Below are 104,878 nucleotides of genomic sequence, written 5' to 3' on the forward strand. Positions count from 1 at the left end.
ACTTCACCGCGTACCGTTATACGAACTCTATATTTAGAATATCATGTTACCAACTACAACTATCAAAAACTTGATTCTGTTATATGTATATTTTTTTATTTTTTTTTCCTTGATGGGTGGACGCGCTCACGGTCCTCCTGGTGTTAAGTGGTTACCGGAGCATACCCAAACGCATTACTGCTTTACGGCAGAAATAGGCAGGGTGGCGGACTCACGTCCTACCACCAGCAATTACGCAGATAATAATTTTATAGAGGGTTTAATTTTTATTACTCGAAGTTATTTCTTCATCGTGGAAGTCAATCGTGGACATTTATCACATACGTATTTCATTGGAAAAATTGGTACCCGCCTGCGGGATTCGAACACCGGTGCATCGCTACATACGAATGCGTCAGCCGTCCTACCAATTAGTCCACGGCGACCTTTTTTCTTCTACCTATGCTGATAGACTTGAGAGGCTATTTCAGCGTAACCTTAAATAGTAGGTGAGCTTACAGGGCTCAAGCCGGAAGTGTTGCTAACACTGGTCCTAGCAAGAGCAGTGCTTCGCAGAATCTACCACCAGATCGGAAGCGCGACCCACTGAGAAGATCCGGCGAGAAACTCAGTGGGCTGTGTCTATGGGCTAATTTACTCGTCGAGCCCTTCGTCGCAGGTTCGGTGAGGACGGTGACCGGTGCTTGAGGTACCTAAAAGCACCGTTAATGGATCGGGAGGATCCGTAATGACGTTTTTAGGGCGACGACGACTGTTTACCATTCGGTCCTGAGGGTCGGATAGGCGACCTCAAAACGAAACGCACTATCCGGATTTCATAACAGTAAAGAAGTTAAATTAGTCTTTTATTATTACGGCACTACACCGAGGCTATCCGTCAATATTATTTCCGATCCACGAATAGCCGAGATCTTTGACGTCAAACAGAGAAGCTTCGATAGACTTCGTTGCGATGATACATTTAAAGTACGACTTTATGCGAGCTTTTTGTTAGGGGGTTGGGGGTTGTTTAGCCCACACCACCGAGAACAGCCCTCAAAAAATTAAGCTTGAGCGCGTACGAATTGAAATTAGCAATCAAAAAAAAAGTACCAGGAACCCATAAATCTTAGAAAGTGCGACTGAAAAAATTAATTATTATTTATTGGTGTATTAAATACAAGCGCTGGGCCTTCTTTACTTAAGAAATATATATTACGTATTTACAGTTGAATTCGAATTTCGAATTGTTCATGAAAATAAAAATGTATATACTTTTAGAATTTTACTCATTTTTAAATATGGAGTGGACGCTTAAAGAAGACCGTGTTGCAGTTATTGCGTTGCATCGTTGCGGTTACGCGCCAATTCAAATTTTTAACATACTGAAAAATTTGAATATAACCAAAAGATTCGTTTATCGTACCATCAAACGATACAATGAAGACTCTAGTGTAGATGACAGGTCAAGAAGTGGTCGCCCTCGGTCTGTTAGGACTCCAGCAGTGATAAAAGCTGTGAAGGCGCGAATTCAAAGAAATCCCAAACGTAAGCAGAAACTGTTGGCTCTTCAGATGGGGTTAAGCAGAACCACGGTGAAAAGGGTGTTAAATGAAGACTTAGGGCTTCGGGAATATCGAAGAAAATCAGGACATCGTTTGAATGCTCGTCTAATGGACTTGAGACTGAAGAGATGCCGCGCTTCGTTGAACCGGTACGCGGGAAAAAAATATCGGGAAATTCTTTTTTCGGATGAAAAAATTTTTACCGTAGAAGAGGGCTATAACAAACTAAATGATAAGGTGTACGTACACAGTAGTGAAGAAGCGAGCAACCGTATTCCGCGTGTCCAACGAGGTCATTTTCCATCCTCGCTCATGGTATGGTTGGGAGTTTCTTATTGGGGCTTAACAGAGGTACATTTTTGTGAGAAAGGTGTAAAAACGAATGCAGTTGTGTATCAAAATACAGTCCTGACGAACCTTGTGGAACCTGTTTCTCATACCATGTTCAATAACAGGCACTGGGTATTCCAACAAGATTCGGCGCCAGCTCATAGAGCGAAGAGCACACAAGACTGGCTGGCGGCGCGTGAAATCGACTTCATCCGGCACGAAGACTGGCCTTCCTCTAGTCCAGATTTGAATCCGTTAGATTACAAGATATGGCAACACTTGGAGGAAAAGGCGTGCTCAAAGCCTCATCCCAATTTGGAGTCACTCAAGACATCCTTGATTAAGGCAGCCGCCGATATTGACATGGACCTCGTTCGTGCTGCGATAGACGACTGGCCGCGCAGATTGAAGGCCTGTATTCAAAATCACGGAGGTCATTTTGAATAAACTTTAGTGTCATAAGAGAGAAACTTTAGTGTTTTGTTAAGTTCATTTTGGTATATGAATGGTTACATAATGAATAAACTTGTTTCAATTATTTTACATTAAACATGTGACAGAATTTATGACCTGACTAGGTATTTTATCTTGTGCTTCGATCAATAATAGTATTATTGATTGATTCGATCAATAATAGTATTATTGATCGAAGATCTTGTGTCATATTTTTTATATGTAACTACTTTTTTATTTTTAATACGCTTTTATTAGCTTCAGACGTATGTATGTTAGTATGTATGTTTGTAACGGAACCTTTGAACATGATATTGACCCCCTTCAAAACGTCGGATTAACTCGAAATTTGGCATACTTATTAAGGACCGATGTCAATTCAATATTAAAAAAATTTGAAAAATTGATATTCAACTAAAAAATCAAAAATAAATAATAGTTTAAAAAACTAACAAAACACGCTTTTATAGAAAATTCAACTGAATTTTTTTTTTTATAAATTTGTATTAAAAATAGTGTAAGAAAAAATGATTTTATTGTAAAAAAAGCGTGGGGGGCATGGTATCAGTAGTTATAAATATTTTATGAACATATATGAGTAGAAGGGTTATTTTGATAATATCCTGAAAAGAACCCCACGCTTTTTTACAATAAAATAATTTTTTTTACACTATTTTTAATACAAATTTATTTATTTAAACATATCGACGCTTGAAAAGCAAACGTAACTAAGCGACAATAACTGCTTTGTACATATATCATAGGCAATAGCCATATTCGATGCGCAAAAAAAATTTATTTCTAGGTCTATTAAAATAATTTCAATCCTACAGCTACTAGCTAGATTCTACTACAGCTAGATTCGTTAAAATAAATTATGTTTTGAGGTATTTCAGCTTTAAATTAGTCTACTGTAAAGTTCACGCATTGTCGCTTAGTCACGTTTGCCTTTCAAGCGTCGATATGTCAAGCAGCATCTTTTTTCCGTATGGCAATTTATTTCTTACGACGCCATCGTTAAAAATATTCAAATAATATACAAATTACATACCTACATGATCTGTTAAATGAATATGGAGCGAAATGAGATGAAGTTGATTAATTTTAAGTTAATTAATCCATTACGGTGTGATGCGGTGAGCTTCTTGAAATAGCTAGAGAAAAAACTTACGACGAATTGTTTCATTTGCGTTACAGATTGAAAAAAAAAATTGACATTTCGTTCCCGCAAAAAAACTGCAAAATAATTACCAAAGTGCTTTAACACCCGAGCTATTACAAACAGCACGATGACAGAAAACATTTCAGAAAATGAACAATCAGATCTCTATTCAGAACTGCTGTGAAAATTTCAAGCCATTTTAATGAAGATTTGAACTTATAAGTTGTCTCAAAATGGGCGGAGGTTATAAGGAGTTTCCTGCAAGTCGGTCGTGACCTAGGTAGTCGGACCTATTAGTTCTCTTATTGTTACTAATTTCTCTCAGGCTGAGTTCGTGAGCTCACATTAGGCTAACAGCAACTGCCTAAGTCACGAAGGAAGGAAAACAAATTGCAACATTAATATGCATGCGAATAATCAAATTTGCATAAAAAAAATCACATTTTTCAATACGTCTCATGACCTCAATATGTTAAACTGGTCTTAAGATATTTTACCGTTGCAACGTATGGAATTAACACTTATATGTATGTGTATGTCTGTGTATGTATGTTGTGTGTGTATATATATTTTAATGATAAGAATATGTACCGCGTGTAATTTTTATCCTAGTGATTCTTGTCTACCTGACGGTTGTCTGGAAGAGATCGCTCATAGCGATAAGACCGGCAATTGTACTTTTTTTGTATTTTGTCTTGCATTTTTTTTAATTAAACTGTGTATAATAAAGCGTCCTCTCTCTGTCTCTCTCTGTTTTTGTACAAGTCAGTGATAAATTGATGTTGTGACGAGCGCGCTGTCCGCTTAACTGTAAGTCTATCCTAAATCGTCACTTCGAATCACGTATGATGGTAAGCGGCTTTCAAAGATCATGAACGTAGTGATACCAGCACTGACCAGCTTGGGAATAATGAATACAAACAGAATGCATGAAACCAGCCCTAAACACGTCATTTCGGATCCTCCCGGTCCATTAACGGTGCTTTTAGGTACCTCAAGCAACTCAAGGGTTGGGCGAGTAAATTAACCTATAGACACAGCCCACTGAGTTTCTCGCCGGATCTTCTCAGTGGGTCGCGTTTCCGATCCCGTGGTAGATCCTGCGAAGCACTGCTCTTGCTAGGGCCAGTGTTAGCAACTCCTCCCGTTTGAGCCCCGTAAGCTCACTACACTACTACACGTCTACACGTCAAGGAGAAGCTGAAATAGCCTCTCAAGACTATCAGCATAGGTAGGAAAAAATAAAAATGAAACCTATCAAGTAGTAAGTGATACCCTATTACTCACGAGACGTTGTAAGCAATAGCAGTCGTTTTTTTGTCTCAAACAGGCAGACGGTACAGTAAGTGGCGCCTCAAACGAGCAAGTCAATGTTTCAGAAGTACTAGGATAACATGAACTATAAAGAAGTGGTTTACTTGAAGAAATGTACGCATACAAAAATGAACGTGCCGATTGTAAAAACGAATTCAACTTTTACAACAACTTTTACTTTTACGACAAATCAACAAAAATCATTGTAAAAAATTAAATAATAAAAAAATTAACATAATAATTACTTGTAATTTTTTTCACTACAATTAACATCACAATTGAGATTATAAAACATTATTTACTTATTATTTTTCCATAAATGATTCCAAAGCACGTATGTATCACAGGCAAAGCGTTTTATTATTGTAATGTGAATTAATTTACATAAAACTTAAAGTTTAAATAAAATTCATGTAAAACATTGACGGATAAATAAGTACGTCTAATTTTATGAAATCTCCACGTTCTTATTATTATTACCGTGATAACATAAGCACGAACTATCTGATTAATAAGTTTTATTTCGCTTTTGTTCTTAATTGATCGTATTTGTCTAAGTAAATTTCTGATTTATTTAACATCAATCACAAATGCCTCGCTCGCAATCTTCGAATATAAATCGGATTACAATGTTTCGAATTTTAGGATTCTTGGTCACCACTTTTTGTTTGTTTGTTTGAGGTTTATTTACCGCCACTCTCTCGTGATCGGGGAGTGCGCGCGCGGCGACGGTCAACGGTGAAACTGGCAGTCAGTGACAGTAGCCGGCGAGGCGGTAACCGTCTCGAGTTACCGTCCAGTATGTAAATAGAAGCGTTATTTGTGTAGCGACTTACAAACGCGCTCTCAACGTTCTGTCAAATTGCGTTCGTTTTTTTTTTTGGAAATACACAAGCCACAGAATACAACTTTAAAAGGTTTAAAATTTAGTCACAAATTAGATTCACTTCCATATTGACTAATGTTTATAAAAATCAAATGTATTTAGAATATAGTTAAAGATAAAATCGGCTAGTTAATTTCTTAGATTAGTTCTTAAAATTTTTAGAGCAAATTGAAGTTGACACATATTGCTATATTATTATTTTTTTTGGGATTTTATGACCTGGTATTTGCAACCTTTAGATAAACTGGTATAGCTTTAAGTCTAAATTGTAAGGCTGCACGGGTATTTTCCTTCCGTCAATCGTTTTTATGAACATTTCGATTGAACGTCTAACGATGGGCGGTGCTATTTATCATTTAACATCTCATGATCAGTGAGCACGCTCAGTTAAAATTTGATAAACAAACAAATTCTACGTAATATTTGCGTTACTTACAAGCAATTATTGGGAATACCTTTTATCAGACTGTTATCAAGATATGGATTAGAAGTACGTTTCTGATTTCTTATCTTTTTTTTTTTAATGACAAAACAAACTCGGTATTATGGTGTGACTAACATTGACATTATTTAGGGTTTTTATTACTTTTTTTTAGGTTCGGTTAGCCCAGCATTTGTTCTGTGGTTGAAAACAATAAAATTTTTGATAATTAGTCATATATATTTATCAAAATAAGATAGAATAAATAAGATTATTATAATATAGGTAAAGATTCGCGTTGTTAAGCCTATGAGTACTGGCAAGCTATTTCGCCTGTTTAGCATCAATAAACAAACAAGACAAACTTAAATTTTATATATTCGTTTAATACAAAAGATGTACTTAAAGATACATTCTATCAGTAGTTATTTTTAAGTCATATATTTGATAAATTGTTAAAATCAAAATCATAAATTATGGCGCAGGAAATTATTGGTATATCGGCCTGTATCTTATCGTTAACAGTGAGCGATAACAAAAAAGTATCTGTCTTGCTATTCATTACTGCGCAAAGCATAGGTCAGTGGACAGTGTATTATTAAAAAAAAACCTCACGAAAATGGCGGAAGAAAGACGGCTGGGATCAGATGGTTTACCGGTATGTTAATTTTATTTAAATTATTACAACTAAATTTAGGTTTTTTATTATTGTTTGTGGGGATTTTTTCATATTAAATATAAGGACGAATGGCTCACGCATTGTCTGGTGTTAAGTGATTATTGGTTCGTCAAAATTTAAAGCCATCCTACAATTTGAAGTATAAAACACAATTGAATTGTAAAATGGCTTCTCAGCAGGAATGTTTAGTTGGTGTTGTCTATTCGCGTGGATCAACAATAGGTTTTATCAGGCATTGATTTTTATTAAACGATGTTATTCCTTCATGGTCGTTAGAGGTCGCTCGTGAACACTTATCAAGTATGTTCGTGTTTCATTTGAAAATTTTGTAGCTTTCTGCGAGATTCGAACCTCGGCACAGTCGCTCGTCGCTCTATTCTTGTACACCGGCCGTCTTAACCGTTAGGCCGCGCGGAATCCATTTTGAAATTTTCTAACTTTTCAATCAAATAATTTAGATTTTTTTGGAATTTTACAAGAGAGCCATTTATAGTCTAATTAAAATTTGGAAAAACTGTCACAACAAAACAAACTTTTTTAGCTATTTGATTATTATTTTCTTTACTTACATGGGTGGACGAGCTCATAGTCCACCTGGTGTTAAATGGTTACTGGAGCCCATAGACATCCACAACGTAAATGCGCCACCCACCTTGAGATATAAGTTCTAAGGTCTCAAGTATAGTTACAGCGGCTGCCCCGCCCTTCAAACCGAAACGCATAACTGCTTCACGGCAGAAATAGGCAGGGTGGTGGTACCCACCCGCGCGGACTCACAAGAGGTCCTACCACCAGTAATTACGCAAATTATAATTTTGCGGGTTTCATTTTTATTACACGATGTTATTCCTTCACCGTGGAAGTCAATCGTGAACATTTGTTGAGTACGTATTTCATTAGAAAAATTGGTACCCGCCTGAGATTCGAACACCGGTGCATCGCTACATACGAATGCACCGGACGTCTTATCCGTTAGGCCACGACGACTTCATAGTCTTTGACAATACAATCATAATAGTGAACAAACTTAAAATTCCAATTAATTATAGTCGAATTTCTACTACTGCGGGACCTCTAGTAAAGGTAAATGTCGCGTGTTAAGCGAAATGTCGTTTAAACCAAATAGCTTGTTACTCCTCGAATTAATATAGACTAGAGGTCCCGCAGTAGTCGAAATTCGACTATAATTAATTGGAATTGTAAGTTTGTACACTATTATGATTGTATTTTATACTTCTATAATCACAAATTTCGTCAAGACTACACTATAAAAAATATTAACAAAAACAAACAATATTTATTCTCAATTTGACAACAGACGTCGAGAACAAAAGTTTGACAATAAATAGTATGCATGCGTGTGTGCGTCAAATACATGGTATGTAGTGTGTGTAATGTTTTCTTTATTGATTTAATGTATCTTTTATGCATTATTTAAAAAAAAAAGTCATTGTGCACTTCTTCTCTATATTCTCTATAAGTGTGGAAAATTTCATACTCCTCCGTCCGCGCAATTTTCGTAAAAAGGGATACAAAGTTTTTGCTTCGCGTATTAATATAATAATATAGATTATATTACACGCTATTTATTTAGAACGCCATTCTTATCATATTTGTTTCTACTGTTCGTGTGTCAATTTAATAAGTGCCTTCTTAGAATGTTATTTGATCGTAATGTATTGAATGCGGTGTACTGGAGCTGGAGACTGATGGTGAATGGTCACAGCTGCCCATGGACATCAGCAACGTTGTCTAACGCCGACTCTTCAAGCCTCTGAAACGCCTAGGAGAGGAGCGGATGGAAAACTTAAATATCGTCGTCGTCGTGGCCTAAAGGATAAGACGTCCGGTGCATTCGTATGTAGCGATACACCGGTGTTCGAGTCCAGCAGGCGGGTACCGATTTTTCTAATGAAATACGTACTCAACAAATGTTCACTATTGAGTTCCACGGTGAAGGAATAACATCGTGTAATAAAAATGAAACCCGCAAAATTATAATTTGCGTAATTACTGGTGCTAGGACCTCTTGTGAGTCCGCATGGGTAGGTACCACCACCCTGCCTATTTCTGCCGCGAACCAGTAATGCGTTTCGGTTTGAAGGGTGGGGCAGCCGTTGTAACTATACTGAGACCTTAGAACTTATATCTCAAATTTTTTTTTTTCGTTTTTGCGTTAAAAATTACGTCCAATTTAATTAAATGAAACTTAATTTAAAAGTACGCAAACAAACGCGAACGTTAATTTGAAGCTACTAGCTCTTCATATTTATGCGATCCTGGTACTTGAAAATTATTAAAGTTTAATTTGTCTCATAGTTCAGTTGAGGTCGCCGCGTAGGTTGATCTGCCTCAAAGCAGCATGATTGCTGGTGCTTGCGGCATTAACCACTTACCATCAGACGGGCCGTTTGCTAATCTAAAATCCAAAAATCCAAAAACCTTAATTCTTCTCGACTATAGTTCGTCATGTACTCATTCTAAAATAAAATCTTAGTTACTTTTAATATAAATTTTAAAAAAAATTAAAAAAAATACTCCGCGCAGGGAGTTCAAGACAATCCTGGTGGAGTCTATGTTGCGGACGATAATCCCGGAGGAGTCTACGTAGTTGACGATAATCCCGGAGGAGTCTACGTAGTTGACGATAATCCCGGAGGAGTCTACGTAGTTGACGATAATCCCGGAGGAGTCTACGTGGTTGACGATAATCCCGGAGGAGTCTACGTAGTTGACGATAATCCCGGAGGAGTCCACATCGTTGACGACAATCCCGGAGGAGTTCACATCGTAGATAATACCGAAAGGGCGATTAATGTAAGTTTCTTTCATTGCTTAGATGGGTGGACGAGCTCACGGCCCACCTGGTGTTAACTGGTTACCGGAGCTCATAAACATCCACGGCGTAAATGTCACCACCCACCTTGAGATATGAGGTCTCTTTTGAATCAAAGATCATAGATAGTTCACCCTTTGTTTCCCGCCAGAAATACTCACAAGATGCCGTATGTGCCACCAGTAGAAGTTAGAATAGTCAATAGGCTCAAGATTATTACTATTGTGGGGCGTTGTCAAGGCCCATGGACAGCAATGCATCCTTAGAAACCTGACATACCTTGAATTGGCTATTTCGCTAGCTTCGGTACTTCGATAAGGCTATGATGCGTCATGATAATCGCCTTATCGTTGCCGCCGCTGACTACTCCCCGAATCCTAGACACGTCCTTACGGATCCATCAGATCCAATAACTCTTGCATTAGATACCTTCAGCTCTAACACTAGAAGCAGGCTGAGGAACCTCGGTAACCGTACTCGTCGAACTCGACAAAGAGGTCGACGTGCAACCTAACGCATGCATCAGCCCGCTGAGTTTCTCGCCGCATCTTCTCAGTGGGTCGCGATTCCGATCCGGTAGTAGATTCATTCGCGAAGCAATTGCTCTTGAGTTGTTAGGTCTCCTTCGGAGGCGCTCGGGCAGTTGTTAGCAAATCCCACCCCTCCTGGCTGAGCCTTTGCTCGCCCACCTGTCCTGGTGAAGCTGGAAAGGCCGTCGGGCCACCGGTAATATTTCAATCATAAAAAAAAGAATGAATTACCGTCTCCTTCCTTCAGAGTGAACCCAAGATAATTATGATAAAAGCTGTGTGAATTATTGTTTTATTTTGTTAATTTAGTGTCTCCCCAGATGCAAAAGTAAATGGGAGGTATCGGTTTTATTAAATTACAAAAAGCCCACTGAAAAGTCCACGTCTCTTTGATCTAAAACTTTATTTTATCCCATCTCTACTCGTTTAGTTTTTGTAATTTCATCCTAATTAATAATAAAATAAAATATCCAATATTATTATAATCTTTAAGGAAATGAAAATTTTAAACTATCTGATTTAAACTACACACGAAGACGTTGTATTTTCAATAAATAGGTGATTCGTCTTAGGGTTTTTGTCAGATATTTATTATTTTAATACTTGATTTGTTCCAGATCGTAGAATAAAGAAAAAAATATATATCCTAAATAAGTTTTGTAACTTTTTATTTATTAAACATTATAATATAAAAAAAGAATTGTTTTATTTTGACTTGTTTGACTTTTATTAGCTTAACAAAGTTTTTATTTTTAATTGCCTATATAATCGTTGGTAGCTTAAGGGGTTATTCCAAATACTCACGGTAAGTGTGAGCTCACAGACTCAATCTGAGAGAGTGCTAACACTGGCCCTAGCAAGAGCAGTGCTTCGCTGAATCTACTTACCAGCGGAATCGCGACCCACAGAGAAGATCCGGCGAGAACCCCAGTGGGTTCTGTCTATGGGCTAGTTCTCACGTCGAAATCGACGGGTTCGACGTGGGATGCATGGAGAACCCAAAGCCACCGACAAGAGATTATTAGGGCGATGGCGGCATTGGCTTGCTCTGTCGCCTGGGTCAGATATATAGTTGGAGGCGGCCAAGACATCTTTGTATGTAACGGAATCTTTGAACTTTCAAGTATCTATCAATGACGATACAATAATACTAAAATATCGCTCTAATATACTGAACTTGAATAAAAAAATATACGGTTCCCTTTTGAAGCGCATTTCTATTTGGTTTTAAAACTACGTACCTAAATATATTTAGTTGTGTGTCTTAACTTAACCAACTTGTTACTAAATCGTCATGGCCTAAAGAATAAGACGTCCGGTGCGTTCGTATGTAGCGATGCACCGGTGTTCGAATCCCGCAGGTGGGTACCAATTTTTTCAAAGAAATACGTACGTGACAAATGTCCACGATTGACTTCCACGGTGAAGGAATAATGCAAATCGTGCAATAAAAATCAAAACTGCAAAATTATAATTAGCGTATTTACTGGTGGTGGGACGTCTTGTGAGTCCGCACGGGTAGGTACCACCATTCTGCCTATTTCTGCCGTGAAGCAGTAATGCGCTTCGGTTTGAAGGGTGGGGCAGCCGTTGTACTGTTAAAAGTAAGACCTTACAACTCATGTCTCAAGGTGGGTGGCGGCATGTAAGTTGTAGCTGTCTATGAGCCGTGAGCCCGTCCATCCATCTAAGCAATAAAAATAAACTTGTTACTTACTAACGGCCGTTTTCAATAACCTATCTATCCCTAGTTTCGGTTACTAAAAATAGACAAATCTATATTTTTGTCCTTACTTACGTTCCAATAACCTATCGACGGGCAGCAGTTCCTATCGGATTTATCTATCCATCGTCGGGAGGACGGATAGCCTGCTAAAGATAGAACGCTCATACAAATCGTGCTTACTTCCGTTTCAATATGAGTTTTAAGTAACTCTCCGGTAGGCGGCGCTATCTCTAGTATGGGCATTCGCTTATCTGTCAAAATCGGCCGGTTGCATGTTTATCTTTCGAAAGTAAATCGCTATAATTTAATAATTGTTTCTCTTCATATTGGCATATTGTAGCAGTGATGATAGTGATATGGAATTATTTCAAATGATAATGGATTGTGATGCAGATAGTGATAGTGAGGCCGATATCATATGGTTAGGAAAATAAAGATCGTCTGAATTACATGGCGAAGATCAATAATTACGAATTTGACTATAGATTTCTGAGCAAAGGTGTTGTGAATGAATTGATTAATTTAATGAGACCATATTTGAGTGTAACGTCAAAAAGGTAAGATAAATTTTAACCATAAAAGTACTCGTTATTACAACTTATATTTGTTTATAGCAATAGCAAAACTATACCAAATTTTTGTTGTGTTACAAAATCACACTCAAGCGGAATTCTATAATACTGCTGGATTCCCATGGTGCCCTAAATGACATTCATATACTAATACAATAACCTGTTAGGCTATTTACCTTCATTCTTATTACACACTAATACCTCTACATTTTATATTTGTGTTACAGATTCAAATATAGGAGAGGAATTTAGAAATAGAAAAAGAGTATTTTGAATGTGTAATTTGTGTGCAATGCATCATTGATGTTTCAAAATGTTGTTGCTTGATGGCCTGGGTCTACTCATGATACAACTATAATTAACCATTCCGATTGAAAAGGTATTTCTTATTTATATTACCTTATTTATATTATTATTATTATATATTATTATTATATTTTTATTTATTTATATTATATATTTCGGTGTTTATATGAATTTAATATGACACTATTATAATAAATTATCTACATATCAAGAAAACATTGATAACAAGGTGGACTTGGAAATTGCTATTTGCTTGCCGATAGAGGCTATCCCCACAACCCTATCTTTTAACGTGATTAATTAACCCACATACTCAATCGGAACGATTTAAACTGAATCACATATTAAAACAAGAAATACTATAGAGAGGTAATCTTTTTTTTTAGTTAAGAGCTTGTTATACTGTATTGTAAAATAATTTAAGCAAATAATGTATAATTTTCAGATGCATTGGTGTTTGTAAAAGAAGACTCCCTGTACATCACTGAAAAGTAGATTAAAACTAGAAAATATGCAAGCTGTTATTATAGCTGCCATGCTGCATAATATCGTCAGAAGTATGAATTTAGAAGAATTAGAATCAGGAATTTCAGTCGCAGATACATTACAGGAAAATAATATAATTGTTCGTAACAAATTTTCAAAACTTACATCTGAAATACAACTATGTACTTATAAATAATTGCTTCCAAAGATAATTTATAAAATAAACTCCAAAGATAATTTGACTATTTTTTATTTTCCAAAATGATAATTACATGGTAGTTAGTACATGCAAGATATTTAATTTAGAATTTGTACATATACTTAAAAAACTATCTAACATAAAATTATTATTGCCTACTTAATTTATGAAATTTAATATTCCTTTTAAGTAATTTTTAATTTTTTAAATTATCTAAATCTAACTTAACTTTTGCTACAACAATCTCCTTTTCTTTATTTTCCAAGTCAAGTCTCTTTTTTGCTATTAGATATTCTGCTAATGCATTGTCCCTATGCTAGCCTTGCATTTCTTTTCTTCCATCTTGTTTCCGCTTGGCTGTAAAAGTGTTAAAAATATTATATGTGACCTACAACAATGTGCATGCTTTATCCAAAATTTCATTTGCAATCCTTACCACCTCCAGCCTGTAACAAAGAGCATAATTATTTCAAATACTACGGAAACCTGAAGAAAAAATCATGTTTATCAATGTGTTATTAGAGACAAACAATCAACTAATTATACTAACCTTACTAAGGTTGTTTCTTATGTTGCCGTAGCGTTCTTTAAGTTTTCCCATTTTAGTCGAAGCTGCGATGGAGTTCGTGGGAAACGACGAATCGACGAATTAAAATCATTTACAAGGGTTTGCCAAGCCTGCTCCTTCAATTTATTGTTTGTGGCATTTGTTGCCTTATAATTGAAATGTTTTTTCGCCGCCACAAGTTCTGCTAGAATCATCGTCTCATCTTTTGTCATGGGTGCTGCCTTTCTTGACTGAAAAAGATATATTTTCTAAACTTGAACTCAAAGTTTTCAAAGTAAAATTATTATTATCAATGTAGTTCATAGATACTTACAGAATTCATTTTATTTCACTGTAGCTCTTTAATTATAAACACACTTAGAATTATAAACGAAAGTTTTAAAGCGTTTTGGAGGTAAGTCATCATCTAATATAGTAGGTAAACAATAGAAAAACAAACAAAAGAAACTGATCACTGCTTATTGGCAAACGGACTGTCAAAACGTTTCGTTTCATAATTTCGACTAGGATAAAAATGGCAATACGTCCAATTTAAAAAAATGTACATATGCTTTTATTACTTTTTGTTATAAACAAATGTGTTTATGATAGTCTACAATATGCTGGTTAAATTATAGTTATAATTTAGAATAAAATAAAATAAGTCTTGATCCTGATGTTGTTTCGTATTTGTAGTAGAACGAAACGTATCAAGAGGCTCGGATAAATCGGAGGGAAGAAGCTATCTACTGTTGGTTAAAGAGAGATAGCACTTATCCGTGATTGTGAAACGCAAACTAAGGATAGATACGCTCTTGCTGATATTCCGAGATAGCTATCTATCCGAAAACTCAGATACGTTATTGAAAACGGCCGTAAGTCGCTTTTTAAACTTTTAATAAGAAATTTAGAGCTGTTTCACATTGATTTTTCGGAAATCTATTTGTTTCTATGTTCGAGTCATAAGGACGATCGCGTTCACGAAAATTGTAAAATATTCTCGAAGCGTCTGAAATAATACTTGTATATTATGTAATGAAAATAAAAATAAAAACGAGTAAAAACTTTAAAAGCTATTTTAATTATGCCTGCGATTCGCGAAAATCGAAGTCAATGATACTATTGGTATAATTCTTACAATCATTATAAAGAATCTGTAAATTGAATTACTTTTTTTGATAACTCAAGAGCCCTGCTTTTTTAAAATACGTTTTTTAGTAATTAAGAAGAATTCACGCACGGTCATCGGGCCCTAAATTAGGATTCCGTGTGTTAAGGGCACCAGAGATACTTAAATAAGTTTTAAATATATACATTTAAATATATACGTATATGTATAGATAATAAACACCCAGACGAACAGCAAACAGAACTGTTCATCACGCGAACGTTTGCTCGATGCGGGGATCGAACCCACGACCCTCTGCGTAAAACTCAGGGCCGCTAATTACTGCACAACCGGGTCAGCCTTTGAGATCTTTGTTGAGACTACAGAGCACACAAACATACATACACAACTTACTTTTATTTATTTAATAATATTTCAAAATAATATACTAGGATACCGTAGAAATGTACTAGGGAAACATAAGTGTTAGGAGGTAAATTGTTTAAAATGAACCGTGCACTGCACTACCCCAAGAACTTCGATCAATAATACTACTATTACTGATCTACTATTATTGATCGAAGCCCAAGAACGATTGATTTCGTCTACAGAAACATGGATGTACCTATAAGGCGGATGTGGCTTTTAGTAATCACCGCACACTCATATTACTAGTTTTTTTTAAATAAAAAGCTCACCAGTATCCGAAGAACTGTGACAGCTCCATGCAGTCGACCTCCTTCCGGTCGTCAGCGATGCCAGAATCTAACTCTTCGTCAGTAGAACTCTCCGACTCCGAACGCGCGCTCATTATCAAAACGAAACAGAATGTCCAAAAAACTCGTCAATTTCATAGGTCCGCTAACGAAATGTAACTTTTAAAAATGTTTGACCTCTTCACTTTCATTAGGTCCTGGTACTTCGATTTTTTTTTTTACTGATCTCAATTGACGGACTGGCTCAAAAACTCAGTTAATGTGATAGATGGTTAAGTTCATTGACGTCATAATGTCTATGCCTCCGCAACCCTTGAGACTTGAGGCCGATATTTACTGTCTTGTGACAGAAACATGAACCTATTTCATATGCATAAACGTGCTACCAAACTATTCTAGATTTTTTTATTTGAATAACGGGGTGATATAAGTATTCATAGTTAGCTAAGAATAAATAAACCGTCCTCGTCGAACCCGTCGCTTGCGACGAAGGGCTCGACTAGTGAACTAACCCATAGACACAGCCCACTGAGTTTCTCGCCGGATCTTCTCAGTGGGTCGCGTTTCCGATCCGGTGGTAGATTCTGCGAAGCACTGCTCTTGCTAGGGTCAGTGTTAGCAACTCTCCGGTTGAGCCCCGCGAGCTCACCTACAAACGTTAGGGCGAAGCTGAAATAGCCTCTCAAGGCTATCAGCATAGGTAGGAAAAAAAAAACGAATAAATAATAAAAGAAATATGTAATGTGTAATTAAGAAATAATGAAGCAGGTTTTATAAAATTATAAGAAAACATTTTCCCGGGACAAAGAGACTTGCATGAGTCACACGAGTCCAACACTTGGCATCCTATCCTTCATCTTTGCTTTCATTATTCAATTGTATACGAGTTACAATTATCCAACACTTGGGATCCTATTCTTCATCTTTGCTTTCATTATGGCAATAGTCTTCTTGCGACATTAATTAGGTATTTATTATAAAAATATTCTGTTTTATGAAAAATAGAGTGAAATGAGATGAAGTTGAAATTACACGCGATGATCTAGCGACGTCATTTTTAATTATTTCATTAATAAAAGAATTGTGTTCCCTGTAGGACTATAAATCTACTTTAAACAGACAATAGTATGTGCTATGCTTCAGCTAACCCTTTCATGCTATTTCCCGAAAAGCGTGAATTTTAATAAATTGTAATAATCCATAAAACTTTTTGTAACTCACTTTGTGTGTCACGTAAAAATAAAAAAGAATGTGAGCCGTCACGGGACGCCTGGCAGATGTGAAATATCGACATTATTTTGTAAAAGTAATATGCAGAAAAGAACATATTGTGATAGGAACTAAATATGTCATAATGATAAAATAAAATATTACGAAAAAATTATTCGTTTTCAAGTAAAACCCAGGTTATGTGTACTGTAGTAAACAACAGTGTATACACTACGGAGTATACACTATAGGTATCCGAGCTCAGTGTAGCGAAACAGATGGCTTAACGCCGGATCGAATGGGAGAGAATCGCACAGTCGATTGCGCATGGCGATGCGTCGCCACACCGTACACACTACTGCATATAGACTGTATATATATACCATCATATAGCGTGGCGACGCGTTGCCACGGCATGCGTCCCCACGCCAGAAATCGGTTTTTACGTGGGCCTATAGATGTTTCACATCAAAATGAACGAAAACTAAAAATGACCCGTAAATACTGAAGTAGATATAACAAAATAAAGATGTTCAATACTGTCCGTAATAGAAAACCTTTTCAATCTTTCACCAAAGCTGTACAATCCATTAGACAGATTACACAGCCAAATTATACACGTCACTACTATTTGTTGCGACGATGAAATATCTATTAGGCGTTTCATTAGTTCAAAACCTGCCAATAATTTTAATGTAGGTCATGTTGATGTTGTATAAAATATTATATACGGATCGTGCAAAGATACAACTTGAAATTTAAAAGAAATTCCGAATTCCCTTTGCAGATTATTCGTTTATATTAAAAGATCAGCAGATTCAAATATGCTAAGAATGATTGCACGGCTATTTCATTGTACAAACGGTAGATAACCTCAAAATTATATGTGACAGTTATCTTACTTACCAACAAAAAAGTATCAATAACTCCGACTTAAATATACCATTGGTAATTACGCCGGTCAATACGGCATTCTCTGATGGACATTAATTTTAAGACAAGGACAAACGAACACAAATAATGTTTAACATTAGAAGAATCCAGAATATATTATTTATTTACATCTCTGCTATAGTACAAAGGCATTTTGTACTATAACAGAGATGTAATGCTAATGCCTGCTTCTCTGATTTTAATAAGGTTTTCGAGGAAGATTTTAGTATTTAATTCGTAGATATTTTGGACAAAATGGCTGAACTATAGTGGTGTTCTATCATTATATATTATACTAGCGGCCCGCTCCGGCTCCGCTCGGTTCTTTAACAAAAATTTCAACGATATTTGACGTTGTTTTATTTTTTTAAATAAAAGAACACTTATTGCGGCATAACTATATAATGTGTTCCACAAAGTCATAGTACTTATATTATTTTATTCTATCATCAATAGTTTTCGCAGGGCACGCGATGTAAAGAATATTTTAGGATTTTTTTCATATCCTCGGTTACATTATTGGAGTTTTAGTAAGGATCTCTAAATTTTTCAAAAAATACTATGCCACTCTGGAATAGTGTAGCTTCCAAACAGTGAAAGAATTTTTCAAATTGGTTCAGTAGTTTTGGAGCCGATTAAATACAAACAAACAAACAAATCTTTCCTCTTTATAATAATAATATAGATATATTTTCATAATCAACATTGATATCGAGGCAGACAGCATTCCTGATGTCCGTGGGCAACGGTGACCATTTAACTAACTGCCTACAACGGCAAAACAAAAAAAATATACTACTAAATATATTTTACCAGTTACCAGGCTCCCATAAATTGCAGCTGGCTAATTTTGAAGTTAAGAATTTGCATCCTTTTTTATCCTAATGAAGAAGCCGTGAAGCAGTAATCCGTTTCGGTTTGAAGGGCGGGGCAGCCGTTGTAACTATACTGAGATCTTAGAACTTATCTCTCAAGGTGGGTGGCGGCATTTACGTTGTAGATGTCCATGGGCTCCAGTAACCACTTAACCATCTAACCAAAAAATAATAATCTCGTCTTGTATATATTTCTATATAGTGTCGGATAAATGGCGTAAGATAAATGTCGCGTATGAAGGCGAAATGTCGCTAAAACCCCTCGATGTGACTTATTCTGAGCAAATAAAGTCCAGTCCACAAAATATGTGATCGAAAAGCTAGTTTATAACCAAAAATAAATCTTTGTACTACGTTTAACGTTTATACTTTCCGAACCGTTAATTCTCTTGTGATGGAACTCCCTACAGACACAGTCCACTGAGTTTCACGCCGGATCTTCTCAGTGGGTCGCGTTTCCGATCCGGTGGTAGATTCTGCGAAGCACTGCTCTTGCTAGGGCCAGTGTTAGCAACGCCTCCGGTTTGAGCCCCGTGAGCTCACCTACACGTCAAGGAGAAGCTGAAATACCCTCTCAAGGCTATCAGCATAGATAGGAAAAAAAATGGAACTTGGTGTGTACTGCCCTTGTCGTTATTCCAGAAAAAATCCCGCCATAGTTCCATCAACGTACCACAGATGGTGTTAATGTATTTTAAAAAAAAACCTTTTTTAAATTAGTCTATTAGAATTAGTCTCAATGCTTCGTGACCGGGTTAAACTTGTTCCCGAAACCTCCTTTCTTTTATTTCCTAGATGTGTGGACGAGCTCACAGCTCACCTGGTGTTAAGTGGTTACTGGAACCCATAGACATCTACAACGCAAATGCGCCACACACCTTGAGATAATACAAGTTCTAAGGTCTCAGTATAGTTACAACGGCTGTCCCAACCTTCAAATCGAAACTCATTACTGCTTCACGGCAGAAATAGGCAGGGCGGTGGTACCTACCCGCGCGGACCTGCCATCAGTAATCCTGTAAACCTTCGGATCCCTAATCCCTAATGTTAGATTTGATGAATTAATTTGTTTGTCTTGGATTTATCTGGCACAGTGATCACCGTGTGACATTTGGGACTGCATTGTAGCCAAGATTTCGTAAGTACAACATACAATTTTATTTTTATCGGCCTAGATTTTTGAGGATCCCGATTGGCTTTCGTTCGCCTGCTTCCTGGTTTGACCATCAATCAATTAACAGAGACAATTATCTTTTTTTTGTTTGTTCAATCAATAATAAAATGTTTAGGAATATTTTTTTCTAGATTTCTTTATAGTCGAAAATTAAAGAAAAATACGTTCAAATTATTAAAGTTAATAAATAATAACAATAAAAATTACCTAAATTACGTCATTTTTTATAAATAATAATAATAACAACAACAATAAATTAAAATTAAGTCATTTTTTTTTTAAAGTATTATTGTATTTGAAGTACCAGGAACACAGAAATGTTAGGATGTGTATTGAGTTACAAATTTTCGCAAGTAATTATTTTTTAACCTATTCTATTGTTTGATTCAATTACAATTGAAACGGTAAAGTACGTACTGGAATTTTTATTAAGATACGATTCTTGCCGAATTCAATTAGATAAATAGCGTTGTAGGTACTGTAAACACAAATCAAGAAACCGTTGAAATAATTCAAAATTGGCAACACTCAACTCACGAGACACGGGTTTTTTTTTATTATTTCGCGCCAATCTTGAAATTTTTGCTTTATTTACAAATAACACATTTCACTGCACTTTAGCTTTTGTTTTGTTCGTCGGTTAAAGACGTTAGTTTTGTTTGAAGTCGGTTACAGACTGCTCATGTTTTGTTCGATTTTCGAATGCAAGACAGAAGACGCATGGAGTGGCCACATGTTTTTAGTTTCATTAGAACACGCTTTTTTTATTGCCCTTGTAGGCATAAGAGCATGCGGCCCACCTGATTGTGAGTGGTTACTGTCGCGCATGGACTTCAGCGATGCCAGGGGCAGAGCCAAGCCGCTGCCTACCGTTAAGTACTCTCCACAAGCCTCGTTTGAAGAAGGACATGTCATAGCGCTCGAGAAACACCGTGGAGGGGAACTCGTCCCAAAGCCGGATGGTACGTGGCAAAAAAGATCTCTGGAAACGCACTGTGGATGAACGCAGTAGCACCAGGTAGTATGGATGAATTCTACTCCGGTGGCGGGCGGTGCGATGGTAAAAACGAGATGAAGGTATCATCTCAAACAATTCCTCAGAACGTCATTCTCAAATTGGCAACTTTAAGTATAAGGACTTTTTTGCTAAAGGGCTATGACAGCTACGACCGTGTAGGTGAGCTCACGGGCTCAACCAGAGAGAATTAGTTAAAACTAGCCCTAGCAAGAGTAGTGCTTCGCTGAATCTACCGCCGCGTCGGAATCGCGAGAAGATCCGGCGAGAAACTCAGTGGGTTCTGGGTATGGGTTAGTTAGCTCTTAGAACTCTTTGTCATTAATCAGAGTTCGACGAGGACTAAGATGATGATTGTTTAGCGACGTGTGCAAGATAATTCCGATTCCGCCCATTGACGGCCGAACGCGCGACAGTCAAATCTTCGATTCTTGCACTCTACACAAGTACACACCTCTCGACTGAGTCGTCGTACTTTGAGTCTTTATGAGGCATCGAGGGTAAAAACAAAAAAATGGTTGGTTCTCTCTAAAGTCGGTTTACGTATGATAATTTTACGTGATAACGTCAGTAGCAGAACTAATCAAACTGCTAGTTCTGAGGTCACGCGAGAAGAGAAATAAATGTGTCACAAGCCAACGCTTGGGCCGGTCGTGCCTCTCCATCGCTTGCAAGATCAGGCTCAACGTGACACATTTTCGTGCGTGCAACCGGTTTACTTCGATTTTTAAGACGTTGTCACGCAAAAAACAATAACAAATCATTTTCGACTCCACGCCACCGTTGTTCTTTGGTCAGCCAAGTGCGTACGTCTATTTTAGGCAAGAGCTTCTTCTAGACGGAGACACTTTAATGCGAACGTAAATTAATTAATCTCACCGTACTAGAGTAATTATAATTTTATGTTAAGCCACAGTCGAAGTATCAAACATTTTCTAGACGCGGTTATCGAAATCAGACCTTAATAATTATTGACACCTAAGATTTGGATTCAATTAGTAATAGGTATTTCCTTACAAAATGAAGCCGTCAGAGCAAAAGGGGCCTTACCGCGGTTAACATGGAGATAATGAGGTTTGAATTTGCTTCTAAGCTACTTCGTAGGCAAAAAAAATGCTTACAAAAACCATTTGTAATCTATGGGACACTTTCCCGATCCTGCGACCGAATGGTAAACAGACGACGTCGCCGTAAACACGTCATTTCGGATCCTCCCGATCCACTAACGGTGCTTTTAGGTACCTCAAGCACCGGTCATCGTTCTCGTCGAACCCGTCGCTTGCGACGAAGGGCTCGACGAGCGAATTAACCCACAGACACAGCCCAATGAGTTTCTCGCCGGATCTTCTCAGTGGGTCGCGTTTCCGATCCGGTGGTAGATTCTGCGAAGCACGGCTCTTGCTAGGGTTCGTGTTAGCAACGTCGTCAGGTTTGAGCCCCGTGAGCTCACCTACTTTCTTTGCGAATCTAGTATAACCCCTCGAGGTTACTAGAACAGGTAGGAAAAGAAAAGATTGGTGAAACTAGGGACAGACCGGTTTTGCATCTAAATTTATTATGTTTTAAATAAGTTGAAATATCTAAAAACACGAATTTGAAAAAAATTACGGTTAGGCCACTTTTGCGCTGACGGCCTCAAATAATCAAATTGCCCTTTAATATACAAAACGTTATAGTAATTTTTTTTTATTTGTATCTATCAAAATATGCACTCACTCAATCTAGACAATATGTCTAATAGCGCGTAGTGGTAATTTAAAAAAATCCCTTCTTGAAGAAGACAGGTGTATGCGAGCCAATAAACTCCTCAAAGACACTGTACTCTCGGGCATTTTTTTTATTGCTTAGATGGGTGGACGAGCTCACAGCCCACCTGGTGTTAAGTGGTTACTGGAGCACATAGACATCTACAACGTAAATGCGCCACCCACCTTGAGATATAAGTTCTAAAGTCTCAGTATAGTTAGAACGGCTGCCCCACCCTTCAAACCGAAACGCATTACTGCTTCACGGCAGAAATAGGTAGGTTGGTGGTATCTACCCGTGCGGACTCACAAGAGGTCCTACCACCAGTAATTACGCAAATTATAATTTTGCGAGTTTGATTTTTATCACACGATGTTATTCCTTCACCGTGGAAGTCAATCGTGAACATTTGCTAAGTACTTATCTCATTAGAAAAATTGGTACCCGCCTGCGGGATTCGAACACCGGTGCATCGCTACATACGAATGCACCTTTAGGCCACGACGACATCAAACTTGCATGTATGAACTTTATTCCCTACCAAGAAGTTATCCAAACTTGGGAATAAGAAGCAGTATGTCAGCTCAGGGCCTGGTGATGGTGGTCTTGGTTCCTGGTACCAAGCTGTATATAGACTTACTAACCAGTTCATCGGCTCCTGTGTCGCATATTATGAAGTGTTTACTGAGGTTTACTGAGGTCTACTGAGGTCTACTGATTTAATATCAATAGCTTGCACTAATTTTATTTTAAACTTGAGACAACTGACTTGAGAAACTTTTTTACTGGTGGTAGGACCTCTTGTGAGTCTGCGCGAGTAGGTACCACCACCCTGCCTATTTCTGTCGTGAAGCAGTAATGCGTTTCGGTTTGAAGGGTGGGGCAGCCGTTGTAACTATACCTTAGAACTTATATCTCGAGGTGGGTGGCGTATTTAGGTTGTAGATGTCTATGGGCTCCAGTAACCACTTAACACCAGGTGGGCTGTGAGCTCGTTCACCCATATAAGCAATAAAAAAAATGACAGTTTGCAGCAAAGAAGGTTATTTTTCCTAATTGATATGCAAAGAAATACCTTTGTTATTTCGCCTGCTCTACACCAATAAAACAATAAATAATAGTTTAAAAAAATTAACAAAATACGCTTTTATAGAAAATCCAACTAAAAAATAGAAAATAAATTTTAATAAATTTGATTTAATAATAATGTAAGAAAAAATGATTTTATTGTAAAAAATACAAACGTGGGGTGCATGGTATCAGTAGTTATAAATATTTTATGAACAGATATGAGTATAGTAATCGGCAAACTTCTTGAGCAAATGACCTTGACTGCGCAGAACCGAATTTTAGATCACTTTGGTGGTGAGGGTGAGGCGCGACGGCAGGGGAAATCGTATCGAGCGCGTTATTGGTAGATCAGTCGAACCTTACGTCCCGCACCGCGCCCTCGTTCCGCTTGCTCCCAAAAGTACGCTTGCGTACAGTGGAAAGTCTATCGTTATTAATCGTTAAGTTATTTGTTATAATTGCTTGTGGACTTTGTTGCCATTGCTATTTGTTGAGTGTTTGTTGATTTTTTTATAAAACATACACTATGCCGTGACAAACTGGTGTAGTACTTAAAAGAAAGGGTAGAAAATTTGTGTACGACGTATATTGCTTCTTTATAAAAAAAGGGGAAGAATGATATGGAAAAATTAAAACAGACTTCGGAAGCAACAAAAACATCAGTGAGTACTGTTAGGTGCATTATTAACGAAGCTAAAGGCTCTGGCTTGCTCGCCGTGTTTCGGACTCCGGGTAAGAAAAGATCAGGGAAGAAGAAAGTTACCGGAATGGATAGTTTCGTTCAATCTGTAATAAAAAGATGTAATCATAATAACTACATAACAAGCAGCGAAACTCCGTACCGTAGAAAGGCTTCGAAAAATTTAAAGAAGATATAAATTTTAATGGCTCGGAATGAAGCTTACGACGGATTATGAAAGAGCTAGGCTTCAGATGGAAAAAAAGAACAGAAAATAATCGGAAGCTGGTAAATGAAAAAAGTAACATTCGATTACTACGAATCGAATATCTTCAAAAAATAATTAATTATAGACAAAAAAGAAGACCGAATCGACAGAGTTGTAAACTACACCGATGAGCCCTATGTCGACTCATCACGATGATAGCGACTCGGGTGATGAAAACAGTGATGATGATGATAGTCAAGATTATGATAACGAAAAAAAAATTACAAATACCAGCTTCGCTTCAACTGAACCAAGACCTGGCAACAGCTCTAGTTTTGACTTAATAGAAGGAATATCTATTTTACCCCAAGATTAAATTATTACAATTATTAACCTATATGTTTTGTTGATGTTCTAATAAATATATAAATAAATACATATGTTGATTTTAATAATTTAATAGCATTATGACGCAGAGTAAGTAATGTTTTTGCACGTGAGTGTACCATGCGCGAACTTACCCCCACTACGTCAACAAATGCTCAAGAAGTTTGCCGGTCATTATACAAGGGTTATTTTGATAATATCCTGAAAAGCACTCCACGCTTTTTACAATAAAATCATTTTTTCTTACACTATTTTTAATTGAAAATCATTAAAATTTACTTTCTATTTTTTACTTGGATTTTTTATAAAAGCGTATTTTGTTAGATTTATATTTTTAATTTTTTATTTGAATTTTTTTACATTTTTAACCTGACGTTTTGAAAGGAGTCAAAATCATGTTCAAACATTCCGTTACAAACATACATACGTCTGAAGCTAATAAAAGCGTATTTAAACAAAAGAAATAAAACGTCCCGCTCATTTCACATAACTCTTTATTTTCAATCTATTCTGTATATTCTTCAAGCGATCTTGGTTCGATTTGCAGTGTTCCCTGTTAGTCCTGGCCACTCCCTCCAAACAAGATTTCACAACGCGCACCCTAACCAGCTTTCCCTCAAAGAAAACCTCCTTGCACTTATCACAACATTGTTTGTTCAACTCCGATATATTTTTTAAAACACTAGACTTGCTTCTTCCTCTCACATAACACAATTCACACAGTTTCATCGTTGTAATTTCATTCTTCATGATTATTCTCTTCTTCATTGTACTGTCTTGGTTGTGCTTTTTAGAAATGGACAGAGCGAGGTGGTACTTATGGTGTGACGTCATTCTGTGTCTTTCTTTATTATAATACACTAAGTGGCAGATGTAGCACTTTTTGCCGACACTCTTTATATGTCTCTTTTTCAATGTGGTCTGGTGTTTTTCCAGTATGTGCTTTCTCATGGTCGTTGTGATATATCTCTCACAGATCAGACACTTGTGTAACTTATTCATGGGTTCGAGACTGAGAGAGATGTGACTAGTGTCGTGGAGGATTTTATCATATCTGTAATGAAATATTATGGTTTAACTTTTGTATAAGTTAGTCACAAATAGCATACGGTATTGTAAGTACAAGTAGCTCCCATCACCCAGTCTTATTCTACTGGGAAGCAGTCAGTCCGATTTGAACAAGGCCGTGACTGTACAAAATAGTTGCGATTTTGATCTATTTCTAAAAAATGGATTATGATTCAGTAATATAATATATAATAAGCTAATCCACCTGATTATTGTAATAATATAAAAAAATCATTGGATTGCAAACAATATCTGTACCAACGAATGCTTTAAAAACAATAACTTTTATTCTAAATTAGTCTACATAGATTAAGGGACAAATAAAATTTTAAATGGTAAAAAAGAACTTTGGTGTTCATAACCATGAAGTAAATTAATCAAAATACCATTTTTAATTCAATAGAATAATCGTTAATTGAGTCATTTAAACAATTTTAATTATATCACACTTACCTACTATAGAATATTTTATTACAACATTTACAGTCAAATCTGCCAAATTCAATTAGTTCATCATAATGTACACTTTTAAACGTACTAGGATTACTTTTCAAGTCCTCCTTGCATGTTATGTTCTCCTGGTAATTTGAGTCTAGCGAGGATAGTATTTCTTCATCCTGAAAGTAATTTCATGAAATTATTTGGTGAGTGCAATGATGATATTGTTAATGAGCAATATCAGGGATACTGCTGAGCTGTTTCCTATCCTTAGGACTCTAGAACAACATCGTGTAATAAAAATCAAACCCGCAAAATTATAATTTGTGTAATTACTGGTGGTAGGACCTTTTGTGAGTCCGCGCAGGTAGGTACCACCACCCTGCCTATTTCTGCCATGAAGCAGTAATGCGTCTCGGTTTCAAGGGTGGGGCAGCCGTTGTAACTATACTGAGAGCTTAGAACTTATATCTCAAGGTGGGTGGCGCATTTACGTTGTAGATGTCTATGGGCTCCAGTAACTACTTAACACCAGGTGGGCTGTGAGCTCATCCACCCATATAAGCAATAAATAAAAAAAACTCATTTGAAGCTCATTCTATTACACTCAAGAAACAACCCTAGAGAGCATCTGTGGAATATCTCTCCCGAATCAATTACGTATGAGCAGAATGTTTCCAGGTACTATTGCTAAATCCTGCTTCAGTGTCGAATGGGATGATAGTAAAAATAAAAAAAATTAAGGGCTCATCTCTCGGGTTTATACGAGCTTGCTTAATAATACCAACAGAGACATGAATGCCTGACCATGAAAGCAGTGACAGCAAACTATTTTTGGTTCTTCATAGGACTCCTGACGAGTCTCTCAATTTTTGGAAAGAAGTTCCCTAACATATGTTTTGTTTGCAGAGGACTCGAACCAGAACCAGTGTAATATTAAAAGAATACCAAAAACCAATATCTTTTTGCTGTGATTTTTGGGGCAATTCCTAATTTATTGACTCTTTATTTTTCAATTAGTCATTAATTGACACAAGCCTATAAAATATATTCCATACAGAAAACCGTTCCAACTATGTGTATATAAGGCCCTTCGCTTTTTTATTCTATAGATGGTTAAACAACATCATAGATCATGAGTATGAAATGGTTACCTGAGTCTATAGGCCAGGGGTTCCCAAACTTATTTTGTCAGATGACCACATCGAGAAAAAAAATTTTTTACCACCCCCATTTTTTCATCTACTTACAAAACCAATATATAAGGAGCTCAATTGGTGTCTAAGAGTTCTAAATGAAATTAAAAATAGCCTCCCAAGCCTCTACAAAACGCCTTCATTTTTTTCTGGGTATGTTACCGTCCCCTATCAGCCCTGCAAGAGGCACTTTGGGAAAGGCTGCTATAGACAAAACAACATGGATGCAACTCCTGAAATGTAAGTTGCAAATCCTCAGTATGTCAGCTGTTCCAATAACACTGTCCTAATAAGCAGGAGAGACTGCTCCTGAAAACTCAAGGCACTAACAGAAATACCAACCTCAAAAAGTATTCTACTCTTTATATTCCTTCTTGTATTATTAACGACAGCATTATTATATCGATCAAAGGAGTTATACGAGCTAAAATCTTTAAACAGCTTTAAGTTCTTGAGTTGCAGGTCACCGTTTGGTTCCTGTAAAATGAAACATACAAAAATATATGTCACTGAAACGGTAAAACAAAGTGCCAAAGTTCGAATCATTACCAGCAAACGAAAACGTACCTTATTATCAAAACAAATTGGTTCCAATTTAACATTACTCTCTAACCTCATTGTTTGAGATTGTGGGAGTGGCGTTTTTCCACCATTAAAACTAGTATAGTCAATTTTGATATGTTTCTTTGCCATGTGACATTTCAGATCATCTTGTGATGGAAAATATAATTTACAGCTCAAACATTGTTTTAAGGAGTCCTTTATTAGCGGTATTGTGATGTGCGTCATGGTATGGATTATGCTTTTGTATCTGAAAAATGCAATTCTTCATGTTTATTTTTATCAAGTAAACAGTGGAATCGTTTTGTTTATTGCACTTGTTGGCAGACGAGCATACGGTCCACCTGATGGTGAGTGGTTACCGTCGCCCATGGACTTCAGAAATGCCAGGGGCAGAGTTAAGTCGCTGCCTACCGTTAAGTACTCTCTGCAAACCTCGTTTGAAGAAGGACATGTCATAGCACTCGGGAAACAACGTGGAGGGGAGCTAATTTCAAAGCCGGATGGTACGTGGCACAAAATATCTCTGGAAACGCACTGTGGATGAACGCAGTGACTTCAGGTAGTATGGATGAACTCTACTCCAGTGGCGAGTGGTGCGGTAGTAAAAACGAGATGATGGTATCATCTCAAACAGTTTCTCAGAGCACTCCCCATGGTCCATACTCTACAAATTACAGAGGGAACCGAAGTCCCTTCGCAGACCCAGAGGTTCAAATTTTCCTAATACCAAGCTTTTTTTCACTTGCTTTTTTGCACTTCACAAATAAGCTTGTGACCCTATCGTTCCCCTATGCCTCCTATGGTTCAGGGGTTATTGGAGCCTATAGCTATGACAGCTTTATGATGTCACCACCCACCTTGAGGCTTGTCTACATTTCAAAGGTGTAATTACATAAATTATTTAACTTGTTTACCTGCAAAAACTACTAAAGGCTGTTTTTATTTAAAATAATAACACCTCCTTTTAATCTTGGCAATTAGAGCACATTAATATGACAATGAGAATGACTCTACCAAATTGAAAGTAAAATATTATTTCAATATGTCTTCACTAAATTGTTTAAATCGTGATGAATGTTAATCGGCTTTGGAATGAGGTCCCCTCCACAGTGTTTCTAGAGCGCTATGACGCTTTATACTATATTGGACTATATCTCCTTCTTCAAATGAGGCTTGTGGAGAGTACTTAATGATAGGCAGCGACTTGGCTCTGACCCTGGCATTGAAGTCCATGCGACAGTAACCATTCACCATCAGGTGGGCCATATGCCTACAAGGGCAATAAAAAAAAACTTTCTCATTTTGGAGAGTGATTTCGCTGGTGATAATGACACAGATAATTTACTTAATTTTTCGATAATACATGCACTAATAATGCAACTGCAACACATCTGATTTAGAAAGAGTTTTGGTCTGTTTTTTGACTAGAAATTTATTCGCATAAAGTATTCGCAACTTAATGTCACTAAAGTAAAAAATGGCTAAGAATTTCAACTTAAAATTTTTTCTTACTATTTTAACAATTTAAAATGGTCTAAAAATTGATTGCCATTTGATTGATTGGTGTGTATCTTTGTATCCAATGTATCTTACCTATTTTTAAACTCTTTGTCACAGAATTCACAAACTTCAATACTATGCCTCGTTAAGCTCTTGTATGAGTTCGCATCTGAACAGAGTTTAGTTAGAGGCAGCTCATCCTCACTGTCGCTGGTGGTTTGTTTCCTCCGTTTCTTCATTTTGATAAAATTTGCACTGTGCGATTCACCCAAGAAAATTATAAATACATGTTGATCAATTTACTAACTTGTCATTAATAGCTAAATTGACCACCTTAATTTTAACCTAAACAATAAATGATATTTTCAAATAGTTATATTGAAATCTTAACGACTAGTTATTTAATAATTTAAGATGTGTCGATCGAATTTATAAGTTAATTTAAATAATGTTTAAGTATAAAATTAAGAATGTCAATGGGTAATTCGAATTTAGAATGAAAGTGTTCAAATGACAGAAAAAATAAAAATTACGCATACTAACTTTAAAAACTCTTAAACATAACAATTAATTATTAGATTAAATTGAGTAAAATCAATATAATTTGCTTCATAACATTAAAAACAATTGGTAACAATTAAAAACTAAAATTAACAAATTATTCATAATATTTTCAATTCCATTTCTGCACTGAAGTAGGAAACCACACAGTCGCGCCATCTAATACACCGCTCTTAAAACTAAGCCACATAATAGTTCATCAAAAAGTGTAAGATGGCATTGCCACTCCATCGCATAGTTACCGACAGTCAGTGACAACGCTACGACAGTTTTCAAGTTGTCAGATTTGAGTGACACAAAATGGCGACTGCAATTTGCGTATGCGCGTGTTTGTAGTTTTTGTTGCATTTTGTGATAAATTCTGTTTTCTTCGTGTTTGTGATACTCCAGATAGTGTGTGTAGTCGAGCTCTGTGTTCCTCCGCGCTTCTGTGAAGTTTATATCATAAATTCATAGATTTTGTGTGCCGGCCTGCCGGCTACTGACCGGGAAACGTTCGTGATAAGACGCTATCGCTATTTGTATTGATTTTGCGGAATAGACGCTCAAGTGTATACTTTCTCTGTTCTCTTGATATTACTTCGACACGATGCCGAGACGCTGTATATTGAAATGTGCACCAGAACCTGGTAAGCTTCTATACATTATACAACTTCTAGAATAATTCAGTTTCAAATGTCCAAATCAATAATACCAAATGGATTTAGCCCAACTGGTACCAAATTTATAAATTAAATAAAATTGCCCAAAGAATTTATGTTAATATCGAATGTTTGTACAGGTTACGAATCTTCGATAAAGTTGTCTTGATGTGTTTTTTGTACTTTGCTGTTAATAATAATTTAGAGCTGAATCATAGCAATAGAAGTAGCATAATGAAATCCCTTATAAACTAGATAATCAATTGTCTCTGACAGTGCTTACCGGTTGTTATCAACAGTATATAAATATCGTACTGAATTTTTTCAGGTGTAAGGTTTCACGTATTTCCCAGCCTAGAGAGTAAACCTGAACGTTTTGAGGCATGGGTTCAAGCAATTGGAGGTAAATTGGATACCCCAGAGGACTATGAATACTACAGAAACCAACGCATATGTGATCGGCATTTTGCAAAAGAAAATAAAAACCGATACAATCGTGTGGACGCTTTGGGAGTTCCATCGCTTCATTTAAGCGGTAAGAAAAGTTACTTACTGTGTTACTGTAGCAACTAGTTTTAACAGATATATAGATTCTTTTTACTTTTACAGAAACTGATCTGGGAGAAAGAGAAAAAAATTCTTTAAGAGAAAACTTTGCCTCCTCAGTACAAGAGACATTGAATTCGGATGTTATTGAACCTACAACTTCCAATGTCCCAGTTGAAGGTTTGTAAATCTTTGAACAAGCAAAATTGGAATTAATCATAATCATGATTGAACTATAATAATAAAAACAATGCAGAGAATCTAATTTGAAATTTAGTTATTAATATAATTTTATACCTATGTATCTTGCACTTGAGTTTTGAAGCTTAGTGTATGAAAGGGTGCATAAGGGTTTTTTTTTTAATTTAAATATACTTAATTGTACATCAAGATACTTAAAAGTAGGACAAACAAATTATTTAAATGTAACAATGGGCGAGCCTTATAGCTTAATTTATATTTATACAGGGTTACAGGCTAAGTCAACCTATTCCCGTTAAGGGCCTGTAATTTACATCGTTTCTGACTGATTTGACTATGAAACACCCTATCATAAAACTAACCAATTTAGAGATATTTGAATTTAAATACAAAAAAAAAACCCAATTTTTTGCTATCAGCTTAGATATTTTGAAATGCATAAGTTTGATTATTATTATTACTTGATTTTTACTTGTAAAATAAGATGCCGTATGACCCCTATAACCAATATTGTATGTAAAATGAATAAATAAGTCACAGGCGATTAAAACTTATAAACACGAATAATAAATAGATTTTTTGTTTCTTTCAAGGATATCTAGAAACAATATTATTGCGCCTGTTTGGCAGATGTGCTTAACAATATCTACGTTTCATCAGCTATCCAACGAGGTATAACAATCTAGGGTTTAAATAAAACATCCTAGAAAACAAAATAGTTGCGAGCCCCCAGGTAGCAGTTTTAACAGTCCCTCGCCAATAATAATTCTCCTTCAAGGTTAATGCGGTGCGTTTTGTAAAAGAATGCGAAGATGTGTGCAAAACAGGGGCAGATATGTTGAACATGAAATTTAGACTTAAGATGTTTTTTTGGAACTTGAAAGTTTAATAAACTTAGTATCTTGTACATATTCACTTATTGTTTTGTTTAGCCTCTCCTGTAGCCTATAAAACTAAGTGTTTTCTACAAATTTTTGATAAAACCCTAGATCGTTATACCTTGTTGGATAGCTGATGAAACATAGATATTGTTAAGTACATCTGCCAAACAGGCGCCATAATCTTTTTTTTTAGATATCCTTTAAAGAAAAATTAACTTTTATTATTATAATTTTTAATTGGTTTCTATAAGTTTTAATTATCTACATAGATACAGCATCTTATTTTACAAGTAAAAATCAAGTAATAATAATAATTAGGCTAATGCATTTCAAAATATCTAAGCTGATAGCCAAAATTTGGGTATTTTTTATAAAAAACAATTATATTCAAATATCTCTAAATTGGTTAGATTTATGATAGGGTGTTTCATAGTCAAATCAGTCAGAAACTATGTAAACTACATGCCCTTAACAGGAATAGGTCGACATAACCTGTAACCCTGTATATATATTATAGCCCATGCTACTTGCTGATAATGTAGCTTTCATGAAGAAACAAATTCTAATCACAAATTTCAGAGCTATTACATTCTTAGGTTTTCAGTTCTAATATCTATTTAATTTTTTTACTTCCAGATATGATGACACAGAACAATCGTTTATCCTTGCGAAAATATAATATGTACCAAAGTCAAATCAAACAATTAAGAAAAAGAGTGAAAACTTTTCAAAAAAGAGAAGATAACTTCAGGACAAGATTAGCAAATGCTGAAAAGATGACTGATGAATCTGCATTTAAAAGGATTGCCAAAAGTATGACTCTGCCTGCAAAGATTTTTACGAATATGCAGTTTCGCACTACGTCAAAAAAACCGTCAGGCAGGAGATTTCTATTAGAAGAAAAAGTGCTATCATTAACACTCTACAAAAGAAGTCCCAAATGTTATTCAATGTTGTCCAGGTATTTTTCTTTACCAGCGCCTAAAACTTTGAAAAGACTTCTCAGTGAAATTAAATTGGGCCCTGGTATCAATACAATTGTTATGGAAAAATTAAAGAAAACTGTTAGTGAGCTCACCATGGAAGACCGCTTGTGCACTTTAATTTTTGATGAGATGTCTATAACCCCTCAGCTGCATTATGATGCAGCAAAAGACCAATTAAAAGGGTTCACAAGCCATGGACACAAATTAGCAGATCATGCCTTAGTTTTTATGGTGAAAGGCATAAAAAAAAACTACAAGCAACCTGTCGCCTACTATTTTACCAACAGCCTCCAATCAATTGAGTTAAAAACATTTATTACAGAAGTTATTGAAAATGTACACAAGACTGGACTCATGATACTCTGTACCATCTGTGACCAAAGCACAGTGAATGTGAGTGCTGTTAATAGTTTAGTTGGAGAAACTAAGGCAGACTATTTAAGACAGAATAAAGAATGGAGACAAGATTTCTTTGAAATTAATAAGAAAATAATTATACCTCTTTATGATGTTCCACATCTCATCAAGGGATTACGCAATAATCTCCTCACCAAAGATATGTATTATAAAGACGATGAAGATAAAGGCAAAATCAAAAAAGTGAAGTGGGAATATTTCCAATTGCTGTATGAGGCTGACAAATCATATGGAGAGTTAAGATGCCTTCAAAAATTAACAGAGGAGCATGTTAATCCCGATAAAATTAAGAAGATGCGAGTGAAGGCAGCAACGCAACTGTTCAGCCACAGTGTTGCTGTAGCCACTGAGCATTTAACAGCCAGAGGGAATTTGCCACAGGAGTGCAGGGATATAATTCCAATTGTATTAATAATTGACAAATTATTTGACAGTTTAAATGGTAACACTTTTCATGTACCCAACGGAAAAGTACATAAAGGGCCTGTTAAAAGGTTTTCACCCCATCATCAGCTTTGGCAAAAAGCCATAAAAGCCTTGAACTCTATCAAGTTTGTTACTAAGAAAAATGTTATAATTGAAACTGTGCCATCTGTAAAAAAATTTGTAAAAACAATTGAGGGCATGCAAGCTCTCTGGAAAATTTTATCCCAAAAATATTCTTTTGACTGTATGTTAACAAGGCACTTTAATCAGGACCCAGTCGAAAACTTTTTTGGTAATATTAGGAGTTTCGGAGCAAGAAATGTGGCACCAAATTGTGTAGCTTTTGAAGGTGCTTTTAAGGCGTTGTTATTAAATAATTATAATTCTCCCCACTCAATCTATGCCAATTGCGAAGCAGATAAAAATAATTGTTTACAAACCTTAGACTTTTTTGTTAAAGAAAAACATCTGCCCGCATCCAAAGAGCCAGAGATAATACACTTAAGAGAAAATTTATCTCAAAATATTAATGAAAGTCAGGATGCTGGGCAAAGGACATACGTGTGTGGCTGGGTTCTTACCAAATGCTTGAAATATGTCGTAAAAAATTGTAAAATTTGTAGAAGTGCCTTGATTGGAAATAAAGATAGTCAACAAAACACATACATAAGGGCAAAAGAATATGAAAAATCAAAAAAGTGGTTGTGTTATCCCACTTATCAACTAGATAAAAGTTTCCAGGAAGTACAAAACATTACTATATCACATTTAAAGAAAGATGTGCCTAAAGAAAATTTAAGTAAAACAATAAAAATGTTTTGTGATATATTTGTAACATACCCTTTCGATTGTATAGACCATAAAGAAAAATTGACACACTATTTTGAAGACAGTGTAATTAATGTAATTATTTATAGCTGGTGCAGGTCAATTAATAGAATATTAAGTGGTAAGCTGACATATGAAGGTGATGATGAGATGAAAGTCTTAGCTCAAAAGTACTTTAATAAAAATCGTCACAAAAAAATAAATAAACTGTTTCGTTTGAGAATTCTTTGTTTTAATCATAAGACCTTGTACCTGTCGTCGGCTAACCATGTTAAACTGCTAAGTCCACTATTTTCGTAAAGATTTTGATGAGAAAAAATATCATCAAAATCTTTACTAATAGGTGGACTTAACAGGTTAACATGTTTAGTTTGCAATAATAGCATTATACATACTTTATTCTATATATAGAGCTATATGTATATATATAGCGGATTAGTACAAGAGCGGTGTAATAGATGGCATTGTCGACTGGGTCCCCGAAAACATCCTAAGAGGGCTCTCTATTAGGTTATATATAATCTTACTCTATGTAGGAAACAGGTGAATGAAGTTAGCCCCTCAAAAAAATTTTTTTTTCCTGTTTTCTACTTATTTTCTATTAATTCGTTTGTTCATCATTTGTTCTTGATTGTTCACTGTTAATCATTGTTTGTTCCCCATTTATTTATTTTAAAAAAAATATTAAAAATATATCTAAAAGTTAGCCCCTCGATTGCAATTTTTAATATTTTTTCGTCCTTAATTACTCGTAAATATTCATTTTCGATTGTTCTTATATAAAATACGTTTGTTCTCTTTCGAAATTACTCATTTTTTGTTTAATTAATTGTATTAGTTGAATAAATGTATACAAAATATGTGTACTGCGCATGCCATAAGTGTATATTCTATGGCGCATGCGTCAACTATAATGCCTAAACTTTCTACGCGGTTTTAATCGTGAAAAAAAAACAATTATAAATCCTGAAGGATCAATTAATTGGTACCGTAAAATGGGGCGATTAGGGACAAATTCCAACTTTATGAGCAATTTTAAGGTAGTTGTTGATGTATATAATGCTATATCAGGATCAAAATGATTGAGTCTTGGGGGCATCTTTGTTGTCTAATTTAAAATTATGCAACTAGCATTCCAGTTTAAGCAAAAAATGCAAAAATAGGTGTAATCCCTATTTACCCGAAAATTGCGGTTAATTGGGACGAAATGAGAAATTTGCTAGGGCTGGCACTACTTTTATTTTTATATATAGTTTTAATTTATTTATTTAGTTGCACCAACAAAGTGATCATCAATAAAAAAAATTGAAAAACTGACAAAAGTACATGGCAGACATCACCTCAATTATAGGTGCAATCGACAGTGCAGTAACAACAATTTATATATATATATATATATATATATATATATATACATATATATATATATATATATTTACACATATATAGTGGGCTTTCTTAGAAACGGTTTATATTTCTCCGTTCTTGGTAAGTACTTAGGGGGCTGATATTTCTATCTGGGTTAAGAGATTAGGTGTGTCGGTTATTCCATGGATAAATCAGATGAATACCCCCACTCTGAACAAATATTAAATATTTTATTATGTATTACTTAGACATTTTTGTCCACCTTGAGATTTCATTGATCTTGTTACATGTCTCTGCAAAATCGACTTACTTATATTAAATTGCTTATCTATTTCAACTAAAGACTTATTCCCAATTTCGCTTCGATAAACCAGATTTTTACCAACAAATTTAAAAAATATTGTTATAACTACATAGACAACCCTACAAACCTGTACCTATTTATACTTAGGTCGTTTCCATTTCACGTATTCTCATCCCAATTGACCCCTTTTTCGTTGTTATTTGTACCTAAGACGTCCCCAATATCCTCAAAAACAACAGATTTTTACATGTATTTTTATTTAATCAAATACATTAAAACCAATAACAACTGAGACTTATCTTTATTATATATGCTGGTTCAAACACTAAATAACGTTTATAAATCATAGTCGTCTTCTATTATGATCAAATAAATAAAAGAGAGCAAAGTTTCTAGCACTAAAATAATTACCACCACAGAAAGTTAATTTGAAACGCGATTTTTTATAACTTAGCAGCTATTATCATGCATATTCAGAGTTGTTTTGTGAACTTTCAACATTCTACTATTAAACTACAAAAAAATGGAAGATTTTGCAACGAATATAAAACTTATATTGAGCGTCGAAAGATTTTCCCGGTTTTTTCCCGATTCGCCTTTCAATCCCTAATCGCCCCATTTTACCGGTATACAGTTTAATTAAAAAAATTAAAAAATAAATAAATAAAATAATGTGCATTCGCGTAAAGTTAGCCCAAATACATTTTTTCCATCCTCCTATATACCTATCGCTATGAAGGTATAAAAAAGATAGGTTAAGAGTTCACATAGGTAATATAAACAAATAAGTAAATATGTTCATTATTTATCTTTCAAGAGATAATGTAGGTATACATTATAATAACATTTTGACACAGTCGAAATTATATTCCTAACATTAGTAAAATAACATTTTAATAATTTTTTTATAGGTTATGTATTGAAATTGTTGGAAAATTATTTCATGTTTTAGCTGGAAAACGACATGGAGAATTATATGCAATACAAGATAATGAGCTCCATCAAATGAATTCGAATGAAACCAAACTGTTTACCATCCAAATTCGATTGTCGGGCAGATAGAAAACGAAAATTCACTCATAGTGAACCTCGGCTTGCATTTGTGAAACGGCAAAGACGCACTATTATCAAGGAAATTGAAGAGACGACTAAAAATGAGATGTGTCGTATTATTATACCTTTGCCATCTTGTAGTCAAGGTAGGTGTAACTGTCAATAATTAGTTACACTCACAAATCTCCTAATCAAATAACAATATCAGAAAAAATGAGAATAGTTAGTTAGTTAGTGGAAGTAGCCAAAATGGGCAAGTGGATCTCAGTTCCTATTACATAAGGTACTAGGAAGTTTGTGAAAATGAAAATTTATCACAGTGTAATATCACTTACTTACTTTAACAGTGAAGGAAAACATTGTGATGAAACCTGCACATCTAAATGTTCTTAGGATTTTCTTAGGTGTGTAATCCACCAACCAGCACTAGGCCAGCGTGGTGGACTAAGGCCTAAAAACCCTCTCAATGGTAGTGAAGGCCAGTGTCCAGCAAGGGGATATATTATATGGGCTGATGATGATGACTAGGAAGTTAAATACTACTACTACTACTACGACAGTACACATATAATCCTATATATTTACAAACTATACGTTTGTTGGAAATTGCTAACATTATTTCATATTTCCAGATGTCCAGCCACTTGAAAATAGGTGTAGTAATGACAAAGCTATCCAAGTAGCTCCAGCACAGGAACACAAAGGCAAGGCAAGTGTGTATTGCCACATCACCCCTTAATATATCTGAAGCAAGTATAAGTAAACAATCAGAACCAGCAAAAAAAAAAACTGTTGTTCCTGAGGACAAATTTGACAGTGATGAGTCAAATGCACCAGCAACAGAAGGATCAACTGTTGACTATGGGTTATAGAAGAAGAAGATTAATTCATATTTATTTAAATTAATATTAATGAATATTAATTTAAATTATCGTGCAAAATTCGTGGTCAAAACATATGTGTATTTTATAAATAAATATTCATTCTCTGTATTAATGTTGTTTTAATCATCGATTGAAAAATTGGTTCTTAATGAATTTAGTTGGAGCTAAATGCTGCTTGGAGCTTAATACTTTCGAATAACATAAACACGTGACTTTAAGCATAAACATATTTTTTAGGTAAATACTTTATTTAGCTTTGCTGGATTTATCCAAGATTTCGACATACCAAAATTTCATACAGGAACGACAGATAGATAGCTATCTGATTGAATACCCTTGTAGAATTCAGCTTCGAAGAAAAGTTTATTCTTATTCTTTATTAGACTTTATTCTAGTTGCAGTGTCAGTTAGAGAAGCTGTGCAAGCTTCTCTAACCGATACTGCATGGAATAAATAGTCATTATAATTATAAAATATATTTCTGTTTACATACCATACAATTTTCATAGTTCAAATATGAATTTGGATTGATATGAATTTATTTCGATTATCAAAATAATTTGTATTAAACATTTATATTTCCTCAAAATTTCTATTTTTATAATAATGACTGTGACCACCCCATAAATCACAATATTAAAAATATTAAAGATAACTTATTTTTAAATCATATATTAAAAATTATAAACAGATCGCGAATTAAAATATTATATTATGCCTATCATTCTTAAATAATTCAGTAATGAATTTTCGCATCGCCGCGCCGTATATAATTAATATGAATAATAGGGTATTGCCCACTGTGCTAAAAAAACATAAATTATGTTTTTTTGATAGATCTGCAAACAAGCAAGTGAGTAATGCTATGTTTCCATAAATAAAAAGGCAAAAAAAAATTAAAGAAAGATATTATGCACAAGTTCAAATGCATATGTATTGTGCTAAAAGTAAAACTTGCTACTTTTGTGTAGCATCCAGCAACTTTGAAAAAAATAATCAGGTCACTATAATTAGTAGGTATTGATTTTGATTCCGAGTAAGTTGCACAGTTGTTAGATAATGTAGTTTCTTTTTGGAAGAATAACAATTTTCTAATATTACACAAAAATGTAATGTTAAATATTTTAAAAAAACTTTATACCTATTTTCCTTTTAGGGAGTACAAAATATTGATGTGTACAAAATGAATGTGATTTAATAAAAATAATATTTCAATTTAAATTATGTTTTATTAAAAATTATTCTTAACATACAGGTACAAAGGTTACATAACATTAATATTTATTCCTTTTCATATATATAAGCCCATATTTAGCACATTTGTGGAAAACAGAATCAAAATAATAATGAGTTGCTAGCCATAGAAGACCAGCATAAAAGTCTTATTAAAATCTGTTCAGTAGTTTTTGAATGAAGAGTGAAAATACTTACAAAACTTCCTATTTATAAGTAAGGATTACTTATTTAATTAAAGAGTTTTGTAGGTGGCAAACTATCTAAAAACTTTCTATTTTCCACCAAGTTGACATCAATTATCCTTCCTGCATATATATTTATTGTATTGTTTTTTTTATAGTCTAACAAGGGGTGATATTACATTTGCAATTTCTGGGAGTTTGTTGAAAAATATATTGCTTGCTTGACTTACAGATAAATCGAAATCATCAGCCAATTGAGAGAATGTTCTATTTAATGTTATTCTCATCAGACATAATATAATATTTTGTTCAGAAACATTTGTATGTTTCTCAATCAAGCCTATTATGAAACATAATTCTTGTGGAAGACCAATATATAAACGTTGTTTATTTTTCACTTTAGATAAAGTTGTTAACACATTCATTTTTTCAACTTTTTAGTCTTCTTGAGAGCTATAGTCTGAAGTGCACAAGTCTTTGATGGAGTGGAGATATAGAGAGATAACTCATAGTCAACAGTTGATCCTTCTGTTGCTGGTGCATTTGACTCATCACTGTCAAATTTGTCCTCAGGAACAACAGTTTTTTTTTTTGCTGGTTCTGATTGTTTACTTATACTTGCTTCAGATATATTAAGGGGTGATGTGGCAATACACACTTGCCTTGCCTTTGTGTTCCTGTGCTGGAGCTACTTGGATAGCTTTGTCATTACTACACCTATTTTCAAGTGGCTGGACATCTGGAAATATGAAATAATGTTAGCAATTTCCAACAAACGTATAGTTTGTAAATATATAGGATTATATGTGTACTGTCGTAGTAGTAGTAGTAGTATTTAACTTCCTAGTCATCATCATCAGCCCATATAATATATCCCCTTGCTGGACACTGGCCTTCACTACCATTGAGAGGGTTTTTAGGCCTTAGTCCACCACGCTGGCCTAGTGCTGGTTGGTGGATTACACACCTAAGAAAATCCTAAGAACATTTAGATGTGCAGGTTTCATCACAATGTTTTCCTTCACTGTTAAAGTAAGTAAGTGATATTACACTGTGATAAATTTTCATTTTCACAAACTTCCTAGTACCTTATGTAATAGGAACTGAGATCCACTTGCCCATTTTGGCTACTTCCACTAACTAACTAACTATTCTCATTTTTTCTGATATTGTTATTTGATTAGGAGATTTGTGAGTGTAACTAATTATTGACAGTTACACCTACCTTGACTACAAGATGGCAAAGGTATAATAATACGACACATCTCATTTTTAGTCGTCTCTTCAATTTCCTTGATAATAGTGAGTCTTTGCCGTTTCACAAATGCAAGCCGAGGTTCACTATGAGTGAATTTTCGTTTTCTATCTGCCCGACAATCGAATTTGGATGGTAAACAGTTTGGTTTCATTCGAATTCATTTGATGGAGCTCATTATCTTGTATTGCATATAATTCTCCATGTCGTTTTCCAGCTAAAACATGAAATAATTTTCCAACAATTTCAATACATAACCTATAAAAAAATTATTAAAATGTTATTTTACTAATGTTAGGAATATAATTTCGACTGTGTCAAAATGTTATTATAATGTATACCTACATTATCTCTTGAAAGATAAATAATGAACATATTTACTTATTTGTTTATATTACCTATGTGAACTCTTAACCTATCTTTTTTATACCTTCATAGCGATAGGTATATAGGAGGATGGAAAAAATGTATTTGGGCTAACTTTACGCGAATGCACATTATTTTATTTATTTATTTTTTAATTTTTTGAATTAAACTGTATACCAATTAATTGATCCTTCAGGATTTATAATTGTTTTTTTTTCACGATTAAAACCGCGTAGAAAGTTTAGGCATTATAGTTGACGCATGCGCCATAGAATATACACTTATGGCATGCGCAGTACACATATTTTGTATACATTTATTCAACTAATACAATTAATTAAACAAAAAATGAGTAATTTCTAAAGAGAACAAACGTATTTTATATAAGAACAATCGAAAATGAATATTTACGAGTAATTAAGGACGAAAAAATATTAAAAATTGCAATCGAGGGGCTAACTTTTAGATATATTTTTAATATTTTTTTTAAAATAAATAAATGGGGAACAAACAATGATTAACAGTGAACAATCAAGAACAAATGATGAACAAACGAATTAATAGAAAATAAGTAGAAAACAGGAAAAAAAAATTTTTTTGAGGGGCTAACTTCATTCAACTGTAGGAAACCTTTAAACTGCTTTAAAGGTCTATGATTTTCTGTTAGACATCATGTATAATCTATGTCTATTTATAATCTATGGTTCAATATCATAGATACGTATAAATGTTGTAATTTATGTTATCTACAATATCTATTTAGTGATAGCTATGATGTTTAAAACATGCAGAGCACTAGCACCGACAATTTTTTGCGTAAATTAGCGTCTGTTTACGTCACAATATTGCTGCTTCACATTTTAATTCGAAGCAAATATATTAGCGTACGTCCACACCATACACGCAGCTTTAAGAATATTGACGTCGTTGTCCGACCTACAATACAGATCTCAATAAATCGGAAAATAAAAGTTACGGTTCACTCATTCTATCAAATACTCAATTCACGGTCATTCCGCAATTTAGAAAGTGCACATTTAACGAAGTTTTGTATCTTTCATACCAATCGAATTTCCTGAAACCATTTTTTCTTGTTTATTAAAGAACATATATATTTACAATTTGTTGCAAAAACGCGAGTATCGGACTGTTTTTATTGTTTTTTGTAGTTTTTACTTTCCAGTTAACTATTGTGGTTTTCACCTCTCCTAAAATACTTGTCTGTATGGATCACATTCCCTTTGTCAATTTTATTTTTTGATAGATTCAAATGCCAACATTACTACTATTTACTACACCACTACACCTACAGTACCTACATATATTAAGTGGAGGTTAATATGTTATACAGGTGACATAAATTTTAATTTTGTATATGGAAACACTAGAAGAAAGAATATAAGAAATATAAAAACATTTTTGAATTGTAAATTATAAAAAAAACACAAAAACTGATGAAGCAATAGCTTTAAATGTTGTTTCTCTTTATAGAGCAACTCAATTTGTACTATAGTTTTACCCTAGTAAACTTTATTTTTATGTGAATAAAATAATACATTATATCCATATTATTAGGGTTTCAAATTGTCTCAAAACAAAACGATATTGCTTGAGAACAGCTGTATAATAAATTATCAACTGAATTATAAGTACGTGACAACATAGGTAAACACATTTAAAATAAAACCAAATAGTTTAGAATACATCAAAACCCTGATTGCTAACAAATACACTGGGTATAAAACTTTGTGTATTCAAACATAATTACATTGTATTTTATTCTATTTAGTTAATTTTTTTTTTTTTGAAGTAAAAACTTCTTTAGATTCGTTGTGATTTCAAACCGGATGCAAATTAAGTGTATAATCTATGATTAAGTGTATAATCTATGGTACCTACCCCTATGTACCCACGTATTTCAAACTTTATTGTTTAAAAATAATAACATAACAATATATTAATCTGCGATCACAAATAAACGATGGTTTGTATATAATCAAAGTTAATAAATAAATTATTTCATTCGTTCAATATTTGCTTAACCACTATACGTTACAGGAATTAAAAACATTCGCCGAGGATGATTTCGACCCAAAGAAATGGATAAATAGAGTTTGGAGCAATAGCGGGAACCAAGAGAAAGAGGTAAAGTATTTATTCAACAGCCCACCTGTTATCACGTTACTAAATTCTTTAGTGATCTAAAGTCGATTATTCCTGATCTTGCTTATTAGGTACCTCAAAGTCGTAACTTTAAGCCGTAAATGAGTCTTCTCTAGCTCTTTCTATTATTTTAATGGTTAATCTTCAGCTCATTAACGGATATAAGCCTTTGCTTAAAGACTAAGGCAAACAAAAATGAGAATAACATTAGATTTAACAACAAAATTACCATTTTGAATATCGAATTTTTGTAACAAAATGATACAGTAAGATAATCGTATCTGACTTATCCTAGTAGATAGGCTGCTTGGCTGTGCCTTTGGCATCACTGATGTCTACTAGCTACGGTAGCCACTCACTAACAGGTGGGCCACATGCATGGCTTACAACAGTAAATAAAATATCCATGGCATCACATTTTTTAATGTTAAGTTTTTCATTGCACACTAGTTATAAATTATTTAAAGTACCAGGGTATCATAATCCTAAGAATATGTGTTATTCTCAGATATTTGTCACCAACACGGTCCAAAGGCTTCAATTGTATATGAAGCAATTGACAAACTCTTTAGACGAAACTACAACACAGGTACATACTTACTATTTATTCTTCTTTCTTTCCTATTACCCTCTAGGGAAATGTAGGTCTCGAATCAAATTCTTCCATTTGCATTATTTGCAATTTAACTTAAAATAAAAATTACAATTCAAATTTGAAGTGGAAATGAAATAACAGCACATTAAGTTCATGATTACAAAAACAAAGATAGAAATATAGTGATTTATTTTCTATTTAAAATTGTTGATGTAAAACTGCTTTTATGGATTAATTTTTAAGTCTTCGGTGACCACGAAAACTGCAAAATATTTGAAATAGTATTAGAGATAATAAAATAGCAATATGCATACGTCACATTTGATCAGCAACATCAAAGCATAGTTAAGATTAAATGAGATCGGAAACAGTAGAGTATTTTCGTGTTCTTCTTCAATTCTGGGTCTGGTGAACTGAACGAATTGTCTGCTCATAGCCGGAATAGCCCCGTAGGCTAACAGTGAACATGCGTGAATAAAATAAAATAAAGTATTGAATTGTGGCCATTGATAATGAAACATTTTGAAATTCCTTTGCTATGACTTAATCCAGACTTTTTTACTGTTATTTTATTATTTCCAACATTAATACTTTACAATAGTCATGTTTGCAGATGGCTGAAATCTTTTAATAATGTTTAGTTACTTTTAAAAATACAAAACTAAAATTTTAGGTGGTAACATCGATACCTCATGTGCTTCAAGATGCATTAGCACTACAGATGGAGGGAGCACTTCTCCACGAGAAAGTCCTGGCTTTAGAGCAGAAGGTGCAAGAAGTCGAGGAGGAGACTGGTCATTCTATCGAGAGTCTCCAGAGGATTGATCAACTTAAAAGTCGGTTGGAGGTAGGATTTTTTTAAATATCAAATACCAGGGCTTCATATATTGAAACAAGTGCAAGTAAATTTTGTAAAGGGACTATTCATATTAGTTTTCTGCATTTCACTATATTCTCTACTAGCAGCTCGCTCAGGCTCCGCTCGGGTTTTTAAAAAAAAATTTTAACGATATTAGACGTTGTTTTATTTTTTAAAATAAAAGAACACTTATTGCGACATAACTACAATAGTTAGACATATGCTGTCGCGACACTTTTTGTAAATAATAATGTGTTCTGCAAAGTCGTAGTACATTATTTTATTCTACCATCAATAGTTTTCGCAGGGTAGATGTAAAGAATCTTTTAGGTAATTTTTTACAGCTTGGGTTACATTATTAGAGTTTTAGTAAGGATCGCTAATTTTTTAAAAAAACATTATAGCCTATGTCACTTGGGAATAGTGTAGCTTGCAAACAGTGAAATATTTTTTCAAATCGGTTTTGTAATTTCGGAGCCTATTCAATACAAACATACAAACAAATCTTTCCTCTTGATAATATTCGTATAGATAAGTGTGGGAAATTTCATATTCCTCCCTCCGCACAATTTTCGTAAAAAGGGGTGCAAAGTTTTTGCTTCACTTATTAATATATAGATATACAGATTATGTATGTGATAATCTTTAAATATTTTAGTAGTAAATAAAAATATATTTAAAACAGTTACATATATATGTTTTTTTTGGTCACACCTACCAAGGCAACATAACCGGGAGAGGATTTGTGAATTTTAGAATGCAGCCTCCGCTCTTCGCGAAGCCGACAAATGGGCTGCTTTGGCAACGAAACTGGAAGATGTACTGGAATCGGGTGTACCAACGCAGAAGGATGAGCTCTCAGAACTTGTGGTCGCGATGACTGCCAGTCTCGAGGTTGGTGCATAGGAAAGTAGATTTTTACACAGTTTATATTAGCTTCACTTGTTTGTATGTTTTTTTTTTTTTTTGCTTAGATGGGTGGCGAGCTCACAACCCACCTGGTGTTAAGTGGTTACTGGAGCCCATGGACATCTACGTAAATGCGCCACCCACCTTGAGCTATAAGTTCTAAGATCTCAGTATAGTTACAACGGCTGCTCCACCCTTCAAACCGAAACGCATTACTGCTTCACGGCAGAAATAGGCAGGGCGGTGGTACCTACCCGCGCCGACTCACAAGAGGTCCTACCACCAGTATGTAGCTGCCAGTAGAGTCAGTTTGTAACTGACTCCTTTAGACGCGAGTTTGACCCACTTTAAACGGCCAGATTTAATTCAAACTTTGTAGATTTATTGAGGACTGATGAAAATACACTAATTTGATAAGATAATTCCATTATTCAATTTGCAAAATAAGATATTTGCCAATTTATATAATTTTTAACCTATAGTCGATAAGACAGGAATTGATGTTAAAGTACTTAATAGTTTTAAAAATACGCTTTTATAGAAAATTTAACTAAAAAATTAAAAATTAATAATAGTTTAAAAAAACCAAAAAACACGCTTTATATAAAATTCAACTAAAAAATAGAAAATAAATTTTAATAAATTTAAATTGAAAATAGTGTAAAAAAATTGACTAAAAGTTGACTTTTATACACCATTATTTTATAACTAGTACAAAAATTTTAAGGACATATTAGGGAAGACATTATTATCATATATGTGACGGAAAAACTTCATAATACCTTTAAATAGCAAAGTTATTATCATTTGTTTATTGTAAAAAATCTCACTGAAATCATGGACATATTACTTTACAATCCATTCATTAGTTCATTGAACTTCATTGATGGTATTCCATCCTACTCATTCGCATTCGTACTGTCGCACTTGTGACGTAGATGGCCTTAGACAATAAAATGAAACAAAAGAACATGTGATGTAGTTACCTACTTTATTTAATTTTCTAAATTCTAACCTCCTTCATATTCATCCGGGCTTAGGACCGGCAAAATTACCTTTTTACAATTAATTAAATACGTATGTGATTAGAAAACAATAAACAAATATTACAATAAAATAAGGTATTCTGTACTAAAAGAAAAGAGAAATTTTGGCATATTTATGAAATTAGAATCAGGTGATATTTACAATAATTATTTACATAGGTATTATTTACTAAACTTACAAGTATTTCAATTGTCCTTCGAAATGTCCGCCACTATTGTTAATACACAGACGGGCTCGTTTCATTAAATTGTTTTTAACGAGAAAAGTACGCTTCTCTGTCTTTTCACTTCGTGAGTAGCGTCCAGTATGCGCTGTTTTAATCATTCGAGCCTAATTCGCTCACTTCTGTGCACACGTCTCTTAATTTCACTCTACAAAAAGAAGTCCATGGGCGTTAATTCTTGAGATTTCCTGTAGTGATATGGATGTAATCCAGCCTTATTAATAATCTTCCAGGCACAGGACTGGCTGATGTTAAACCGTCGATCAGCGTCATTTGTACTCCGCCGGGGATTCTCTTGAAAATACGCTAGTACATCGTCGTACAGATTTTGTGACAACGCTGGTCTTCCTCGTTCTTGACGTACGTAGGTGACCGTGCGTGGAATGAACCGTGATCTAGTAAACGCTGGTAAGCATTTACCACGGTTCGCACATTTGGCTGTCGAGCGTTTGGGTGTCTTCCCTGTACATACGTACAGCTGCACTCGCGTTTTCTCCACTCAAAAAGTACGCACGAAGCATAGCTACATACTCCCGTGATGTGAACTGATAAGCCATCGCGTCAGGGAAAACTTAAACAAACAACTGTTGCAACGAAAAAAAGCATGCGCACACTTCCGATAACAATTTAGCACTGTTTTTTGTCATTGTTGCATCGGGGCGCGGCGTGGGCGCAGAGGGACAAGGGGTGGTTGGTGGGCTTCGACTTGAGTTTCCCGGAATTTATCAATGGAGCAGCGCCCCGTAGGTACCCAAACCCCGCCGCACGTACCTACTATCGGTCATTGATTGATTTTTTTTATAATTATTTAGCATTTACCAGTTATTACGTATTTTTGTGGACAGTTTTGAGACTTAGTGTTTTTTATTTTTTAACTACACAAATATGATTAGTTAAAGATACTTAGAGCCCAGTTAAATTTTTTGTACTAATTAAAAAATAGGGGTGTATAGAGCGTGTTTTTTTCTTTTTTTTTCTTTGTTTTCTTCGAGGGCAGAGGAAGACCCTCCCCGCTGATGGTGAGAGAGCACAGTCACTTTTGAACATCCACAATGACGTTTGCTACTGATAATTCCAATCAAACCTCAGTTCAAGAAAGACAATTTATGGCATCCACAAAATCTATCTAGATAAGTTTATAGATTCGCTTAATGTCCTAAAGGAATTATCTCTTTTTAGTACGCTTTTATTAGCTTCAGACGTATGTATGTTAGTATGTAACGGGATCTTTGAACATGATTTTGACCCCCTTCAAAACGTCGGATTAACTCAAAATTTGGCAGACTTATTAAGGAAAAAAAATTTTTCACATAAAAAATGAAAAAAAAAAATTGTTTAAAAAAAACTTAAAAAAATACGCTTTTATAGAAAATCCAACTAAAAAATAGAAAAAAAATTTTAACAAAATTTAAATTAAATAATGATTGTATTGTAAAAGCATGGGTTGCTTTTCAGGATATCATCAAAATAACCCTTCTACTCAATATCTGTTCATAAAATATTTATAACTACTGATACCATGCACCCACGCTTTTTTTGCAATAAAATCATTTTTTTGTGTGTTAGTTGGAATAGCCCATAGGGAAAAAATTGCCTAAGAGGCTATTGCAGCTACGCCCGGATGGGTGGGTAGGTGAACTCACGGGCTCAACCTTGGCAAACCTTGGCTTCGCTGAATCTATCACTGGATCGCAATCGCGACCCGCTGAGAAGATCCGGCGAGAAACTCCGTGAGCTGTATACTCAATGTTTCCAGGTCCTCAGTGACGCGCCAGATTACGACAGCAAGAAGATGCAATTAGAAACGCTGTACAATAGACTAGAAGCTTCCATAAGTCCGCCTTTAATTGAGGCCATCACGCAAATGGATGCAGGTAAATGATTTGCCAATCTACCTATACTAATATTATAAAGCGGAAGAGTTAGTTTGTTTGAACGTTTATAGTCGTCGTGGCCTAACGGATAAGACGTCCTGTGCATTTGTGTTGAAGCGATGCACCGGTGTTCGAATCCCGCAGGCGGGTATCAATTTTTCTAATGACAATACGTACGGTACGGTAATACGTACTCAACAAATGTTCACGATTGAGTTCCACGGTGAAGGAATAACATCGTGTAATAAAAGTGAAACCCGCAAAAATATAATTTGCGTAATTATTGGTGGCAGGACCTCTTGTGAGTCCGCAGGGGTAGGTACCAGCACCCTGCCTATTTCTGCCGTGAAGCAGTAATGTGTTTCGGTCTGAAGGGTGGGGCAGCCGTTGTAACTATACTGAGACCTTAGAACTTATATCTCAAGGTGGGTGGCGGCATTTGCGTTATAGATGTCCATGGGCTCCGGTAACCACTTAACACCAGATGGGCTGTGAGCTCGTCCACCCATTAAGCAAAAAAAAACCTATTAAGCCCCGTTACGTTTATTTTAACATGTGATTAAATAACTAAAAGTACCAGGATACGATAAAGGCGAGGAAGTGAAATTTTCGAATTTTCGTTTGCCACAAAGACCGCGCAGCGATATACGTGAAGCTGTTCTGTGGGATGTCGCGTACGGTGTCCGTGTGCCGGTGTTGGCGTAGGGCTGCCGCCGCCAGGATGGCGTCGTCCTGGAGGAGGCTTGACGCGCACACCGTGCCAGCCCTGAGTAGACTGCTGACTGGAGAGGCTAATAAACAGGTGCTATATATCGTTCTGATAACACTAATGAACTGCGGTGGGACTTTTTGGCGGGAACGCGAGGAGTGAAATTGTGTGATTTGTTTTGTTTTGTCTATTTAGTGTTTCTTCAGATTTAAATGTGTAATAAATGTGGTTTATTAACTGTTTAATATCTGTGAAAGTTTGCAAATGCGGGACAATAAAAACGAAGCCGCTGGACGTACCTAACTTCTCGGGATCCTCCAAAAATCTACAGAAAAAATCTCAGTAAATGACCACCGTTTTACTGATATTATTTGTCTGGCAATATCATCTCTTTTCCTTTAGTTTCATCCCAGTTGATTAATGTCTCAAATTAATCATCTTCATTTCATTTCACTTCACTCCACATTATCATTTTTCATAAAAATATAAGAATCAAAACTAAAATAAGATATGACTTAAAAATCTTAGTTCATAAAATCCCTTAAAAAAAAACTACGCGGGTAGGACATCTTGTGAGTCCGCATGAGTAGAGATACCACTGCCCTGTCTATTTCTGCCGCGAAGTAGCAATGCGTTTCTGTTTGTAAACGAGACAACTGCTGTGCTGTAAAATCTGGGTCTTATAAATCACTTATGTGTGACGGAGATCACGTAACACCAAGTTGGCCTGATGAGATGGTCAGGAATGAGTACTCTTAAAGTTCTTCCAGTAAACGAAGGTGTTTCAAATTGATGCAGTTCTTTGTAAGTATAACAATATACACACATATAAGCGTCTCCGTCAGGAAACTATAAAAAATCGGCGTGAAAAAGCGACCGTAACCACTCACCATCAGATGTGCCGTCTGCCTGTAGTGGAAATAAAAAAAAAAACACAATTTTGAATTTTTTATTTATTTAAACTTAACACAATAGTACCAGGACCCCATAAATTAAAGGAAGCTAATTACAAACAAAATAACTACACATTAATTCAAAATTCAAATAAATTCGATTTAGAGGCTCCATATAGTTTTTACTATAAAAAAGAGCAAGGTATCTTAAATCGTACTGCCTAATGTTTTCAGGTCGACTGGCTGACCAATGTGTTGAAATCGGAAACACCCTTAGCAGAACTTATTAGATTGTACACAGACCTGCTTCTCTCTTTGGACCCGTCGCCTGCTAAGGTAAGATTTGGTTCAATTGTAGGCTCTTTATTATTGTTACGCGCTTAGGTTCGGGATATAATAATACAATAATAATAACTGTGATCGAAATATTGATTAAAAATCAATTTAATTATTATGTCATTACTAACTGCCTTCGCGTTGGTCGACACATGTCTGCAATTTTCCAGAACATTTCCGACGGTCCTTATCGTTTCGATATCTGGTTTTGCTATTTAGCAATAGATGGCGCTACTCGCACCGTAATAACACTTTTCGAACGCTCCCTACTAATTGCTTTGTTATCAGTTACTACTCTTTGAAAACAGATGACTCTACTCATACCGCAACGATACTTCTCGAACGTTGCGATTGTACTAGTTGATTTGATGTCAGTTACTGCTATTTAACAACAGATGGCGTTATTCATACAGGCATAGCAATATCTAGTTGCTACCTACAGTCTAGCTTTGTCTGCATATAAAAAACAGAAAGTTGATTATTTTTCCACAAACTCCATGTTTGAATTCCTGTTGAAGTTGTCTTCAATTTAAATCACTTATGTCCATGGGCACATTGGTCGTAGAATAGATGGTCGTTGGGGCTGAAAATTTCACGAGTTTCGACCACGCATAGAAAGGCGCAGGTGGTGATGCTTCCGACCGAGGACCTGCTTAAGGTCGCGGGAATTCACTAGATGCTGCTAGACTGGTCATTCTGGCGAACCTTAAGGGAGGCCTAAGTTCAGCAGTGGGTATCTGTGGACTGACTGGAAAAAAAAACATGTGTGTAACTCACACTTGGTAGAAGTGAAACCTTCAAAAATAAAATGCAATTATCCTAAATGTCTAAGTATATGTAAAATTTTGTCATTAGTAAATAATTGTAAATCATCTTTAGTATGAGGTAGCGCCCTCTGTGAATTGATATTTTAACTTCACGTATAATCCTAAATTAAAAAATTAAAACTCACCACGACAGGTTTCATACACACGTTAGTATTAAAAAATCTCATAGATGGCGCTGTATTAAAAAAAACACTACACCGAGAACGTCTAATGTGTTCTATCTCATTCTCTCGCCGGCCGAATCCTATACATTTATGTGTTTGTGTCTCTATGGACTTATTTTTTCGTTTCATCTAGTTTGAAATCACAACGATTCTAAAGAAGTATCACTTCAAACACGTCTATGGTATTTTATAGACATTTTATATATAGACTAGTACATTAATATAACAACGTTAATTTACTTGAAGTACCAGGAGCCCATAAAGACAAAGAGCTTTGCTTGCAGATAGTCTCGGCCAGTCTGAAGCTGTGTTCGAACCCGGAGGAGGGCGTCATCCTACTGACCGACCTGAGGCAAGACATTAATGAGTTTGTGAATTTTATGAAGGGAATAATGGAAGCCCCCAAACAAAATAAAGGTAGGAATAGTATACACAACGTGTCATTAAAAATGACGCCAATCTATTCACTCTTGGAATAAGTCCTTAGACGAGCTCCAGGATATGTGTATAGGAAACAAGGAGAATGTTGCGATGTCTCATGACATGAGGTCCAAGTGTCAATAGCCTCAGTGCATCGCTTCCATTAGGGCTTTCTACATGTCGGCGGAAATAGGCATGTTGCTATCACGAGGCTATTGCCGCTCTCAACTAATCCACTATGTAGTACCTAACCTTTTCGGATGTCAAAGAATTAATTTCATCAGGTAACATCATCTGGGCTGATTTTACGACATAAAACAGCTCGCAGATGATTCGTCCTTTACTATCCTTTCTATTTGAAAGAGAGAGATGAGCTTGCTTTTTTGCCTAAATATCTGTCAGTAGCGTCAAGGGGTTACTCTGGCTTTACCGTGACTAGGAGACGAGCTGACGGGGCTCAGTTTGAGAGAGTTTGCTAACACTGGCCTTAGCAAAAGCAGTGCTCCGCTGTATCAACCACCGGATTCTTAGCCTACTGCGTTTCTCGCCGGATTTTCTCAGTGGGTTGCTATTCCGGTTCGGTGGTAGATTCTGCGAAGCACTGCTCTTGCTAGGACTAGTGTTAACATCACTCCGACTTGAGCCCCGAGAGTTCACCTACACGCTGATATACCATCTCAAGGTTATCAGCATACTTGGTAGGAAGAAAAAAGGATTCGGATCGCGACCCCCTGAAGAGATCCGGCGAGAAATTCTGTGAAGGTTATGGGAGTAAACCGCTAAACTCACAATACATGCTCAAGTTAGCCGTCTGCGCCTTGCTGATGTCCTCAATCTCCTTCTTCTTTGTGCTCATAGACTCATGGTCTCATGACACAGGCTTGCCCAAAGCCTCGCCACACTTGCCGATGTCCAATGGCGTTTAAACATCCGTATAAGTGACATCAATGTACCAGGCGCGCATAAACGCAAAGAACGTATTTCAGAGTCAATACTGCCGGCGACGGTGCGGGAATTGGGCAGAGCGGCGTACGCGCCCCTAAGGGACTCCTTGCCTAAATATGCAGAATTACAAACCCAGTTATTGTTGGCCAACCTTAATGATTCCAGACTCGATAATGAGGTGGGTTTCTATTTTCGAATCTTAGGGTTCCGTAAGCAATAATTTTTAATATTGAAAAAATCGACTGCATTTAGTGTATATCTTGAAATTATGTAATTCTGTTTGTTTTTTTTATCATGGCAATTGTATTTTTGCGATGCCGTTCTTGCCAGATTTTATAAATTTATCGTATTATTATGGAAAATGTTCTATTTATTATAATTCATTATTATTTGCATAATCTAAAAATTTTGCTATTAATTGCTATTGGATTTTTGAAAAAAAAATGTACTTTATAACTTAAAAAAATCAATGGTAAAGCCTAAGTAAAATAATTTTAAATCATTATTAACTTATTAAAAGCTTTATAGGTACGCGCACTCAGACACGTCTATACAGATCGATGCCTATAATAAAACTGCGCAAATAGTCGGTATTCCGACGATTTGCATTTTATACGCATTAATAGAGAGTCGGTCTATCGACGGTTTTAAATAAATTTTGGTCTTGATAAAAATCGATTTTTATGTTTCGTTTTAACTACGGAACCCGTGACTGTTATCTGACACGCCCTTGGCCGGTTTTTAACAAAGCATCGACGTGAAAGCGCCTTCAATATTATATTGGTAATTGTTGGGTTCTAGGAGGATTTACTAGAACATTCCAGAGCCATACTTCAAGTAGCTGATAGATGTGACGGATGGCTTTCCTCTTCCTATAACGGAGCCAAGAAGATCGGCGGCATTGCAATCTACCCTTTCTATATGCCCGCTGTTGAGGTCAGTGAACTTCTTACGACTTATGTTACCTTGGTAGTTTTGTTTAGTTTAAACAACAAGTCACGTTCCTCCTGACCGTCCTTGAGGCTTGAGGTTGTCTCAAGCCAATATAGCATAATATACATATTGAAATATATGTATATATGTGTATGTACATATGTATATGCAGCGAATTATAATGTTTTATTATTATTTTATTATTCCCATACATATAAGTGAATAATTTCGAACTTCCCTGCGCTTATGTGGTCCTAGTACTATTTTGTACTGGAATGTACTTTAATAATAATTTTTCAAATTTTCCCCATCATCAGGCCTTCATCAGCGCCATATCGAACAGGATCTCCTCTCACAGTCGTCGAATAGAGAGTGAGTTCCTATCATCGGTCACTGCTGGTGTCTCCACCGGAGTTCTCTCAAACACATTCCCCGCGTCCCTAGTTCTCGAAACAGCCACCGCCACTGTACTGGATACTCTGGCTGAGAGGCAGAAGGCAGAAGTCGAAGAAGGTAAGTGGAACTTGAGGTGGTAGGACCTCTTGTGAGTCTGCACAGGCAGGTACCACCAACCTGCCTATTTCTGTCGTCAAGCACCTATTGGTCCATGAGGCAGAAACCTTGAGAACGCGATTACCGTGGACCATCGTGAGGTCGATTATATTAACGGCTTGATTGATGATGATGATAGATGATAGGATAGACTTTGCGAGCTCACGGAGCTTTGAAACTCATAGAACGACTTCAAAGTACCAGGATGTCATATATTCGAGGAGATTTATGTATTCACACATTCGTCAAAATTCTCGACAGAAGTGCAGAGTGAAATAGCTGAAGAAGCTTTGATTTGAAACATCTATAGCTGCACGTAAAACCGATTTCTGGCGTTGCGACGCATGCCGTGGCGACGCGTCGCCATGCGCAATCGACTGTGCGATTCTCTCCCACTCGATCGGGCGTTAAGCCATCTCTGTCGCTACACTGAGCTCGGATACCTATAGTGTATACTCCGTAGTGTATACAGTGTTGTTTACTACAGTACACATAACCTGTGTTTTACTTGAAAACAAATTATTTTTTCATAATATTTTATTTTATCATTATGACATATTTAGTTCCTATCACAAGCTGTTCTTTTCTGCATATTACTTTTACAAAATAATGTCGATGTTTCACACCTGCCAGGCGTCCCGTGACGAATGGGTTTTTTTAATTTGATTATTTTTCCAAATTTGAATCTTTTAAATGATTCTCCTGTAAAGTTGCAAAAATGTCGCTTAAACTAAATACAAAACAGTCTTTCACCAGTCGATATGTGTGTGTTTGTTTGTTTTATGTGATACTATTAGGATCAGAGGGGTAATATAGACCATCTTTTACACACTTACTGACACTTCTTCGACCGCCCGGGCAAAGTCGCGGATAAAAGCTAAGAGTCTAATTTTTTTTGTGTCACTCACTCTACTTGCCTTTAAGTGGGCACCTGAGTCCCCGGACATCATTACGTCAATGTTGGCACTGACCTTGGACACTTGAGGTGAAAACCTGGTATTTTAATACTCGCTTGAAGACGCGGCATAAATAGACTGAGTATGTACTCACCCGTCAACCAAACCCTCTTTTTTTTTATTGTCCTTGTAGGCATATGAGCATACAGTCCATCTGATGGTGAGTAGTTACCGTCGCCCATGGACTTCAGCAATGCCAGGGGCAGAGCCAAGCTGTCCACTAGTCTAGATAAATTACTAGGACATAATGAATTCAAAGAGATCTCATTTGGAAGCCTTCTGCCTACCGTTAAGTACTCTCCACAAGCCTCCAAGCTGTCTACTAGTCTAGATAAAAGTACTAGGACATTATGAATTCAAAGAGATCTCACTTGGAAGTCTTCTTCCTACCGTTAAGTACTCTCCGCAAGCCTCGTTTGAAGAAGGACATGTCATAGCGCTCGGGAAACACCGTGGAGGGGAGCTCATTCCATAGCCGGATGCTACGTGGCAAAAAATATCACTGGAAACGCACTGTGGATGACCGCAGTGGCTCCAGGTAGTATGGATGAACTCTACTCCAGTGGCGGACGGTGCGAGATGATAGAATCATCACAAACAATTCCTCAGAGCACTCCCCATTGAACATACGGTACAAAATGCAGAGTGAAGCGAAGTCCCTCCGCAGATCCAGAGGTTCCAAACGATCCTCTCCACTATCTGTAATCTATTTATTGACAGAGCAAACGGAGAGTCATCCCCTAGTCGATTTACCGACTCTATTGCTCGATTCGGAAACGAGGCAACGTCTGTCGGCCATCAGATCAGAGCCTCCAGGGTCGACGGCCGCCCTACGACGCTCGAGGGAACACTTACGCTCTCTCGCCAAGTCTATACTGCGGCACCCGGTCGAATTGCAACTCGGTAAGTGTAAAATCACCATGTTATGACTAACTTTTGAAGTGATAACTTTATATGTAACTATATTGAGACCTTAGAACTTATATCTCAAGGTGGGTGGCGCATTTACGTTGTAGATGTCCATGGGCTCCAGTAACCACTTAACATCAGGTGGGCTGTGAGGTCGTCCACCTATCTCAGCAATAAAAAAAAAATAACACCAGGTGGGCTGTGGGCTCGTCCACTCATCTAAGCAATAAAAAATAAATAATAAAAAAATATGGGAGGGTAAACCGTTTCGTTACGTGACGCGTTACGGCGCCGGTCTGTCTAGCGTCTCTTTCTCTCACGCATACGGCAGCGGTACCGAGAACGTATGTAGCCCCTAACTATTTATATATTATATCTTTTTGAATTTATGTTACAATTTTCCTTACATTATCATATTATTCATTTACATAAAATTTAAGTAATAACCTAAGTTTTTCTCAAGTTTTTTTTTTGCTTAGATGGGTGGACGAGCTCACAGTCCACCTGGTCTTAAGTGGTTACTGGAGCCCATAGACATCTACAACGTTAACATAGACATCTTCCTTCTTCACCGTCGAAATCAATCGTTTTTACTGGTGGTAGGACCTCTTGTGAGTCCGCACGGGTAGGTACCATGGCCCTGCCTATTGCTGTCGTGAAGTAGTAATGTGTTTCGGTTTGAAGGGCGGAGCAGCCGTTGTAACTATACTGAGACCTTAGAACTTATATCTCAAGGTGGGTGGCGGGATTTACGTTGTAGATGTCTATGGGTTCCAGTAACAACTTAACACCTAAGCAATAAAAACATATATAAAAACTACCATAATCAGAGCGGTTTTCGTTTGGATTTGAACTCGGGAGTCTGGTTCGACAGATAAGATATCGCAGCTGGCCGTGTGGAGTAACAATGATGCGTTATCCACCGACCTCCCAGACTTCGCGATTTCGCCCCAAGAATACATCACCGAGGTGAGATTTCTGTTTAAAAAAGTCATCCTAATTCAAAGGATTTATAGGACCCGCGAGAGTCACTGGTGAAAATCTTGTAGCTGGAATAGAAGATATTTGTCCTAGACACGTCCTTACGGATCCTCCCGATCCATTAACAGTGCTTTTAGGTACCACAAGCATCGGTCATCGTCCTCGTCGAACCCGTCGCTTGCGACGAAGGGCTCGACGAGTAAATTAACCCACAGACACAGTCCACTGAGTTTCTCGCCGGATCTTCTCAGTGGGTCGCGTTTCCGATCCGATGGTAGATTCTGCGAAGCACTGCTCTTGTGTTGTCAGTGTGAGCATCACTCCTGTTTGAGCCCCGTGAGCTCACCTGCTAGTTATTAGATTAGGTAGGAAAAAAAACGGATCCATCAGATTCAATAACCCTCGCATTACACAGACGCCTTCAGTTCTAATACTAGGAAAAGCGAAAAAAAAAACAAATAATTACACACAACAACTTACATACATCTATATATGAACACGTGAAGCAAAAACTTTGTATCCCTTTTTACGAAAATTGTGCGGACGGAGGAGTATGAAATTTCCCACACTTATAGAGAATATAGACAAGAAGTGCACAATGCTAATATTTTTTAAGATAATGCATAAAAGATATATTAAATCAATAAAGAAAACATTACACACACTACATACCATGTATTTGACGCACACACGCATGCATACTATTTATTGTTAAACTTTTGTTCTTGACGTCTGTTGTCAAATTGAGAATAGATTAAATATTGTTTGTCTTTGTTAATATTTTTTATAGTGGCGAAATTTGTGATTATAGAAGTATAAAATACAATCATAATGGTGTACAAACTTACAATTCCAATTAATTATAGTCGAATTTCGACTACTGCGGGACCACTAGTACAAACAAATAGGCATCCCAGAACCGAACGGCAATGCAAGAAGATTTATATAATTCTTTTTTCTTTTTCTAAACTTTGGTCTTGATAAATTCAGTAAAATTACCAGTAAAGGGTTTATTTTCAGATCGGACAGTACCTGATGACTTTGCCGCAACATCTCGAATTGCATTTGTCCGAGAAGCAAGCGCCCTGGCAGTTCTTGACCGATGTAAGTACCTATCGTATATTGAGGAGAGAAAGACATTTTTATAACTTTACATGAGAGCTATTTAAAGTTTTTGGATACTTGGATATACATAGGTTTAAGAAAACTGTTAAAGAACATCTGTGCAATAAAGCTTACTATAAAGTCAATGATTATCTAGAAGATTGCACAAAGTGGGAATGAGTTGCTCGCTCCGGGCATTTCAATATTGTAGTAATTGTTACGTTATAATACTCATTGTAAAAAATTCATATTTAAAAAAATAAAATATTTTTTCATACATACGCGGGATATATAATTTTTTATTACTTTTTATTTCTTAGATTGGTGGACGAGCTCACGGTCTACCTGGTGTTAAGTGTTTACTGGAACCTATAGACATCTACAACACAAATGCGCCACCCACCTTGAGACAAGTTCTAAGGTCTCAGTATAGTTACAACGGCTGCCCCACCCTTCAAACCGAAACGCATTACTGCTTCATGGCAGAAATAGGCAGGGTGGTGGTACCTATCCGTGTGGACTCACAAGAGGTCCTACCACCAGTGTGTTATAGTGTTAGCAACAAGCTCTCCCAAGTTGAGCCCGTGAGCTCATCTAACCGTCAGGGCGTAGCAGGAATAGCATCATAGGCCACTAGTGAATAGGTATGGGGAAAAAAGTACCAGGATAACATGAATTGCGTAGAGTTAAATTTGTTTATTTCCTTTCTCTAGGTGTGCAACCACACGTGCGAAACGTATGCAGATAAGATTTTGAATATAAAAAATATGGATGCGTTAGGAACGAAGAGATGTCTCACTGATATTGGTGAGCTAATTTTTTTTTAAAACTTAATTAGGTTTTTTTGTATTTATTTGTGCAACGGTGATTTTGGACAACTTTCCTCATCTCGGATCCTCCCGATCCACTAACGGTGCTTCTAGGTACTTCAAGCACCGGTCACCGTTCTCATCGAACCCGTCGCTTGCGACGAAGGGCTCGACGAGTAAATTAACTCTCAGACACAGCCGAGTTTCTCGCTGGATCTTCTCAGTGGGTCACGTTTTCCGATCTGGTGGTAGATTCTGCGAAGTACGGCTCTTGCTAGGGTTCGTGTTAGCAACGTCGTCAGGTTTGAGCCCGTGAGCTCACCTATTAGTTAAGGTTACGCTGGAATAGCCTCTCAAGGCTACCAGCTAAGGTAGGAAAAAAAAAAGGACAACTTTTTTAAGCTTCCTTTTGTTTGTATTGCTTAGATGAGTGGACGAGCTCACGGCCCATCTGGTGTTAAGTGGTTACCGGAGCCCATATATATCAACCACGTAAATGCCGTCACCCGCCTTATATGAGTAGTAAGATCTAAGAACTTGAGTTTTGGTATTTTCGTTGATGTCCATGGGCGATGCTGTCAACTTGAGTTTTGGTATTGTTGATGTCCATGGGCGAATGTGCTGCAACAGCGAATCATAAGAATAGAATTTGAGGGAAAAAACGTGTAAAACTTTCCCGTTCTCTACAACGCTAGTACCAGGCTGTCATAATACAAAGGAGTTTTAAAATTAAAAACTGTTTCTTTTTTTAAAGTGTATCTGTCCAGCGTAGTTGAAGATCTAGGGTCTTCCGTGACACCGGCGTTGAAGAACTTGGAGAATTCGTTGCGAGCTGCCACGCCGGCTCTACACAGTCAAAATTAGCGTAAATAAATGCTAATGAAATATAAAGGCTTTATTAAAATTATTGTTTGAATATTGTTACTTTTATTATCATTTTGCCTCTATCAATACTAAAATTGTAATAAAATTTTATTAATATAATGATAGATCCTCTATACAACTGTACATGGGTTTTTTTTCCTACCTAAGCTGATGGTCTAGACTCTAGAGAGACCATATCAGCGTAACCTTAACTAGTAGGTGAGCTCACGGGTCTCGAAACCTGACGATGTTGCTAACACTGGCCCTAGCAAGAGCAGTGCTTCCCGGAATCTACCACCGGATCGGAAATGCGACCCACTACGAAGATCCGGCGAGAAACTCACTGGGCTGTGTCTGTGGGTTAATTTACTCGACGGGCTCGGCGAGATCGATGGCCAGTGCTTGGGGTACCTAAAAGCACCGTTAGTGGATCCGAAATGACGTGACTACACGAGTGTGGATGCCTACGTACTTCTGCGAAAACTCGATGACAGCTGTCACAAGATGTTTTGGATTAAAGGTATGGTTAACACGGCATAAAAGATGCTGTCCCAAATATCTTAAAAAATGAGACTTTTTGGCAGGAATCCGACAAGTAAAGTTGTGTGAATTGTTTTATTTTGTCACTTTAGTGTTTCTTCAGGCTTAAACATCTGGTGGTAGGTATTCCACCCGTTGATATATTTATGAAGCACCATTTTCAAAGATGAACTTCATTAAGAATAAATTTCTGTCTCGACTGAGTGAAGAATATCTCCAGGATTTAATGTTAATAGCTTTCACTAAATCTACTTCAAACTTGAAACAAATGACTCGAGAAACTTGAGACTTTTTACTGGTGGTAGGAGCTCTTGTGAGTCCGCGCTGATAGGTACCACCACCCTGCCTATTTCTGCCGTGAAGCAGTAATGCGTTTCGGTTTGAAGTGTGGGGCAGCCGTTGTAATTATATTATATATATAATATATATATAAGGTTTTATATATATATAAGGTCTCAACCTTAGAACTTATATATCAAGGTGGATGGCGATTTACGTTGTAGATGTCTATGGGCTCCAGTAACCACTTAACACCAGGTGGGCTGTGAGCTAGTCCGCCTATCGAAGCAATAAAAAAAAAATCCAATAACGGGGGTTTGTTAACTGTTAAGTGTCTGTGAAAGTGTACAGTTGTCAGCATCCTCCAAAAAGTTTCAGTAAAAACTACATATTCTTTTGACTGAGACTATATTTCATCCCATATCATCTTGTTTCATTTAATTTCATATTAATTGAAGTCTCAAATTAATCAACTTCATTTCGTTTTTCATGAAACATAAAATTCAAAACGTTAGGCTGTATAATATGACTCCTTGGTCTTTTTGCTTGGAAAATAGGACTACTGGAAAAATGACACAACAAGACTTATAGTCGGATTTTTAATTAGACGAAGCCAGCTGACAGTAGCTAATGTCACTTTGTGAAATAATGTTGCTATATTTAAAGTAATAGTGATGCGTTCAGTTCTCGATCAATCACATAAATGAACAATGAGTGTGAAGAGTTAATCATTAATTTCAAACTATAAAAGAATATTATTTATATTTTACAATAAAATTGTATTAAAGTGATCCAATATAATAATATGTTACTAGTAGTATGTAACTACAATCAGTTTTTTTTATTTTCATTACCTATGTACCTATAATTGTTATATTTTATACATCTATAGTTTCAACTATATGATGCATTGGAAATAGGACAGTCTTACAAGCTTCCTCGCAATGTTTTTCTTAATGTTTAAAACACTCGGTATTCAGTACAGGTAGATACCATAGGAACATAATGTTTCGTCGAAAACTCGTTGGTATGTACAAAGCACGGCTAAAATTCGAACCCCGTGCCCGATATCGGCAGTTCGGCACAGTAACTATTCACTAGACAATCGAGGCAATTTCATTAATTCAGGAGTTTTTTCAATCGTTCACTTTGTCACAACACTATTTTTATTTCATCAAAAACTGACAACACAGTAAACGTCAGTTTACTTCGTCTAATAAAAAATCCGACTATATGTTCAGTTCACTTATGTAGTGTTTTGAAATATTTCCAAAGATTCAACAACTTTCTAACTATAATTTATGATTGCTAGGTAGACTTTTTAAGTGATTTATTTAAGTATGAACCCTTCCCTAAAGCGACGAGGAACTATGCAAGGTACCTGTAACAATTCAAGTGTATAATAGCCGGCAAACTTCTTGAGCATTTGTTGACGTAGTGGGGGTAAGTTTGCGCATTGGTACACTCACGTGCAAAAATATTATTTACTCTGCGTCATAATGCAATTAAATTATTAAAATCAACATATGTATTTATTTATATATTTATTAGAACATCAACAAAAAATATAGGTTAATAATTGTAATAATTTAATCTTGGGGTAAAATAGATATTCCTTCTATTAAGTCAAAACTAGAGCTGTTGCCAGGTCTTCGTTCAGTTGAAGCGAAGCTGGTATTTGTAATTTTTTTTTCGTTATCATAATCTTGACCATTATCATCATCACTGTTTTCATCACCCGAGTCGCCATCATCGTGTTAAGTCGACATAGGGCTCATCGGTGTAGTTTACGACTCGGTCGGTTCGATCTTCTTTTTTTGTCTATAATTAATTATTTTTTGAAGATATTCGATTCGTAGTAATCGAATGTTACTTTTTTCAATTACCAGCTTCCGATTATTTTCTGTTTTTTTTTTCCATCTGAAGCCTAGCTCTTTCATAATTCGTCGTAAACTTCATTCCGAGCCATTAAAATGTATATCTTCTTTAAAATTTTCGAAGCCTTTTTATTACAGATTGAACGAAACTATCCATTCTAACTTTCTTCTTCCCTGATCTTTTCTTACCCGGAGTCCCAAGCACGATGAGCAAGCCAGAGCCTTTAGCTTCGTTAATAATGCACCTAACAGTACTCACTGATGTTTTTGTTGCTTCCGAAGTCTGTTTTACTTTTTCCATAATATCATTCTTCCCCTGTTTTATAATGAAGCAATATACGTCATACACAATTTTTCTACCCTTTCTTTTGAATACTCCACCAGTTTGTCGTGGCATAGTGTATTTTTTATAAAAAATCAACAAACACTCAACAAATAGCAATGGCAACAAAGTCAACAAGCAATTATAATAAAATATAACTTAACGATTAATAACGATAGATTTTTCACTGTACGCAAGCGTACTTTACGCAAGGTTCGACTGATCTACCAATAACGCGCTCGATACGATTTCCCCTGCCGTCGCGCCTCACCCTCACCACCAAAGTGATCTAAAATTCGGTTCTGCGCAGCCAAGGTCATTTGCTCACGATGTTTGCCGGTTACTATATCTGAGTTAACGAACAAAATAATAAATTTTATACAACGTTAAACAAAATAAAAATTGTCATGCTATTTCAGAAAATGAGACAAAAAGAGTAAAAAAGGTCTGTGATTATGGCGAAAAATGCTACAGAATGAATCCTGTACATTTCCGTGAATTTAGTCATCCGCATTGTAAGTAAAAAGTTTAAAAATTTTCTTGGATGTATGTGAAAAATGTAGTTTTTATTTTTGAATAGAACTCAGAAAAATCTTGCCTTAGTTAAAATTTGCAGTATTTTTAACTTTGATCAGAGTTTGAAGTCTTAACTGGAAAAGCAATAAGCCAAATCTGTTAAAAAGTTTCCGTGTTTCGATAACTCTTTGGTTAAACAACAGAAAAACAAATTAACAAGACAAAATAATAATCTTCGGTTCTCCTTTTTTTATTGCCTTTGTAGGTAGCTGAGCATACTGCCCACTTGATGGTAAGTGGTCACCGTTGATCATAGATCATTGCCAGGGGCACAGCCAAGTCGCTGCCTACCTCTCCCAATGATAAAAAATAATTGTAACTACTTGTAACTAGATAAACTGTAACTTTTGTAAATTGTAACTACGAAAAATTAAAGACAAACTTAAATCTAAATTGTAACTTAAAGGTTAAGGTTGACATTAATTTTTCGTTTACAATTGCCAACATTTCATTTACAGTTTTCAGCACTGTAGATTACCACATTAAACATAAAAAACTCAGCTGATTTACAATCCACTCAACTGATATAATTGCATTATTTTCCACAGTGGAATCTATTTTGGATAACCATGCCAGTGGTGGAGATTACCCTATCCCAGATAAATACAATCTCCAGAAGAAATTGATCACTGAACAGCTAGATCTTATAATCGAAAAGGGATTCTATGCTCCTCGGAACAATGTACAAAACAAGTAAATTGAAAAATATTCTGCACGTTCATGATTTTATTTATATTACTAAAGTTTTTCATGCGTAGTGTAAAACCAAGTCTTCATTTAAATAGGCTGGAGAATAGACTAGATAATTACACCATTGCTTTAGTTATTTGAGGGCTTTGAGGCATGCTTTAGATGTGTTTTTGTTTTAAAGTTCTGAAGTGGTGGTCACATACTGGAATACATAATGTGGGTTAGGCTCTCGCAAGATGGATTGATGACCTGTTGACGGTTGCGAATAGGGTTTGTTTGATGCGGCCTCATTTCTTGATCTCTGGCACAAACTTCACTGAATATGTACCCTCTGCTTGCTCTAACTAAATACATAGAAATATAAAAAAAAGAACTTGAATTATTAAGTATTCACTGTATTGTATATGACGTATTAACTGGTGCCAACAAAGAGGTCAGCTCCATTCAACTACTCAAGTCGGAATGTGTTGTGCGATAATAGTAACTCGTATTCATAGTAAGTAGAACAGTGGATGTAGGTATTTCCCGAATTCTCCTGAATACCCTATTAAAAAATTGTTTATAAGCATTGGAGTTATAACTATTAACTTTTACACATCTTAGTTAAATGAATAGTAGTACTGTAAAGACATGTTATTGTATAATCATCATTTCGCGAAATCGGCACGATACGAGAACCGTCACATCGTGGCCGCCGGTAACTACATTCCCGATCCTGCGGACTGAATGGTAAACAGTCGACCTCGCCCAAAACGCCTCATTTCGGATCCTCCCAATCCACTAACGGTGCTTTTAGGTACCTCAAGCATCGGTAATCGTTCTCGTCGAACCTGTTGCTTGCGACGAAGGGCTCGACGAGTAAATTAGCCCACAGACATAGCCTAGCTCTTGCTAGGGTTCGTATTAGCAATGTCGTCCAGTTTGAGCTCCGCGAGCTCACCTACTCTCCTGGTTACGCTGAAATGGTCTCCCAAGACCATCAGTAGACCTTAGGTAGGTTTTAAAAAATGCTTAATCATTACAGCCCAAAACAAATTGAGAACAAACAAGAAACAGACAGGGACAGACGAGAAGGGAAAAATGTGGAACCAGAGGCAAGTTCTGCTAGTCATCAAAAAGTACCGGACAAACCTGAGAATACAAAAATAATGTCTTTAAATAATGAAGCCATAATTAAGACACCTATCGATAGAGGGGGAGTTGTTAAAGAGAAATCCAGTTGTAAGTTATATTTAATCAGATAATTTTTTGAAGATACTGTAACCGTAGTTATAAAAGCTGTTGAACTAATTTTTTTTTTCTATTTTTTTTTGCTTAGATAATTGGACGAGCTCACAGCCCACCTGTTAAGTGATTACTGGAGCCCATAGACATCTACAACGTAAATGTGCCACCCACCTTGAGATAAGTTCTAAAGTCACAGTATAGTTACAACGGCTGCCCCACCCTTCAAACCGAAACGCATTACTGCTTCACGGCAGAAATAGTCAGGGTGGTGGTACCTATCAGTGCGGACTCACAAGAGGTCCTACCACCAGTAATTACGCAAATTATAAATTTGCGAGTTTGATTATTATTGCACGATGTTATTCCTTCACCGCGGAAGTCAATCGTGAACATTTGTCAAGTACGTATAGAAAAATTGGTTCTCTTTTAAATCCTCTTTAAATTGTTCTATCACTCTGAATTCTAAAAAGGTATGTACAGTGTAAACCTACACTAAATAAATTGGCCTTAAGAAGTAAATCTTTAGGTTTATTTTCAATATGGCAATTTTTTTGTTATGCTGTTATTGTTGCCAGTTTCTATCTATTACGTGAAAAATTGAGCTAATGAAATGAAGTTGAATCATTTGAAACTGTAATAAATTGAGATGAAATTAAGTGAAATGAAACGAGATGAGATGGAAGTCCTAGTGATATGGGGGGAATTTACTAGTGATGTTTGATAAATACACTGAATTATCGCTCTTCCCCCAAAATTCTCCCTTTTATGAATAGTAGTAGTTTTATTTTTCCAATTGGAAAGGCAAAGGTATCATACCATACAGCTTAATCTTTTATATATTTTTTATATGAAAAATGATATTATGAAATGAGATGAGATGATATGGGATGAAATATAATCTCAGTAAAATGGTGGTCAATTTACTGAGACTTTTTCAATGGACTCCGGAGGATCCAGAGAAGTTACGTTCAGCGGATTTGTTTCATTTTCCCACATTTGTGCACTTTCACAGTTATTAAACAGATAATTAATCACCGTTAGTTATTATACATTTAAATCTGAAGAAACACTAAATAGACAAAATTAAACAAATCACACAACTTCACTTCTCGCGTTCTCGCCAAAAAGCCCTCTCTTGTATAATTCTTTTTTTTTTTCAAACTGTAATTCTATTTTCAGACTCAGATTATCGTCCCATAATACCTCCGACTCGACGTGTAGAAGATTATTTGAACGTTGTAAGGCCTAAAGGGCGAATGGCTGCAAAGCACGAAGCCAGTGCGCCCTTTTATATTTTTTACACAACAATCACGGCGGCAAAGGAAACTCATTCGCAGCCGTTCTCTATAACATTCCAAGGTGAGTGACCTCCTACGGTGTTATGCGATCCTGGTACAATGAATACAGAAATTAGTTTTATTTATAGTTAAAACTGAAGCGTGTGTTTTGTGCATTATTTTTTTAAAACCTCTCGAACTATTTGGTGTTAAGTGGTCGTTGTAGCCCATAGACATCGCCACGTGAATACCATATACATTGAGACTTGAAGTTCAATATTAAATTGTAGGTATTATATTACGACGCACTGGGCAATATATATAAGGTATGTATGTTTGTTTGTCCTGAAAGAGTTTTTTTTATGGCTTAGATGGGTGGACGAGCTCATAGCCCACCTGATGTTAAGTGGTTACTTGGAGCCCATAGACATCTATGACGTAAATGCGCCATCTAGCTTGAGATATAAGTTCTAAGGTCTTAGTGTAGTTACAAAGGCTGCCCCACCCTTCAAACCGAAACGCATTACTGCGTCACGGCAGAAATAGGCAGCGTGCTGGTACCTACCCGCGCCGACTCAAGAGGTCCTACCACCAGTAAGACTACTACTATTAGTTACTAAGCCACTCATCCGATTGTGATAGAACTTGGTACAGGCGTCAGGATGCCGTCATGGTATCGTTAATGGACGGTAGGTGGCGCGAGTGTAGTCTCAACAAATCGATGTTCTTCAAGTAATTGATGAGCAGAACCGAAGACCTGGGCTTGGTTTAAATCGGGAGAGGGCTATGTCCAGCAGTGGTCACCTGTGGGCTGATTTTTGTGCTAATTTGGATTTTCATATCGAGGGGCCAAAAGCTGTTTGGTTTAAGACAGCCTTTCCCAAAGTGGGCGATAACGCCCTCTTGTGGGCGCTGCAGGCCTAAAGGGGGGTGGTAAGAGATCCAGAAAAAAATGGGGGCGTTGTGTAGAGGCTTGGGAGGCGATTTGTAATTTCTATCTAGGAGGACTCTTAGACACCGACTGAGCTCTTGCTATAGTGGTTTTAATTAGGTGAAAAAAGAGGGCGTTAAAAAAGAATTAATCTCAGTGTGGGCCATCCACAAAATAAGTTTGGGAACCCGTGGCTTAAGCGACATTTCGCTTAGCACGCGACATTTATCTTTGTAATTAAAGGTCCGTTTTATTTGTTATTAGCATCGACAGTTCGATGTTTTTAATTGAACTTCAATTAAGTACTCCATTGAAATAGCTGAAGAAGGTTTTTAAGCTATTGCATAGCTTTTATCGCGGGTTTTGAGCGCGGCAACCGAATCAAGAAATTCCGTAACGAAAATAAAAACTAACAACCCCACTTCGCCTACCATGTAATTAGCTCGCGTTCAACACATACACACATTGCGCTTGTGTAGTGTTTGTGAATAAGCGCGCGGTGTGACGTCGCACTGCATGTGCATCACGAAAAGTCTGCCATCTCTCTCTCACGCTGTCTAGCTTATGAGTGTGAAGGGGACAGTTAATGTTTTGATTTGGTTAATGTTTATAAATATAGCGTGGTATTATTTTATTATTGTTTAAATATTAAATTATTATTGTCTAATTATAATTGCGTAAGTTGATAAAAAATGCTATGCAATAGCTTTACCGCGGCAGTCCCCGAGTGCCGCACGTCTTTTTTTTGTTATAATGTTATTTTCAATTTTTAACCTTTAAATAGTTCTCCTGTAGAGTTCAAAAGTGTCCCTTAAATCAAATAGCCTTTCACTTCTCTATAATATTAAGTAAATACTTTGTTTTTCCGCAGAAATTTTAGATAGAAGCTTAGGCGAGTTGAAATGTTCGTTGCAAATCAATTTTATGGTCGAGCTTGGATGGCTCTTGGCTCAGTACTACTTCGCTGGTTACAGGTAGATTTGTTTAAAGTGTATACTAAAAATATTATTATCTATTATCTATAAATACAAAAATGAATTGCTGTTCGTTAGTCTCGCTAAAACTCGAGAACGGCTGGACCGATTTGACTAATTTTGGTCTTGAATTATTTGTGGAAGTCCAGAGAAGGTTTAAAAGGTAAATAAATATGAAAATGCTCTGAATTAAACAAAAATAACAATTTTGTTTTTCCTTTGATATCCCCCCGTCGGACGGATTTCTTTTGTTTGTTTTAAGTTTATTTTATACAAAAGTTTAGGTTTTTTATTTATTGGTTGAGGCACTACGAAGTCCGTCCGTACTATATGGAACCACTGAATGCATCCACAGTGTGTTTCCAGATATGTTTGACAGTTTTCCGGGCGTTATAACATGTTTTCCAAAAGAGGTTTGCGGTTACTCGGCAGTGGACCGCATCTTGGCTATGCCCCTGGCATTGCTAACGTCGATGACTTGCTGTGACCACTTATCGTCAAATAGACCTTTAGGTAGGTAAAGAAATCAGACGGACCGTGCACTTGTGGAGAGTACTTAACGGTAGGCAGAAGGCTTCGAAGTGAGATTTCTTTGAATTCATTATGTCCTAGTACTTTTATCTAGACTAGTAGACGGCTTGGAGGCTTGTGGAGAGTACTTAACGGTAGGCAGAAAGAAGGCTTCCAAGTAAAATCTCTTTGAATTCATAATGTCCTAGTATTTTATCTAGACTAGTAGACAGCTTGGAGGCTTATGGAGAGTACTTAACGGTAGGCAGAAGGCTTCCAAGTGAGATCTCTTTGAATTCATTATGTCCTAGTACTTTATTTAGACTAGTAGACAGCTTGGCTCTGCCCCTGGCATTGCTGAAGTCCATGGGCGACGGTAACCACTCACCATCAGGTGGGCCGTATGCTCGTCTACCTTCAAGGGCATTAAAAAAAAAGGACTCTGGATACTCTAAGGTCTTCAGATCTGTCTCTGAATTTTTTAGCGAGAAGAAGCTAACGATATTGTACGGTGAGGATTCTCAGGATTTAAGGACGATCAGTCAGAAGAAGCCACACGTTGACGCTCATCTGGTGCCGATGGCGACTCCATTCGGTAAACATCACACGTAAGATTTGTAAATTATTTTAAACATCCTTTAACTATACATACTAGTATATAATAATAAATATTTATTAATACGTGAAGCAAAAACTTTGTATCCCTTTTTACGAAAATTGCGCGGACGGAGGAGTATGAAATTTTCCACACTTAAAGAGAATATAGAGAAGTGCACAATGCTAAGATTTTTTTTAAATAGTGCATAAAAGATACATTAAATCAATAAAGAAAACTTTACACACACTACCATGTATTTGACGCACACACGCATGCGTTGCATTTATTGTCAAACTTTTGTTCTTGACGTCTGTGGTCAAATTGAGAATAGATTAAATATTGTTTGTCTTTGTTATTATTTGTTATAGTGTAGTCTTGGCGAAATTTGTGATTATAGAAGTATAAAATACAATCATAATAGTGTACAAACTTACAATTACAATTAATTATAGTCGAGTTCGTTTTATTTGTTGATATTGAAATTAAAAAAAAAACTTTTAAATTTAATTATACTAAAACTTTAAACAGTCTTTAGAAAAACACATGTGAAGTTCACATGCGGTACAAGTGAAGCCGTCAGAAGCATTCTATTTCATTCTCTCGCAGGCAAAACCTTATAAATACAAACGTTTGCCTCTTTTTAGCTTAATCCAGTTACAAAAATATACCAGATTTAGAATTTTAGGTGTCGAATTTGGATCGAGCTTAAGTGGATCTTAGCATTAGCATTTAGATGTAGAATTAGATCCGGTAGATGACGCTGCAATTGAATTCCAAGATCTATTTTCAGGGCTGGAAAAAAATGTCTTTCCTGTACGATAGTAACCTATAATTTATTTCTAGTATTCCTCATTCGAAAGAAATAAGTCACCTCTTAACGATTTATGTATTCCTGGTACATAAGAAATGTACACTAGTAAGCTTTTTGCGGTTCATAGACTGGCAGAAAAGATCTAGAGTCCCGTCTGGTGGTAAGTGGTAACCATTGACATTGACAACATGACTTTGAGACAAGAGGTCGATGACTCAAAAAAAAATATTTTTATTTTTTGTACCTCTAAAGTAAATATTATAGTGAAAGAGATAGACAGAGTTAGAGAGAGAGAGAGAGACAAAGATGATTTGCTCCAAAAATCAATGGTTAATATAAATTTTTTACGCCATATAAATTGAAATAAAGTGGCTTGGGTTTTTTCAGTAAAATGATGATCTTGTGTTACGAAGACGGGTCACTTCGCGTTGTAGTATCGACAGCCAATCTGTATATTGATGACTGGGAGAACAGAACGCAAGGGTGAGTCTGCCTCAGAATTCTATTATAGTTTTTTTTCAGTATGGCAACTGGATTTTTGCGCTGCCATTGTTGCCAGAGTTTATAAAAACTCAATTGTTATTATTTTAAAGAATAGACAAGGCTGTATGAGCTAAGTTCCCTTTGCCTTCCCAAGTTCATTATGATTGGGAAAATTAATAAAAATAATAATAATCAATTATTATTATGGAGGGTAGAGGAAAGGAGTACAGTCTTGTATAGAAGGAAATTTGATAAAGTGGTCACCAGTGAACAGCGAGTTATTGTTGGAGGACTCACCGAAATGGCTCTAGTGTAGCAAGTGGAAATGATATGAATATAGCAGTTTTAAACGGAGTGAAGTGAGCTAGGTTGAAAAATTTATCATTATTCGTGCATTGTGTAGTTAAAAATATGCTATATTTAAAATATCAAATATCTATTTTGACTAGTGTTCCCCGCAGTAGTCGAAATTCGACTATAGTTAATTGAAGTTAAAAGTTTAAACATTATTATGGTTCTATTGTCAAACATAATAATACAGATATTACCTAATATATTCTATAAAATGCAGATTTCACCAAAACTACAATATCGACAAATAATATTAAAGACAAAAAATATTAATCTATTCTCAAATTGACCACAGACTTTAAACAATAACAAAAGTTTCACAATTGACAATACACAAAGAGTATATTTATACATATGTGTTGTGTCAAATACATGGAAGTGTGTGTAATATTTCCTTTATTGATTTAATGTATTTTTTATGCATAATAAAAAAAAATTGCATTGTGCACTTCTTCTCTATGTTTCCTATAAGTTTGGGAAATTTCATACTCCTCCGTTCGCGCAATTTTCGTAAAAAGGGCTACAAAGTTTTTGCTTCACGTATTAATATATAGATTACCATTTACATAGGAATTGTTTCTTTCCTTCTTAATTTAGTATCCTACTCTAATAGTCTATGGCGCTGTTTTTGAATCTTTCCACTTGCTATAGTGGCGCCATCTTCACTCGCTCCGTTTCAGCCGACACTATTTAGTACACTGAGCGGGTGCTCCTTATTTCTACCCTCCATGTGGGGATACTTAACCGACAAAGGGAAGATCTTCCACCGAGCGGGTGATCTTTGCTCGGTAGACCGACGGTCCGAATGTTGTTGTTCGGAAATTGTATATATGTAAGCTTATCTTGAAAATGTCGTAAGCGAGATTCAGGCATCTGTCAAATATCTTCTGTTGTGTGATGGCTACCCGCCACACTCCATAATTATTATGTAAATTACGTACACTGTTATATGAAAAATTGTTCGGAATTATGCGAAGTTGGCTAACTTGAAATCGTAATCCGATGGAATGAAATGTCGTCTCAGTAATATGATGGGAAGTTTTTTCGAAGAACTCGAAAAGTCACCTCTGGAGACTATTATCCATCGTTGACGTTGGAACCCGGAAAGAAATCGCACAACTTCGCTCCTCGTTTTCCCGCCAAAATCATTTTTGACGTTTGGGTAAAGTGACAGAAATTGCGGCACGGGAATCGGGTTGTTTTGCCAATGTAATATTTCTGTACATGTAACTTAGGGTGGCTTATTCACTGCTTAGTATTCGTTAAGGTGTTGAGCAAGGCGACTAAGGGTGTCATTGGTGAATGGGCAGCAGCAATTACTGGTGGCGTATTGTGAGATACTGTTGACATTTCGACCTCATGTCAACGTGACGTGACCTCAAATTCGCGGCGGTTGTCACATCAACGGGCTCCGGTAACAATTAAACGAATAAAAATAAAATAATACTAACCCGATATAATATTTATTTCGGTCTTGATTCAACAGTATTGTTTTTTTTAGTCTGTGGTTCAGTCCAAAATGCCCAGAGTTGCCGCCGGAAGCGATGCCTCATGATGGAGAGTCCCCTACGATGTTCAAAAAGTCTCTGTTGCGCTATTTGAATCACTATCATATGCCTCATCTCACCTACTACGTTGAAAGAGTGAAGAGATCGGATTTTAGTCATATTAAGTAAGTGAATATTGGAATAATTGAAACCTTGAAAAAAAAAGGTTCCGAAATATCGATTTTAATTCTTTTTAGTGCTGACCTTATATTCACATATTTTGCAGAAATTGATAAAAGATTTTTGAAATAAAATTTACCTTATAAAAACAATAATTATTTCGATTAAAAAACAATCATGTTATTACCTACCTTTTTAGATCGATACCTATAATCAAACTGTGCAAAAAGTCAGTATTACGACGCTCCGCGCTTTATACGTATTAATAGATAGTCGATCTACACACGATTTGCGCTCAAAGGATTAAACAAGTGTGACCAGAAATAAAATGATTTTGTTCCATGTAAACTTTCACAAGTCGTGACGTCATACGTGGTTACAGAAAATATAATATTCGCGAATGACGTTAATAATAAAAATACTTTTTAAAAATTAACATATTTAGAACTTTTATTAGTTTCTGTTTGAAAATACCACTTGATTTTTTCTTTTCTTTAAAATCTAATATCCTTATGGTGACATGGTCTGTCAGATGCAAAGTGGTCATCGTGGTCCGTTCATATACCTACGAAACATTCAAAATTTCAGTGTTTTCTTAGTAGCATCGGCTCCTGGATCTCATTTTGACATGGACTGGGGCATGACCCGTGTGGGCTCATTACTGCGGCAGCATTGCTGTATACCACCCGAGGAACAGCTGCAGTGGCCTCTGGTGGCACAGGCCAGCAGCCTGGGTAGTTACGGCAAGGATCCGAAGGTGGGTAGTGGAAAACGAGATGCAGGGAAATTTGGGCGAGGTACCAGGATCACATGAAATCAAAGAGTTTTTCGTGTTCTATTTGAATTCGACTTTTATTTATTGTTGTTAATAAGTAAATTCGACTTTTAGAGTAAAGTTCGAAAATATTCAAATTTTTGCGATGTAGTAACACTAACTAGTGTCATTGGCTACTATTGTGGCAAAGGTAATCCAGATAATTTAGATATGTCAATTAATAATAATGTGTTTGTTGCTTTGTATATATTTGTAACATCAAAGTACCAGGGCTTTATAATTCTAAGAAAGTAATGTTTTGTTTGCAGCTCTGGTTGACCGGAGATTTCCTTCACAACTTCACGAAAATCAAGAACCAATCGCAGATGTTGTCGTCTCCGCCTACTTTGAAACTGATTTATCCATCTTTAGGTAAGATAATCGTTTTCATACGAATCGATATGGATATGTATCGATTGAGTAATTGTTATGCTAAATATTGTTTTATGTTTACAGAAAACGTCAAACAATCTCACGACGATTTGTTAGGAGGCGGTTGCCTGCCTTACGCAGCCGAAGCGCATTCGAAACAACCTTGGCTAAATAGCTTTTTATAGTGAGCATATCATTATTAACCTTCTCATAATTCATGCCCTCCTAGTACCACAATCTATAATTAATCGAAAATAATATGATAAAATTATTATTATAAATCTCTTAAAGTTTTAGTTTTTTGCTTTTCTAGTGAGGACGGATGAGCATACGACTCACCTGTTGATGAGTGGTCGTCGTTTGTTAAGTTACTTAATTACGGCAATTGTAGGATCGATAAGATTGGATCTTATGGCAGGACGTGTCTGTCGAATGGGAGTTTTAAGGTGTGAGTAAAAAGAGATGTTAGAAAGGGACGGAGGTAGGAAGCAAGATGGCGTAGAAGATTGAGTGAGCGGTATGTAAAGCTAAACCTGTGCATCAAAGCCTTATTTACCCGCCACGATCCTAATTCTACACGTTTGTTGGCGTTGTTGGAATAAGAATAGTTTTTGAAGTAAAACTTCTTTATGTACGCTAGACTTGGGGAGTAACCTGGTGGATGCGTGACGATAGCGTTACGAAAAGTGCGAAGCGAACGGAAGTTGAGAGGGAAATATAAGTTAGTGAATATAGAAAGAAAGAGAGAGAGAGGTGCGAGCACACATTTTCTTTCTCTCTTTCTCTTATAGCCTTTCTCGTATAACTAAGACACATTGCAGGCCTTTCCCCCTGATCCACTAACGGTGCTTTTAGGTACTTCAAGCACCGGTCACCGTTCTCGTCAATCCCGTCGCTTGCGACGAAGGGCTCGACGAGTAAATTAACCCACAGACACAGCCCACTGAGTTTCTCGCCGGATCTTCTCAGTGGGTCGCGTTTCCGATCCGGTGGTAGATTCTGCGAAGCACGGCTCTTGCTAGGGTTCGTGTTAGCAACGTCGTCAGGTTTGAGCCCCGTGAGCCTCTCAAGCTCTCTCAAGGCTACCAGCTTAGGTAGGAAAAAAAGGCCTTTTCTCTGGTTGATGCACTCAAACAAAATGTTGACAGTGAATATTGACACCGGTAACCGTGTGGGACAACTTGCAGTCAATGGCGAGCTGCGTCCACGAATCGAAACCGGGCGATGCCCCACATAAAGTCCTACACCCGGGTGTCGAAGGACGGCAGGAAGGCAGCGTACTACCTGCTCACGTCGGGGAACGTCAGCAAGGCGGCCTGGGGCTCGACGAACAAAGGAAACGGAGCGCTCAGGATAATGAGTTACGAAGCCGGCGTGCTGTTCCTGCCAAAGTTTGTTGTGAGTTAAGACATATACTTCTTCATCGTTATGTTCTCCTGGTACATTTTTTGGAATATTAAATTTTCTCTACGCATATATGCTCTCCTGATTGCATGTTTTATTTCGTAGTCGGATTTTAAAGTCCATTTTGATGTTAAGTGATTCGTCATCGGAGTCCGTAGATTGAATTTCGTCTCAATCAATTAAGCTACGAAGCTGGCGTGTTGTTCTTACCAAACTACGTTGTGGGAGTTGAAATACATACTTCTTCATCGTTATGTTCTCCTGGTACATTTTTTTGAACATGTTTCGTTTTTATACGTAATACCTCTTCGTTGCTATGTTCTCCTAGTTATATGATTTATTTTAAAGTCCATTTTGATGTTAAGTGGTCATCGGTGTCCAGAGGTTTAATGTTATCTCCATCAGTGAGCTACGACGAAGCTGACGTGTTGTTCTTACCAAACTACGTTGTGGGAGTTGAAGTACATACTTCTTCATCGTTATGTTCTACTGGTACATTTTTTTGAACATGTTTCGTTTTTATACGTATACCTCTTCGTTGCTAAGTTATATGATTTATTTTAAAGCCCATTTTGATGTTAAGTGGTTATCGGTGTCCATAGATTTAATGTTGTCTCCGTCCTGGAGATATGAGATCGAAATCTGGTTCAATTTGCTGCTACGACTATCACAAATGTAATTAATTATTTAGACATATTTTTACAGTTGTAATGAAATATTTGTTATGGAAATTAATATGTGATTAAAGTGACATTTACAATGATACTGTGTTCCCGGCATTTCTGACGTTCATGAGCCGCGGGTACCATTCAGTATCAGATGGGCCGTTCGCTCGTCTTCCAACAAAGGCAATAAAGAGAAATCTCTAGCTTCAATTTTACACATCAAACTTTACAAGACTTCTTTATCTTTATGTTATCCTAGTATTTACGTATTAGATTCAATATATTGTTTGCTCTGCCTGTTTATGCCAATTTACACCAGAAATGCCATTTTTTTGCACAGACCAACGAAGATTACTTCTCTCGGGAACAAAACGTCCGGAACCGGCTTATCGTGCCATACGACTTACCGCCAGTCAAATATACAGATGGCATGTCGCCCTGGGTCTCTGATTACATCATGTGAAGAAGTAGAAGAAGATTACATCATGATTGACTTGAAGACTCGACACTAGAGGCGCGCTCTCAAATTTCATTCGATCCCTAAAACACAGGAATTAGAAATCGATTTCAGAATTAAAAAAAGAATACACTAGTGTCGAGAAACATATTTGGTTTTTGTTCAATAAAATAATTGGTGTTTATTTATTTCTATTTAGTTTATTGCATTAGTGGGCAAGTGGTATGATGGTTAGTTACCATAGCTCATAACGCCAAGACAATGCCAAGCGCCCGTCTGAGGAATCTCGTCAAATCTGAAGGTCATGTGGTCATCATCATCATAATCGGTTGCTCTTGGCAGAGCAGTCGTGGTCATGTGGAATTCTTGCTCATTAAAGCCTTAACAGATGTTTTCCACAGTTCGCGAACCGAGGCCCGGCGCACACACTCGTTAAGTGGGGTTTCAGTAAGGTCTTCCATATAATCATGTGGTAGTGCTTTTTTTTTTATGATTGAAGGATTACTGGTGGCCCGGAGGCCTTTCCAGTTTCACCAGGACAGGTGGGTGAGCAAAGGCTCAGCCAGGAGGGGTGGGATTTGCTAACAGCTACCCGAGCGCCTCCGAAGGAGACCTAACAACTCAAGAGTAGCTGCTTCGCGAATGAATCTACTACCGGATCGGAATCGCGACCCGCTGAGAAGATCCGGCGAGAAACTCAGCGAGCTGATTCATGGGTTAGGTTGCACGGCGAACTCTTTGTCGAGTTCGACGAGTACGGTTACCGAGGTCCCTAAGCCTGCTCCTAGAGCTGAAGGGGTCTAGTGCAAAGGTTATTGGATCTGATGGATCCGTAAGGACGTGTGTAGGGCGTCGACGGTGACTGGCTCCTGCATGATCAGGATTCGGGGAGTAGTCAGCGGCGGCTACGATAAGGCGATTATCATGACGGTGGTAGTGCTCTGGAAACACCGTGGTGAGGGATCATGCCAGAGCGGGAAGGTTCTTGGAAACAAGGTCTCTGGAGACGCAATGTGGATGAACGTAGTCCTTAGGTATTATTATGTGAGAGTAATGGTAAAAGTAAGTCGCATGGTCAACTTACCCTGACTAAAATTACTTGTAGATGCTGATTTTTTTTAAATTTTTTTTTTATTGCTTAGATGGGTGGACGAGCTCACAGCCCACCTGGTGTTATGTGGTTACTGAAGCCCATGGACATCTACAACGTAATGCGCCACACACCTGGAGATATAAGTTCTAAGGTCTCTGTATAGTTACAACGGCTGTCCCACCCTTCAAACCGAAACGCATGATATACATACATCATTTATATATCTATAATAAGGAAAGAAATAAGGAAAGATTTATTTGTTTGTTTGTATTGAATAGGCTCTGAAACTACTGAACCGATTTGAAAAATTCTTTCACTTTTTGGAAGCTACACTATTCCCGAGTGACATCTGTTTTGAAAAAAATTAGGGATCCTTACTAAAACTCCAATAATGTAACCCAAGGTGTAAAAAAATTACCCAAAAATGTTCTTTACATCGCGTGCCCTGCGAAAACTATTGATGATAGAAAAAAATAATGTACTATGACTTTGTAGAACGCATTATTATTTACAAAAAGTGTCGCGACAGCATACGTCTAACTACAATTTGTTCTTTTATTTAAAAAAATAAAACAACGTCAAATATCGTTGAAATTTTTGTTAAAGACCCGAGCGGAACCGGAGCGGGCTGCTAGTGTATATATGAAAGCGTAAAAGATAACTCAAATTTGTATGCAGTTGGAACAGCGCCCCTAGCGGCAAACGTAGGCAAACGTTCGAACTCCATACAAACTTGAGTTAACTTTTACGCTATCGAGAACGTTAAAAAACTCGCACTAAGCTGAAACTCGCACTGAACGTTAAAATGGAACATACGGTATAAAGAACAGAGGTCCCTCCAGTAGTTGATTCTGCGAAGCACTGCTCTTGCTAGGGCTAGTGTTAGCAAACTCTCTCAGGTTGAGCCCGTGAGCTCACCTACCAGTCCGGGCGCAGCTGGAATAGCCCCTTAGGCTACTAGTGAATAGGTTGGGTTTACGACTGGTAGGACGTCTTGTGAGTCCGCGCGGGTAGGTACCACCGCCCTGCCTATTGCAGCCGTGAAGCAGTAATGCTTTTTGGTTTGAAGGGTGGGGCAGCCGTTGTAACTATACTTGAGACCTTAGAACTTATATCTCAAGGTGGGTGGCGCCATTTACGTTATAGTTGTCTATAGGCTACAGTAACCGCTTAACACCAGGTGGGCTGTGAGATCGTCCACCCATCTAAGCAATAAAAAAAATTAGTTATCATTTCCAGGGTAAAGTTGATTGCAACTGGTTGAAGTTACCGGGCACACCTAAAAGACACGATGCCCGGTCACATTACTTTAAGGAATTACGTAAAGAGAACTTGCAGCTTTCACCCATCTAAACAACAAAAATAAAAATACGGGAAAATCTAGGCCGCCATCATAAGGGTCTACTCCCCCATACAAATAGCGGGTATTTCACAAAAATCTAAGAGGTCCACTGAAATCCAATAAAAATGCATATATGTATTTAATTGAATTAAGTTTTTATAACACAATTCTTAGTATTAGTATTGTGTTGAAATTCATTATGTAGACTAGACAGTGGATTGCGTGAACAAATGCGACTTCATTAAACTCGCTACGTACCTACTCACACGCAACATTACCAAACTATTATAATGCTATTCTCAGTAAACACGGTTCAATGAACTCTTTTTCCTACCTAAGCTGATGGTCTAGAGCAGGGATTCCCAAACTTATTTTATTTACTGCCCACTTTGAGAATAAATTATTTTTTAGCGTCCCCATTCTATCATCTACTTTAAGACCACTATAGCGAGAGCTCAGTCGGTATCTAAGAGTCCTCTTAGATAAAAATACATATCGCCCCTAAACTTCTACACAGTGCCCCCAATTTTTTTCTGGGTCTCTTACCGCCCCCCTTTAGGCCTGCAGCGCCCACAAGGGGGCGTTATCGCCCACTTTGGGAAAGGCTGGTCTAGAGGGAACATATCGGCGTAACCGGGCGAGTAGGTGTGCTCACGGGGCTCAAACCTGATGACGTTGCTAACACGAACCCTAGCAAGAGCTGTGCTTCGCAGAATCTACCACCGGATCAGAAACGTGACCCACTGAGAAGATCCGGCGAGAAACTCAGTGGGCTGTGTCTATGGGTTAATTTACTCGCCGAGCCCTTCGTCGCAAGCGACGGGTTCGGCGAGCACGATGACCGGTACTTATGGTACCAAAAAGCACCAGAGATCGGGAGACGAGCACATAGGCCGTCATCTGAGAGACTTTTCTAACTTAAGCCGTAGTAAGAGCAAGTAATTCGCTGAATCTACCACCGGATCGGAATCGCGACTTCTCGAGGAGATCCGGCGAGAAACTAGAGCAATGAATGGTGCTTAGAATGAAAAGTACCGAGAATCCATCGAGAGGGTATTGTCAGGACTTTTTGATCCATAGGCTGTTGCGTTCAAGTTCGAAAAACTCAGTGGCCCTTCGTCGCAAGCGACGGGTTCGACGAGTAAATTAACCCACACAGTAAATTAGCGTTCTAATTCGAAGTTAAAGAGCTTATAGCAGCGGTGCCTGATCGTTCTTACGGTTATTGGAAAAAATCTGGTATCCTGTACAACGGGTGGTTTAGAAGGCGTCATGGCCTAAAGCAGTGGTCGTCATATTTTTCTAGTCAAGGGCCACATAAGACAATGTGAGCTTTAGTTGACCACCACTCAATTGACATATTTATTGATATCAAGCGTCAAAAGGCGATTGTCCCATAGATAAATCAATTATAATTATTATTTATGCAACGTGGGTAGCTTATTAATTAGGAATTGGCGTGAAAACATATCTGTAATGAAAAAGATGGTAAATATATTATATCAGTATTTTTGTTTCTATTAAAAGTGTTTGCTCTGCCTTGGGCCGCAGTTTCACGACTGCGGGCCTAAAGGATAAGACGTCCGGTGCATTCGTGTGTAGCGATGCACCGGTGTTCGAATCCCGCAGGCGGGTACCAATTTTTCTAATGAAATACGTACTTAACAAATGTTCACGATTAACTTCCACGGTGAAGGAATAACATCGTGTAATAAAAATCAAACCCGCAAACTTATAATTTGCCTAATTACTGGTGGTAGGACCTCTTGTGAGTCCGCGCGGATAGGTACCACTAACCTGCCTATTTCTGCCGTGAAGCAGTAATGCGTTTCGGTTTGAATGGTGGGGCAGCCGTTGTAACTATACTTGAGACCATAGAACTTATATCTCAAGGTGGGTGGAGTATTTACGTTGTAGATGTCTATGGGCTCCAGTTGTTTAGAGCAATTCTAAACATGAAGTTTTTATTACTATTTTTTGAATTCTGAAATAGAATAATAATTCTGACAAAACAGTCATTGTAAATCAATCAACAATTCAGGTCGTACGTGCACGTGTTGTAACTAATTAAAATAAAATAAAAATAATCTTCTCTCTAAATATATCAAATTATTGAAGCGACCAGCACAAAATACAGTCCACGCTCTACACACCAGTAACCACTTAAAAGCAGGTAGGCTGTGAGCTCATCTACCCATGCAATAAAAAAAGCTAAGCATACTGGTATGCGATCGCTAATAGATATTTTTTAGCCACTGGTCATTTAAATACTGCCAATGTAGTTTGCTATTGCGCAACTTGAGATCGGGTTTTTAAAGCAAAAATTCCCAGCCACATAAAGCCGCTTATCATGGCGGGGGCGGAACCCCGGGCTATGCAGTGGGATGAAATCCATATTCCTTACCATGGTTCAAACTATTTCAATACCGAATTGCGTCAGAATCGGTAGCGTGCTCTTGACGTGAAAACATAACAGAATTTCGTATATAAAGTGCATTGTAATGCATTATTGCTGTTCAACTCAAAACAACAAATCGAAGATCTCAATCAGGTTACAGTGCAAATAACACTCGGTACATCAATGTTAGAGGTCTTTATTTTCATGTTGGAACGTCATTCTCAAAATGTACATGATAATTATGTAAAAGGTTTTATTTTTATTTACGTAATTATTTTATTTTATTTATATTAAATAACTAGCGACCCGCCCTCGCTTCGCTTCGGAAACATTAAAACACACATGAAACAAAAAAATAAAATAAAAAAAACAATTAAAAAAAGTAGCCATCTTCATCAGGGACAATGTCGGCTTCTAATGGAAAAAGAATTTTTCAAATCGGTCCAGTAGTTTCGGAGCCTATTCGAAACAAACAAACAAACAAATCTTTCCTCTTTATAATATTAGTATAGATATATTGTATTATTTGGTGGTAATGAACGTACTACTTACTTAGTATATCAGAGGAAGTGTGAAAGTAGCCCCGGTAATTAACAAACTAAAGAGCGGACGGTTAGCGTGGTGTGGACATGTGATGCGTAGAGAGGAGATCCATGTGACTAGGAGAAGTATGGAAATGATAGTGCAGGGTAGAGGGGGAAGAGGTCGACTGAAGAAGACATGGATGGAGTGTGTGAATGACGATATGAGAGAGAAAAGAGTGAGTGTTGAGATGACGGCTGATAGAAATTCACTCTGTCGACCCGCGCTGGGGCTCGTGATAAATACTTACAACTTTCAGCGAAGTACAAATTAAAACTCTATTAAGCACTTAAAACACTTTACAATTCGCAATTCGCTTCTTCTGCTTCGCTTCAGGTGATCAGATTGCTGTTTCGCTTCGAGTAGAACCGACTACTAACTGCTTTAATGTTTGATTTTTTTCCTGCCTATGCTGATAGCCTTGAGAGGCTATTTCAGCTTCACGCTATCGTATAGGTGAGTTCACGGGGCTCAAGCTGGGAGTGTTGCTAACACTGGCTCTAGCAAGAGCAGTGTTTCGCCGAATCTACCACCGGACCGAAAGCGCGACCCACTGAGAAGATCCGGCGAGAAACTCAGTGGGCAGAACTTTCATGTCATCTTCGCAACGCTCTTATAATCGACACGACAAGTATACAGTTATCGAGAACATTCAGGATAGGGCGAGTCGTTTCTATATGTGTTTCCGCTATTTGATAATAGATGGCGTTACACTTCTCGAGCGATCCATTATTTCGACGCCCGATCAACTAGACAATTCGCACACGCGTCAAGGAACGGTGACGATACAATAATATTACTACTTTTGTCTAATAACAATAGGATAAACAAAATGGTCGTTTTCTTTTCCCGCCGTCTTTTTCTCCTCCTCCTTGCATCGTGTTCCTCAGTGGTGAGGGTTGTGACCTTTACGGAGCACGTGTTTGGACTATTTGGACTATGAAAGGACTTCATTCTTTCCCGTCCTCTGAGCAGTGGATAGCGACATTAATGCTGGAGTCCAATGTCGTCTTAATTTGATTGGATCAGCGCATGGGGCAGGCCTCTTTTCTTCTACTTACCGGTGATGAGTAGTTTTGCAAGATCATCACCCTTTTTCCTCACAACTTTACACAGAAGTAAATGTTTAATTTCGAACAATATTAAGGATAATCTTACAAGACCCAAACGTAGGTTGCATTACCAATTAATTCCGGCACATTTGGACATTTGAAAATTAAATTTAATCTCAGTACAAATGCACACGTGTCAAGGACTATAGACAGTATAATAATTTTAGAAGTTCACTCTAAAATTGAATCTTCGATTTGCTATCGACGCGATGTTTTTCGATAATTTTTTCCACAGAATTTTCATTCGAAGCAAAAACATGTTTAAAAAATTACAGTACTTAAATGCTATATTATACAATTCATCTAGAATCTAGAATTTACGAACTAATATTTTTTTTATTTTATTGCTTTGATTGTTGAACGAGCTCACAGTCCACCTGGATTAAAGTGGTTACTGGAGTCCACGGACATCTATAATGTAATGGCGCCACCCACTTTGAGATATAAGTTCTAAGATCTCAAGTATAATTGAAGTCGTCGTGGCCTAAAGGATAAGACGTCCGGTGCATTCGTGTTGAAGCGATGCACCGGTGTTCGAATCCCGCAGGCGGGTACCAATTTTTCTAATGAAATATGTACTTGCACGATACACATTAAACATCACCGGTTGTTACGACTATCGGTTTTTACGACTGAATATGAGCAGTCCCTTCGATGTCGTTATAACAGATTTTGACTGTATGTACTCAACAAATGTTCACGATTCACTTCCACGGTGAAGGAATAACATCGTGTAATAAAAATCAAACCGGCAAAATTATAATTTGCGTAATTACTGGTGGTAGGACCACTTGTGAGTCCGCGCGGATAGGTACCACCGCCTTGCTTATTTCTGCCGTGAAGCAGTAATGCGTTTCGATATGAAGGGTGGGGTAGCCGCTGTAACTATACTGAGACTTTAGAACTTGTATCTCAAGGTGGGTGGCGCGTCTACGTTGTAGATGTCTATGGGCTCCAGTAACCACTTAACATCAGGTGGGCTCGTCCACCCATCTAAGTAATAAAAAAAAAAAAAAAATGTACCGGCTGTTCCGCCCTTCAAACCGAAACGCATTACTGCTTCACGGCAGAAATAGGCAGGATGGTGGTACCTACCCGTGCGGACTCACAAGAGGATATAATAAATATATTTAAAGAGGATATAATAAACACTAGTGGATTAATTTATCGCACGCAAAATGTACTGACTGCCCGATTTATATACACTGTTCTCGTAAAGAAAAAACATTCTCAAACCAGTTTTTATTTGCTCCAATAATCTTTGCCCAACCTTATATATGTTGTGCGACAGACTATCGCCGCATTACTAGACGATTTGTTAACTGTAACACCGAAAAAATGAGGGTAAGTTTACACTGATTTGGAAGACGTGGCTTCCGGATGATAACATAAGTTGACGGATAGATGTGGAAAGAATCAATTTGTGTACTTTATTTATTGGTTAAGTGTAAAGTGGTTAGAGAAGTAACTTCATGTAGAGATCTTAAAGGTTAATATTCAGGCGCTATTCTGGCTTTTGCTTGGATGGGAGACGAGCTCAGTGTGAGAGTTTGCTAACACTGGCCCTAGCAAGAGCTGTGCTTCGCTGAATCTGCCACCGGATCGGAATTGCGAGTGGGCTGTATGTGGTTACTGGGATATTACTGGTAGTAGGACCTCTTGTGAGTCCGCGCGGGTAGGTGGTGATGTCTGCCTATTTCTACCGTGAAGCAGCAAAGCGTTTCGGTTTGAAGGGTGGGGCAGCCGTTGTAACTATACTTGAGACCTTACAACTTATATCTCGTAGTGGGTGGCGCATTTACGTCGTAGATGTCTATGGGCTTCAGTAACCACTTAAGACCAGGTGGTCTGTGAGCTCGTGTACCCATCTAAGCAATAAAAACAAACGTGGGTTAAGTTGCACGTTTAATTCTTAGTCTCATAGTCTTTGAGTTATCCATAATAATGTGCAATCAGTTTGGCTCCAGTGACTATATTCTTTTACTTTATTTTCACGAAGACTGTTTTGTTATGTTACAGTTAATATGCTTTTGGTGTCTGTTCGTAACGACCGTAGCGACCCAGGCGGACTTCTATGAGCCTCAGACTTTCAAGCAAAATGTGAGTAGAGCTAGAGATCCAGTTTTGGCTGGTCCATTTGACACACACGAGGCCAAAACATGGCTTCTAATAGAGAATGTTTATACCAGTCTTCAAGTCGGAATGCGTGAGTGTTACGCGGTAAAAATGGGTTGGGTGGTAGCCATTAAATGCGCTGAGAACTCTGCCGCCTATTCTCTAGTGAATCCCTTAGTCGCTCATAAAGACCTGGGAAGAGAGAAGAGGCTGTTTGTTCTAGGCCACATAGTGGTAACTTAGTCATAGTATTTGTCCCGCGGATACCGGGTGTTTCAATTTGTACATCTACATTGAAGAAGTTAAATTTCCTTATTGCAACAATCGGGTGGTCGAGCTCACGGACCACATGGTTTTAATTAGGCGCCGGAGACCATGGACATCGACAATGGTAATTCTACCAGTGCCGGATTGAGCAAGCGCGGGGCCCGTAGCAAATTATTTTAAAGAGCCCTTGATCTACTATGGGTTCTTAAGTATAAAGTGGTAAAAAACAAATCAATAGTCTATACGTTTATTTGCCATGTATAGGTTACAATTTTGTGGGTATTTAGTAAATTACTATAGGCGCTGAAGCTCTGACAAGTACAAGCAGCCAGAGATGAGATTTTCTAGCTATATAGAATAATTTTGATAAGAAACTAACAATTGAAAACTGATGATACTACACAAATTATTTTTTTCAATACATATTTCAAATTTGATATTTAATGCAAAGTATATTATCTTTTTAGGAATAGCTAATGCTATATTTTATCAATGGTGTACTTTAAATAATGTTTATGTTTTATATTTATTTATTTATTTGTTTCTTTTATTATTTTTTAAACTTCTACAAAGTAACTTTTCTAGATTTCACTGATTGAAATTCTACACGTTTATAAATACAAACAACTTTTTCTTAATAAGTCACTCAAAAAATTAAGCTCGTGTAGAGATGAGTAGGTTTAAATATGCAGGGCCCCCGTTCGCGCGGGGCCCGTAGCAATTGCTACTCTTGCTACATGGTTAATCCGGCACTGAATTCCACCCATGTTGAGGCATGACGTCTAAATCCCATTTTTAGTTCACGGCAGAAATAGGCATACGTTATTATAATAATTGGTACACCATTAATGCAATGTTGTGTGCTGACTACATCTCTTTCTCTCTCTCTCTCCTCTCTCTCTCTCTGGTCCTGTTGATGGAGCAACCTAGAGCCGTCGTCACCCCAACCATGTCTTGTCAGATCCTCGGGTTCCGGTGCTTTTAGACCCTTTAAACACCGAATATTCAAGCAAACGAAGTGACCCATAGACAAAATCCACTGAGTTTCTCGCTGGATCTTCTCAGTTGGTCGCGATTCCGTTGTGGTAGACTCATCGAGGCACTGCTCTTGCTAGGGTCAATATTGGCAAGTCCTTCCAGATTGAGACCGTAAGCTCGCCTGCCGGTCCGTGAACAACTAGGATAGCCCTTTAGGATAACAGTCATTAGGTAGGAAAACAATAATTTGTTATCATACATACATTTTTACTGGTGTTAGGACCTCTTGTGAGTCCGCGCGGGTAGGTACCACCGCCCTTCCTATTTCTGCCGTGAAGCAGTAATGCGTTTCAGTTTGAAGGGTGGGGCAGCCGTTGTAACTACTAAAGACCTTAGAACTTATATATATCTCAAGGTGTCTATGGGCTCCAGTAACCACTTAACACCAGGTGGCCTGTGAGCTCGTTCACCCATCTAAGCAATAAAATAAAAATAAAAAAATACATATATAGCTGATGCAGCAAAACTAACCTACTAGAATTTTTCTTTTAAATCACTAACTTTGCTGATGTCCACGGGCAGGACGCACAACATCCAAGCTACTCGGTTTTTTTTCAAACAAATTCAATTTCAAAGTACCAGGAACGCATAACAAGGTAAGTGGTGTGTGACAGGTCGGCGGGCCCGCGCTTTTCCGGCCGGCGCATCGTCCTTGGGCAACCATCTCAAATCGAGTAAGATCTGACGCCTCATATTAACTCGTAAAATGAGTTTGAAAACAAAAATACTTGCATGGCGATAAATGTTGCAAAACGAATTTAGAAAGAGATGATCTACTGATTTTGACTTCGTTCGTAGAGCGCTGTCTCTGTCGCACACTCGACAACGACTAATGGAACTATCTAATCTATTCAAGTAATTATTAATGGGTGTTTCAGAGACATTTAACTAAGTAACTATATATTTTATCTAATTTAGAAAGTGTAAATTAGAAATCTGTCAATGGCAGCTGGCCACATTTTAGTGTTGTGGATAAATTTCATTATTAATTTAGTGTTTTGAAAATTACCAAATTGCCTTTTATAAGAAATCTTATTTTTTGAATCCGCAACGTAAGGGTTTTTGACCGAATTCCGTTACTCTTTGAATTCATTCCGTCCTAGTACTTAAATTTAAAAACTCTACAAAATTAATATTTTTATTTATTTTTTTACTTTAAAATTATATAAAGATTATTAAATTAAAATTAAATTAAATTACGGTTGTCTGGAAGAGATCGCTTTTAGCGATAAAACCGCCTATTGTACTAATTGACTGTTTTTTATTCAATGTTATCTTTTGGTGTGCAATAAAGTATATTTCTCTTACTCTCTCTAAAATTAATAATCGATAAAAAATAATTAGAGGCAACAAAAGGATTTATGTCTCAAAATCATTTCACGTACGTCCCAAGGGCTCAAGGTCACCTCAAAATTGCAAACAAAAGCGCCTCACGTTACAGTAAAAAATATGTTTTCCGCTTTTCTAGCTTGACCGCTACCAGAAAAGCCTGTTTACTCCAGCAGAAGATGTTACTCCTCAGGGTAGCTACATGCAGGCGTGGAGGCCTGGGCCCTCTGGTAAGAATATTGAGGAATCAAGATTCCTTAACACGTCCCATCCAAGTTTAGTAGAAGGAACCTATCAAAGTTCAATCTAAATGCTTTCAATACGGTTACGTCTTTATGATAATTTTCCCCCTAATTTTTAACCGATTTCCAAATAGGGTTCATAATAATAATTCTGAATTTATTTTGTTGAGGTCGATTTAAAAAATTTCGTCAAAGTTTTTGTGTTTCTTCACCTATTTCCCTACTTCCCTACATTCCCTAATTTTTAACGTCCTAGTACATACACTCCAACGCATACCCCGTTAACTTGCCCATTTTTGCCCACATTACTAGTGGTAGGGCGTCATGTAAGTCCGCACGGGTAGGTGCCACACCCTGCCTATTTCTGCCGTGAAGCAATAATGCGGTTTGAAGGGTAAGGCAGCTGTTGCACCGCAAAAAGCTGAGATTTGGAACTCATGTTTCAAGATCGGTGGCGACGTATCAGTTGTTGATGTCTATGGGTTCCTTTGACCACCAGGTAGATCCTGAGCTCGTCCCACCTATTCTAATGAGCCGTAATCCCGACTGCCTAATAAGAACTTCCTTTTTTTCCTTTTCAATGTAACTTTGATATTTTCCGTCTTTTACAATACTCCCAAATTCTTTTTTCTTTTTTATTGCCCTTGTAGGCAGACGAGCATACGGCCCACCTGATGGTGAGTGCCCATGGACTTCAGCAATGCCAGGGGCGTTGCCAAGCTGCCTACTAGTCTAGATAAAGTACTAGGCCATTATAAATTCAAAGAGATCTCACTTTGAAGCCGCTGCCTACCGCTTAATACTTTCCACAAGCCTCGTTTGAAGAAGGACATGTCATAGCGCTCAATTGTCATGGCGCAGACGTGGGAACATCAGGACTGAATCACTTTGTTAAGCATTTTTTTTTGTCTCCATAGATCACAACTCCGTCGCATCGGTACCTGCACCAATTTTACCAAAACCAGAACCCTGGAAAGCGCCTTATCCATCGAAGGAGAAACAGGCAGCGATATTGCACCACAAGCAAGCACTTACTTCAGGCAAGAGAACTCATAATAATGTTACGCGGTGGGGTTGGGGATAAATAGAAATTCTACTGGTGGTAGGATCTCTTGAGAGTCCGCGCGGGTAGGTACCACCGCCTTACCTATTTCTGTCGTGAAGCAGTAATGTGTTTCGGTCTGAAGGGTAGGGCAGCCGTTGTAACTATACTGAGATCTTAGAACTTATATCTCAAGGTAGGCGGCGCATTTACGTTGTAGATGTCTATGGGGTTTGGTATCCACTTAACACCAGGTGGGCTGAGCTCGTCCACCCATCTACGCAAAAAAAAACATGTGTCGCACTCGGGTACTGCCGTGGTAAAGCTATTTATTGCATAGCATTTTTTATCAACTTATGCAATTATAATTAGACAATAATAATTTAATATTAAAACAATAATAAAATATGTAAGACCACATTATAAAAATTAACAAAGCCAAAGCATTAAATGTCCTCTTCACACTCATGAGCTAGACCGCGCGAGAGAGAGAGATGGGCAGACTTTTCATAATGCGCATGCAGTACGACGTCACGCCGCGCGCTTATTCACAAACACTACACAAGGGCAACGTGTGAATGTGTTAAACGCCAGCTACATGGTAGGCGGAGAGGTGGTGTTAGGTTTAATTTTCATTACGGAATTTCTTGATTCGGTCGCCACGCTCTAAGCCCGCGATAAAAGCTATGCAATAGCTTAACTCTTCTTTTTATTCGTAGAGGGCAGTTTCCGGTTCGAATACGCTTCAGACAACGGCTTGGCGGCCGGAGAGGTCATAGAACCGGACGGCTCCAGAGTCGGGGCCTATCAGTACAAGGACCCCAATGGACAGGTGGTGAAACTGAAGTACAGAGCCGGCAAGGAAGGCTTCCAAGTGAGATCTCTTTGAATTCATTATGTCCTAGTACTTTATCTAGACTAGTAGACAGCTTGGAGGCTTGTGGAGAGTACTTAACGGTAGGCAGAAGAAGACTTCCAAGTGAGATAGATGTCTTTGAATTCATAATGTCCTAGTACTTTATTTAGTAATTTACCTAAACTAGTATGTAGACAGCATGGCTCTCTCTCTCTACGTCTGGCATTGTTCTTTTTCATTCTACACTCCTTCTCTATATTCTCTATAAGTGTGGGAATTTTCATACTCCTCCGTCCGCGCACTTTTCGTAAAAAGGGGTACAAAGTTTTTGCTTCACCTATCAATATATAGATTATCATTATATGTATTACTATTATTCTATAAAAATATTTCTGTACTATTATTAGCTTTCATTTCACACTGAACGAAGTAAAAGAAATAAATCAGTAAATACCTCTAAATATAAATATATCAAGAATTCCCTTGGATTCGCTCTAGTTGCTTTTTCAATAAATAACCAAGCGACGATAAATAGGATTTGTGAAAATAATCAAAATAATTGTTCATTGTTGTCTGTATTAGATTCTGGAGGGCAGTCATCTCCCGAAGAGTCCAGAGCCAGTAGCTCCTCACACTCCGGGTAATTGAAATTAATACATTCCCAATCCTGCGGACAGAATTTAAAGCAGTCGATGTCGCCCCAAACACGTCATTTCGGATCCTCCTGATCCACTAACGGTGCTTTTAGGTACCACAAGCACCGGTCATCGTTCTCATCGAACCCTTCACTTGCGACGAAGGGCTCGACGAGTAAATGAACCCACAGACACAGCCCACTGAGTTTGATCTTCTCAGTGGGTCGCGTTTCCGACCGGTGGTAGATTCTGCGAAGCACGGCTCTTGCTAGGGCCAATGTTAGCAACGTCGTCATGTTTGAGCCCCGCGAGCTCACCTACTAGTTAAGGTTACGCTGAAATAGTCTCTCAAGGCTCAGCTTAGATAACAAAAAAAGAAATGAATAATTTTACCAAAGTAATTAGTTATCGATAGATATAGTTAGTAAATAGTCATTAGTTTGGCAAGTATCATAGATAAATGATATAATGACTATTCCGATTCGCTTCAGGTGATCCATTCACAGTCTCGCTTCGAGTAAAAGAACTGATTACCAAATAATTTAATGTCCCTACAACGTTTTAATAGTCGACATAACATGTCTACAAATACCGAGACTATTTCCGATAGTACTAGCAATTTCGAAATCCGTTTTCGCTATTTGACAATAGATGCCGTTAAACTTCTCGAACGTTCCTGACGGTATTGCCTATTTTGATATAGGTTTCTGCTATTTGACGACAGATGGCATTGTTCATACCGGCATAACAATACTATGTAAAAAAATGGTGAAGGTAATAGATAAAAAATAGTAATTAATGACTTAAAAGTCTGTGATTTATCGCAGGGAGGGAGACCGAGGAAGACAATGTAAATAAAAAATCAGTAAAGAATATAAAATATGTATCCTATTATTCTTCTAGACAACTATTACCAGCAAGCATATGCTCAACAACGCGAGCAGTACCAGCTGCAGCAGCAGTACAACCAACAGAGACCTGAGCCCCAGAACAGCTGGAGACAGGATCAGGTAAGCTGCTTCTGAGAGATCAATGAGGGCACAATCGCTTACACACCTACCAGGAGATCATAACGTACTAAGAGCACTTTAACTAAAATTCTCTAATAGAATTTACCGCATTATGGCAAATATTTACTTACGAGTTACCTACCAGAAAGAAGTACGGTTCTTCCTTTTTAGAAGGCTCAATCGCTCACAGACCTACCAGGAGAGCATAACGTAGTAAGAGCACTTTTTTAACTAAAATTCTCTAATAGAATGATCGCCTTATTCAAATTGTTATTGTCAGTGACATAAAGAAAGTGAAGTCGTTGCTTCAAAAAAAATAAAACTGATTTATTCTATTTTATGTCGTTTGAGGTTTGGTCATTGTCGTCTGAATTACCATCTATATCGTATGAGAATGACTCTCAGTGACTTGTGTGATCGTTGTGGAAATGCTGAACAACAATCTATAAACTATATTCTATTTTCTTGCCCATCCTTTAACATTCAGCGCCTTGTGTTAATGGATGAGTTACAGGACGTTTATGGATCTTCAAATTTGGTACCGCGCTGCATACAAGATCTATTGAAGAATGAGTCTACATACCAGTATATTTGTAAATTTTTTGTAAATACTGGAATAGAGTTATAATCTAAATTGGTGATCTGAATTTAAAAAAAAAATTCAATGTGACATATGTCAGTATATTTATAAGGAAAAGATTACAGGACTTGACGTACCAACTAAGAATAATAAGGACTGAAAACACTCCCGGATTATGAAAAATGTAAATGTAGAAAATGAAATAACGGAAGACAATACATTGTTACTTAAAAACTTAAGACGAATTTTACGAAAGACGAGGCTGTAAGGACTCAGTCCATTGCCTGCTTGCAAGAGCAAAACATAAAAAAAAAAAAAAAAACTGACTTATGACATAGCGCACCTTTCATTTTATCAATGTCACTCGTTAATTCAACAAACAATTACGATTTTTTCTACGAACTAATCTCTCAATACATGTTCGGATTGTTGTAAACCGTATTAATAGATAAGTTTCAACCTTATTCAAGACATTTTCATGCGTTGACTTAAATTTGAAAAGGATTTTGAGGTTATCATTAATAGAAGTTTTATTTTCCAATTGGAAAGGCAAAGGTGTCATAACACACAGCCTGATATTTTATATGAAAAATGATGAGGGGTGAAAGATTATTTGGTTTAAGCGACATTTCGCTTAACACGCGCCATTTATCTTTGTAATTAAAGGTCCGTTTTATTTGGTATCAGTATCAACAGTTCGATGTTTTTAGCTGAACGTCAATTAAGTTTACCCATTTGAAATAAGAGCTGAAGAAGTTTATTTTGTTATCTATTGTTTTTCCACAAAAATTTTATACTTTAGACGACTCTCCTGTAAAATTGAAAAAATGTCGTTTAAACCAAATTGCTTTTTAAACCTCGACATGGAAGGAATTTATATTAATGGTGGCAGTTACCATCAAATGGCCCTCAAACTCGTTCACCCAGTTCGACAATGACAGTGTTATTGACAAATGCCACTGTTAGTTACATTTGTCATACATAAAACATAGGGTTTCGAAGTACCAGGCGAGCATAAGCGCAGAGAGCTGTCATTGAATTTAATTTCCATCGTAACGATATCTCATGTGTTGTAATCAAGCAAATGTGTGTCGTATGACTTCAAATTCAGGGTTACGAAGGCTCTCAGCGACCTGGAGGCGGTCAGTACCTCGCCCAGAATTGGCGGCCGCAGGATCTGAACGAAGACGACGGTCAGGTAACGGAGTAGATTTATTAGCCAGCCTGGTTACCTCACAAAACTGTCATCATTCTCCTGCCCTTCTCCCAATCACGTGGGGTCGAGGCAACTACTGGTGGTAGGACCTCTTGTGAATCCGCGCGGGTAGGCACCACCGCTCTGCCTATTTCTGCCGTGAAGCAGTAATGCGTTTCGGTTTGAAGGGCAGAGCAGCCGTTGTAACTATACTTGAGACCTTAGAATTTATATCTGGAGGTGGGTGGCGCATTTACGTTGTAGATGTCTAGGGGCTCCAGTAATCACTTAACACCAGGTGGACTGTGAGCTCGTCCACCCATCTAAGCAATAAAAAAAACTTTATAATATTAGTATAGATTATTTTTTTAGTATCGAGATAATGAGGTCGAGCAGAGAGGTCCCCACAGCTTCGGTGAGGGCTACGCATTCGCCTTCAAAGGATGAGTTAATGGACGCGAAGGACCACCAAAATACATATAAAGTTTTGTAAATTAATTTAAGCTTATAATTGTTCGTATTAGGATTGTTTAATAAAATATTTTAAAGTTAATATCGTATTTATTTTTGTAATAAACACGTTGCCGTAGCGCATAGCCCAACATGGAATAGAAGTTTCTCGACTATGGTCTGAATTGCGGTATGCTATTTTTTAAGATAAATTTCGATTTCCCCCTACCTATTCTAGTAACCTTGAGGGATTATACTTACTAAAATACGCAGAATTAGTCTTACGGGACTCTAACCTGACGACGTTGCTAACATTATATAGATATATAGAATCTACCGACGGATCGGAAACGCGACCCGCTGAGAAGATCCGGCGAGAAACTCAGTGGGCTGTGTCTGTGGGTTAATTTACTCGTCGAGCCCTTCGTCGCAAGCGACGGGTTCGACGAGAACGATGACCGGTGCTTGAGGTACCTAAAAGCACCGTTAGTGGATCGGGAGGATCCGTAATGACTTGAGGATTTCAAAGTATAACATTTGGAATGTCCATCTACATCGAATAACATTACCTGCTCTTTGAAAGATTTTTTTGTAAAAAAATTACTTGCGCATTTGGAAGAGTTTAAGATCTATTTGGCCTTAAGTGGTTTCTGAAGTTCATAGCCATTAATAGCGTAAATACACCGTCTGCCTTGAGACAAGAGTTCTAAGTCTTAGTTTTCTAGTACAATATCTTAACCAGCCTTCAAACCGAAACCCATTACTGCTTCACGGCAGAAATAGGCAGGTCGGTGTTATCTACCCGTACGGACTCACAAGAGGCCCTACCACCAATAAAAAAAAAGATCGACCGAAGAAGACATGGATGGAGTGTGTGAATGACGATATGAGAGAGAGACGAATGAGTGTTGAAATGACGGCTGATAGAAGAGTATGGAAGAGAAAAATTCGCTGTGCCGACCCCACCTAGTGGGATAAGTTAGAGAAGAAGAAGAATGCTGTTGTCCATTCTCCGCTTTGTCCCTTAATCGTCTACGATGCCCGGGAATAGGGGAGGAGGTTACCTAAGGCCAAAATTATTGTTCATTTTTGCTAAAATCTTTGTACGAACAGTTAATATTGTAACGCGCTGGGGTACGCGATAAATAAAATTCCACCAAAGTACAACTAAAAACTGTATTCAACACTTAGAACACTTCATAAACACTTTAAAACACTCAATTCGTTTCTTTTGCTTCGCTTCAGGTGATCCGTTCGCTGTTTCGCTTCGAGTAGAACCGATTACTGTCTGACTGCGTGCCAACTCTGCAACGCTTTTATATCCGATACCTCATCCCTAGAATTATCAAGAATATTCCACACATCTCTAGTAGTAGTTTCCGCTATCTGATAATATATGGCGCTGTACTTCTCGAGCGTTTTAAGTCCTTCGATATTCGTTCCACTATTCGGCGATAGATGGCGTTACTCTTACCGGCGTAACAATATATTTCATATCAGAGTTTACCCTGATGAATCATTTCTTTCAAGTCTTTGTGGTATCCGACGTATTTTCCACTATGTTCGTCACAATAATGTTAAGGATAACAGAGATTTAATGGAATGAATGCAAGATTAATCTTAGCGTGACGAAGCCAGATGAATATGAATGCTCCCTACTCTTTAGTGTCGTTATAATCGTCACAGACTAAAATACTCGCAGATGTGTGTATAAACTTTACTGGTGGTAGGACGTCTTGTGAGTCCGCATGGGTAGATACCACCACCCCGCCTATTTCTGCCGTGAAGCAGTAATGCGTTTCGGTTTGAAGGGTGGGGCAGTCGGTGTACTAAAAACTGAGAACTTAAACCTCATGTCTCATGTTAACAACAGGTGGGCTGTGAGCTTATCCACCCATCTAAGCAATAAAAAAAGAGACAAAAGAACACAAATCTAGCCGAGAGTCCTATACTACACTACTGTAGACACAGTCACCTGCAGCTTTTTTTTTATTGCTTAAGTGCTCACAGCCTACATGGTGTTAAGTGGTTACTGGAGCCCATAGACATCTACAACAATGCGCCACCCACCTTGAGATATAAGTTCTAAGGTCTCAGTATAGTTACAACGGCTACCCCAACCTTGAAACTGAAACGCATTACTGCTTCACGGCAGAAATGGGCAGGGTGGTAGTACCTACCCGTGCGGACCCACAAGAGGTTCTACCACCAGTTATTACGCAAATTATAATTTTGCGGGTTTGTTTTTTATTACACGATGTTATTCCATCACCGTGGAAGTCAATCGTGAACATTTGTTAAGTACGTATTTCATTAGAAAAATTGGTACCCGCCTGCGGGACTCGAACACCGGTGCATCGCTACATACGAATGCACCGGACGTCTTTATCCTTTAGCCCACGACGACTTCATAGCTCCAAAGCTGAAGAGTTTGTTTGTTTGAACGCGCTAATCTCAGGAACTACTGGTCCGATTTGTGTCCCGTGCGGACTTACAAGAGGTCCCACCACCAGTAATTACGCAAATTATAATTTTGCGAGTTCGATTTTAATTACACGATGTTATTCCTTCACCGTGGAAGTCAATCGTGAAAATTTCAGTATTGATCCCGAGCTTTTTTAGTACCGTCTTATCTATTTCTAGTCTGTGAAAGCTCTTGAATCGATTAACCATCGTATTCATCAACCGTATAACCCTCGCCTGTGGCGGACACATTCAATTTTATACGTCTCCTGCGACAAATAGATGAACTCCATCGAAAAAAAATGGTATGGTCCTAATTGGTTTGTGAACATCTTGGTTTGCGATCGGAATGATATATTATATCGATTGAATGCCTAATTTTTTTTATATTTTTTTTATTGCTTCGATAGTTGGACGAGCTCACAGCCCACCTGGTGCTAAGTGGTTACTGGAGCCCATAGACATACACAACGTAACTGCGCCACCCACCTTGACATATAAGCTCTAATGTCTCTTACAACGGCTGCTCCACCCTTCAAACCGAAACGCATTACTGCTTCACGGCAGAAATAGGCAGGGTGGTGGTACCCACCCGCGCGGACTCACAAGAGGTCCTACCTCCAGTAAAGTGTTATTGTGTAAAGCCTAAAATAAAGTGTAAATCCTAAATAGTTGTGTAAAGCCTAATTGTCGGATTTGGTTCGTGGATTGCGAAGTACAGCTGATATGCTCTCTCTCATGTTTGTGGTGCCCATCTGTGAGCTTACTGAGGAACTAGGTATTAGGATTAGGAAGACAGGTAGAAATGTATTTGTATTGGATATTTCTTTTGTCGCCCTTCGGAGAACCAGATCGCAGTCGGCCTTTTGTTAAGTGGTGTTGTTGATATAAAGGTTTTTCTTTTTTGGGAAGGGGGCCGAACCTCCCACGAGGTGCCCGCGCCTAGGAGACTTGTCTTTTACTGGTGGTAGGACCTCTTGTGAGTCCACGCGGGTAGGTACCACTACCCTGCCTATTTCTGCCGTGAAGCCGTAATGCGTTGCGGTTTGAAGGGCGGGGCAGCCGTTGTCTATACTGAGATCTTAGAATATATATCTCAAGGTGGGTGGCGCATTTACGTTTTAGATGCCTATGGGCTCTGGAACTACTTAACACCAACCAGGTGGGCTGTGAACTAGTCCATCCATCTAAGCGAAAAAAAGTCGCTTATTTGATAATATTTAATGAAAGTTCACTGACGCCCCATCTGATAAGTTAGCAACGGGTCTTATGTGGTATAAGCCTCGCTACTCCGATAGCCGCTTAACATCAAGCGGGCTGTGAGCTTGTCTTTTTATATCTGCGCTAAATAAACTAACTATAAGAGCCATTTGGGGACACTTATAATCAAAAAGACCATTCATTAGTTTTGAGACATTAATCGTTAAAAATAAATAGATCGAGTACCAGGACATCAGAAATGGCACGTAGTAATATAATGATGTCGGGCCACGAAACGTGCGTGCCGAAGCGTCTCTGGATCGACGCCTTATTAAATAACTGACGGGTATGGAATACCGGTATCGCTAAATGCAGGGCGACCATAATTTTAGGTCAGATAAACTAGGATTTATACAAACTAGTGGTCCCCTAATAGTCGAAATTCGACTATAATTAATTGAAAATATAAATTTGAACATTATTATGATTCTATTGTCAACGAGTTCTTTAATTACAGATTTCGTCAAGACAATACACAAATATAGAGAAATTATATTAAAGACAAACAATATTAATCTAATCTCAATTTGACCACAGACTTTAACAATAAACAAAGACTTTAAAAATATGTGTGTGTGTCAAATACATGGTAGTGTGTGTAATGTTTTTTTAATTGATTTAATGTATTCTTATGCATAATTAAAAAAAAAATTACATTCTGCACTCCTTCTCTATATTCTCTATAAGTGTGGGAAAGGAGAAACCCCATTTTGGGCCTAAGCGTTACACGAATGGGATATGTACCAAAAAATTCGTCTATTTTGCTTGATTAACCTATTAAAATCTTAGCTTCATTGACAATGGCCAAGTGTAGAAAATAAGTTGAATTCAATTTTTTGTTTTAAACAATCTTTGTAAACATCTACAACACTTATTTCAATATACGTAACTAGCTCCACAAACGTGCGGATTAGAATTAGAGCATCCATAAAATAGGATCGATTTAGTGGAAATAGAGTGTATAAAATAATTAATACTCTTTTGCTTTAGGAGAAATGACTGTTTTTATAGGTATTTTAATCAATGTAAATAGAGTACGGCCATCGAATCGTGACACAACTACTTACAATGGCGGCAATTCAAAATATCTACAACTGACAACATTAAATATAGCATGAAAGGGTAGTTTTGCATTTTTATATTAATGTGACTATGCCATAGAAAAACACAAATGTATCAAATCGTGTTATTTTTTTTTTTTTTTTTTTAATTTATTTACGGCCAATGGTTACAAGACCTTATAGCCTAATCGTGTTATTTTATCTTTAATGTTGCCAACTGAAGATATTTTGGATTGCCGCTATTTAGTTGTGCCATGATTCGCTGGCCAGACTATAAACTTAATCTCATTGAATAACGTAACGTAAAGCACCAAAATCTACTAACAAAAATCATTAAAAGAAATAAATAACTGTGCCATTTAGTTATGACACGAAATCATGTCGGCAACTGCGGCAATTCAAAATATTTTTAACTGGCAATCTTAAATATAACATGAAAAAGTCGATTTGGTACTTTGAGTTTTTCTATGGTGTAGTTACATTAATAATTTTACTGGTGGTAGGATCTCTTGTGAGTCCGCGCCTCCCGCCCGCCTATTTTTGCCGTAAAGCAGTAATGCGTTTCGGTTTGAAGGGCGGGGCAGCCGTTGTAACTATACTGAGACCTTAGAACTTATATCTCAAGGTGGGTGGCGCATTTACGTCGTAGATGTCTATGAGCTCCAGTAACCACTTAACATCAGGTGGGCTGTGAGCTCGTCGATGGGTATCTAAGCAATAAAAAATAAAAATAAAAAAGGCATGAAATAAAATGAAATGAAATGTGATGAGATAATATGGGAGCACGTAATGATTTATATTTTATATAAAAAAGTTATCATATAAATACAGTTTTTCATATAAAAAAGTTTTCATTAAAATTAAAATAAGACTGACCTAAAGGTCTTAGTTACCAGGTCATAAAATCCCTTAAATAAATCATTTCGTGCGCAGCGCGTTTCGCATTACGTTGTTTTTAATTTTTGGCTTTCTTCGTTTTCGTAAAAAACCTAACGCGCGATTTCTCGTAATAGGTTCCATTTTTATTTTAAAGCAACCTGTTGCTGCAACAGGTTTCGTAAAAAATTACTCATCTTTAGTAGGAAACAGGCTCAAAAATATCGTTTTTATTAAAATATCTCGAACAATAAACATAACCTAAAATGTAAACATTGTCTGATTTTACCAATTTGGCCATTGCTGGGAGACCTGAAAATTGGGCTCATGAAACCTTCTTAGGTATTGTAACTTATGCCCAAATTCTGGCACTGTAACGCCAGGCCCAAGTTTGTATGGATTTCGGGTTTGTCCTCATATTCCTCCGTCTGCGCAATTTTCGTTAAAAGGAGTATAAAGTATTTGCTTCACGTATTAATATATAGATATAGATAGATCTTTACGACAAAATCTTGTATTGTGTTCGATATTCGACTTTAATTGCAGACGTCTCAGGATCTAGATTGGCTTCAGGTATTAAAATTCAAATTCTCGAGATTTTTCTACAAAGAAGAGTCTGGAAAGACTAGAACTTTAAAGAATTATTTGGGATGATCCCGAAATCCATCATCCCCATTATGCGACTCACCGACCCGGTTGTGCAGTGGTTGGCGCTCATAGTTGCTGGGTCGTGAGTTCGATTCCCAAATGAGCAAACATTTGTGATAAACAAGTGTTTTTGCTCTTGGTGCTAAGTTAACACATGGTGTTAAGTGGTTACTGGAGCCCATAGACATCTACAACGTAAATGCCACTACCCAGCTTGAGATATGAGTTCTAACCTCTCAGTGTGGTAACAACGGCTGCCCCACCCTTCAAAGTGAAACGCAGTGCTGCTTCGCGGCAGGAATTGGCAGGGTCTTGGTACCTACCCGTGCGGACTCACAAGACGTCCTACCACCAGTAAAGTATCTCAGCGCAAGATCTGGTGAGTACTGTGGATAAGACAAAGCTGTCAACCCTAGCTCTTAAAGCTTAGAGACCTTCTGCTGTACCGTGTGAGGTTGAGCGTTGTCATGCAGGGGCAGTAGGAAAGAGCTATTAACCGAGTCTGGCCCGAAATTTGGCGAGCTGATCCATCATTGTGTCCAGTTCCAAACAGTACAAACTTTTGGTCACACTACACAAAGATATAACCAAACATGAGGCACAAAGGAATCGGTTCTCTATTGCTATCGAGATAAAAGCGAAAGTCCTATAACAAAAACAAATATTGATATCCACAGAGCGAGTTCAAGCGATCTTCTCCTCTATGCTGCGGTATTAAGACGCATTACAGCGTTTTATCATATTTCTATAAATGCAAGGGTCAAATTTCTTTAACAATGATATCGCGCGCCGTATAATGGTCTTCGATGTAGTCCAAGAGACTGTGATGATTATGAGTTTTGCTAAATTACCAAAATTTCTGTTTTTTAATACGTTTTTATTAGCTTCAGACGTATGTATGTTAGTATGTAACGGAATTTTCGAACATGGATCTGACCCCCTTCAAAACGTCGGATTAACTCGAAATTTGGCATAATTATTAGGGACCGATGACAATGTAATATTTAAAAAAAAAATATTGAAATTCAACTAAAAAATGAAAAATAAATAATAGTTTAAAAAAACTAAAAAAATACGCTTCTATAGAAAATCCAACTAAAAAATAGAAAATAAATTTTAATAAATTTAAATTAAAAAAAGCGTTAAAAATAAAAAATAAATATTAAAGCGTGGGGTGCTTTTCAGGATATATTATCAAAATAACCCTTCTACTCATATCTGTTTATAAAAATATTTATAACTATTGATAGCATGCACCCACGCTTTTTTTACAATAAAATCATTTTTTCTTACACCATTTTTAATTCAAATTTATTAAATTTTATTTTCTATTTTTTAGTTGTATTTTCTATAAAAGCGTATTTTTTTTTATTATTTTTTTTAAACTATTATTTATTTTTACTGAATCGGTGGTTTAGTTAGCATTACACCCGATCATTTACTGCGGCAACAGAAAATTTAGAATAGAACATTTTCACCAAATAAAGAGAATATCGACTTCAGCAAAACAAAAGGAGAACACTATCAATGCACTCTGAATTCATTAAATAAGCGTACCGTAGCTATCATAGAACACTAGATATTTGACATTAGCCTGAATCTCACTTATGATATTTTCAGGATAAGCTTGCATATAATATATAATATACCTTTGAAAGTCGTCGTGGCCTAACGGATAAGACGTCCGGTGCATTCGTATGTAGCGATGCACCGGTGTTCGAATCCCGCCGGCGGGTACCAATTTTTCTAATGAAATACGTGCTCAACAAATGTTCACGATTGACTTCAACGGTGAAAGAATAACATCGTGTAATAAAAATCAAACCCGCAAAATTATAATTTATGAATTTGTTTATATATAATGAGTCTGCACGGGTAGGTACCACCACCCTGCCTATTTCTGCCGTGAAGCAGTAATGCGTTTCGGTTTGAAGGGTGGAGCAGCCGTTGTAACTATACTGAGACGTTAGAACACATAGCTCAAAGTCGGTGGCGCATATATATGTAGGATTGGTAAGAACGGAACGTATGAAAAGAGTGTGGGACGGAGCGTTAAGATGTGAGTGAGAGAAAAACTGAAAGTAAGAGAAAAGAGAATGACAGACAGAATGACAGAGAAATGGAAGATGGCGAAGACGGTTGAAAAATGAGCAATACGTAATAAAAGTGTTAATTGTTAATTATTATTCGAACAGGAGATTTTGGAACAGTTGAAGTTTTATTTTATGCGCTGCGATCCCTATTCTACATATATATCGCTTAATACCAGAAGAGATTGAGTGGTATCCTAAGCACACACACAGCCAAAACCGTCACCCGACTAAAAACATACCGTAAATTATGAAGTCAACATCTCCTAGACCGCTGAAGAAATAAATTGCGCGCTGAACAGAGGTCTGGGATATTTCATTATACCAAGGAATTTATCTACAATCTAATAATAATACATGAACGTAATCTAGTAATATATTTTAATTGAACAGAAATTACATATCGACGTGTCATTTGGTTTAAGAGACATCTCGCTTAGCACGCGATATTTTTTTTTTTGTAATTAAAGCTCCGTTTTGTTCGGTATCAGCATCATTATCATAATTCTCCTGCCCTTCTCCCAGTCACCTGGGGTCGGCGCATCATGCATGAACATTACTGGTGGTAGGACCTCATGTGAGTCCGCACGGGTAGGTATCACCACTCCGCCTATTTCTGCCATGAAGCAGTAATGCGTTTCGGCTTAAAGGGTGGGGAGACCTTACAACTTATATCTCAAGCTGGGTGGCGCATTTGGGATGCGCCGCATGGGGGCGCATGGCTGGGAGCTCGTCCACCCATCTAAGCAATAAAAAAAATGTTATCTCCTTCCATACTCCTCTATCATATACCATTTCTTCGCTCACTCCCCTCTTACACATATTATCGTCTTTCACGCAATCCATCAATTTCTTCTTAGGTCTACCTCTTCCTCTATATCCTTCTACACTCATAGTTAACGCTCTCTTACACTGACGGTATTAGCATCAACAGTTCGATATTTTTAAATGAAGTTTAATTATGTATATCTATTTATTAATACGTGAAGCAAAAACTTTGTACCCCTTTTTACGAAAATCGCGCGAACGGAGGAGTACGAAATTTCCCACACTTATAGAGAATATAGAGAAGGAGTGCAGAATGTTAATATTTTTTTAAATTATGCATAAAAAATACATTAAATCAATAAAAAAAACATTATACACACTACCATGTATTTGACACACACGCAGCATGCAAACTATTTGTTTATTGTCAAACTTTTCTGATTGCTTATTAAAGTCTGTGGTCATATTGAGAATAGATTAAATATTGTTTGTCTATATTAATATTTGTCTAAAGTG

The 104,878-nt window shown here is 37.1% G+C and overlaps 6 protein-coding genes and 4 long non-coding RNA genes across 12 annotated transcripts; 7 read left to right on the forward strand and 3 right to left on the reverse strand.

Annotated features, from left to right (window-relative positions):
• Positions 1 to 6,609: 6,609 nt before the first annotated feature.
• LOC114243483 (uncharacterized) lies at positions 6,610 to 10,855 on the forward strand. Its single transcript, XM_028174988.2, has 3 exons — positions 6,610 to 6,768; positions 9,337 to 9,606; positions 10,773 to 10,855. Exons 1-3 carry the CDS (start codon positions 6,730 to 6,732, stop codon positions 10,782 to 10,784), a joined length of 321 nt encoding a protein of 106 aa, XP_028030789.2. The 5' UTR covers positions 6,610 to 6,729; the 3' UTR covers positions 10,785 to 10,855.
• A 1,039-nt stretch (positions 10,856 to 11,894) lies between these two features.
• Positions 11,895 to 13,482, forward strand: LOC149500066 (uncharacterized). The gene is made up of 3 exons (XR_016325335.1): positions 11,895 to 12,438; positions 12,681 to 12,832; positions 13,205 to 13,482. It is a non-coding gene; the product is annotated as an uncharacterized LOC149500066 (long non-coding RNA).
• LOC149500067 (uncharacterized) lies at positions 13,480 to 14,875 on the reverse strand. 2 transcript variants are annotated; one of them, XR_016325333.1, is made up of 3 exons: positions 13,995 to 14,875; positions 13,881 to 13,890; positions 13,480 to 13,801 (listed from the first exon to the last, which is right to left on the reverse strand). It is a non-coding gene; the product is annotated as an uncharacterized LOC149500067 (long non-coding RNA). The 2 variants fall into 2 exon arrangements; XR_016325334.1 differs by lacking the exon at positions 13,881 to 13,890.
• A 10,713-nt stretch (positions 14,876 to 25,588) lies between these two features.
• LOC114243455 (uncharacterized) lies at positions 25,589 to 30,590 on the reverse strand. The gene is made up of 6 exons (XM_028174960.2): positions 30,422 to 30,590; positions 29,972 to 30,133; positions 28,382 to 28,625; positions 28,157 to 28,291; positions 26,634 to 26,797; positions 25,589 to 26,166 (listed from the first exon to the last, which is right to left on the reverse strand). The coding sequence occupies exons 2-6, from the start codon at positions 30,115 to 30,117 to the stop codon at positions 25,590 to 25,592; spliced, it is 1,266 nt and encodes a 421-aa protein (XP_028030761.2). The 5' UTR covers positions 30,118 to 30,133; positions 30,422 to 30,590; the 3' UTR covers position 25,589.
• On the forward strand, positions 30,575 to 32,817 carry LOC149500068 (uncharacterized). The gene is made up of 4 exons (XM_089737892.1): positions 30,575 to 31,068; positions 31,409 to 31,615; positions 31,690 to 31,806; positions 32,421 to 32,817. Exons 1-4 carry the CDS (start codon positions 31,029 to 31,031, stop codon positions 32,465 to 32,467), a joined length of 411 nt encoding a protein of 136 aa, XP_089594018.1. The 5' UTR covers positions 30,575 to 31,028; the 3' UTR covers positions 32,468 to 32,817.
• A 3,214-nt stretch (positions 32,818 to 36,031) lies between these two features.
• LOC149500069 (uncharacterized) lies at positions 36,032 to 39,082 on the forward strand. The gene is made up of 2 exons (XR_016325299.1): positions 36,032 to 38,236; positions 38,723 to 39,082. It is a non-coding gene; the product is annotated as an uncharacterized LOC149500069 (long non-coding RNA).
• Positions 39,083 to 40,183: 1,101 nt separating this feature from the next.
• LOC149500070 (uncharacterized) lies at positions 40,184 to 42,184 on the reverse strand. Its single transcript, XR_016325298.1, has 2 exons — positions 41,618 to 42,184; positions 40,184 to 41,131 (listed from the first exon to the last, which is right to left on the reverse strand). It is a non-coding gene; the product is annotated as an uncharacterized LOC149500070 (long non-coding RNA).
• A 1,713-nt stretch (positions 42,185 to 43,897) lies between these two features.
• Cog7 (conserved oligomeric Golgi complex subunit 7) lies at positions 43,898 to 61,137 on the forward strand. Its single transcript, XM_028174983.2, has 17 exons — positions 43,898 to 43,997; positions 44,072 to 44,158; positions 44,685 to 44,765; positions 45,445 to 45,618; positions 46,387 to 46,524; positions 49,566 to 49,683; positions 50,316 to 50,485; positions 51,520 to 51,621; positions 52,897 to 53,029; positions 54,019 to 54,155; positions 54,779 to 54,913; positions 55,228 to 55,423; positions 57,139 to 57,321; positions 58,202 to 58,296; positions 59,329 to 59,412; positions 60,126 to 60,219; positions 60,976 to 61,137. Exons 1-17 carry the CDS (start codon positions 43,995 to 43,997, stop codon positions 61,083 to 61,085), a joined length of 2,040 nt encoding a protein of 679 aa, XP_028030784.2. The 5' UTR covers positions 43,898 to 43,994; the 3' UTR covers positions 61,086 to 61,137.
• Positions 61,138 to 63,109: 1,972 nt separating this feature from the next.
• Positions 63,110 to 78,098, forward strand: gkt (tyrosyl-DNA phosphodiesterase glaikit). Its single transcript, XM_028175059.2, has 14 exons — positions 63,110 to 63,281; positions 64,523 to 64,618; positions 65,228 to 65,372; positions 66,394 to 66,590; positions 67,776 to 67,955; positions 69,676 to 69,778; positions 70,774 to 70,896; positions 72,085 to 72,180; positions 74,033 to 74,203; positions 74,787 to 74,955; positions 75,282 to 75,384; positions 75,469 to 75,568; positions 76,572 to 76,782; positions 77,794 to 78,098. The coding sequence occupies exons 1-14, from the start codon at positions 63,245 to 63,247 to the stop codon at positions 77,914 to 77,916; spliced, it is 1,854 nt and encodes a 617-aa protein (XP_028030860.2). The 5' UTR covers positions 63,110 to 63,244; the 3' UTR covers positions 77,917 to 78,098.
• An 8,308-nt stretch (positions 78,099 to 86,406) lies between these two features.
• Positions 86,407 to 95,299, forward strand: CPR48 (cuticular protein RR-1 motif 48). Of its 2 annotated transcripts, XM_089737906.1 has the most exons (9): positions 86,407 to 86,537; positions 88,472 to 88,531; positions 89,326 to 89,416; positions 90,346 to 90,468; positions 91,190 to 91,344; positions 91,909 to 91,966; positions 92,865 to 92,971; positions 94,663 to 94,749; positions 95,119 to 95,299. In XM_089737906.1, the coding sequence occupies exons 1-9, from the start codon at positions 86,448 to 86,450 to the stop codon at positions 95,191 to 95,193; spliced, it is 846 nt and encodes a 281-aa protein (XP_089594032.1). In that variant the 5' UTR covers positions 86,407 to 86,447; the 3' UTR covers positions 95,194 to 95,299. The 2 variants fall into 2 exon arrangements, with proteins under 2 accessions (XP_089594032.1, XP_089594034.1); XM_089737908.1 differs by lacking the exon at positions 88,472 to 88,531 and having other exon boundaries at positions 86,417 to 86,537.
• Positions 95,300 to 104,878: the final 9,579 nt, after the last annotated feature.

Source organism: Bombyx mandarina, chromosome 24 (genome assembly GCF_030267445.1).
Source record: "Bombyx mandarina strain Sakado chromosome 24, ASM3026744v2".
Taxonomy (NCBI): Eukaryota; Metazoa; Arthropoda; class Insecta; order Lepidoptera; family Bombycidae; genus Bombyx; species Bombyx mandarina.

Coding starts and splice junctions, on each gene's coding strand:
- LOC114243483 (XM_028174988.2), top strand. CDS start 6,730: ATGGCGGAAGAAAGACGGCTGGGATCAGATGGTTTACCG. Junction 6,769..9,336: donor TGGGATCAGATGGTTTACCG/GTATGTTAATTT, acceptor TACTCCGCGCAG/GGAGTTCAAGACAATCCTGG.
- LOC114243455 (XM_028174960.2), bottom strand. CDS start 30,117: ATGAAGAAACGGAGGAAACAAACCACCAGCGACAGTGAGGATGAGCTG. Junction 28,292..28,381: donor CAATTTGTTTTGATAATAAG/GTACGTTTTCGT, acceptor TTCATTTTACAG/GAACCAAACGGTGACCTGCA. Junction 26,798..28,156: donor AGAGTAGAATACTTTTTGAG/GTTGGTATTTCT, acceptor AATTACTTTCAG/GATGAAGAAATACTATCCTC.
- LOC149500068 (XM_089737892.1), top strand. CDS start 31,029: ATGCCGAGACGCTGTATATTGAAATGTGCACCAGAACCTG. Junction 31,069..31,408: donor GAAATGTGCACCAGAACCTG/GTAAGCTTCTAT, acceptor GAATTTTTTCAG/GTGTAAGGTTTCACGTATTT. Junction 31,807..32,420: donor TTCCAATGTCCCAGTTGAAG/GTTTGTAAATCT, acceptor GTTTCTTTCAAG/GATATCTAGAAACAATATTA.
- Cog7 (XM_028174983.2), top strand. Junction 50,486..51,519: donor CTGGAGAGGCTAATAAACAG/GTGCTATATATC, acceptor TAATGTTTTCAG/GTCGACTGGCTGACCAATGT. Junction 57,322..58,201: donor CCCGGTCGAATTGCAACTCG/GTAAGTGTAAAA, acceptor CTGGTTCGACAG/ATAAGATATCGCAGCTGGCC.
- gkt (XM_028175059.2), top strand. CDS start 63,245: ATGAACCCTTCCCTAAAGCGACGAGGAACTATGCAAG. Junction 72,181..74,032: donor TGGGAGAACAGAACGCAAGG/GTGAGTCTGCCT, acceptor TGTTTTTTTTAG/TCTGTGGTTCAGTCCAAAAT. Junction 76,783..77,793: donor TGTTCCTGCCAAAGTTTGTT/GTGAGTTAAGAC, acceptor TTTTTTGCACAG/ACCAACGAAGATTACTTCTC.
- CPR48 (XM_089737906.1), top strand. CDS start 86,448: ATGTTACAGTTAATATGCTTTTGGTGTCTGTTCGTAACGACCGTAGCG. Junction 86,538..88,471: donor CTCAGACTTTCAAGCAAAAT/GTGAGTAGAGCT, acceptor GGTGTGTGACAG/GTCGGCGGGCCCGCGCTTTT. Junction 89,417..90,345: donor GTGGAGGCCTGGGCCCTCTG/GTAAGAATATTG, acceptor TTGTCTCCATAG/ATCACAACTCCGTCGCATCG.